Here is a 110257-nt window from a genome sequence, read left to right as displayed (position 1 = left end):
AGCTTCTATTCATTGATACAATATACTAAATTCAAATTAGGCAGATTATATGCCAAAGTAGCTAAAACTAGCAGATACATTCAGTAAACTATACATTTCCTATTGAATATGGAGACATTTGTGTATATTATATTCTAAATTGGTATTTAATCAGTGTTGTATAATGGTATACTGCTCAGTCAAGTACTACACCCGACTTCATTATGTTCAGTTTTGTTATATCGGTAAGCCCCGGTGTGTATGCTAAACCCCAGACTACGGTTTCCTGAGATCAGTGCGGCTGTAGATAAGTTTCATTTCATCAGGATCTATTTTTTTGTTTTTTTGCCAGTTTCTGTTTTCATCACCACAAGGTGGTCACCTGCGTTATCTCGCACCACTTCAGTTGCAACCATCCACTGACATAAAAGGGGTGCCAGTGATTGTGCCTGCTTTTAGTACATACAACAGTTTGATTTATGTAGAGTTTTATACCTTGTACATGTTAAATTCCGGTATACTAAAAGTAAAATGATAAAAACACGTTATGTAAACCAGCTGGGTACGTATTTCCTAAGAGGTTTGAGGAGGATTCGTCCTCTGCTCCGGTGGTTTCGTCCTTCCCCGGAAGAGAGTGTGTTGACAGCAGCTGCTCAGCACAAGCTCTAAACTAGCATCGTAGGCTTAGTAATTAGGCAACCAAGCTCGACTTTGTGTTTTTTAACAGTCTGATAATTCATAATAAAAATTGCGTGGCTATATTACTAGTGTGAAAGGATTAACACGATGGCTTGGAGGCGAAAAAGCTAGCGACGAGGCTAGCAAGGAGCTAACAGCAGACACAGCGTTTGGTCAGCAGAAGCAGGTAGGACTGGTCACGTGTTCATGTTTAACCACAGGACTAGCACAGGTTCATGTGTTCATGTTTAACCACAGGGACTAACTGGTTCATGTTTAACCACAGACTCTACACTGGTTCATGTGTAACCACAGACCCTGCACTGGTTCATGTGTGCATGTTTAACCACAGACCCTGCACTGGTTCATGTGTGCATGTTTAACCACAGACCCTGCACTGGTTCATGTGTTCATGTTGAACCACAGGGACTAACTGGTTCATGTGTTCATGTTTAACCACAGGGACTAACTGGTTTATGTGTTCATGTTGAACCACAGGGACTAACTGGTTCATGTGTTCATGTTTAACCACAGGGACTAACTGGTTTATGTGTTCATGTTGAACCACAGGGACTAACTGGTTCATGTGTTCATGTTGAACCACAGGGACTAACTGGTTCATGTGTTCATGTTGAACCACAGGGACTAACTGGTTCATGTATTCATGTTTAACCACAGGGACTACACTGGTTCATGTGTTCATGTTCAACCACAGACCGTACACTGGTTCATGTGTTCATGTTTAACCACAGACCCTGCACTGGTTCATGTGTTCATGTTTAACCACAGACCCTACACTGGTTCATGTATTCATGTTTAACCACAGACCCTACACTGGTTCATGTGCTCATTTTGAACTACAGGGACTAGCACTGGTTCATGTGTTCATGTTTAACCACAGACCATACACTGGTTCATGTGTTCATTTTGAACTACAGGGACTAGCACTGGTTCATGTGTTCATGTTGAACCACAGACCCTACACTGGTTCATGTGTTCATTTTGAACTACAGGGACTAGCACTGGTTCATGTGTTCATGTTTAACCACAGACCATACACTGGTTCATGTGTTCATTTTGAACTACAGGGACTAGCACTGGTTCATGTGTTCATGTTTAACCACAGACCATACACTGGTTCATGTGTTCATTTTGAACCACAGGGACTAACTGGTTCATGTGTTCATTTTGAACCACAGGGACTAACTGGTTCATGTGTTCATGTTGAACCACAGACCCTACACTGGTTCATGTGTTCATGTTGAACCACAGACCCTACACTGGTTCATGCATTCATGTTTAACCACAGTGACTACACTGGTTCATGTATTCATGTTTAACCGCAGACCCTACACTGGTTCATGTGTTCATGTTTAACCACAGACCCTACACTGGTTCATGCATTCATGTTTAACCACAGACCCTACAGTGGTTCATGTGTTCATGTTTAACCACAGATCCTACACTGGTTCTAACTGTAAGTTACTGTACTGTACTGTAACTGTAAGTAATAACTGTAAGACTGGCTGTATGGTTGGGAACAATCGAGTAAACTAGTGATGCACCGAGATGAAAATTTGTAACCGAAACAGAAAATAATAATAAACACTTGGCCAAATACCGAACAATAATTCTTCGCAGTTTTTCCATTTATTTTGCCAATTTTTTTCACCATTGCATATATCAAATAAATGTGCTTTAGGCATTGTGTCTTTTACAAAATTACAAGGTAGAAATATTTTTTGAACATGAACAACTGAACATTTTTTAATTTCCCAGCATTTTTTTTAAATATTCCAGCAGACATTATACCAACAAGGCACAATCACTTAAAATAAATAAATTAGCTAAATCATTTTGGCCATCTTTGAGCTTACATTAGGCCTATAACTGACTGCTGAAAAATTGTAACATAGGCCTTAAAACCAAAAAAAATGCATTAAAGTGCAGTGAAAAAGAAGTGGATAAAACAAAATAAAGAAAAGGAAAATCAATCCATTCCCCATACAAGTATTAATATGGGAAAGGGATTGGTTTTCTTTATTTTGTTTTATCCACTTCCTTTCCGTCATCTAAACACAGCGTTATTAATTGTTCGTTTTTTTCCGCACTTATTCCACCGAACACCGAAAGTGTTTTTTTTGCTACTTTCGGCCGAACAATTTCGGTTATCGAACATTCGATGGATCACTAGAGTCAACCATCTGATGTATGCAGATGTATTCAACTGTTTTGGAATATCTGGACTGAATATTGTATAGCGTTCGATGTTAAGTATAATGCTAAAAAGAGTGTTGTAATGACCTGCAGGGTGAGAGGGGATAAGGACCTTTCCTTTCCTTCCTTCTTCGTGTCAGGACAAGTGCTTTCAGTGGGTAGCAAAGTATCTTGGACATGTTATAACAGACCAAATGTTTGATGATAATGATTTGTATAGACAGCGTTGCATATTGTATGAGTCTCAAAACTCTATTATCAAACTGCTGGCTAACCCCTGCCTCAGTGCAACAAGATATTAGTCTTCGTTCTGGAGATACTGGTATGAGTGTCTCTTGTTGTAGCTGTTGTTTTTTTTATGTATTTATGTTCTCTTAGTGTTTTTATGTGTTTGTATGTTTTTTAATGGACCTTGAAGTCTGCACAAAGTTGATGATGATGATGGTGGTTCATGTGTCCGTGTCCTCTCATTCACCCCCCGGGTAGGGCAGAGACATGGGCTCGGAGAGCAGCACGGCTCGGGGCTGCTCCCTGCTGGGGGAGCCACTGCTCTCGCTGCCCTCCGGACTCACCATGTACTCGGCGCTACTGCACGGTGGGAAACCCGCCTCGGTGTTCGTCCACCAGAGGGGCAATGAGGACAAAGTCAACAAAGCTGCCAAGGTGTGTATGTTCAGGCCTCTTCCAGGTGCTTGTTTCAGTATAAGGTTAGGCGATGCAGAAAATATCTAACATCAGAATTGAGTAGTTAGTTAGTTAGTTAATATTTATTTTGGTCAATCACAAGCATAAAAATCAACAAGCAAGATAACAAACATCCATAGGTTTTTCCCTGGTCAACATTGTGATTATTTTGACCAAAAATGTCTGGGCTTGAAGCATAAAGCTTATCTTGCCCACCTTTTAACATAATAGAATATGCAAAAAGAACAAATTAAGTATCATGAGGTTACACAAAATAATAATAGTAATAATAATAATGATAAAAATAATAATAGCTGTAATAACTGTAATAATAATATAATAATATAAGTAATAACTGTAGCAGTGATGAACGGGCCCTGGCGCGTGCAATTTTCACCAATAAAGGTCAAGGGCTCAAAACTAAGTCCGATGACACCACTCACGAGTCTTTATGTAAAACCATTCAAGTTATGGCAGAAAATGGGGACTATCAAATATCGACAAATCAGAAGAAGGGGAGGGGCTAATTTGCACTTTTTTAAAGTTAAAATTATGTTAAAGGACTCAAAACCGAGTCATATTTCACCACCCACGAGTCTTTATGTCAAACCATTCAAAAGTTATGGCAGAAAGTAGGAACTATCAAATATGGACCAATCAGATGAAGGGGGGGTGCGCTTTTCGGTGTGTAGTGTCGCCACAGTAATGCTTTTGACTGAGGAATGAGGAGTAATGACCATCGTCGCAGGATGGAGATGCACATTTTGATGTATAACACACCTGGGTGCACGTTATGGTTCGGGCCGTATTAACGGCCGAAGGAATGGCATAAATTGCGCCAGAATTACACGATTAATTCAAAATGGCCGACTTCCTGTTCGGTTTCGGCCATGGCGCCAAGAGATTTTTCTTAAAGTTGCACCATGATACAGAGGTGTACCGATTTTCGTGCATGTACGTCAAACCGTATTGTGGGGCTTGAGGCACGAAGTTTTCTAGGGGGCGCTGTTGAGCCATTAAGCCACGCCCATTAATGTAAACCATTAAATATCAATTTTTTTGCCAGGCCTGGCTTGCGTGCAAAATTTTGTGACTTTTGGGGCACTTTTAGGGGGGCAAAGAGGCCCTCATTTCGTTGTAAGAAAAACAAGGATAAAAATAATGATAGCTCTGAAAACAGAAAGTGAAAAGATGCTAAACAAACCGACAAAACCAATTTAGGTTGTCATTTCATCTCATGCATGTGTATCGTGTCTATACATCAAATCCTACATACTATACATGCCTCTGTTCATACCGGTACATACCCACACACAGGCACACACACACCTACACGCATACATGTGTACATTCTTCTTTGTTTGCTAATTCTGCTTCTATACATGTGTCCATTACCTTTTGCTTTGAATAATATCTTGTATGCTTTCATTGAGTTTTCTAATTTAAGGTCGTACTAAACAATATTGTTCTCTCACAGCTTGACTAATGCCAAATAGTAAGGGCGAATGCTACTAAACAAATATTTAAATAAACTCCAGCTGGTTCAGAACAAGGTAGCACGCCTTGTTCTCCAGTGTCAATATAATAACAGTATCAACAGCAGGCACTTCTGTCTACATGGTTAAACGTTGAGGACAGAATGAATGCTGCACTTCTGTTTTCAATATGGAAGGTTTTACAATCCAAAACTCCATTATATCAGTACAATCAGTTAAGACATAATCTAGAGTCATATACTTACGCTTCTATACAGGCAACAAAGGGCCGGTTTTCACTTCCTAAGCCAAACACTAATTTTCTGAAGCATACAGTAGAATATAGATCAATGAAATCATAGAATTCTTTACCACTACCTATGACTAAATTAACACAGAAATCAATGTTCAAAAAGCAAATTAAGAAAAACCTTTGAACATCATATGTATTGGATACCATACACGCACACACTCTTATACAGATACATATACATACTGGACAGGGTAAGGTGTATTTTTGATCTGATTTTCATGACCTAGATGATGTTTTACTGTATATTGGAATGTTTCATGTACCGGTATGTTTTTTTTTTTTTTTTTTAAGATAATGATTTAAATGTACGGTAAAGTTTAATGTAGGTTTGTTGTGTTATTTAGTTTTCTTTCTTTATGTCTTGTTTTTAACTGTATGTTAATGCAGAGACGGTCTGTACTTTTTCTGAGAGTATATACACACTAAATGCTAAATATTTGATGAATTCTTATATTGCTGTTGCCAAGTATTGAAATAGAAAATATCGAGTAATTGATCTACCTCTAATATTATCACTGTACCTTTTAATAAAACGACTGAGAAAAAAATATGGTCATTTTAAACTTTAATGAAACCAAACCATTTGCACTCCCTACGGCTTTTGTGCTGTATGTGTTCCGTTGGCCAATTTGTTTTATATATTCACATTTCATAAACAAAAGCAGGGTAGATTCATATATGCTCCTTTAATTCACGTTTTATTTCTTGCAGCATCTGAAGACACTGAGGCACCCATGTCTGCTGCGCTTCCTGTCCTGTTCAGTGCAGGATGGTGGCATTCATCTGGTAACGGAACATGTTCAGCCCCTGGAGTCGTTGCTGGACAGGCTCTGCCCAGAGGAGACCTGTGCAGGCATCTATGACATCCTGCAGGCACTTATCTTTCTGCACGAGAGGGTGAGCAAGAAGAGGACCAGTGGGCTCCTGTTGTGAGCAGTTACTCCTGCCTGGATATCTTAATGCATATTATTAAAAGAACATGTATAAACTACGGTAAACTTGACAAAGATTGTGTAATAAGGATAAATGGCACCGCTGAGGTTTTGTTTTTAATGTTTTACATGTATTCGTCATTTGGTGTTCATCTGTGTTAAAAATGTATTTTTTTTCCCCAACAGGGTAAATCGAGCCACAACAATGTCTGTATTTCATCCCTGTTTGTCAGTGACGATGGTCATTGGATTTTGGGAGGAATGGACACCGTTTGCAAATTTTCTGAAGCAACTCCTGAGGTAAGATGTAGATGTTTAGCCAAGAAACAACATATCTACTGTTCTATCATTAAAAAAAAAAAACAATTAAAGGCAGCACACATTTGAGGGTTCACTTTCCAACACATCATTTTGATTTGTTTCAACCCCCCAGTTTCTCCAAAGCATTCACAATGCAAGAGAAGCCAAGTGTATTCCTCCAGAAGAGCAGGTGAGTTGATCAAACTATTATGAACTTCACATCTGATTTTGTTAATACAAGGTAATTAGACTTATTTTTTATAAGTTCTGAAGACATTTCACATCTCATCCAAAATGGTTCTTGAGTCCTGAGCCACTCCAAAACGTTCAGGTGGTTAACTGATTTACATTTAGGTTCAATGACTCAAGAATAAATGTTAGAGCAACAGATTATATATCTGAATCTTTCAGTCTGAACTAAAGAAAAAGCCTCTCAGATAAGGTGGAGCATCTTCAAGAACTGAGGATAGAAACACAGTTGCCTTCTACTAACAGCATTTATTTACTGTATGCATGGCCATCACCTGGATGAGAATCTACACCAATGTATTCTCACTTCGGTGACAAATTTTAAAGAAACGTGTCATTGACAGGTTGAGGACTTCAAGATACTTCCTGACAAACATGATCACGCTCGGGACTGTTACTCTTTTGGAATGCTGGTGGTGGCTCTTATCCCTTTCATGGATGGTTTTTGTGAGTAGAGATAACCTTTGTTGCATCTTGTCAAGTTTACTGTATGTTCTCGCCCATTTATCATGGTCTTTCCTCTGCTGCTTTTAGTGTCAGGACAGGCGTTTGACGGTCTGTCAAAAACCCTGCAGGCGGGCCTGCTGAACCCTGACCCTTTGGCTCGACCTCCACTCAGATCCTTACTCACTCATGACTTTTTCAGGTTTGTGTGGTTATTTGGCTTTTAATTTGATCTGTTTTTATTCATAATGATCATTCATTAAATTGCTATTTTATTGTCCAACACTGAATAGGAACGATTTTCTGGAAATGATGAATTTTTTGAACAGCCTCACCCTGAAGACAGAGGAGGAAAAGAATGAATTCTTTAAGTAAGACATTCTGTTTTGTTTTGTTTCCCCACCCACTCTTGTTTTCTATGTGCACCATTTGTTCAAAGAAGTCATACCTTACTTATTTCTCATAATTTGGGGTTTGTATAATTTTAGGTTCCTTCCAGACCGGATCCAGAACCTTCCTGAAGAGCTGATAGCTGCACGTCTTGTCCCCAAACTCCTAAACTCTCTCGTCTTTGCAGAACCTATGGCTGTCAAAAGCTTCCTGCCTCATCTTCTAAGGCCAAAGAGGGGTAACGGAGCGTTTCAAATTGTTGTTACTGTTAACTGAAGACAGATTCTTGAAGTAGTTGTTGCTTACAGTCCTCTTTATTCCACTTGTGTGGACAGATCCCAGTCCAGATGGTAGCAGTGAGGACTGCATTCTGTCTCTGTTCCTTTACCGTATACATGTGATTCCTCAGCTGCTCAAACTTTACAAAGTCAACGAGGAACATGTCCGAATTGTGCTGCTGGCTCACATCCACAACTACGCGGAGTTCTTCTCCCATGATGAGCTCAAAAACCAGATCTTACCTCAGGTGAAGTGTCGCTATTGAATCTGGGTCAGTATCATTTGTCATATCAATATCATCTGTTTCAGTTCCATAACTTGTTTTGTTTGTTGCTGCCTGCAGGTTTTGTTAGGAATGAGAGATACAAATGATTCTCTGGTTGCCATGACGCTGCAGAGCCTGGCAGTGTTGGTGCCCTTACTGGGGGCTCAAGTGGTTGTTGGTGGAGAGCGAACCAAGGTCTTTAAACGCACCACACCCAACTTTACCAAGTCTCCAGATGTTACCCCTGAAAGTAAGCAAGCCCCTACTGTTATTGGAGATCACAATATAACCAAAGACAATTACCGAAAGCACGCTGTGTGTAAATGCAGTATATCTCAAGAGGAGAATAATCTTTAAAGGAACATTCTGGCATTATTTACAACAATCAACGACAAAAAAACACAGGGAAAAATAGAGTTCAATTCAATTTTATTTACAGTTTATAGCATCTATTACAACAGAAGTTGTCTGTAGGCGCTTTTCCAGAGACCCAGAACATGAGTTCAAGGCCACTTGCTAATTTTTTCATGAATATGTTAATACTGATCGAGTTCTATAGCAGCACAGGACATTAGGTCTCATCCCTTTAAGCCACGTCATTTCAGTTCTTAATTAAAGTTACACTCCTTACCATCTAATAATGTATGTACTGTTGTAAACTGTTGTGATTGTCCAACTTGGGGCACCTGTTTCCCTTTTGCCTTGCACTGATAAATGTTTTTTTTCCACATGGCAGGAATTAGTGTTTTTATAAAATGCTAATGTTTCAGTAAATAAGAAGCCTACACATCACTTAAATATTGAAATGGGTACAATGATAGTCAACAGTACTGAATTCTATAAGAAATTACTCAGGAATCCAGAGAGTTGATTTTGAGGATTGAGTGGATGAGCCAGTCATAGGGTTACTAAAAACAAATGTGCGTAGTTGAGTACGAGTTTAAGCTTGTAACGTTGAATTCCTGCAAGAGTCGAACAATAAAATGAAAGCAAGCAAGCTTGTTAGGCTGTAGGAAGTAGAAGCAGTAGTTTTGATAATCTCCTATGATCTTTATCCCCTAGCTTCACCTGTCCACATACTTGGAGGTTGCCACACCCAGATGGCTCAGCCTTCCAAAACATTGAATTCTTTCCCAAAACCACCAGAAACTGAAAGATTCGTACTTGGTCGCATCGGGAACTTCTCAGATACTCGTGAGACAAGAGTTATTGCGCCAGCATCAAGTAAGAGCCTTTCATAACACTAATAATTTCAATTAAGATTCTGACTAGAACTCAGTTTATTCTGTCTTGTGTATTCCAGATATTAGCCAACAAATGTCTCTAGCCTTGAACGGCTTTCGTCGGGACAGTGAGATGGAGCCTTTGCCTTACAGCCCAGACCAGGCTGAAAGACGAGAGGAGGGTGTGGAAGACTGGCCCGACTGGAATGTGGAGAGTCAAGGTGAAGGTGGGCAGTCTGTGCAGATCCACATTCAATCCTCAGAGAGAGTTAATCCAATCAATACCAGACTCGCACATGAAACCACAGAGGAGGAACCGTGGGATGACTTTGAGGACACTGAACCTGTCTCAGATCTCTCCCCTACAGCTCCTTTTGCAGACTCAGTTATTCTTACAGCACCTAGAGGAAGTGCTTCTATTACAACCACAAAAGATGCTCCTGAAGCCTTGAGAAAGGATTCTTCTAAGCCCCTGAAACTGACCTCAACACCGCACCAACCATCACTGTGCAAGGGGAGTTCTTCATGGGACAGTGCCTGGGCCCAAGAGGAGACATTAAACCCAGAACCCAAACCTGCAGTGCAGCAAAATAATATTGGTACAGGAGGACTTGGGGAGGAGTTTACTATCAAGGTGAAGAAAAAGGAGCAGCTAGATCCAGAATTGGATTTGTTTGCAGACATGGTGCCAGACATCAAATTGTCATTGCCATCCCTGCTGCCACTAGAGAGAAACATGGGTGACCAAAGACTGTCTGCAGCCTTTTCAGAGAGCACCAAATCTCTGCCAGTGGACTCATCCATTGATACTTTAACTCTCAGTGCCAAGTTTGCAGCAGTCAGCGTTTCAGAGGTAAGTGTGTGGTCATACTGTACAATTTGTTCTTTTCTGAATATGCAGATATCCAGATTTGTGCATAGTTGTTACAAAACCTCCTGTGCAGTGATGGGTAATTTGATCTAGTTTACACAAAAATAATATATAATTAATTCCAGTTACATTTTCAGTATCATGTCATTTAGTTCATTCAACATACTCGAGCATAGCTTGTTTAACTTGCTGTCTTGAAATTTACATCCACAACATTATGACAACCCATCCAATATTGTGTAACTATGGTAGCATGAGATCCCATCTACCTAACATGTAGAACATTTGGATGCCAGATAAACACTTTAAACTCTTACTAAGTAGGACTCACTGCAGTCTCGTTATGGGAGCGCTGCGTCCAAGTAACATCTATGTAAATGTTAAGATACAGGTTTTTCCAGAACAGTGCATCATAAGATTAGCAGCGTTCTCACTTCTGCTGTGGGAATATTTAATGTTGTGGCTGATTGGCACATTTTTATGATTGCTCTGAGACTCGGGTGTGGATATTACCGCTGGAAGGGATGCCATTTAACCATTTAACTGCCTGTTTTGGACCACAATTAATGATCAGCATGACTTTTTGGCTGGACTGCAGCAAAATAATATTGGTACAGGAGGACTTGGGGAGGAGTTCACTATCAAGGTGAAGAAAAAGGAGCAGCTAGATCCAGAATTGGATTTGTTTGCAGACATGGTGCCAGACATCAAATTGTCATTGCCATCCCTGCTGCAGTCCTGTCAAAGATGAATAGTTGGAATTCCATCATATATACCGTTGAAGTACAGCTAGTCAGTGCTGCCAGAGGCCAAATGAACATCACTATTGACTGGTGCTGGGGCCATTAAATATTAGCTAGTAGAATTTCCATGTGACATGAGTAAATGTTGTACCCATTCACATCGTATACAGAAGTTACATTTTTTATTCTATGAGGTTACTTATTTGTTTGCATTCCCCTAGATAGCCATGCTTCAAAACTGGTTTTCCACAACCTTCATATACAGAATACTGCTAAACTGGTTAACTGATTACCTTTTTGTGTGTGTCTTTGTTATCCCATAAGACTGAAACGGACGGTTGGGGAGATGGAGATGACCTAAACTGGGACGATGAGAATGCCTGGTGATAACTTCAGATTTAAATTCCATCTGGGGAAACAAAAACAACCACTGGAAAACTTCTGGAACGCCACTTCCCCCCAGAGGAGCAAACTGGATTTAGCAAGATAGTTAAGACGGGGGGAGTGTGAATCTACTGTCATACTTATTCTGGCATTGATCTTTGATATGTTTATTAAGGAAATTTGATTTTGAAGGATTGGCAGCCTGTCAAATGGTGCTAGACATAGCCTAAAAAAAACATCAGTTTGCCAAGTCAAATGAACCATCTCAATAAGACTGAGGATCCTGACAGTGATGACTTTCATCCTGTCTTTTTTTCTTTTAGATGTGCCAACTCAGTTATTGGCATTAAGCTCAAGATAAAGGTTTTGCCGAAAATGTTTCCAGAACGATTCAGGTTATGTTTCCTGAAGGCTTGCACTTTGAATGTGAAAAGGTAATGGCATAATTTATTTGAGCTTTTTGGCTGGTGGTGAAATAAACATTTTATATACAAGAACATTTTAATTGTCCTGCTTTACAGAACACATTTTCTATTGAGTTAGTAAAGGCTAAAACTTCATGGTAAACAAAATTACGGTACAAAAGCCTGCTTTTAAAGTATTTATTAAACAGTAACACGGATAAAGACCAATTTTTGGCAGCAAAAAAGTTCTTAAAAGACTTAACAGATTTTTCAAATAACATCTATACACAGAAGGGGAGTCGGTGAGACAAGAAGACGAATTTGAACAGCTACGTTGTAGGTTTGGCTGAACTGATTTGGGTTATGAGGGTCTGCAGCTCCTGCAGTCTGGGTTCCAGCCACTGTGGAGGTGGCGCTGTAGTGTTGTCTTTACTCTCCATGACAGCCTGAAGGGCTCTCAAAGCACTCTCAGCTGTCTGGACGTAGCGGCTGCACTCGTCCTCCGTAGTGGTCTCCTGCCGAGCTTTCTTATGGCAAGGCTGGGAGGGAGGAAATTACAAAGTCTTGTTAAGACATTTTACCGTACAATCATTTCTGAATCATAAATAAGATTAAACGTTGCATCAATAACAAGGCATAACTTTGCCGGACGTGGAGGATAAAGATGGACTCTTGAACCCCGCATCTCGACGGGGGGGTGAACCCAGCACGCCGTTCATCGACGTTAGGATTTGGAGCGGTAGCTCGCTCCATACATGCACATACATGCATCTCTTTGACTGAGGGGTGACATTTCAGTCGGAAGTTGTAAATTTGGCTACAAAGTGGTGTGAAATTGAGTTGGAAAATGTAACTGGCTCGAGAAGAATTTATCAAAAAGTAATGTTCATTTATTTGGGCAGTTAAATGAACTATGTTTACCTTTTTATAGGTTGGAAAAAATAATGATTTAAAGAATTGAAAAGTTGGTGGGTGCCATGACCAAAATATGGGAAGCTTACAAAGGAAGACAAAAAGCAGAGCAAAATGGAAAAAGAACTAAATCAAGGATATACCAAGTCTGATGTTTATTGCGTGTGGTTATGAAATTAATAAGAAAAAAGTTTGAATACTATACCTCAGTATTTCAATATTAAAAACTAATGAAACATATAAAACCCAAGTCTTTCACAGAAATGCAAGTTTGATTGTAGGTGTGTTTTATAGCACACTTCTGCTGAAGAGGGAAAACAACTCTCCAGTTTTAGCAGCAACCGTTGACAGTTCAGGGGATGTATGGGAACAGGCTTACTTTTGGGAGAGTCTGAAGGAAGTTAAGAAAGGAACTTCCCAACATGATTAGGTTTTAAGTGTAAATCTGTCTTTTGGAACGAGAATTCTCTGGGAGTGAGCATTTTGGGATTAACCCAGTGCCAGAATGTCTGTTTAAAGCTTTTCTGAGGAGCTGCTGATTGATACCATCTTTTTATACAGATTATTCTTGCCGTTCAATGAAGGAAGTCAACATTCCACATAACTGTTGTAATAAAGCTGTCAGAACACTTTCCAGTGTTTACACTGAAATAAAGCCTTATTTTATTGTTCTGCAGACCTTTACTTTCTGCTCAGTGAATCACAACCAAGGAACACTAATAATGTAATGTAAAGAATACACTTGCATTTCAGAAGTTGTTAGGCGACACAACCCTAAGGCAATGGCCTATTAGGAAGCTACACATGATACCTGTGTTGAATGGTAATGTTTAGAACCCACTAAGCTCAGAAGCACTGCACTCCAGCTGTGTCATGTCAAACATTGTGAATCACACCCACTTCCATCAATGAGAGATGTCCCACCAGAGGTGCCGCAACACATTACAGAAGAACTGCAAAAGTAAGTCCGTGTTCTCCTAAAGATATTAGTTCAGTTGCAGTGGAGCCTCGTCAGGTGAACAGTCAGACAGGTTTTTGCGTTAGCATGAACCTTCAGAAAACAGAATACATTTCAAATTAACAATACTACTAACCTCAGAGTCTGTGATGACTTCAGTCTCAGCAGCACATTGGTTGGATTCAGTTTCTCTTCCCTCCAGTTTCTTGTTGTGTTGGTGGAGCACTTGTGTCTCCTGTTTGAGCCTCTGCAGCCGGGACTCCACGTCTTCCTGTGTGCTGACCGTCTACAGCAAGAGATGGAAGTCCCTTTGACTACCACCCATTTCATCAAACAGATCTTGATCTCATCATATGTTGCTGCTTACCTTGCTAAGATAATTAACAACTTTGTTCTTTGTTTCTTCCACACATAAACTCTGGGAAATTACCTCCTCGTGGTTTGTATTCTTAAATCACAAGAGGGACACATTGAGATTATTTAAAAAGTTTCAAAACTCTATAGCACTGCATTTGAATCATTTGCATCGACTGAAATCTTGCCATACTTCTGCAAAGTGAGAAAAGGCCTCTAGGGTGTGCTGATGTAGCAGCCAGGAGTTGTCAGCTAAAAGGACTCCAAACAGCTGACTCAACCTGGGAAGAATCTGGCTCTGTGAGGCCAAAAGAAAATATGAGCATTTCAGTTTAACATTCAACATTCAGTTTAACAAAAGCATGAATGAAGCATAACTATAGACCGAAATTTTAAGAACCTAATCCAGCAATCAAGCTTACTACTAATAAATATATTTGAATGTTGATTTCGTTTAACTTTTTTTAATTTTTTATTATTTATTTTTTATTTTTTTTCCAGAGTCTGACAGCGTCAGAGCTTTAAAAACAGCATTCAGTGGGAACTACAGCATAAAAATATATCTGAGTAACGAAGGATGATGGAATTTGAAGCATAAAAATCCTCATTTGCAATACTCCGGTTTCATTACCTGGCTGTCTGGAGGAACAAAAATCTTCCCCAAGGAGGAGAGGAACTCCAGAGCAGCTAGCAGCAGTTGATCTGCACACTTTTGAGAAACCACAGCATCCAGACACAACAGTGCCTAGAATAACAGCAACTCGTCAACAGACCAATCCACCATTCTTCAGCGGTTAAATGTGGACCGTTGGAAAGAAAGCTTACCTGACAAATGATGTGAGGCTCAATGTTTTTCACTAAAACGGCTGTTAATGACAAGAGCAGCTGCACAGTATACTGGAGCACAGGATGGGTCTGCAACTGGAGAATAATTGAATAACATTATCGTGTTGCATTCATGACTTAACTCAGTGTTGGTGTGCGTGTTTATACGATCTCCTCACTTGATCGGGACTCATTCGTGACCACATCTGTGTCACCATCCTCACTGCAGACAACAAACACCGCTCTTCTGGAGATGAATGTCCTCGAACCACCAGTAGGAGGGATAACAGCGCCATGTTCTGGTAACAGAAGGGACTTTATCAATGCAAAACCCCTGCATTTTTTAGTTTGATGACCACTGTGAAGGGCTCCAGCTCTCCACAAACCCTGACACGATTACAGTTACTGATAAGTCTGGTCATACTGGTGAGATGAAACCTTTAAAAAGATCCGTGCAACTTTTACAGCTTTGCACTGATCATCTGAGCAAGAAAACTCTACTCAAGAAGAGCATAGACTATATAAAAAAGAGGTCACTAAATATTAGATTGAGCATTTTTTTTCCCAAACCATAACTGACTTATGTCTCTTTTGACATCATCACCTATTGTGTCCACTTGTCTTTAGTGCACAAGGACGGTAAACTATGTTGCAGCCTTGCCCTTCATATCCGCGTATTCAGGAAGACAATCATTCAATTTTCCTTGGTACACAGAAGGTTATGACGAAGGCGAAACATTGAACTCATATGAACTCAGAGCATTTTTCTCTTTTATCATGTTGTCTTCACTTCTACACAAAGCAGACATGAACTCCTTATGAATCCATGCAAAGCAAAGAGCACTAATAAAAACAAAATCATCCAAGATCACTTAACCCCTCCTTGACTTCCCATATCTCACCACTTTGTCCACTTGTCCCAGTTTGTATCCTCCTTTCTGCCATTCAGTCACAACCTTTTGAGTGAGGTCAGTAATATTTGTCTCCACACGTTGACGAGCATCCTGCGAAAGAGCTTTCAGGAGGACGTGGTTCCACACTCCAAGGTTCTCAACCTCCGATGGAGGGAAATGTGCCACAAGGTCCATCTGGAAGGACAAGTACTTCAATTAAATTACTAAAAAAAAAAATGTAAATGATTTAAATGAAAATATTTAAATTAAGAAAAAAATTAATGCAACAAATTTCTTTTAATTTCAAACAAAATGTACTATAAAACGCATGATTTTCAGCTGATAAAATAAATTTCATGTTGGTGATTTTTTTCCCCTCTTTTGCACCCAGTAAATTGGGAATTGAACCCACGACCTTCTTGCTGTGAGACGGCTGCACTACCAGCTCTGCCACCGAGCCCCCATTTTTTTTTATATATATTCATAGAAAACAAAGAGACCTTTTTCTTTCCATGCAAGTACACTGGGTAATTTAGATTCATCAATCAGCTTGACATGCACATTTTTGGACTGTGGGAGAAAGCCAGAGAACCGGCAGAAACCCCACGCCAGCACAAGAACATGCAAACTCCACACAGAAAGACTCCTCCCAGGCCCGGGAGTCGAACCAGGAACCTTCTTGCTGTGCAACAACAATGCTAACCACTAAGCAACCATTTCCAACATTGTTCCTTTTCATTTCTTGCCTTCTTTCACTCATGATGAATTACAATTTTTAATTTGCTTGAGCCTGTGCAGCACTGTGGTCAAGTGAGGTTGCTTTAAATGTAGAAATAAACTTGACATTATCTGTGGACACGAGTCAAGACAAAAAACTGTTAAAAATTAGATGTGTATTAACACTTTAAATCATTTGTAAATACTTTTTTTTTTTTTACTGGTTTTCATAAACAAAACAAATTATGCAAACAAAAGTACAGGAAAATACAATGTAATTTTGTTATCATAAAAGTAGGCGGTTGTTTTTAAATAAACACAATATTAAATTAACTTTTTTTTGCAATTCCACTTGACCTTTCCGAAAATCTCCTATTTATGGTCCAAATGAACAAAAAGTATGTGGCATGCCAAAAAAATCTGTATTTTTAGACTGTTATTACGAAATCCTAAGTATTTGTATTTTATCCATCAGCCAGTCATCCTTTTGCTTCTTTTTACATCACTACTTCTCTGTGTGCTCATACTGTATTCTGATTAAAGTAAATTACTGAAACCGTTCCCATTTATGCAACAGGTTAAGTCAGCAAAGCCTCACATTTGTATATTTTTGTGATAAACTACATGATAGGGAAACATATCTCCACATGAAGCAACAATCACATATTTCACAAACAGAATCACCGTGAACGATGCCTGTTTCATTTAAGACATATTCATATAAAAAACAGAGACCTTGTAAAAGTTTATTCTGTTTTTTTTTTTCTGATCCCCTCTACCTTTGCAGCCCAACGGAATCTACTGATGCCTTTCAGCATGGACAGAGTTAAGTAAGTTCTCATAAAACACCTGGTCAAGCCAGGTATTTATGGACGAGGTTGCCAGTCCAACCCACAGGCTTGTACTACAGCATCTTAGATTTGACACAGTTTATTTCAAACTTCCAGATGAAGAGAACCTCATAATTATTTTACAAGTTCAAAGTGTTCGATTAAGACAGTTAAGGGGATATTCGCAGGCAACCAACTGAACAGATGAGCTCTTGAGTGATTCCTGACTCCATTTACATTTTCATATTAGATCTCTGGAAGTCTAACCTGGTGGTTTGGCGTCATTAGGAAAACCAGGCGTTTCAGCAGCAATCCCATGTGGAGCAACTGGTAACACTCACTGGTGCACACTTTTAACTGGAAAGGAAGGACAAGCAGAGAGGAGGTAAAGGACAGTGTACATGTGGAGGCGCAGAAATATTGAAGGCAGGACATAATAAAGGCAAACACTTGGATAAATTAGTAGGAGGCTGATGAATTATATGATGTGTGAAATTAATATCAGCCTTCACCTCTGGTGAGATGACGCTGAAATCAAGACTTATACTTAAAGTAAACCAGACTGTCCTCAAATCAAAAATACTGTTCTGTTTTATGCTATATTGTATATATTCCTATGATCTACCCACCAGGTTAGCAACGAGGAGGACATGATGAAGGCAGAGTTCTGCTGACCCATATCTGCAAGCATAGACATGAACCAGGAGCTGATTCAGTTTAGTGTATTAAGGAAAATGCAAAAAATGGAAAGGTGTTTCATAAGGTGAAAAGGTAGCTACAATACATCTGAACATACTTAAAATTGCACAATTCATTCAATAAAGGTAAGTTGTGCTGTCAAAGTATGTAAAGCACATCTCACAAGAGATTAGAAGAGTTCTGATACAATGTACTATTCACTGTACAGGAAAGGAATAAAAGCACAGCAAACAAACACCACAGCCTTATTCCAGAATGGCGGTGAAAGATTCATGATTTGGGGCTGTTTTGCTATTTCAGGGCCCAGATGTCTCACAATCACTTAAGGGATAATTATTTTCAAACTGCATGAAGAAATTTTGTAGGGGAATTTTAGGTCAACAGTTAAGGATCTGGAGCTCAAGATCTTAGATAATGCAAGCACATGATAAGCTAAAGTATATAAACAACGGAAAGAAGAAGAATGTATGCTTCACAGTGGACGATTCGAGCCCTGATCTTAAGCCCACTGGGATGCTGATCCTGATACAGATTATCAAAGTGTCCTCCTGTTTGTTATGGAAAGCATGATAGGGTTTACAGCAAATGCCTGATGGAAAGATTTGGCAGCAAAAGGAGGTTGTATTCATTATTAACCTTGAAACTGCTCAATGTCTTCCAGTGTGCACTGCAAGCGTTCACTCAAGGACAACATAAAAAGTTATGTCTTTTTTTTTTTTTGTATTCATTTTTCTGTGATTTAGATTAAGATAATATCTGTGCTTGGGTGTCAATCAATCAATCTAGAAATGTTGGTAACTGAACCTTAAGGTTTTTTTTAAATTGCATTTAAAAAAAGAAAAACCCATTCCCCATGAAAACATCCCCACTCCTTATTCTCACCGTGCTGTAAAGCACCAGACATCTATTCCAAGAAGAGCTGTTTGAGTATCCACCTCCATCACAGTATCAACCAAACATCGTTCCTGAATAAAGATGATAACAGAGAGAGGAAGTCAGACAGGATGAGAAAATGAAAGCAGAAAAGACAAAAAAAAGAAAGTAAGAAAAACATACAGACACAAAACACAAGTGAAAGAATAACTAGATTTGAATTACAGGAAATCATGCACCAGACCAGTAAACCACCAGAGTAATGGCTATAACAAATTACTTCTTTCGTTTCTTCTTCATTTTCTTCCTTCATCAGTATCTTTAAACATCAGGCGGATTAATTACTATTTACTCTGAATAAGTGTGAGATACTTTTAGTGTCCCACATTTTATAGTAGTGAAATGTGAATCATCCAGCGAAAGGCTTAGTCTGCCAAAACATCTGCAGTGATTTGTTCTTCTTCATTGATGTTTTAACATTTTCCATTTTTTTTCCAGCTGTGCCTCATACTGATTCGCTGAAGTTACTACTCCAGTCAAAACCACATAGATAACCACGCTCCTGCATTTCAAATGTGAGAATTTAAAATAAAAGGAGCTCTGACATGGAAGTGGGGTGGCAAAATAAAAGCTCCCTGAAATATGTAAATTTGGCATTACGAAATACAAGAAAAACAAAAACATTATGAAATAAAAGTGACATGAAATAAGTTGGCCATTAAAAAAACTAACATTTTATTCATGTATTTTGTATTTATTTAATTGACATATTCATTTATATTATGGAATTGGGAATTTCAGTAATTATTTATTTATTTATTTAACTGTGAATGAAATGGCCCTCCACAGGTGTATAGATCTAATTTTGACCACCTGTCACTCCTGTTTTGAATCCCTTGCTCACACGTGCGTTTGAAGCATCAACAGGCACATATTGCTCTCCGTTGACTCTGACTGGGGTGACATTATGTGTTCTCTACTTCCATAGAGTCGGATCAGTACTTATTGATCACAAAGCCGGAGGAGTTGTAAATGAAGAATGGTTCATGGCCTCAATTTCTATCTATTGACAGTAGTTTGCACAAGATTTAGTAGTTGACTTGTACAGACTTTAGTTGGAAGTGACGGAAGGAGAAATCTGTACAAACAGACCTTTTTATACACTTGCAAAGTTATGATTAAATTGGTGTCTTAGGCACACATCATTTAAGTGGAAGAAATTTTTTTTTTTATCTTGACAGATGCTCAGAACACAGTTTTGATGTAGGTAAACTGCTGTAAGTGTTGATATTAATTGACATTTTGCACAGCTAAGTGTATCATGTTGTGCTGAAGCAGGGTAGCATCTAAAACATGCAGGACAGGGGGCCCAAAGACTGAAACTGAGAAACACTGAAACACTACAAAACAATCATACATGCATATGTGTGTGAATGTGCGTGTGAAAGACTCTCACCAACATAGGAAAGTACTCAGAGGGAAGCACAGCCACACTGGCACAGAGCTGCACACAGACGTGGTGGTGCAGAGAGACATGGACCTGGGCCTGACCTTTCAACATCACCCCTGGCAACCGCACCGGTACTCTACGCTCAGTGTAGCACCGTCGGAAATGAATAAAAATGGCCTGGTAGAGGGGAAGCCTGGACAGAAAAAGCAAAGGAAAATTCTCAGAAAATATGCCAACGTCAACAAAAATTCACAGCAACTGACACAGATATGCTTGTTTTATGATTCATACTTGGCACATAGATCTTTGATATATTATCCACTATTCAACTTCTCTCCATGTGCAATATTACTCTGTGTGTGATTTAATCACGACAGTTACAAAAATAAAACTGGTCAAAAAGGACAACTTTACAGGGTTAAAAAAGAAAGAAAGAAAACAACTGTTACAGTAAAAATATTCCTTTGTTAAACATGTATATAATTATTTGAGGCATCAATGATGGGTCTAGGCCAGGCATGTTTTGGTCAGAATACCATATGGATATATTACAAAAACTCAATTTCAACTACACACTTACACCTCTTTTCACTGGTTTTAGACAGCTGAATATCTAGAATTTTCTTAATGCAGCAGGATGTAAAATGATGTGGAATTATTGATGTTTCTTAATGGTTTCTGATAGCAAATCTGAGTGGCTCACTCACCTAGGCTGCACCAAAGACCCCATTTAGACCTTGAATTAAAATGTAGACTCAGAAATCCAATCTCAAGTGGCCAACGCTAAAGCAAGGTCTGAACACGTCAATCCAGATATATTCACTCGGGATACATTTTAGGGGGTTTTGGCAGACCTGTGTCCACATTTTCTGTGTATTCTGAACATGAAAAAGTCCAGAGACTTTGATTTTGCATGCAAAGGACTGCAATAAGGCTCTTGTCATTCAATGTCTTTGTTTGTCATATGTGAACCAACCTTAATCACCATTTGTGATCAAATTTCTCAGGACGCATGTTGTTGGAAAGTCTGAACAGCGCCAGAGTGATCTGTTATGTCAGAGTTTGTTGTAGTCCCTTCAGACCATTCATGATTTACAAATATAGTATCAAAAAACTTAACAACTCGAAAAAAGGTTTCAATGATCAAAATACTGTAGATTACAGTAGTCAAGCCCTTCCTCACCTAGGTGTCTCCTCAGAGAACTGACAGCCAGAATGCCAAAGCTGCAGCACTTCCTCTGGTTGACGGGCCAGCTGTCCCAAGACGTTCACCAACAAGAGACACTGAGGAAGTTCATGATCAGGATCCAGTTCTGCAGGCAGTATGTTGCACATTTTAAAGAACCAGTACAAAGCATCAACTGGAATTATGACATCAACATTTGAATCATAGTTTCAACACTTTCTTAAATAGACTTCAATTTCCTAATTGTACAAATGATCAGGAGCTCAGTTTGGGTAGATTTGGAGGCAATCACCCTTGACAGGCACTCAAGCCATTAATGCACACAAGATGCATAAAACTACAGTAACAATGGTCTGATAAGATATGCTGGAATGCCATCAGCTCTATATGTTTCAATAGAATAGATTAGCAAAAGACTAGAAAAAAATGTTGTTTCATACACTGATTCTGATTAATACTTTAGTCTGCTAATGTAGAAGAATTTGAGGGAAGAAACAGTACATGACAAAGTGGGAAATAAAGTAAAGACTGGCTCTTTGCTACTGATGTAGTAAACTTTAAAGTGAAAGAAAAAAATAATTGTCCAAAACATCATTCCTCGGTTTTTTGTTGTTTTTTTTTTTTTTTAGCTGCCGGTAGCATCTAAAATAATATTTTAGAAAAACATAAAACGGCCACTTCAATGGTTTAAACAAGTTTTTTAACTCACGTAGGTCCGGCTGGAGCACAACTTCAGCAAAAGGCCTTAGAGGCATCAGCTGGAGCAGAAAAGCATCCATGGGAACCAGAGCTGCTGCATTCAGCTCCCCAGAAAGAGCCGCGGGCAGTTCTGGAGCGCACAAGCTAGGAGGGAACTTGCTGAAAGACATCAGGTCCATTCATTATAGTCACACGTACCTTATAAACATCAAGATGAAATGTGGTCTGAATATGACTTGTAAAACCACAGCCAAGCCGTATGTACCTGGTGATCTGAAGGTAGAGTTGGTGAAAGTTCCGACAAAACTTTGTCAAGAAAAATTTAAATTCCTTCGAAAAAGAAAAAAAGAATAAAGAAACATTTTAGGCTACTTTGTTTTACGTGGGATTTCAAGAGGTTTTTGAGCTCTGATACCTTTATGTAATGAACTAAAGTGTTTGCAAAAAATCTGCACATCTTTGCGGTTTTCTGGAACAGTTTGTATTCTGGGCTTTGTGTTGACTCCTGGAAAAAAGAGCAAAAGAGCATACACACAAAGGTTGAACCAGATAAGTTTACCTTTGACCTTACACTTTTTAACAAAATTCACACGCTTTTCAGGAAAAGGGGTTTACAATACAGGAGGTAATTTGTTTTCCATGCCATCATTTATGTAACCGTTAGGACAAAAGGTGACAAAAGAAACTGACAAACAAAATTATATTGGGCTACCGCAAAATGTCAACACAAGTATCTATTATTAAAGAACAGGTTTGCCAAAAACTTGTGAACTGAAGTTTTATATAATTCACAAATTCTTTACTGATCCAAAACAGAAATGATATTACTATGGTATAAATGTCTGAGGCAATGTCTGAAGGAAAATGAGAGATGGAAGTGTAGCAGGGACTTGCAACAACTGAGCTGATTAGGACACATGCAGAATACCCAGCAGCTACTCAATTTACTGTGAAAATACACAGCTAACAACAATCCAATGCCCAGCATGCAGAGAAATTAGTTTAAAAAGGTACAAAAGTGCAAGTGTGCAAAGTTCTTGTGGGCAAGATTGAGCATATAAGGGTTGCTCAGACAGAGGGAATAGGTGCACATGTGCATGCATGCACGTGTGGTTCACTGTGCCAGAGTCTGAGCATGATATTTCAAGCCAGGGTGAATGTTTTGAAAGCTGTTGACTCTTTAGTTCTCCAGTCGATGGTGTTTCAGCTCATGACAGAGTTTGTCCACTTCAACAAAGAGGGATTGTGGTGATGTGGGTCTTGGAGATGTGTTTCCTGCAGCAGTCAGGGTGCAGGGTGTCTAAGGACGGGAGCTGTGTGACTGTGACCCTTACTGCTGATTTAATAATCCTCTAGAGGGCTTTCTTCTCCTTAACTGTCATGCTTCCATACCACACAATAATGCCCCACGCGAAGGGGCCTGATGAAGTATTATAGTAAAGGTGTGTTTCTACTGGTGGGGGTTCCAGGTAGTCGTTCAGGGGCCAGATCATTGACTTGTGTCTCCATTACCCAAAACAGCCCTGCGAAAGAGACCTTCAGGAACCTTTGCAGGGTGAAAAACATTTTTGTAGGAGAGTTACTTGTGGCAGATCAGCCACAAGTAACTACTTGGGTGGGGGGTCACTACTAATTGGATATTCTACTAGCAGGAAATTATGTGCAGTCCTCTCACAAGAACATAAATCACGTAATCACAACTCATTTGGGCCATTTGGACCGGAAACATCTGCACCGAGTAAATTGGAAGAACAAGATTACAAAAAAAAACAAAAAAATAACAAGCCGTTTATTTTTATTTTGTTTCTAGTTGCAGACGTGGATGCTTTTTACAAAGTCTTTTGAAACGCCCTCCCCTGCAACCTCCAGCATTTTTCCTTTGTGTCTTCTTATATGGTGCTGGTGAACGCCAAAAAAAGGCACATTGCCACCATCATGTGATAAGCAGTGTTATTTATTGGGTCAGTGGCTCTTGTGTGACACTACAGTGTTATGGAGGCATGGTAAAACTCCATCCCATCCTGTTGCCTGCCCTATTTCCACATTCTCAACAAAACCTCTTTAAACCATTTGGATTTAGGGTCTTATTTTGGCCATTGTATGGCATTATAAAAATAGCTACTCCTACAATTCCTATAAAACATTTACATAAAAGAAAAAATACATTATGACCAGACATACTGAAACAAGCAACCATTAACATGGTGCCATTTTAAAACAATTCATCTTGACGGCAATCATATACTAAATTCAGATTATTTCACTACTGAACATAATACTTAACCTGCAAAGCTAATTTATATTTTGCACAAGTAAATCTGAATTATGTGACCCCCCCCTCCCCCTATAATCTATAAATTAGACAAGCTTTATTTCTTCCTTAAAAACGATCAATACAGTCCTCCTACCTGTAAACCATCACGCTTAATCTGTTCAGAAAGCTCCAAACAGCTGTGGAAAGAAGCCAGGAGGTTGTCACACAGACTGTTACTGATGTCACTGTGATGTAGATGCTCCTCCACCAATGACCTGTACTTCAGGCTCTGTCTAAACACGATCAATTGAAAAAAATTATAGTGAGAAAAATTGTAAGTAATTTATATTTAGTGACCCAGTCACAAGCATTAAAAATTCAACTCCTCTAATGTCAATACAAAATGAAACATACAGTCAAAGATTAACATAACAAATGACTTACTTGATGAGGAACTTCAATGTGTTTGCATGCAGTGCAATGTCCAGGTTGGAAATAACAGAGCAGATGTCCAGAAGACTATGAATCACTGTGAAAGGTGAATAAACTGCTCAGTCACTTGAAGACTGCATGAAAGATACACAAAATAAAAAGGAAGATATTTGCAATGAAAGGCAAAGGCCTGCATACATGCACAAAGAAACACACCTGTAACAATGTCAGAAACCTCCTCCTCTGAGGCATTGCCATCTAGAGAGATCCTATCCAGGACTTCCAGAAGACCCTTCTGCAGTGAATAGGCTTCCTTGAAGAGCCCTTGTAGCAGGTCCGCCACCAGGGACAGACGGCCACAGTAAACCTCTTCGCTATCCTGCAGGTAGCATGCAGAAGATCAAAAGGCTTATTTAAATCATTTGTACTATTCCTATTTAACATAAAATGAAGCAGATTGGTTTAAAGTTACATACAGCTAGTTCTATGTTTCTTTGCTTTAGCTAAATTGTTTCTGACAAAGAGGAACCCTATATCATCAATTACTGTACACAAAATTTGATTTTCACCCATTTTAATTTTGGTTTATATTAAAAAAAACTCCCCAATGTAAACAAGTCTTTTAAAGATGGCCAAACCTTTTCAACAGCAATTGCTCTGCAAAGTGGAAAATTGTACTTGCAAATTTTTTGCAAAGGAGTTTAATTGTTGTAAAAATATACATGATAGCAAAGAAAAACATCTATTTCAGCTGAATTTTGACCTTGAGACAACATGGCCAACAAACATCAGCTAATGACTCTTGTTTTGAACGGTACAGAGCCTGTCCAGCAACTGGAGTTTTTAATCACACTGAGATAAAGACTTTTGGAATCCAGTTCTGCTGACAAGACGGGCAGCAAAGAAGATGATTCACATCAAGAAAAACAGCCAGCACAGACATCAATTCTTATTGACACCAAAGATTAAAGATAGCAAAACAAAGTTACTTCTATAGTTCATTATCATATGATTAATAATAAGGATGAGTATCCGTGGCATGGACACTGTATCAGTCGTTTTCCCCCTGCCTTCTGAAAACTGCAAAATAATTACAAATAAAACAATAAATCAATCTGTCCATTGATATCTAAATATTAACAATGGAGCTATCAAATTCTGCAAAGCATAACTTTCAAATGCTTGAATCAAGGCAACTGGACTTCCTTTTCTTTTGTTTTTGAAGACGTTTCACCTTCCATCCAGAAAGCCTTGCCAACTGGAATGCTTTCTGGATGAACGTGACATCAACGGATGATGCTTTTCTGGGGTGAAGGTAAAACATCTTCAAGAACAAAAGCAAAGGAAGTCTATTTGCCTTGATTCAAGCCTTCAAGAGTTACCATGACCTGGATGACTTAGAATCTACATTAATGTACTGCACAGCACAATACAGATGAGAGCTGTTTTTTTTTTGTTTTTTTTTTACAAGAGTTATACATCATGTATTAAGTATGTACCTTATACTGAAACCCTAGGCTTTTGATACTAATGCTGGCTCTCTACATCCCAGCATTAGACTCCTTTAGACACTGTGCTTGAAAATAAAAAAAAAAAAAGGTACATGAATAACTATACCCCACAAAAAGATTTTTAATCTCTTCAAAGCATATCCCCTAATGACTAATTTAATATGCAATATATAAAATACCATGCAAAAACTCAAAAACTGCATCAAATGGGGCATTCATGCGACTATAGTCCTCCTAAAGTTTTTCTGATCTTTGACCTGCATAAATGCTGTCAAAAATCCAAGAAAACATAAAATCCCCTGAAATATGGCCATCATTAATCCTTGGTGATTCAGCAACATTTACAAGACCTCATTACTATTAAGGGTAAATCATGAGCTTCCAAAAATTTGAAAACATCGAATGTATTGATTTTTTCTTTTTTTTTTTTAATTTCTCAACATGACAATCTCTTTTTGAAACAACCACTAATAAACTGTAGAAACCAACCTTGCAATGTTGAAATGTTTCCAGCAGGATTTTCAGGATACAAATTGGTAGAGAGCGGATTATATGCACATCAGGGGCTTCTTCAAATGAACCAACATGACGCACACAAGCAGACAACGCATCAATTATCTGCATCATAGCCTGAAACAGACAACAAGTTTTTGTCAAAATATCAGCCGATAGAGGAAAAAATGTACAGTAGAGTATATATGGGATCGCAGTCCAAAATTTGTATCTGGGGCCAATACTGGCATCATTTACTGAATGGATATCACAATGATGACACCGATTAAAAAAAGGAAAAACATTCAATTCAAATTGAAACCTTTGACTTTTTATTGTTGCAATAACTATACTTGATCCTGTTCAGATTAAATGTTGTTTTTAATCTATTTGAAGAGTTGGATAATGTAGAGTTTCATTTTTTCTGCAGTTTTTGCACTACTTATTGACAGTGTTTATTGACATGAAAACAACAAAAAACCTCCTTTGATATCAAAATAAGTATCAGTTATCAGTATGTAAATATCAGAATTGGATTGGTACTAAAATAAAAAAAGATCATGCATCTGTAGTGTACTACAGAGGTTCATTGTGCTACCTTTAATAATAAAACATTACCTGCAGAATGTTCCTTAGCAAGGCACACGCTTCAGTATTTTGACTTGAAAGGCCGCCAACTTGATCCATGAGTTCTTTCATCATGCTGTTAAACATTGTCACTGCCTGCAAACATTTGTTTCACAAATAAAACTTACAAAAATATCAGTCTTAATCTTAAGTGATATGTTATACCTGAAACAACCATCTTCTATGAAGCAGTTGGTCGTGAAGGTACTAGTATAATGAAACCTAAAAACAATATACACTCAACAAGTTTACCTTTGGTAAAATCTTAGAGAAGCACTCATCTTCCAGCTCTAACAAACCAATGTGCGGCAGGAACATATCTGTAATTGTCTTCAATACACCTGTAAAAATATTACATATTACAAACACTCATGCTAATATCAACAATACTTGTCAATTACCACAGTAAGACGTTTTCCACTTAAAAAAACATTGGCAACACTTACGTATATGATCATCCCAACTGTCTGACTCATGATGCAGCGAGTGCAATCAGTCAAGGGGAAATCACAGTTTCCTGTAAGTTTATAATCACTGAACAAACTTACTCAATATATCCAGACTGCAACAACAATACAGAATGTAGGGCAAATAGATAGGAGCTAAATACACACTTTTACTTTTAAGATAGGTTAGATCCAATCAAAACCTTAAATTAATCCGCTATGAATATACACTCTATACAGTAATTAGCATGAAGCTAGTGAAAACGAAGCTGGCATGGGTACAAAGATAGTTTGAGAGGATATCACAAGCTTTGGCAGCACAGACTTGAGCTGCTGGCGGCAGGTTTCCTGGCTCCACTGCACCACCTCCTCCAGCAGAGACGAGTTGGTCTGGGACATGATGACAGCAGTCCACACATCCAGCCTGAGTCACTGAAAACCAGACAGCTCAGACAGCTCATACACCAGAAGAAAAGGCTCCTGTTTGGCGCGTTATATTTTTGTCTAAAAGGTGACAGCACAGTAGTAAAGCGTTGTTTTTAAAGCCTGAATTATGGTTCCGCGTTAAATCGACGGCGTAGGGTGCGCGTAGCCGAGGTACATTACGCCATAGGCTCTGCGTTGGTGTAACGCGGAACCACGAATCAGCTTTAATGTGTCGCTTATAACGACTCCTACCTCAAGTATAAAGACGCAGTCTTACGGCCGGCGTTTATAATCACCTTTAGATTCGTATGAATTAAGGATCCAAAACGCTACCGTTCGAATGTGTTCACTTCATAAATGTATTTAAAAGAAAAAGTGCAACCGAAAATACTAGATAGTCAACTTTGGATAAACAGACTGCGCGCCATTGTTTTAGTCGGATGTGACGTCATGGCTGGGACTCTTATGTCATGCTGTGATTGGCTGAAATCACCAGAACGTCATACCAAGAGAGGAAATTATTGATTATCGGGAACCAACAAATACATTATTTATTAATTTTTTTTTTTACAATAATTTTCACAATTCACAGTTTCACATTCACAATTTCTATTTTACCCACATTCCTACCCTCCCCATAATTGCCCAGGGGAAAAAAAAAAATCCTACAAAATTAAATAAATATAAAAAAAAATTAAGTTAAAAAATAGCAGCAACATCGATATCAAACTATATATATATATATATATATATATATATATATATATATATATATATATATATATATATATATATATATATATATATATATATATATATATATATATATATATATATATAATATCCTGCTTTTTTCCAGTCTAACTGAAGATCCAGTGTATCATTTAATAAATACAAATTGGAACTTAACTCAAAATTAATTTCTAAAACTGATTGTGTGAAGGAATGAATTGATTTAAAAAAACGTATTAAAAGATCACATTCCCAAAACATATGTACAAATGTTCCATTGGTTCTTTTACATCTTGGACAGATGCTCAAATTTAATGAACTTGTTGATTTCAAAATATCACAGTTGATGTACAAGGCTTATAATAATCTGTTACCACACTGTATCCAGAAGCTGTTTCAGCAAAGACAAAGTGTATGAACTGAGAGGAAGCTGTATGTTCACAAAAATAAAGAACAGAACGTATGTCAAACATAGATGTGTTTAAGTTTATGGGGTTAATCTGTGGAATGTTTTGGAAATGGAAATTAAAGAGTCCAGTACATACCAAATATTTAAAAAAAATATTGAAGAACAAGATGTTCATTAAGTATTATCATATTGTATGAGTGTTTATGTAAGTGTCTGAACTAAAATAGATAATAGGTCTATGCAGTATATTGAATGTTTTCAATATACAAAAAGTATATGAAATGTTTTTAATTGATTTACTGCTCTGCATCGGTATATGTAGGAGCTGACAGAAATTGATTATAAATGGGTAGGCGTAATAAGCTAAGCTTCAGTCTACACCTTTTCGGTCTTGTTTTGTATATATTTTGGTCTAATGCAATATCAGCATTAACTTCATGTTTATTTGTTGTTTTCTTTTCTTTCATTTCTTTTGTATTTGAATTCTTATTATGGAAATGACCGAAATAAATAAACAAATAAATAAATAGCAAAAAGACACTACAGACGTCAATATAAATTAATTCGATTTTTTTAGATTGATCAAATCTTCAAAAGGAATTACGTAATTACTTAAAGATGTATAAGTGTTTTTTTGTCTTTGTGAATTTACTTGTGAAATGATGCATTATTATTATTATTAATATTATTATTATTATTATTATTATTATTATTATTATTATTACTGTTGTTATTAGAACAATATATATGAAGAGAAATCAAATAATTTATGGCCAAGGTCCAAATATTTACAAGATGTAAACATTGTTACTTAATTTAAATTCAACAATACTTTATTAAACCGGAAGATAAATTATATGTTGTAGTAACTTCATGATCTAAGTTCATTCAAAGAGTCACTATAGATTGTTATGGATGTGGTGAGGAAGATGCTCCTGTGTGGCAGTGGATTTGAAGAAGCCTCTGATTGAACGCCCTCTGTTGTTGAATCACTGTGTTGGGAAAAGATGCTGTGTTGGGCAATCATTTTTCATTTTATGATGCATTTGTCCTTGCACAATCAGCTCAAGAGGCTCCAGAACAGTCCTCAGAACAGAGTCAGCCTATTTATTATTTTGTTTTCTTTTTTTAAAGTCACTGGCTTTGATCCTGCTCCCCCAACAGATGACTGCAGACGAGACTGCACTCTTCACTATAGGCTATAGAAGTCATGCAACATCTTGCTGTAAATAAGATGCTTCCTCCGTCTGCTCTGTCCCTTCTTGTAGATAGCATCAGAGTTGTGTCTCCAGTCTGGGTGAACACCGAGGAGTTTACTCCACTTCCACTTCTTCTCCCAAGATAATTAATTTCTAATAGTTTTGTTTTGAATTTCACTGAATTTGACTCATGATTTGACTTTTTGACATCTTGAAAACAAAATACATTTGTGTCAAATATCAAATAAATTTGAAACATGACAAGTAGGCAAAAAAACAACAAATGATTACAGATTATTTTTCTAGCTAGCAGGGCTTGTTTGTAAGATTTGTCAGTTTTATGGGTAATTTATCAGTTGTCGAATCACATTTAAGCAAATATTTTTGTTCCAGCTATTGAATAAAACAAACAGTTAGAAAATGTATTCCAAATATTATCAACCCCCTTTAACAGATTAGCTAACAACCATTCTGGTTAAAATAAATTTCAAGCACTTCTGTGAACAGACTTTTTCAAGACCAGGGAGTAAGACAGGATGTCTCTTATCAATGATTTCAGTCTGGCTGGGAAATACTTTCATAATGCTTTCCTTGAAATCATGAATAGATATGTGTCACTTCACAAATTTAGAGTAAAAGGTGGCGACAATTCCTGGTTTATTCCTCATCTGTCAAGTCAAAGAGAGAGATGCTACCTGGGTTAAGGCAGGGAGAACTAAATCTTAGATTGACTGGCTGATCTTCGGATAACTCCATAACAAATGTACCTCTCTCATTAAGAGGGCAAACTCTGAGATCTGTTTTCCCCCCAAAAAAGGATCATTTAAATATTGCTTTTAGTTTTAGGAAGTAATTAAATCTTAATATGGATCTCTCACGAGAAATGACGGGGCACTTGGCATAGATGACTCATCAACAATAACAGATAATCAGCCATTTTCAAATGACATAGTTAACATTTTTTTTAACAGTTATTGTGCTCAGACCCAAAACCGCCAAACAAGCAATCTGATCCGTCGCCACTGTCCCCTCCTAATCCTGTGGCCCAGCCATTTCCTTTTACCCCTACTGATGTAACACACATACAAAGAGCTCATCTTGGTCTAAACCGGTCCAATATTTAATTGACCCATATATTTTAAACCTTGTTGCTGATTTTACAACATATTTTTAAATCTATGGTTCTCAACTGGTCCGGCTTTGGGCCCAACATCACCCCTTAATGAAAAGCCACGACCCAAATCGTGAAATATGCAACAACTGAGAAAAAGTTCCAAAAAGATATCTTTACCTGAGATCTTAAGCTTTACCTGAGGCCAAAGACCGCAACCCACTGAAAACAGCTTGAGAACAACTGCTTTAAATTATATTTTTTACCTTACAATAATAACAAAATCCCTATTCAATTCAATCTTATTTATAATGTCTAATACAATACATGTTGTCTCTAGGCCCTTTCCTGAGACCCAGACTTAACCTCTGAGCAATTATTACATAAACGATTGCAGGTAAAAACTCCCCTAGTGGGAGAAAAACCTTTAGCCAAACAGTGGCAAGAAAAACTCCCCTTTAGGAGGGAAGAAACCTTGAGCAGGACCTGGATCATAAGGGGGAACCTCCTGCCGTAGGCCAGCTGGGCAGAGCAGGAATAGAGAAAACAGACAGAGAAAATAAAGACTGTCAAAGGTACAAAAGACAAGATATTTTATTATTAACTATCCGTGAGCAGGAGAACTAAGAGTTCTATGTACATGTGACTGATACATGCGTTGGTGTACTACAGGGACACTTTAAACAGATGTAGACAGAAGACACTGAGGTGGTCAGAGGGTGGGACTGCAGGTCAGGATGTCAGCAGGTATCCAATCCATGAAAATGTATTTTCATTGTTATGAATGACTATCTGATAGGTCTTTATTCACTGCTCAGAACAAAAGTCAATATATGTTTAGCATCAAAACTGAGGAAAGTTCGCCACTGGTTGTGCTGGCTCAAGAGACCACTTCTCTAATAATACATTAATGTATGGCTCGTACTTCTGTTTTAATACTGCAGCAGTCAGTCAAGGAACTGCATTTTTTTTTTATTCCATGTTGGCTTCGATCCCGAAGTTCTAATGTTGGTGCTTGGGTTGCACTATACTAAACTAAAACTAAGTTAGACATATGCTGCAAGTGTCACAGTAATATCATTATAATTATTATTGCACATGACATACAGTAGTTCCATTCCAGTCCAAGCAAGCCCCTCCAAGCCAGACGTATCATACTTGATAAATACATTTCTGAGACTTCTGCATGATAATTTTTTTTTTGATACAATAAAAGTCAATACATAAATAAGAATAAATTACCAGCATGTTCATAGTGATACAAAATATATTATTTAGAAACTGATAAAGACAAAATTGGGGGTGTTTTTCATTTCAGCAGTATGTACAGTAAACACATTATTTTATTATTTCATTTGCCAGGCATTAAATAATTTAAATATGGTATAATTATGACGTTTCAGAAACTTCTGATTTGTTTTTGCAAAGTTACGAGAAAGAGTTTTTCTTTGGGTGTCTGAAATTTAGATTTGGTGTGACTGACCTCTAAAGCGGCCTTTTAAACTATTGTTTTGCTGATAAAATCTCAAGTGTTGAAATAAACACACGCACTGCTGCTTGATGTGAGCTCATTTCCCTGCAGCCCAAGGTGTGAGCTGCCGTCGTTGCTGGATATGACTGACTTTATTCAGGAAATACTTCTTCTTCACACAATGAGCCTTCTTTCATCTGAAAAGGAAAATCGTTGTACCAGAGTTTGGAGGACAAATGCATGGAACAGAGGCTGTATGGCAATGTTTCTCACCATGGAAACAGGCTTATCTGCCGTTTCTACCTGATATGAGGGACAACATGACACTTATGGGTGCAGGTTTAGGAGTAGGTGCTCTGTGAGAAATATATGGTCATCCCTAGGACTAAAGGAACCTACTCCTCAGCTTTTAATTCCCTTTGTTTATCTGCCCCCCTTTGGAACAGGCTATCACATTGAATGTACAAAATGATATTTTCACTTGCCAAAACTTTTTACCTAACAAAAATAAAAGTTGGATCAAAATGTTGACAGATGTCAATACTTTTATGGCATGGAGCAAATAAACAAAGAAATACCCTAACTAATTTCAATTGTCAAATAAAACAAAAATACCAGTATCCATAAAATTCCTCTATAAATCACGAACTAGACTTTTCCAAGATAGTGGAAAGCGTTTAAGCTTTTTCCTTAAAATTATGCAAATAGATTAATTTTATGATGCAAGCAAATTATCCAGGCAAATTCTGTGTTGGGATCAATACAGAAATGTACTATGTGTGCATTCAGTTAAAGGAGTAAAACACACTTTGTTAGTTATGCAGCTTTGTCTGTATCCAAATCTGCAGATTCTTGAAGATTACCACCAACCTCATTTTCACCTGTCTCCTTTGTGATGGTATATTTATTTTCAATTCATCTAAGAGATCATTATGTGTACACTCAGTTCAGACCAGTGTTGTGTCTGTGCAGGTTGGGTTTAGCCGTTTTACACAGCTTCAAAGATGTTCTTTGGGGAACTGCATGTTATTTAGTCTAATGAGCACGGAGCTCTTTTTTTTTTGGTAAAACTGCTGTATTAGCGAGTCTCTGTCACCCCTGCATCGAAACTTGAGATGTATGATTTGACCCTTTTGCATACAAAAGATATTCAAAAAATTCCCCCAGCCGTATAAATCTTCATTTTAAGGTGTAATTATATTATTTCAGGCATAGTCAGATATTGCAGTCACCTAGTGATTAAAATATGTTTATACATAGTTGCATATGTAGGTCATAGATACCCTTTTCCACGACAACCTTTACAAACTATTACAGTTGATAGCTGGGATTAATAGATGTCCAGCTGCACACAGTTTGATTAGATTAGATTAGATCTTTATTTGTCATTGTTATATAACAACAAAATTAAAAGAACCATCATTCAGTGCTAAAAAATAAATAGGTAAATATTATAGTATATAAAACATTTACACACTACATAAAATAAAACAAATAACTGATTAAAACCAATAAATAATTAAAAAAATAGCCTAAACATGCACACAATCCCTCATATCAGATACAGTTTGTTTTTGAGTAGATTGAGTTTTGTTACAGTTGTAGGATAAAAACCGTCACTGAATCGGGTTGTTTTTATTGCTCTGTGCCGTCTACTTGAGGGCAACAGTGCAAACAGAGTTAGCGTCCTTTGTGATCTGTTTTTCCTTTTTAATGCAGTGGTCGTTGTGTAAGTCCTCCAGTGAGGGGGGAGGGCATGATTTTTTGGGCTGTATTCACAACGCTTTGTAGATCCTTCCTTTGAGCCACTGTGCTACCGGTATACCACACACAGATGCAGTCCATCAGTATGCTCTCTATGGAGCACTTGTAGAAAGACACCGGCAGTTTTCCTTGATATTGCACTTCCTGAGGACCCTCAGGAAGTACAGTCTTTGCTGGGCCTTTTATGTCAGCCCAAAGGTGTTAAGGTTCCACGTGAGGACCTGCTCAATATGGACCCCAAGGAAACGGAAATCAACTACCCTCTCCACATGGATGGTTAGTTGTGTAAGGTCCATTTTTTTCTTCCTGTAGTCTGTTATGAGCTCTTTTGTCTTTGAGGTGTTGAGGAACAGATTGTCCTCCCTGCACCACACTGACAGCCACTCCAACTCACCCCTGTAGGCGGACTCGTCGTCTCCTGAGATGAGCCCCACCACTGTGCGTAAATGTAGCTCAAACATTTGAAAACTCCTAAGATGATGGAAAAATTGGAGGTGTTGAAGACAGGAGGCACTGAAAAGAACAATGTTTGCTAAATGGAAGAAGATGAGGTAAAGCAAGCAAGATGAGCTGAAGACAAGAAGTTTACCTGAAAAGTAGAAGATCAGCTAAAAATGAAAATAAGAGCTGAAGTAGGGAAGATAAGCTGAAGAGAAGAATAACTTTAAGGCAAGAAGATTACTTGAAAAGAAGAAGATGAGCTGAAGAGAGGAAGATCGACTAAAGAAAAGAACTCTGTGTTAAAGAAGGGAGGACAATTTGAAAAATTGAGACAAAACTCTAGCAGAATGATCCCATTTAGCGGGTGGCTGAAAGTCATAAAAGGAAAGTATAGATAGCTGAAGTAGTCCTGACATTAAATAAAATTGTTGGACTGTATAAAGAAAGTGAAAACCCTTTTTTTTAATTGATAAAGAACTTAAAATTCATCCAAATAAGGATTAGGAGTAAGAAGAGTTGGAAGGAGAGGAAAGGAGGGAAGGAGAAGAGGAATTGTAATGGAACTAAAAGGAGTAAGGATGGTAGTTCTGTCTGAGGTGGTTCTGGTTGTGTTTGGTGTGGGTTTTGGTTTTCTTTGAGGTGGTTCTGTGTTAGAAGAAGTTGAAAAATCTTTTGCTAAAGAACTTTAAATTCATCTAAATAATTAATTGTGTTTCATTCTCTCCGTCTGTTCTCTCTTTTCCTGCTCTACCTGGCTGGCCTCCGGCAGGAGGTTCCCCCCTCATGATCCAGGTCCTGCTGAAGGTTTCTTCCTTCCTAAAGGGAAGTTTTTCTTGCCACTGTTTGGCTTAAGGTTTTTCTCCCACTAGGGGAGTTTTTACCTGCTATTTTTATGTATTAATTGCTCAGGGGTCATGTTCTGGGTCTCGCCCAAAGACAACGTCTGTTCGAATAGACGCTATATTAATAAATTGAATTGAAATTGAATTGAATTCATGGTAAATAAATAAATAAATGACTCAATCATAGAGGAGATGATGCTGTCTTTCTTTGCATTATGAAAGAGTCACGTCCTATTAACGAGGTGCGTGTGTGTAGGCGTGCATGCTCATGAGAGTCGCGTGGACGAGAGAGTTACGGTGTGTAGGTGTGACGCACTGGAAATTATCGACATGCATACAAAATTACCAAAAAGTTGTTAAATTCTCACACTTTAAAAAAAAATCAAGTTGTACGTGTGCCTATCAGAGGAGAGGAGCTGTGCTTAGCACCAGGGACGAGCAGCGATAGTTGAACCCCGCTCAAAAAACAACAGGCCATGACAATCTTATAAAAGGAAGATTTTCGTCATGTCCTCCGCTATGATATTGGTATTATTTATTCACCATGAATGTAATGAACGTGACACTCGTCATCTGATTAGCCTCCTGCCAGCGGAAGCTTGTGTCTGTGTCACTGCTGGAATGATTTGGCGATTTTGAGCTGTCAATCAAACGGTCACTGTACAGACACGGAAAGAGATATTAATACTATTCTCGTTGTTTTTTGTGGCTAATGTCTTTTCTGAACGCTATGATGTAATTTTTATGGTGACATTGGTTTTAATTCCGGAGTTACAATGAGTTACCAAACTTTATATTTACCGAAGATAGCATCTGTGTTCGGGTCGCCATTCTGGCATTTTTCCACTGATACCTGATTGGCTCACAAGTTTCTTTGGGGGAGATTACCACACCATGAAAATGTAAATTGCAAAATTTAACAGCATTATTAACTGAAATAAGGAAACAAAACATTTTATCTAGAGCCAGTGTTTGTGTTTTTACATTTAAGCGGCCCATTTTGGTCAAAGAAAATTCTGGGGTCTGAGATCTATCAATCAACATACTAACTGAATGCACCCCCAGCACCGTGAGCAGGGACCACTTCTCATTTTGAATTGGAAACCCAGTTGTTTGGATTTTTACTCTGTTCAGGAGGGATTTATAACATATTTCTATGATGTAACAAACTCAGAATACATAATTACTTCAACTCGGATTAGGCATCAGAATACTGTATATCTTATGATGAAGATATTTCCAGAAATTAAATAATGTGCTGTTTCAGAAAGATACAATATAGACGTTGACATGAGACAGCCTAATTGTGATTTGGCCGTGGACAAATGAGCTGTTGAGTGCCAACAAAAACATCTCCTAAAGCCTTGACTGTAAATTGCGTTTTTTCCGAGAAGCGGGTTGAGTCTTACATGCAGTCTATTTGCGGTGGAATTCAACCCCCCACTCTGAGCCTGCTGTTTGGAGATAATGGAAAAGTTATCATTTCACAGGAAATGGGGCCTGGTTAGGAATGGAAACTGGAAGGAAGATGCCTTTTGTTATTCCCTTTTTTAAAGGTCATGGGGTGGCTGGAAGAATTCAGCGTCGGTGTTTATGCTAAGTCTGTTGAAAAGAGTGAAGCCGAACCGAGCAAGTGTTGATGCCGATGCGTCATCAAAAGCTAATAGCCTACTATTCCAGGCCCTTTTCCTTTTTTTATAACTCAGTACCAGCAACAACAGACCAGAAGCCTTTAAGCCAGTTTTCTAATCGTTGTTTGAAGCTTTATTTTATTTTATCTTTTTTACATATACAGTGTATGAGGGGGATAGAGGTGTGTGTGTGTATATGGGGGTGGGGGGCGCAGACACACACAACGGAAACGGGAACAGACAGCAACCATTCCAGATCTCCAAATCTAAATCAGTATAGGCTACTACGATTATCTGTCCCCGGAATTGTGGGGTGAGCATGTAGGTGAGTGAGCAGGTGTGTATGTCCGTGTAATTGTGTGTGCAAAGTGAGAACAAGGCTTTACTTAAAGTGCACTAAAAGTGGAGGAGGGAGGGCACAACCACGCCACCCAAGAGACTGAACCCAGGCCCCCAGCAGCCCCATGGAGGACCAGCAGAGGGACAGGAGGAAACCCCCCACTTCCAGGCCCTTTTCCTTTAAAGTTTGCTCTTGATTTTTAGAGGAAGTATGAGTCACAGGGATGAAAAGAAAAGAAAGTGCTATGTGGATTGCTAAAACATAACACGTCAACTGTCAAAGTCATGTGGGAAAACCCTGAGGAAAAGGATGTGGACTGTTGTAAGGCGCCATTTACATCAGATGGATAATTGGTTTGTTGTATGGCTTTATTATTTATATATATATATATATATATATATATATATATATATATATATATATATATATATATATATATATATATATATATACATACATACTGTATATATATATATATATATATATATATATTGTATTGTATAATTTTTTTTCCGTTTCATGAGATTTTCATTTTACAGACAAGCTGATTCAGTCAACCACTTTTCTCCGGAGTGGAAACTGAATCATCTCAACGTCTTTGAGATGGATTGCTTTGAAACACTGCAGAATAAATGACTGCACTACAAAGGACTGAGACTTATTAATTACTGAGGGAAATGTTTACCTGGTACCAATTTTCCATCAGAAAGTTTCAAATATTGTAAACTCTTGAGAGCTCTAAAATTTGCCACGATGAGATTGGCATTTGGGGCTTGAACAAGTGTAACAGGTACAGCCCATTTAACAAGAATAGCCTTACATACAGTATCTCATGATTCATCTCATAACTTCTGTTAGCAGTCACATCATCAATAAACACCAGTGAGCCCATTGTTTATGCAGTTTTTCATGTCATAACACTGCCTCCATCATATTTGACACTTGATGTGATGTTTTGGACTATGAGCTGTTCATTTTATTCTCCATCATTTTATCTTCCCATCATTCTGCTGCTGTTTATCCTGGTTTCATCTGACCAAATAATCTAATTTCAAGAATGTCTTTTTTTACTGTTTTTTGATAAAGTTGAATCTATTTCTCCTTCTTGTGAATGTTACCGGTGGTTTAAACATTGTTTTGAAAGGCATTTCTTTAATGTAGATTGTGTCAATAATACCTCCTCCAGAGTATTCTTGACTGTGTTGATGTCTGTTGGGTTTTCCTTCACCAAGGAAAGGATTCATGTTCCAGGTCTTTCAATGTTGGTAAGCTCTCTAGTGCTTTCTTTCTTTTTAAGAATGTGTTGAAATGTTCATTTTGACCACACCTTAGCAATTTTTCCTCCTCCTTGTTTTTTTTCTTTTCTTTTTCAGTGTAATGATGGCTTCTTCCATGTGCAAAAAGATTTTATTGGACTTCCTAATGATTATTCCAGTCAAAAAACTGCCAACAGCTAATTTTGGAACTTTGGAATATTCTATAATCTTAAACTCATAGCAAGTACATTGATTGTGAGGTGTTTCATTATGCCACAAAAGCTTGAGATATACATTTGAAAAAGATACATGTTTTTAATGTATTTATGAAAGTGCAAATATAAAAAGATGAGAGCTTATAATGAATTTAACAGAGTTGAGTGTAATATGAAGAATTACGATGTGTTTTTTTCTTTACCTCACTTTCGTTTCTTCTTCTTTGTTACTTATTGTTGAACCACTAAATTTGGAGATACACGGATACTGTTTTCCGTTTAAACAAACTTTCCCTCAGTGCAACAGGATATGTATTCAAGCTTGCACACCCCTTCCTTTATGGACTTTACGCTTGGCAAGATGCTACACATTCAGGGAAAGCCTGGCCAAAATATTAGCTTTTTTTTAAACTCTTACCTGAGATAATGCCACAAGTTTCTTTTTCCATTTGAAAGTCGAAATCTGACCCTCAAAACCTGAATGGCCTTAAGCTTTATGCCATGTACTTATTATGGCCACATTAGAGAAATGAGTGAGAGTGAGAGTAGCCAAATAATTGCAGAGGTGTTTTATTTTAAACACAGAATAACACAGGGGGTTAAAGCATGGTTTGCTTTCAAGACTGGGTTGATGAATGAAAGTAAACTTGTGTAATGAGATGAAGGTTTCCAAACTTATTTTTTGTCATCAGACCAGGTGACTTCATAGTCAGTGAAAACAACCTTGAGCTTCTCTACAGACACAGAATGGTCTGCTTTGCCAAAGGCCTGGAAATGAGAAAGTGTTTACATCAGTGCATCAAATATCACAGACAAATCCACTTTTCAATGTTTGTCTGTTAAAAGGAACTTACAGTTGATTCTCCAAACACCCTAATTTTCTTCTCCTTGCTGTTGTGGTCTATCTTCCCTCCTCCAAGACATTTACTCTCCATCCCCAAGGCCTCCAGAGCTGGACTGACCTTCTCAAATATATGATCTGGAAATTATTGAGATCATGCAAACTGGTTTACTCGAGTCCACATAGCAACAGTATTAAGTAATTTAGAAAGAGCAAATCACGTTGGTTTAATATTTTGGTTGCTACATTTTTTTAAATCTCTGTATATGCAGAATTTGTGCATTAAAGCTACAACCAATCAGATGATCTGCATTTTATCTCGAGCTGAATTGACGCACTTGCTCCTCTTGTGTAGCTGTAGCTACGAACTTACTGTGGTATTCTGCACTTTTTGTCCCTCGCACTATGTCTTTTTGCATATCGCCGTCTTTTACTTTCACTCTGACCAGTATGTATTTAAAGGTTCCTTCGGGATCAATCTCCACGTTGGGGATTTTAGCCAGAGCGTCTGCCATTGCGGCTGCAGCTGTGCGGAAACTAACAGAGACTACCGGGGTGATTAGAGGTCTGCAGACGACTGAGAACATGATTCTGACTGCGATCTGGCTTTATTTGGACCACGACTTCTGCTTCCTGTCTTAAAGACACACAGCACCATGTGTCAGTTTATCATGTAATGTGACTGGCGTAATCCAATGCTGGTGACTCCTAGCGGCGGCAGGAGGGAAATATGTTTCAATTTTGGAGCCTTTGTACTTCTAGACATCTGCTATTTTACCTGTTTTTGGACTTTATTCTAGTAACATCAGTTAAACGGCTGCCAAATGCCAACTCAATACTTTATATCAACTTTACATTATTATTATTATTATTATTATTATTATTATTATTATTATTATTATTATTATTATTGAATGAATGGATACTTTATTACAGACTCAAAAGGTTCCATATAAGACACATAAAAAATACATAAAAATTACAGGTCACACATTAAAATAAATGCAAACATCTGTTCCAATGTTTCCATAGTCCAGATGTGTACCTTGTATCACTCCGTTTGATGTTAGTGAGTGCAGTTATTAGACAATTTTCTGAATCATGGAGTCGACACATACATTTAAACATAAAATTCCTCAGCAGAGCACGGAAGGTGGGGACATTACAATTAACAAATAAAGTGCTTGCACTTTATTTCTTGGAAGCTTAAGGAGGATCCTGAACGCATCATTATATGCTACCTGCAACTTCTTTAGCTTGGCGGTGGTATAATAAGAATTATTATTATTATTATTATTATTATTATTATTATTAACTGTTTCAAAGTAATAATAGCTCCTGGCCTATTCCTTCCCTTCCAACTTTTTTAGCTTAACATGGCTGTAATTCCTAAATGATAAATGTCATGTTTTTGTGAAAGCTCTCAAGTTAAACATGACAATCTACACTTTGATGGCCTCTTAGTTGTTTAATTTTGAATCCATAGCGGTAGTGTATGAAGGCAAAATAAAAAAATTTCTGTCGTTTTACAAATACTTATTTTATTTAGCATCAGTGCGTGACATCAGTCTTATTTTCCAGGTATTTTTATGACCACATTGGAAGATAATCCATACACCTATCTGCCAAGACATTTTTTTTCAAATTCAGAATTGTTTTTGGACTGTGTTTGTATTTGATTTTCATGTTCTGGAGTTGGTTATTTCTCATAGGGTGCATCACGGGGTAACAGCTCCAGACCGAAGTGTTCAGGGACAATGTTTCTGGTTCCATAACACTTCCAGGGTAGTTGTTTAAACATACTCACTTCTTAAAGTGTAATCCATCATGCACCCTCTGGATTTGAGCCAGAGGAAGTTAAGGTTTGTGAGACTCGGTCAAGAGGCAAAAAAAAGTCCAGCAACAATTAGGACGCCGGGTGAATTTTAAGGTAATTTCTCTGGTTTTAATTATCATAACCAAAAAAAACTCAATCAAAATTCTATATTCATTCAATTATTCCTACAAGTGACAATATTAATAATTTGGGAGTTACATAGACACTATCAGTTAAAAGTGATGATAGTTGTTTTCTCTGGCCCACAATTAAATGCTTGATCATTAGATTGTTCCATGTTTTTCCTATGAAAGCAAAAACGGAGATATCCCAAAGGGTTTGTCCTTTGCGAGTTAATCAGAGAGTTTATATTGTTTACCGGGGGGGAAGGTGTAGGTTATGAGGTGTCAAGGACCAGTTGCCGGTGCCAGCGCCTCTGGCCAGAGCGGAAGGATGTCTCAAAAAGCAGCCAGCAGGCGCCTTCATTACTGGACTACACAACAGCTTTCCTGTCCCCAGACACCTATTAAAACGTTTGCATTACATTTATTTTTATTTCCTGTCTGGATGACCAACTCCTCATATACAGTAGTATGCATCAGTTCATTATTTGAATTGTGAAAAGCCTGTTCTACTCTGCGCATTGTCTGTTGGCACACTTTGTACCTAAAAACAGTGGCTTTAATGAATCATCATACAGGGGCAGGAAGCATGGACTAAAGCTGGTGCAGGATGGTTAAAAAGAACTTAAAAAGGGGATTTATTTCCGTGCTGCCAAAGATATTATTTTGATTAGTTAAAAATAGTAATTTTGTGGGACTCTGACAGTCTGAAATATCTCTGAAACACGGTCTTATCAGCTCACAGAAGTTCAAAAGTTCCAAAATAATATCTTCTTTTTCTTTTGTGCTGCAATGGTGCCATTGTGACTTGTTAAGGAAAATATAAAGTTTGATATCAACACTGATTTCTCTTTGTAGTGCAGGTTGTATCAGTTCATTAACTTGTTTTAAGCCAATCAGGTCAATTAATGAAATAAAAACTTCAACGATGTGACAGATTTCAAATACCATTTATTTAAAAAGAAGTGAATTCTTATCATGTGATTGTAGAAAAAGATGTCTAGCAGGGATCGAATTATTGGTTTGAGACAAGACAATTAAGAGCGACACTGCAACACTTTATTAAAGTTAAAGTTATTAAGTAGTGAAAAAACATTTTCAAGAAGATATGATGATGAGACATCTCTGAAGCATTTAGTGAAATCTTTGAAAATCAACAAACTCTCAGCTTAATAGTGAAAGTAAGAGTCCACTCATACAGTACAAAATATAACTCACGATACAGGGACTAATGAAATATTATCAGACATTCCACATTTAAAAAAAGGAAGAATGAAAAAAAAGTGTGAAAAACGGTGAAAGCTTCCAAGGTCCTCGTTAGGAAGTGACAGAAGTGGGGAAAGTGTAGAGGTGGGGAATTCCACTGAAATACGGACAGTGAGAAACTTCCAGGAAACCAGAGGCAGGCCAGAGGAGTGTATAAAACCAGGCGACTCCGGGCAAGAAACTCATTCAATCCTGACAGACAACAGGTGCAGACATTAAACAATTCTTTTCAGCTCTTCACACATTCACTTAAAATGGTGAGTACGGAGATTTTAAATGCAACCTTGTTCCACTTTAGCTATGATTAGTGATGGATAGTGTGTGGCAATGAGTTGAATAATAATGCACCTTTTTGTATAATTTCTACAGGAGTTCAGCTTTGGATTCATTCAGACTAGTGGACATAAGTGCTCCGCGTCATGGATCCGTTTGCTCTTTTTTTGTTCAAGTATGTAAATCTAATGCAATGTCCACTTTGGCATGTTCCACATTCAGCCTTTAGAACTCAATATAATGTTTCAATGTATCTTCACCGACCCTCCGTCTAATTTCTGTCCTCCATCCTCAGTGCTGTCCACGTGGACCAGTGTACAGGGCTGGTCTTACTTCCACTCAAGCACATTTATGACCTGGGAAGAGGCTAGAACCTGGTGCAGGGACCACTATACAGACATGGTGGCAATCCAGAACCAGGAGGAGATTGAGCATCTGAAGAGCTGGCTGAACTTCACAACTGGCTACTACTGGATTGGGATCCGCAAGCTCAATGATACCTGGACCTGGGTTGGGACCAACAAAGCACTGACACCAGAGGCAACCAACTGGGCAAAGGGTGAGCCAAACAATGGCAAGGCTAGGGGAAGCAGTGGAAACTCTGAAGATTGTGTGGAGATGTACATCAAAAGAGACAAGGAGGAGGGAAAGTGGAATGATGAATCTTGCCTGAAAAAGAAGACTGCTCTCTGTTACTCAGGTAAGCACTTTTAGCTGTCTAAGTTTTGCTGTTCTTGTTCAAAACTCTTTTTAATAATGATTGCAAATAAGATGATTCGATTTCCTCAAAGTTTACAAATGCATTTCATCTTATTAAAGCTGCCTGCAAGAGTGATTCATGTCAGTATGGGGAGTGTGTTGAGACCATCAACAGCCACGAATGCGCTTGTAATCCAGGTTTTTATGGAGACAAGTGTGACCAAGGTAAGAAAACACTGTAATCTTCTCATGAGTTCATCATCTTTGACAATCAAAGAATTTGCAATCTAATTTTGCTTTGTCTTCTTTGAAGTTGTTACGTGTAACAAAGATGAGGTGAGAGCCCCAGATAACGGAAAAGTAACTTGCACCCACAAATACGGAGACTTTGCCTTCGACTCCTCGTGCCAGTATTCCTGCAAGGAAGGATTCCAGCTGAGTATGGCTGGACCTCAGCGGTGCACTGCTACGGGCTCTTGGTCAGAGCAGCCTCCTACATGTCAATGTACGTAGAAGTGTATTAGAAAGCTGGAATAACTTAGTAAATGATTAGATGTTATACTCATTAATGTTTAGTTCAGTTTTTTTCAATGGATCTGGCCTTATTTATGTTCTGTTCCCGTCATCTACAGTGGTTCAGTGTCCCACTCTGACTCGTCCGTCAAGAGGATCAATGAAATGCAACGATCCTCTGGGATCCTCCAGCTATAGATCCACCTGTGCCTTTGCCTGTAATGAAGGATACGTGCTGGACGGTTCCCCATCTAACACTCTGCAATGTGAATCCTCAGGAAGCTGGAATGCCTCACAGCCGTCTTGTGTTGGTATGAACACACAGTTTATAATTCAACATTGCAGGATTTTAAACTCTTAGTGAGTGTTTATGATAAATCACCTCTCTTATTTTTCACCCATTTTATAGCCGTCCAGTGCCCTGCTATCCAAGCTCTGGAGAATGGGATTGTCAGACGTGAAGCAGATGAGAGTTTCAGCTATGGAAAGACCTGCACCTTCAGCTGTGCCCCTGGTTACAAGCTGGTGGGACCGAACGGGGTCACATGCACCTCAACAGCCGAGTGGAGTGAGCAGATGCCTCACTGTGAGGGTAAGGGAGCACTTTAAGTATGATAACAGTCCATGGAATAAAGAAAATGCTTGCTTTGTGAGAAGTTCTCTAAATATAAATTTTTAAAATGCATATCCCTGTTACAGCCGTCACTTGCCAGATTCCAAAAGGAAAAGCTCATCTAACCCACCAGTGCAGCAATTCAGAACTGCGACCAAACTCCAGCTGCAGCTTTAGCTGCGACCACGGCTTTAAACTGCAGGGTGCGCACACCACGAGGTGTTCTGAGGATGGACAGTGGAGTGAAGACATACCTGCCTGCAAAGGTATGGAATCCAATTTATACATCATCCTAATACTGTAACAGGGGGGCTTGTGCACCTTTGTGCTCTGTCTTAATCACTTGTTTCTTTATCTCTTATATTAATAAATGGCATAGTTTCACAGCCTTCTAAAATACTGAAGTAATTTAGTATGTCTTATACAGAAAACATTTATATAAAAATCATTTGTCTCTGTTTTGCAGCCGTCCAGTGCCCTGCTATCCAAGATCTGGGGAATGGGATTGTCAGCTGTGAGGGTGATGCAGATGAGAGGTTCAGCTATGGAAAGACCTGCAGCTTCAGCTGTGCCCCTGGTTACAAGCTGGTGGGACCGAACAGGGTCTCATGCACCTCAGCAGCCGAGTGGAGCGAAAAGACTCCTCATTGTGAAGGTGAAGGAAGAAGTTGATTACAACCAAGCTCATTTCTATGCAGCAAAGAAAGCAGTTCACTTACTGTGTATTTGTTTTCCTGTACTAGCCATCACTTGCAAGACTCCAGAAGGAGGAGCTCATCTCTTCACTGACTGCAGCGAACCTTTGAGCAAACTGTTGATTAACTCCACCTGCAGTTTCACATGTGAGCCAGGCTTTGAACTCCAGGGAGTGCAAACCGTTAAGTGTTCAGACGACGGACGTTGGAGTGAAGACATACCTAGCTGCAAAGGCATGAAAAAAACATTTTTATTATAACTTTTCTGTTGCAGTGCTCTATTTTCATGCTAAAAAGCTATGATGCAGTGGTTTTATAAACACTCTAATCTGTGATGTGTCTCTCCATCCAACAGCTGTTAGATGTCTGGTGCTAGAGGATCCCGAAAGCGGTTCTGTCAACTGCTCAAACGCTGAGCCGCTCTTCAACACACAGTGCACGTTCACATGTGGTGAAGATTCCATATTAAAAGGAGACAAGATACGGACCTGTGATCATCATGGGAATTGGACTGGAGACCAACCCACCTGTGAAGGTGAGAACAATGAAATACAATCAATGTGATAAGACATGTTAAGAAAATAATCTGGTCTCTAAACCACAGCTTTAAGCCAAAAGTTTTAATTAGTCCCAACATGTTTTTTCCACAGCTGTTTCACCATCGGCTACAGTCGTTGCCAGCAGTGTGGCAGCAGGAGGCGCTGCTGTGACATCAGGTCTGGCTCTGGCTCTGTGGCTCCTGAAACGACTTAGGAAGAAAGCGTCCAAATTTGAGCTGGACAGGTGAGATAGGAATTCATTTCCTTTAAGTAAAATATTACACTTTTTCAAATATGGAGAACTGCAATGCTAATCTTGTTTGTTTTTTTCTGTTTGTTTGTTTACAGCAACTCTAACATAGACACACCTACTGCGGTCTACAAAAGCAGCATTGACAGCCTCATATAGACACACAATGGTATATGTACTGTATTACCTCCCAGTGGGAGTTTTCTCTTGGACATATTGCTCCATAACTTTTTCGAAATGCTGGAAATGGTTGTCTTCATGTTATTTTAATTATTACATAGTGTTATGGGTGGATATTTATGTACTATTTATTTTTTTAGAGTGCTTGTGATTTTTGTTTCACATAGAGACGTTTCTATGCATCTGTGCATGTTTTGACATGTTATATGCATAATACACAAATAAAAATGTTGAATAAAACTGCAAACTGTCATTTAATTATTGTTGGTGTTACAGTACAATAAAGAATGATACATGTCCTCACAAAGGATGATGAGGACTGCAGAGGTTATCTGTTTCAGAGATAATCACTATCATTAGTTTTAGTGAAGTCAGTGTCTCATAGGTGTGTTGCACCTCCTTGGGAAAAAATAGGACACCAGGTTAGAGATTACAGCAGGGCATTGTTTCTCTAACTGCTTAAAATGTGATGTCCACTGGGTTATAGCAGGAACCAGATATGCAGTGTCATAAAACAAAAATTAAGAGGAAAGGGAAATACACACACATGAAATACACAGTGGTGGACAGGTTGAAGAAAATTAATCAGTGTAACAGAAAATTGAAGAGAAAAAAAATCAAATATTATTATAAAGATTTGAAGCAAGATAGATAGATAGATAGATAGATAGATACTTTATTGATTCCATGGGAAATTCAAAGCATCCAGTAATAGTCACACATGACATTAGTTACAACATAAAGGTGCAAAAGTTAAATAAAACAAGGTGCAAAAAATAAGGTGATTTTCAGATAAAAGTGTCCAGACTAGCGGCTGACTCTTAGGACAGCAGTGCAGCGGCAGTGGGAAGCAAAGAAAAGTGAAAGATGAATCCAGGGGTCACTGTGTGTTTTTCCTCTGCCGTGAAAGTGAGATGTATGCAGAGAAAATAAGCGTGAGAAAATAAGAGTGTGATACAAAAACCATTTACCTCTCAAGTGTCATTTACAACATCTCAAACATTCATTTTTATTAAGGGGCACAATTAGCAGAACGCTTTACAATTTCAATTCCCCCAATTCTCAAGCATTTCCCTCAACAATGATAAGCTACATCATTTAAAAAATATTGAAATAACTGATCCCCAGCTTGTGATTTTTCTGGAAATCAGTAAATAAATTCAGCCCCCTAAGATGATGATCGAAGCCTTCATGGAATTATACTGCAATTATTGCATTATAATTCCTTGATTTCTATATTTATTTATCTGCCCCTAAATCCATCTTTATAAGAAACACATGTAATTTCCCAAAAATGATTTGTTCAAACAAACCAAGTCGTTAAATCCCTCGGCAAGCCATTCATCATTTTTATTTAGTCTGGATAAACATCCAGGTATTATGTCACAATGTTGGTTTAAACTGCCAAAGAGAAAGTATAAAACTCTGACACCAACATCTTGTTGCAGCAAACTAACATGCATTCATGTTGGACTGTTGTTGTATAACATTTTATGTTCTTAACATTATTTTTTTCTTTTTATTGAAAATAAACATTTTCAAGATCTCTTCTGGGTAAGTAAGAAAAAACATTAATTCATTCATGAAAATTGTATCCATAGATATGTACTTATCTTCTTACTTTTCATCAAAACAGACAACCAGTTGCCAACTGAAGATGAAGTGGACGGCAATATTTATCCTCAGTGGGTATTCACGCGATAGCAAAATGTGGATTTGCTGAGTAAACATTAATGTGGGTTTTACGTGAATTATCACATTGTCACATTATTATCGTTTTTTAGGCTGCTCCTTGGCTGAGACTACATTTGGCTTGACGTATCACTTCTCAAAGGTCCCAATGAACTGGACCGAGTCCAGAAAGTGGTGCCGGGACAACTTCACAGACCTGGTGGTGATCCAAAACCAGACAGAGAATGATTATTTGGTCTCCCTCCTACCAGACAGGAATACGAGCCCATATTACTGGATTGGAATCACCAAAAAGCGACTGAATGACACTTGGAAATGGATTGGGAATAACAGTACATGGATGGGTAAGCACTCATGGGCTGCAAATGAGCCCAACAACAACTACGAGAACGAGTTTTGTGTGGAGCTCTACGTCAACAATGGCCCCAACCGAGGGAAATGGAATGATGAGAAATGTGAACACAAAAAATATGCAGTCTGTTATGAAGGTATGTTAAGCCAATTATTTGTCTAAGATTAAAATACATATACATATATATATACAGTAGTCGCGTTATGCAGAATTTGAAAAATATCCATTCTTGTATAAGGACAACATTGATGAAATGTGTCAATCCACTTTAAATATTGACTACTGCATATAACTAAAAGTGTGATGGATTCATTTGTGATGGAGGACTTTTCTGTCTAAAAGCCCAATGTAATGGAAACTCATGTGAAAACGGAAAGTGCGTGGAGACCATTAACCATACAATCTGCAACTGTGATCCTGGCTTTCAGGGAGGCAGGTGTGAAACAGGTGAGGTGAAAATGTCAATTTATTATGTAGATGTTTATTTAAGAGTCAGGTTCTCCCTTTTTTGGTGCACATCTTAAAACTCACATCCTCAAGCTCTTTCTTCTAATACTTTTTTAACTTGTTTTTGGTCCAACAAGGCTCTTCACAGTGTCCTTGTCACTCCCAGATGTACACTTGTGCAGCTCTTCTTTTTCTTCTTCTTCTTCTTCTTCTTATTATTATTATTTACATATACACAAAGTATTAAGAAATCATATCAAGCGAAGGTGGAGTGAAGTGTCTTGCTCAAGGACACTGCAGTATGTGTCAAGGTTGGAGATTGAAACACTAACCTGAAGGTGCAAGATGAGCAGTATTTTCTACATTCTCCTCACAAATTCTATTTTAATTTTTGACATTTGTGATGTATTAGTAATGTGTGGCACAATAGGTGATATGCGGGCAACATGCTGAGCAAGGTCGTGTTCAATTTGTCAAAGCTGAGGAATGCCAAAAGCTTATCCTGCACTAGATCTCTTTCTAATTGACATCTGGCAAATTGTTATCGCTTTCCACACCGTACTGTATCCTCAACATGAACTACTCATACGGCTCTCACTCACAGCATTCAACGCTGCATCTGTTTCCTTTCATTTCCTCAAACCTGCCTGAGGATAAGGCTTTCTCAGAAAAGTACTATTCAAAACACAAGCATCAGCATTTATGTCATTTTAACTGTGTCATTTTACAAAAGAAAAAGCTGTTGTAGTATATAAGCTGTTACATAACTGGATATGTGTTTAACCTGTTTGTGCCCCCAGCTGTAAAATGCCCTCCTCTATCTCAACCTGATAATGGAAACTTTAGCTGCTCAGAAGGAAGTCTGAGATTCAACACAACCTGCCAGTTCAAATGCTCCCCTGGCTTCTTTGTGAATGGCTCATCAGATACGACCTGTAATGCTACTGGGTTCTGGAGTAGCCAAATATCTGTTTGTGTGCGTAAGTATGTGAAATTAAAGTTTAAAATTGGCTTAACGTGAGGAAATATATACCTCCAACTGAAGCAAGTCATGCAATGTGCTATTTTTGTTGCCTCTGCTATGAGGATTATCAACACAATGACTTCATATGCATTTATTTACATGTATGTGCTCTTAAACAAATCATATGTTTTCACATTAGAAACCTATAACACAATGGTATCTGGCTTATTTGTTAACCTGTGTGTGCCTCCAGCTCTGAAATGCCCCCCTCTCTCTCAGCCTGATTACGGACACCTTAACTGCTCAGAAGGAGGCCAGACTTTCAACACAACCTGCCAGTTCAAATGCCCCCTGGGCTTCTTCATGATTGGCTCGTCAGATGTGAGCTGCACGGCTGCAGGGCAGTGGAGTGGCCCGAGACCTGTTTGCTTGGGTGAGTCTGTGAGTTAGAAAAAATTATAAATAGCTGATAATAATTCAAACCATGGCCAACCATTAAATGCACTGCTTCTTTAATCTATCAGAACTGTTCTGCCAATAAATTACTTTAATCTACTATAACACCTTGAAAGACTGTATACTGTAACTGCAGCATAAAAAAGCACTTTTAAAAAAAAGAATTGATATTGTGATTATTTTCAACAGGCTATAAAAGGGCACTGATGGCTGTAGCTGGATGTGGAACCTTGTCTTCCTTCCTCTGCATCTGTTTCTGCTGGATGAAACGCAGAAAAAGTTAGTACTTCTGTACTATGTCTCACAGAAATAAGAGATGCAGGCTTCTGTTTGCAACACACCTAATCAGTTTGTCTTGTCATTTCTAACAGGAAAGAAAGTTGCCCAAGAAAGGTCAGTGTTGAAATAAGCTCCTTAGTCCAAAGCAGCTCCACCCTGCCTTCCTGAGCATTGTAACACAGTTCTGCGAATCTTCTTGTGTTTTATAGACAACCTGAAGATCCAGCAGCTCCACCCAGTGATCTAGATGGATAAGAGACGACTGGAACCCCACTTATGTCAAATAAAAAATATCTACAATAATATAAACTCTGCATATATTCAAACTTTTTTAAATGAATTAGCAAATCTAACCACAAACTGCGGTTTTATTGAACATCTATCATTAAGCTTAGTCTGATTTGCATCATGATAAAGGGTACAGTTGATATGATTCATGGACACACATCATCTGTGTGTGCATAATGTTTTTGTCATGAACGTGTGTATTTTACTCAACCACTGGTGTTCATGCAGAATCTTTTCAAAATAAATATGATTGAATTTGAATCATTTATTAACGTATTCATGAGGATGTGTGTGCGATTGCGTGTGTGTTCCCAGAATATCTTGCACTGTTGGGTGATACCCCTCCTAACAGGAAATTGTGGTAGATGTCTTATTTCAAAATTGAATATTGGCTCATTCCCCGAAGGAGAAACAATCTGATTTTGCTGTTGAGTCCCTGCAAAGACCAGAAGGTGCAAAGAGAAGAATGAGTGGCTGAAGACAGAAAAATGGTAAGACTGCAGTATCAGTGCAAAGGTTGTTCATTCAAATACATCTTCACAGTCTATATTGCGCGGTTACAGCTGTCATTGCTATTATTCCAGATGTCATTTGGAATCAGAGAACACTTGCTTTACTGGGTGCTGACGGGAGCATTGATTCTGTTCACCAGAGGTGAGTCTGGATCCTCCGGGAATCAAACTCTTTTGTTCACCTGTTCACTTTTGACTTACTACAGTGTATGTTCATGTTACATCTCAGACCTGAACCGTGGAGGAGGGGCACAGGCATGGAGCTACAACTATAGTCGTGGTCCGAACCAGGAATGGAAAGAGGCCCGCCAGTGGTGCCGGGATCACTTCATCGACATGGTGAACATCCGGAGCCAGGAGGAGGTCGAATTTCTCAACAATTTCCTGCCATTTAACTCCAAATATTACTGGATAGGGATTGAAAAAGTGGATGGAGAGTGGATCTGGTCAGGAAGCAATAAAAATGTGCCAGAGGAAAATCAAAATTGGGCTACAGGAGAGCCAGATGCCATACCTGGTCAGGACTGTGTGGAGATGTACATCAAGAGGGACAAAGACACAGCCAAGTGGAACAATGAGAATTGCCTTAAACAAAAGGGGATTGCCTGCTTCAGTGGTAACACTTTATTTTTGATTGATACTTAAACTAATCTGATTGTTGTAAATTCATCACAAAATCTAAGACCTCTTTCTATATTCCCACAGCTTCATGCACGCACATGTCCTGTAGCGCTCATGCAGACTGTGTGGAGACTGTGGGGGGTTACACCTGCAAGTGCCATCCTGGATTCTTGGGTCCACGCTGTACAGAGGGTGAGAGATGTTGTGTCTAACTTAGCAATGCAAAATAACGGGAGCCCTTTTCTTTATCATTCGTTGCGCAAAGTCTTTAATATAAGAGTTCATTCAAACTGAAGATGTCAAAGGTGTCACAAAGAAGTGTCCCAATGAAATGCCATGACATTTAATTAGATATAGTATAAAATTGAATTACTATTTAATTTTAATGTAATCTTGATTAATATCAAACATCTGCATTCAATAGTTTCCTCAAAAAGAATTAAACCTGAGTTCTGTTCTCAGGGAGTTCACTCTAAAAATCAACTTTTTCTTGAGTAAATTTAGTCTGAGCATTAAGCGGCTTTGAAATGTATATGGATTATCGTTATATTTTCTCTATCTATCTGATGCAATGTATGATTAATCAAAAAAGTCTTCCGTCTGTTCTGTGCTTATTTTATTTTAAGATGTTTCTCCACGTCCTCATGAATATTAAATCTACACAAGTTCTCAACATCTGGCAGAACAAAATGTTTTGACATAAATATTAAAACGTTCAATAAACCTGTGCATTTTCAGATTTTCCACATATTTTTATCACGCTTAGTTGTAAAATCCTTGATTTACTTGAGATCCGTTCACTGATAATTCCCTATCATGTTACCGTTGATTTGTTCCTCAGTACATTGTTAAAACATTTTTGTTTGACTTATAAAACACATTTAAAAAAGCCTCTGCCTCCCACAACTGAAACAACATGTTTTGTTTGTTCTCTCTTTAGCAATCACATGTAAACCCCTAGCAGATCCTCAACAAGGTTCCCACAAATGTTTCGACCCCTTTGGGTCCAACGGTTTCAACTCTTCCTGCAGTTTCCATTGTAAACTTGGCTTTCGGATGGTAGGTGAGCCCGAGCTGGTTTGCCAAGCCAGTGGACACTGGAGCCGCCCTGTTCCTATTTGTCAAGGTATAATCATAGCAGGACCAACAAGGCTGAAATAATTGTTATTTCCCGTATAAAAGCTGCAAGGGAAATATTTTTTTTACTGTCTATCGCAGCTGAGCAGTGTTCTGTTCTGAACCACACCGACCTCATCGGGGGCACGATGAACTGCAGCCACCCGATCAAACCGTACAGCTACAACTCCACCTGCGAGTTCCGATGTCAAGAAGGCTACGAGCTCATTGGACAGGACCACACACAGTGTGACCACAGTGGTCAGTGGACGGCTAGTATCCCAGCATGCACAGGTAAAGTAACTGCCATTGGATTCGAATGTAAATTTGACAGAACTGTGTTTAAACTTTCAATTAGTTTTACCGTAAAGCCCCGCTGCAACTGCCCACGCTGAACACTGTTGAAAGCTCGACTGTCACCTTTTACTTTATACATAACAGGAGTCAGAACAAGGTCACTTCCTGTCCAGACTGCACAGCAGATTAGTTTCATGTCACACCAGTCGCCACTTTACTTCACACTCATTTTTGTCTGCATTCATCATCAAACAGCATTGTGATCTCATGTGTGTAGGTACTTAGTGTTCCCCTTGGCTATGAATGGCTGTAGCACGATTATTCATACCTTTGCCAGGAATTCAGACAATGTTTGTTAAAGGTGGAGTTAAAACCTACGTACCGGTATAGATCTGAATTCTGTTGGCTTTACATAATATCTGTGTCCCACTCCAGTGAAAAAGTGCTCCCCAGTTGTCCCTCCACATGCTGGAAACATGACATGTGTAGACACCGTGGAGCCTTTCTCCTTTGGCTCGCAGTGTACCTTCAGCTGCCAGGAGGGCTACTACCTGACCGCTGATGACACACTCACCTGTCTGGCTTCGGGGCAGTGGAGCAAACTTGCACCCATGTGTGCAGGTGGGTCATTTGATTTCTAACGTCATCTTCAATGAAGTTAAAACAGAATCATAACGGTGTCTCTTCTATTTTAGTGATCCAGTGCCACAGTCTACGGGCTCCCCCCCATGCCTTTATTGAATGCCAGGACCCAATAAAACCATACAGCTATAAATCAACATGCACAGTGGAATGTAACGAAGGATTTTATCTGACTGGCACAAACATGACGGAATGCTCCCCACAGGGCAACTGGACTCACGCACTTCCTGTTTGCCTGGGTATGAACACATGTGAACACTAAGTACTGAAATTTTAATGTGTATAAATACTGCACAGCCTGTTTTGATTGCTCTTTCAGCTTCCGTTTAATTTTTTCTTTCTCATTTACAATGTTGTGTATTTAATGTGTGAGTAATTTGACTCTTATTTATCATCGTTTAAGCTAAGACATGTGAGTCACTCGCTTCTCCTCCCCATGGCTCCCTGTCATGTTCTGACCCCAACGGCCCCTTCAGTTTTGGTGCTCGATGCTCAACAAAATGTGATGTGGGATTTCTACTGAATGGGACAGCCAGTACTGAATGCACATCCCTGGGCATTTGGAGTGATGATATCCCACACTGCATGTGTAAGAATATGCAACATTTATGCATCCAAACCTGTATAATCTAATAATGTATAATTACTTGTATAACTATAGATTTGTTTGCTCCCGTGTCTGTTCCTCCCCAGCTCAGAGATGTCCAACTCTGAACCCTCCCCCTCATGGCTCCATGGTGTGCTCTAGGCCTCATGGAGAGTTCAGTTTTGGTTCTCGTTGTACGACCACCTGCCATAATGGTTTTCTTCTGAATGGAACAGCTGACACAGAGTGCACCTCTGCAGGTGCATGGAAAGTAAACGTTCCAGTTTGCTTGGGTAAATGAACCTTTAAATCCCCATATTTCTATTGCCGGACTGAAAACCCAAGCTTGAGAGTTAACTGTTCATCTGAGCTAGGCAGTCCCTCTCTTTTTGACTCCACCCCAGCTAAGCAATGCCCCACTCACTTCACGGTGCTTTAAACGGTTTTGACCCTCGTGGAAAGTTCAGTTTTGGTTCCTGTTGCACAACAACTTGTGAGGAGGGTTTTGTCCTGAGTGGGGTGGCTGAAATTCAGTGCACCTCTCAGAGCATGTGGAGCACAATCCTCCATGGTAACGAAAATGCTAAAAATCCACATTCAAATCAATAAATATATGCAGCATGTAATGTCAAGCTTTACACACTGTTCAAATGCTTGATTACACCTAATGACATTGTCTGCTATAAAAAGCTAAAATGTCCCACTCTGAACCCCTCACATGGTTCTTTAGTCTGCTCTGGTCCACATGGGAAGTTTAGTTTTGGTTTTCAGTGTACATCAACCTGTCAGAAGGGGTTTATTTTGAATGGGAAAGCAGAAACTGAGTGCACATCTCTGAGCAGTTGGAGCACCGACGTTCCTCAATGCCTTGGTAAGGGGAAACGAAACTGTAACTGTGTATGACACATGGAGAGTTCAGTTTTGATTGTCGGTGTTCCTCAAACTGTGAGGAGGGCTTGGTCCTGAACGGAACCGCGGGCACAGATTGCCCCTCTCTGGCAGGGGCGTCAATTGGGTATGGCAAGGTATGGCAGCCGCCACACCTTGGCTTCAAGGGAAAATGTAAATGTTTGTTTTTTTAATACATTTATGGAATTACTCTGTGTCTATTTGTATTGATTATTCTATTACTTAATACATATAGAATAACTACAAATGCAAATCAGAACAACATGACCAATTCCACTAGTTATTATACACTGCAAAAACTCAAAATCTTAACAAGAATATTTATCTTATTTCTAGTTAAAATGTCTAATTTTTAGTCAAAAAAAATCTCATTACATTTAAGACAAGACTCAAAAACAACCATTTTCACCTGTTTCAAGTAGATTTTCACTTGAAATAAGTACAAAAATCTGCCAGTGGAACAAGATTTTTTTGCTTGTAATGAGAAGATAAATCTTGTCCCACTGGCAGATTTTTCTACTTATTTCAAGTGAAAATGTACTTGAAACAGGTGAAAATGGTCAAATAACAAGTTATTTTTCTGGTGATTACTCTTGTTTTAAGTGTAATGAGATTTTTTGACAAAAAATTAGACATTTTAACTAGAAATAAGTTAAATTCAAAATAATTTTTGAGTTTTTGCAGTGAGCGAGACTGCATTTGAAAAAGTTCCAATTTTCTTGACCACACAGATAAGCTACATAGCAGACTTCTGTGATGAGTATTTGCTGGACGTGTTGATTGATACTCTAGTTAAGTTCTGTGACTCGTAACCTTGCCATACCTTTAGCTTCCACTGAATTGACGCCACTGCTCTCTGGTCATGTGGAGCAAAGATATCCCACATTGCACAGGAAGAAACAACCTCTCACAGCTGCACAGATGTTACAGTGTATCTGCATTTCTTTACCAAGACAGACTTCCAAATCTCTCTCTTCATCTCTATTTGTCCTTCAGCTCAAAGGTGTCCCACTCTAAGCTCTCCTGCTCATGGGTTATTAGTTTGCTCTGGTCCCCATGGAGAGTTGAGTTTTGGTGCTCGGTGCTCATCACGATGTGAGGAAGGCTTTTTCCTGACCGGTACACCTGTCACAGAGTGCACATCTGCAGGCACCTGGAGCAAAGACACAGCTCGTTGTCATGGTAATACATTCAAAAAAGAGTGTGGGTGTGGGATTAAATGTGTTCATAAATTAATCTATCGCTCATTAATACGTCACATGTTTGTGTCAATGAGAGTTCTCGTGAGAAATAACTCCTCCTCATTACAATATGGGTGCAGTGAAACCGTCTTAAATGTTACTTGCAGCCCGTTGGTGCCCTCTGCTGGACTCACCGCAGCACGGGAGGATGAACTGCAGCCATCTGAACTCTCCTTTCAGTTATGGATCACACTGTGACTTCCAGTGCAGTGAAGGCTTCTGGTTGAGAGGAACTTCAGCTCTGTCATGCAACACATCCGGCCACTGGAGTCAGGATCTACCCACCTGCCAGCGTGAGTGCCTTTTTTATCTTTACCTTGAAATCATGAATTTTGTCTCAGCATATGCGTAACTGAAAATCTGAGTTTGTGACATCATTTCATTTCCTGTTGTTGTCAGCGGTACAGTGTGAGGTCGTCCGCGCCTTGTCCATACCCCTGCGTATGAACTGCTCCCATCCACTGGCAAATTTCAGTTTTGGCTCTGAGTGTCTCTTTGCCTGCGAGGATGGATTCTCCCTGAATGGCTCAGCGGCACTTCTCTGCACCTCTGCTGGGGTTTGGGGAGGTCAAGTGCCCAGCTGCATAGGTAGACCAGCTGCCAGGGAGATACTAACCATTAACTATGTTACCACATGTTAAATGACTGTATTGTCTAGAAAAGAGGACAAAACAGTAAAGACTAATGTTGATTAATATCTTCATGTGTCTGGAAGGTATGTCACTCGGGTCGATGCTGCTGCTTTACGCTGGTTACGGGGCAAGCGCAGCTGTTTTATTACTTGCTCTGGCGGGACTGGCTTTATTGATCACTACGAGGCTTAAAAAAAGAGGTAAGAAAAAAAAGTGCAACATCTCTGGTCAACCTTTTTTTACTTACCGAAGTACTGGGAGTACATTTCTAATATTTTGAGCTTTGCAGGAAATATGTCCATCTCTGATGATGCAGCATGGGAAGAGAGAGAGAACCCAGCATTTGAATTTTAATTTTTTTTTGCTTCTTTTTTAAAATGTTTGCTTACCATTTGCTATGATTATTACTACAAGATGCTTGCATGTTATTAATAAAGCATTTCCAAATCTACGATTTAAATTTTCATTTGTTCTTATCATTACTGAATAAAAGTCTTACTTGATACACAATGTATTTGTGTCCAGCTTTTGTTTAGGAAACAACTTGTATTTTGGGTAACAGAAAAAAAAAATAGAGGACATCAATCTGCTATCGATTTTCGTTTTTGTCTTTTTTTTTCAGCATTGTCTAATCACATCTAGTACAATATACTTTTTTTTTTTTTATATTTTTTTTTTTAGAAAGGGGCTTGTTATATAAGGCTTTCTTCTTCTTGCCCCTTTTCGATCATGGAATGGAACATGTATGTGAACTACCATTTCCATGATACGGAATAAATAAAATTGAAATGAAATGAAATATGAGATGATCCTCTTTGGCAGGTGCTTATCCTCAGTGCACATTACAGTCGTCTGAAGAAAGGTTAAGACATGTCAGGTATCACAAAGGTGCCAAAAAGTGTCAGTTTAGCCAAGTTAGAGACAACAAAAGCTCATCCCATTGAGTGGATAGGAAGAGCTTGAAGTTTCACACTGGTCTCTCTGATCCCACAAACACATGGAAACTACACTGCTCTAAATATTAAAATGTGTTTTACATTGCCAGTGATAAAATCTTTCTTGTCTATGTGCATTATCAAGATACCCTCACGCCTTCAGGATGTGCTGCGAAAGGCTTTGGAGTGTCTTCAGCAAGACATGTGCATCTGTCTATGCACTGCAACAGCATGAAGCCAATTATAGCAGTTAAAAGACAGAGGGTTAGTGGCCTGTGGTTGGCATGAAGGCTGCAATAAATAGCTGACTGCTGACATGAAACTGTTTGGCTACCATCAGAATAATAATGAGGTTATTGCTGCCTGCTGTGACCGTATGATCACAGTTTGATTACTTTTCTCATACCACTTACTGATGATGGCAGCCATGCCAACTGCATCCACTCTCATGTGCCAGAGAAAATACCTCAAAGGTGACCACGTTGGCTTCCTTCCCTGATTATCAAGTCTGTGTTTTTCCTGTTTTCCTGAAAATATAAGGACTAAGATACCCTCGACCCTAAAACAAAGATCTTTCCACCATTTGAGCATCTGCACAGACACCTGCCAGCAGACACTGGATCAGATACACAAAGGTACTCACAGGGGCACACACTGAGGTATTCTCAGCTGCACATCTATTTAGTTCTGCTTGGCAGCAGCGCACTCCATTGACAGACAGTGAGATTGTTCCTAACCATGGACTTGCTGCTCGCTGCTCTTCAAGGTTTGATTTCATTGTAGGAAATATGAGATGGGCACAGGAAAGGGTTCATGGCTGGGGCAAGGAGTCACTTGATACAGTGGGTCTTCATATCTCTGTGTCATCCTGGGCATTCTCCCCTGACGCAGCTTTCAGCTCCTCCGTTGTCTGGAAACAACCTCCTCCCCCCAAAAAAAGAGTGGAACATTCCAGCTGGGCACGGTGCCTGGGTGGTCCCCCCCCGTTCTCCCCCTACTCTTCTTGGACTTGAGGAAGGAAAAGGCAGAAGTATGCGAGAAGCACAATGTGAGCGTTGATAAAGGCAGCATGGATGTGATGTTTACCTGCCACTGACCCACTCAGCTGTCACAGCCCAGCATTTTACCATCTCACCATCCACCCACAACCAGAGGAAGATGGCTCACTGACCTGTCACCCAGATGGGACCGATAAGTGCCGAGGATGGACTGACCTGCGTCCAACCCTCAGCATGAATACCCCATCTTCGTACTCACTTCACAGGCTCATATTTGACTTTTTTTTAATTATTATTATTGAGTCATTCAAAATGAACAGCATACACAAGCTGGGAGAATAAATACAAACACATACCCATACAGCTATTTACAGGTTTAGATGCACTTAGGCACTCATTATCTCAAGTTCAGTTGCAATAGAAAGAGGTCTGAGAGCATCAAGCATGCACGGTTTCCATATTTTCAAGAATTTGGAACTTCTTAAAGAGGTGAATATGGTATATTGCATGGCATCACAAGGTACCCTTGTCCCTTCTCTTATAGTTCCCAGTCCAATTACTCCGCTACCTAAGCATTCTGGAGATAAAAGATCTTCTCAGGATGTGAAGTATGAGTCCTGCATGGAGTACAGGCGGTCGATAGGGGTGAGTGGAGAGCAGTCAGCCAGAGAGAGGCAGTCACTGTCCGCCGTATGACACAAAGGGTCTCTGTCCATGTCCCCGTACAAACCCTTGAACCCTAAAAATAAATAAACAAATAAATAAATGAACATCATTCTGACGATGAGCATGTAACTCTGCATCCCGGCTTCATTGCTGTGAGCTCTTTTACCGTAAGGATGCATGTGATCACCAGGCATCTGAGGTGGGGTCAGGCCTTGTCTGAACGGGTCAATGTCCCAGTCCTGCTTGTTCATTGTGGAGAGTCCCATCTGATGCTGCTGCTGAGTGTGAGCATAAGGGAGGCCCTGATGCTTCAGCTCAGAGGTCAAACTGCCACAGGAGGGCGCTGTGAAGCACAAGACAGGCACTGCCACTCAAAGTGATAATCATTGTCTATGAACCTTTGTCCTCTAATCACTAATCACCAGAGGTGTCAGAAGTATTCACATTCATTACTCAGGTAGAAGTATAGATACTAGAGTTTAAAAATACTCCTGTAGAAGTTGAAGTATCAACTCAAGTTTTTTACTCGAGTAAAAGTATAAAAGTACTGGTTTCAAAACTACTTAAAGTATAAAAGTAAAAGTAATGTAAGGGGGAAAAAAGCTATTAAGGACAAAAGCCATTGAAAATGAATGCATCTTAGTATAATGGAAATATATTAAAGAACCATATATGTGTACTATTGAGCATTAACATGTGTTTCAGAGAGCAGAAGATATGATGACTAGTTGCCTATAAGTATTGTAATGGTGCAAAAAGTCAAACTTCAGAGGCATGTTATCATTTATCCTAATGTTTATTGGAATGTACATCCAAGTTTAGTTGCAGGAATCTGAGGGAATGGATGTAAGAACAAAACTGGACAAGAACATCTGAAACAACCACAACCAAATTCACTCTATCCGGATGGAGCAATTTAACTGGATAGTTTTTTTTTAAAGGCCGAAATGAAATAGAGTAACGAGGCTGTTTTAAAAATGTAAGGAGTAAAAAGTACAGATAATTGTGTGAAAATGTAAGGAGTAAAAGTAAAAAGTTGTCTGAAAAATAATTACTCCAGTGAAGTATAGATAACCAAAATTTCTACTTAAGTAACGTAACGAAGTATTTGTACTTCGTTACTTGACACCTCTGCTAATCACTTAGCCTCTTATAAGCTCTATAAACAGAGTTGTCTGGCATTCAGAACCTCACTCTGTAAAGAATCTTTGAAATCTTTAATATCATGCAAGCCTTTTTTTGCACCCTTCTCATTTTGTAGCTTTTCTCTTGAAACCTTTTTGAAGAAATATTGCACATTTGGACTTGAAATTAAACTTAACCATAATTATTGCATGATTTTTTTTAAATATGCTGCCTATGACAGCAAAGAAAGGGTGACATCAAACACAGACATCCTTATCAGAAGCTAAAACATGTTATGAATTTTTGCTGCTGCACATTTACTAAGAAAAAGTCATGAATGACAAGAGTGTTATACCTGTGTGATGTGGGGGGTGTTCACACTGCTCCTGAGTCTGCTGCTGCTCCTGCTGCTGCTGTCTTCTGGCCAGTTTCTTCATCTAAACAACATACGTGGCCCCACATTAAAAGGGTGTGCTTGTGTGCAGCCTACGGTTTACTGTAACCTTCCACCCCGGCATGCAAGTATGTTCACTCAGTTGCAAAGTATTAACAATGAGGAAAAGGACATCTGTCAGTGAGGGAGGGAAACCACACACGGGCCACACATGAGTGAGGAAATGTTGGGTTTAATCTACAATGATCTCTCTGTGAGATGTCATCAGATTCCTGTATGAAGAGATAACCGGGCTGATTTCCACCCTGGCTTACAAGCATGGTGCAGAAAGAGTACTTTTATTAGCTGCACATGTGATTTTGTGTGTGTGTGTGTGTGTGTGTGTGTGTGTGTGTGTGTGTGTGTGTGTGTGTGTGTGTGTTGTGTGTGTGTGTGTGTGTGTGTGTGTGTGTGTGTGTGTGTGTGTGTGTGTGTGTGTGTGTGTGTGTGTGTGTGTGTGTGTGTACTGTGCATTACTTTGGCTCTTTGGTTCTGGAACCAGACCTGCACGACCCGGACGCTCAGACCAGTCTCCGCTGCCAAGGTCTCTCTTACCTTGGATTAAGGTTTAGGAGGGAAAGCGAGCGGGAGAGAGGGAGGGTGGTTAAATGGAAAATTGAAAGAAGGATCGGTCATTTCAAGGTTATGAAATCTATGTCATCAAAACAAAGAGGAAAAAAAACACAGCTTTTGCCATGCATTTGGATTTTTGAAGTTTGGTCTCACACACCCACATCTGCAGTAATAACACAAGCTGTTCATGATAACATATTAGTTAATTTAGCTAACAGACAAAATAAAAAACTACCTTCCGACAGGGCTTGGATGACACCTCGAAGGATGCTTTGAAGGTCCGTCTTTGCTGAGTGTTCAGAATAGTGCGAGGCCTTTTGGGACGCTTGCTCTCCACATCATCTGCTTTACCTCGTCTGCCTGTAGCCCTCCCGGACTCTACCTCTTCTTCTTCATCGTCATCAGTTTTACCTGGAGCGTGGACAAGGTTGGAAAGATATTTATGTGACGAAATAGAAGGGAATGTGAATTCTTTTCATGAAGGGAAAAATTCATGGCGTTAACGTGAAATATTGAAGTAGTGGATGTAGTTGTGGATCAGCTGCTTTAAAAAAAAAAAAAATCATTGTTGTAATCCGCCAAAGCCTTTTTAGTAGCCTTAAAGTATAAAACCCCTACAAAAAAATATTTGAACTTCATTATTAGTTGATGGACTAATTCTGTTGAAGATGTAATCACACTGTCCATTTGCAGATATTGGGTGAAATTTTAATTTATTTCAGACCACCAACTGTGCTCTGACAGCCAACTATTAAATGGACATTATTGCTCTAAGGTGTTTGTTTTTTTTAAGGTAGTAAGCACGTGGTTCCTGGCTACCACAGCAGTGGATTGCTTCATATCACTCGCAGTAGAGCTGGTTGTTTTAAATGTCACATTAATCACATGTTTGAGGCTTTAACAACGCATGATTGGAGATGATTCAAAGGATGAATTTCTGCCGTATCATAAGTTCCTGGTCAGAAGGTCAGTATAGCTGTGATTCATAAGAGAATAGTTCAGAATCTAAAACTTAGAATCAACACATGCAAGTTTCCATAATACATAAACACAATTATGTAAATGTTATTGACATGCTGCTGATTGCACAGCAGTTCATAAATCATGTATGCTGTAATTATAGATGATTATTCCCAAATGGATCGGTCAAGAAGGATTTTATTCGTAATTTTATAATTCAGAACGAAACAAGCTTGATTTTAGTCTTATATGATGAGTATATGATTTTTAGCCTAATTATATTTGTTTCCCGGTTGTCTGCTTCTCTGAACCTATGCACATACCAGCCACTATCCACTACCCGCAGGAACTCAAGCAATGTGTCTTTTTCTCAATCAAAAAAGAGTGTTTTAATAATTAATAATCAGTGACAAATACTTAAATAAAAGTACACTCAGACTGCACCTGTGTCAGACGATGTGGGACTGGTCGGACACTGGTGAAAGTCCTCTGTAGCGCAGAGTAGCTGTCCCTCCCTGAGGACGCAGCTGTCTCCTGTCTGCAGGCGGCGGCAACATACGCTGCAGGTGAAGCAGCGCAGGTGGAACACAGCAGCCCCTGCGCGCATCACCATCTCTGCAGGGGAGATGGCGTCCCCACAGCCCCCACAATGCACTGCAAACAAACTGGAAAAGAAAGCAGGTACAAATACACAGATATTGTCAGACGTTTTTTTTTTTTTACATCAAGTAAAATGTTTGTATGGCTTCGACACTAAGAAAAGGAAAAAAGGAACTTCATAAGAAATATATATATATATACTGGATACTAGGGGAATGTTGCTGAGTTGAGCTGTCACTCAAAACAACTTCCAGTCTGACTTCTAGCCCTTTTCTGCTCTTCCTCCACCTCCTCCGCCAGTACCAACCACTCAGACACATACCCTTGGTGTGTTGAGTGTGTGTCTTAGCGCCTGGCAACCAGGACTGGTGGGCTCAGCCCCAGAGACTGTTGCTGTGGCTCCGACTGCCGTGTCCGAGGCCGTGCTCCTGGGGGTGCAGGAGAAAGGCTCTCGGCAGGCCATGGCTCCAGGCAAAACGGGAGAATCAGATCTCCCAGTGGGAGAGACTGAGCCACTGGTCCCAGGAATTATCCGTGGAATTATCCTAAAGTCTGCTTAACCAGAGTTGGACAAAGGCAGAGCCGGCCCCCAAGCAGCAGGACCATTGTGCACTGGCTGGCACCGCGGCATCTTGGGTCTGTCACGCAGGATGATGCGTCATCATTCTGGAGCTGCTGTTTGTCTCCAGACCGGACTGGGTCACCAGACCAGTCAGCACACGGGCATGAGAAAGTGACAGCTTTCCCCCTTTTTTGTTTTCACCTAAAAATAATAGTCGGTTAGCAGAGCCCATGTTTATCAATGATCTAGGATTCTTTTTTGTTTATTGGTTTGTTTGTTTGCTTCTTTTAAACTGTTACTAATAAAGCAGAGGAATTAGGAGCTGCAGTAAAAAAAAAAAAAAGTGAAATTTCCTGAAATACAAAGAAACACACTACGGATCAAAAATCCACCCATATTTATACCCCAGTCCCCTTCATAAGATACAAACAGTCCATTTAGTGTCGATTTTTGAGGTAGATGGTTTGATAAGTAATTGAAAGGCCAATTATTGCTCTTTTTTTAATTGTCAGCATCAGCCATAAAAAAACATTTCACTTGACGTCAAGATCTTATGTACAAGATACAAATACACAATGTTCATAAGAAACAACTTTAAAACATAAACTACCCTTATTAGATTTAAGTCTATTTAAGGAGACTTTCCCATTAAGATGTGTCCAATATTAGTTAGGATTCTATTTTATTTAGATTTAAGAGAGCCAAGCTTCTGTAGTTTCTGTTTGTATCTTGAAAAGACTGGAAATGATGTCCATATGTGATCAACAGTGAAAGAATATTTGTCACACCAAAAGTTTTTTTTACGTCCAAGAAAAAAGCCATATGGAGAGCAAGTCGATAAATTACATTCATCTGAAAATTTTGGATATTTCAATAACTCTAGTTAAATAAAGAAAGTTTAAACTAAGAAAAGCTTAATTTAGGTTATATTTCAAATAAAAGTTACCAGATTTGCAAACAAGCACTGGCTCAGACTAAACATAAAGCAAACACCCCTGCTGAGAGATCCCTGTCGAGAGGTGTCGAGCTGCAACATCCTAAAGCCAAACATTGCTGACATCTCTCGACTGTCGCTCTGAGGTCACTATGGTAACGGTAAAGCCCATTCCCAGAAGCTCAGAAGGGCCAGTCGGGCCACTTGACCCATCAGAGTTGTCTGCCCCGCAGCCTCGATGGTATGCGCTTTTAAATGGCCAACATGCCGTCCGTGGTACGCACATCCCTGTGGCAACACAAGATGCAGGGAGCAAATATTTCAAAGGAAGTGTGGCTGAGAAAACAACTTGAGTGTTTGTGGCTCTCTGTGATACATCAGAGCACTTGATTTGATGTCTCTATGTGATACTAATGCTACATGTCAGCGGAGAGCGAACTACGGGCAGTAATGTTTTTCAGATCATTCATGTTTCGAGAATTGCTGTTCCATTATACGCTTTGCCCTGTTTATCTTATTAGTCCCGGCTCTCTTAAGAGTCTTTAATGCAAAAGTAAGAGTACCTCCGATACTTATGGGGCAGCTCAAGGTGTTTAATATTTCAGAGTTTCCGCTAACATGATTGGCCCATCAGCAGCTCAGTAAGGAAAGCGGGAACACTCAGTCACGCTGGATTTAGGCAATTAGCGACAGAATCACTACAGAGAAATCAGTCAGCAAAATTTTGCAATCCTGCCCACCGACAGAAATGTACACACATGCAAGTGCACGGTTTCCTCAGAGCTCTACCGCTCATATTGTTCTTATTCTGACCTCAGAGCCGACCTTTGACAATCAGGCAGCCAGGCAAACCGGCCGCTGGTCTGGAGGACGGGCAGAGAGACAGATCCTGTTTCTGGATCAGGTTATCGTGGATGCATTGCTGAACACTCACACACCAACAGAAGCTGCATATCAGATACACATCTCCAGGTGAAGTGTGCTACTAGTCTTGCCGCTGATCTTACAACCAGTCTGCTGCCAAGCTCAGCTGCCCCTTGAACTCTTCGGCGAGCCTCAACCTACTGACGGTCCAGCTCACCTAAACATCACACGGTTCCAGAGGAATCTGCACACTGCTTTACTCACATTCTGTTATAGCCTAATGAGTGATTGATTAAAGTCATAAAAGTGGATACACAAGTTCAGTGGTTCTCCAACTTTTTCCTACATAAGAAACCAAAAAAAAAGATTACACACCCACGAAAACCCTGAAACCCGAAAACCATGACTCATATGCAAGTTAGTGAGTCTTATCCTGATTCTGATTGTAGTCATCGGGTGTTTACATGGATCCATAGGAAACTTTACTTTACTTTACTGTACTGTTGTGTAATAAGTCATTCAAGTATGCAGGTATTCATTCACATGTATGAAGTTGTGTAGAATTTGTCAACATTTCGGTCATTTTCACAGGCAGAAAAAGTGCAAACACTTGGATACGGCACTTACAGCCACAGTAGACTTATTTCCGTCTGCACGCTCCAGATATAGTAAAAAAGTATAGTAAAAAATTGGAAAGTAAATTAAGATACGTATATGTGCAACAGTAACAAGGATCCAAACTTCCACTGGATAATAATACCCATTTAAACTCAGCAAATGAATCAAGGAACAAGCATAACTTCTTTTTGAAGTCATCATCAGTTTGTTACTAAATCAAAAAAACTTTGATAGTCAAATAATGGAGTAATTTAATGTATAAAAATCAAAAAAAAAATTCTATTCATATTTTTTTTCTCCATTTTAATTCTTGTAAATAATTGAATTTGTTTAACCAAAACAGATAGAGGATAGTTTTAACTGGGATGTTTTAATCCCATTTAGGAATTAATAATATCATAATAAAGAAAAAAGACATTTGTCATAGACTACTGCAAATTGAAAAGCTCAGTTGTCAACCCTTTTAATCCTTTTTTAAAATACTGATGTGGACTGAATCAAAGAATGGTGATATATTAACAGTAAAACTAATTCACAAAATATGTCTCACTTCCACCGTTTTTACTTCTTTGGGGATATACACATGTAGATTACAAACAATGCTTCATTTTATCCTTCTTTCCTTCCATGTGCCTTTTTTTTACATGAACCACAAGTTCATTATTTGTTCACAGACGGTATGATGTAACTGGTAAACAAGTGCACATACAGCTTGTCGGGTTAGAGGCCAGCACTCAAGAACTTTGGATAATACTACCATTATTGTGGCGTAGCTTCAAGAAGAGGCCAAACTCAGTCGTCTGGGTGGCACTCGACCACATACGCCAAAAGGAAGAAAAAGAAACACAAGACCCAGACAGACGGTGCAGCATGTGGTAAAAGACAAATGTTGTCACCGTATGGAATAATCATACCGGTTCTGCATCAAAAAAGGCGGGATTGGGACATAGTTTGCTTGGTGAAAAAAAAAAACAAACTCTGGCACAGTTTTGAAAGCCTCATCATAGACAAGGTGATGCAAGTGTGCTATTGGGGGTGAAGCGGGATGGGGATGACTGGAGAGACCCGGAGGTGGAGCCTTGGCACTAGGCCTCCCACTAATTGGTCAGTTCAGATAACTTACGGTTGGCTGGGTGTTGTCCCTTTGCTGAACACAGGGGCTGCTGTGAAAAGAGCTTCCAGATGCCACCGCACATAACGCCAGGGCTCATGGAGTGCACTGTCCCCCAAAATAAAATCACACCATCCTCGCCACCTCTCTGGTATGGGATGCACCAGACCTTCTGACATATGGCTATACTCTCCTAATTACCTCTCAGTCCTGTTCTTTGTGCTGCGCTTCGGCCCAGCCAGTGCTGCTATCATGAGCAGAACGAGCACTTTGGTATTTTTACTAATTGACCCTGATTCCTATTTGTCTTTTGAAATCTGACAAACAATTCACATTGGTGCTCAAGCAGCGTAAAAGTTCATAATATCTGGGGTGCGTAGGACTCCAGTGTGATGGATTTAACTTGGGAAATCATTTTGGACCGTTCATGCTGCAAATAATCCTGCTCCCCTTCCCGCTTGGCAGGACAACCAACACTAAATTGTTCAGAAATAATGTGAGATGCTGCCTTTTAGGCTGTGTGTGTTTCATCTTGGCTCTTGTTTAGGTGAGAGCATTTTTGGAGGAAGAATGTGAGGATGATGAGGCAGTGGGCAAGTAAGGTGTTTTTTTTGTGTGTCTGTGTTTTGGGTTGGTGGGGAGTACCATATGTTGTCCCCAGCTTGCGGTTCCCACGCCAATAGACCTCAACGTTTTAACACATTTTGACAATGTGTCAGTTGAGCCCCACTCCTGGTCCTATGTGAAGGTGTGAATGTGTTAACGTGCATGTGTGTGTGGCGTGTGGAGGCAAGCTACGCAGCGGTTTCCTCATATTCCAGCTCCCTCTCCACCCCCTATCTCCTACAGTCACCTTGTTCTGTCAGCGCATCGTGCCAAGTTTCCTGGAAGTCACCGTATACAATAGTGACACGTGTGTAGGAGCATCCATCCAGGACATGTTCATAAAACGCACCCACAGTTATGTCCAGAGATATTTGGACAACAACTTTAAGCACGACCACAATGGATTTGAAATAAAACAAAGATGTGAAAGTGACCAAATTGTAGATATAACAATAATATCTAATACTTGCAAGACTTCCAGTCAATGGCAAACACATAACATCTGAAGCTCATGGGCACGACCATACTCTGCTTTCACGCTCAGATTCTTTGTCAGGCCTTCAAGACAGCCACCTTCAGTGGCTGTTTGTTTGTGGTCCTCTCTGGCTCCTGAAAAGTTACTCCACTGGGTCAAGATCAGACTGACTTGACCGTTGAAGAATATTCAAACTACTCTGTCACCAAAAGGTCTTGAGTTGCTTTCAGATACATTTTTAGGGTTATCCATCCATACAACTGCACCTGGCCAGTTCAATTCTTTTTCGGTAAGCTTTTTGAATACTTTTGAAACCCTGAAAGCGAAGGTACTACGACTGTAATTCAAAAAAATCTCTAATACCATGTTTTTGCGAAGCCTCCTAAATAAAATCAGAAAACTGACACTCTGTTTACAATTCTTTTTTTTTTCATTCCAAATTTATTGTGTTGGCTTATAAAGGTAAAATAATTATAAAAAAAAAATAAAAAAAACTTGTTCAACTACTTCTGGACCTAACTGTGGGTGCAGTACACTAAATGGTAAAGCAACCAGTACAATTCTCATTTCTTTTCTTTTTGTTGCTGTCTTTCACTCTCTTTCACACACACACACACACACACACACACACACACACACACACACACACACACACACACACACACACACACACACACACACACACACACACACACACACACACACACACACACACACACACACAACACACACACACACACACACACACACACACACACACACTCTTAGTCAAGGTCAGATATGAACAAGGGTTCTGTTGTGAAGATCGGATTAGTGAAAATCATTTTTGGTCATCAGGCCAAATTATCCAGAGAAAGTTAACAGTATGTAAATAATTAAGAAAAAAAAGACATTCAACCATTAGATGTTTTTCTTTCTTTTCCTGCTGTGTAAAAGTGTCAGACTGTTATTTTTAGAAATCCCTGATTACATCCACATATCATTTTTCACCCTCTTTAAGATACAAACAGAAAATACAAGGATTTTGGTCTCTTATGTCGGTAACTAGAATGTCATCTTAATAAACATATCAGTGCAAACATCTAACAACCCCTTTAAAAGAGTTCAATAAAACAATTCTGTCTTTTGCTCGTAGAGTCATTTTGTGCTGAACATGGTGTACTTAACTTTTTTTCGTATATATATTTTGAATTCAACCTCGAATAAATAAAATACACATTAGTTTCATATAGATGTTGTTTTGAAGAGCATGCACTTTAACTACTGCAATGTCTTTTGGCCACTTTAGCTCATGTTAAACCAAAATACATGCTTGATCAGTTAGTTCCTATGAAGCTCCCAGACCCCTGAGGTTCATCTGGATCTGGTTTGTTGTGGTTCCCAAGAACCAGAACCAAGCAAGGTGAGGCAGCGTTCAGTTATTCTGCTCCTCACCGGTGGAACAAACTTCCTGTAGACCTGAGGTCTGCTCCAACTGTAGATCCTTTAAATCAGGCCTAAAAACATTACTGTTTACTGAAGCGTACTCTTAAATTAAATAGCCTACTTACCTGCTGTACTCTACTGCCCTTATTTTTTAACAACTTGTGCTTTTTCTTATTTTACCTCTTTTCTTACCATTTATTTGTTATTCAAGCATACTCTTAAATTAAATACTGAAACCCGCGAATGAGACGTGTACCTCCGGTACTCTACTGCCCTTAGTTTTCAGCAACTTGTGCTTTTTATTATTTTACCTTCTTTTCTCCTAATTTTATTTCATTTTATTTGTTATTTACTGTCTAATTATGTCTTGCCGCTTTTAATGTTGATGTAAAGCACTTTGAATTACCTTGCTTTGAATTGTGCTTTATAAATAAACTTGCCTTGCCATATTTAAACTGGTTATATTTTTACATAAAGATGTAATTTTTTTTTTTTTTTGTTTAGTTTAATCGGACGCGTGCAGCCGACTCACCCATCATAGTCCCGCTTGCAGTAAAGTTTGCGGTCCCGCAGGAAGCAGGAGGTCCTGAGCGCGTCCCCGCACGCCGCGCAGCGCGCACACTGCTCGTGCCAGAGGCCGTCGGTGACTCTGAGCAGGAACCGGTCTCTGATGGGCCGCTGGCAGCCCACGCACACCGCCCTGCGACCCGCGTCTGCGGGAGCAAATCCTCCACTTAAAGCCCGAATTATGGTTCTGCGTTAAATCGACGCAGACCTTACACCGCCGTAGGCTCTGCGTTGGTGTAACGCGTGACCATAAATCAGCAAATACTGACTCATTTGACTGCAAAGTGTCTTTGAAATGTTTAATAAATAAGACAAAAAAAGTTTGGTATTTATAGCCTGACCCAATTTCTCCATTAAAATGTATCCTACAATATATTTAATCTTATATCATTACATGTTTTCACTCACCTAAGGATGTAGCCGGAATATCCATTGCAACTCTCAAGAAACAAGCTGCCGAATATATTTTGAGAAAAAGTCAATAAAAGACTCAAAAAGTTTAAGCGCAACATTTAAAATGGTGTATTTATGTTTAGAAAAACCCTTACCGATATAGAGCACGAGCTTCCTGACGAAAAGGTAATTATTTTTGGGGATTAAATTTCACTTCTTCTCCCAGCATCTCCAGCGCGAAGAGTCCTGCTGCAACTTGGACCTGGAGACGCACATCCGACCGAGGTCCGACCAACTCCGACCAACTCCGAGTCCACTTACTGACTACAGTCCTGTCAATGGTCCTACTGGGAGTGAAGGAAGGAGGGAAAGGAGCCGAGGAGACATCCTCCTCCACGTGCAGGTGCAGGTTACCTCTCCCTCAGTCTCCCCTCAGTCTCCCCTCCCTCCCGCTGCTCTCCCCCCTCCCTGGGTCTCCCTTTCTGTCTGTCTGTCTGTCTGCAGCCACAAAGACAGTCGGACTGGCATTTTTTACGTTGTCACGAGGTGAAACCAAGGTTAAGAGTTCACACTTTTAACACATAGATATAGATAGATAGATAGATAGATAGATAGATAGATAGATAGATAGATAGATAGATAGATAGATAGATAGATAGATAGATAGATAGATAGATAGATAGATAGATAGATAGATAGATAGATAGATAGATAGATAGATAGATAGATAGATAGATAGATAGATACCGGTAGATAGATAGATAGAATAATAAAACATATTTTATAATGTAAAAGAGATATGTTTCTAATACAGTTGTGTGATTGCAGTTGTTGCTGCTAAGGGTGGCCCAACCAGTTATTAGATCTAGGGGGCAATCACTTTTTCACACAGGGCCATGTAGGTTTGGAATTTTCTTTCCCCTTAATAATAAAAACCTTCATTTAAAAACTGAATTTTGTGTTTACTATCTTTGTCTAATATTTAAATTTGTTTGATGATCTGAAACATTTAAGTGTGACAAACATGCAAAAAAATAAGAAATCAGGAAGGGGGCAAACACTTATATATATATATATATCTGCTGGAGCCTATCCCAGCTCATCACAGGCGAGAGGCCGGGGTTCACCTGGACAGGTCGCCAGTCCATCGCAGGGCCACATATATAGACAGACAACCATGCACAGTCACACTCACACCTACAGGCAATTTATAATCATCAGTTAACCTACTACACATGTTTTTGGACTGTGGGAGGAAGCCGAAGTACCCTGAGAGAACCTACACAAGCACGGGGAGAACATGCAAACTCCATACAGAAAGACCCGCGCCGGGCCCGGGAGTCTAGGAACCTTCTATACGGTATATATATATATATATATATATATATATATATATATATATATATATATATATATATATATATATATATATATATATATATAATTCCATCTTTATGGGCAATAGTGTACACAGCTGGGTGTCATCTTTTTCAGTGTACAAAGATCCCAAGTACCAAGTAGCTGGAAGAGTGCACAGGAACATCTCTGCTGAATATGGGTTAGATAGAAGAGTGGTGGACAATTGAAGAGCAAAGATCCCGTGCCAGACTGAGATAAAGTGGTGATGGCTAACCAACTGGACACTGTGGTATACGTAGCAATCACACGTGGCAGCAACATCAAGAAGAAAGAACATTAGAAGCTGGAGAAATAGCCAGAGTTGAAGAAACAGATGGAAAAGAACTGGAAGGTGAAGTGGTAGTTGGGGGCACTCAGAGCTCCAAGCTGGGAGAGTGGCTCCAGCAAATATCAAGGACAACATCAGAGATCTCTGTTGAGAAGAGCACAGTCCTAGAAACATCATAAATACTACGAAGAACCCTTGATCTCCCAGGCCTCTGACAGAAGACCCAAGCTTCAGGACGGCAGCTGCTATGCAAAATATTAATATTAACACTTAGGACAATAATATAGGTCAAAATAAATGTCTGTTTTAAACCTCTGACAGGACTCAAACATGCCCTTCCAATTAAGTGACTGTGTGGATAGAGTCCCCACAGGCAAACCAAGGACAAATATACAAATACTACATAAAAAGAGTAGTTAAAATACAGACATCTCTGCCCAGATGCGACCAACTTTAAGTCTGTACAAGTCAACGACAGATGTTGTGCAAACTCCTGTCAGTAAGCTAAAAGAGGAAAGTCCAGCCTCTGCTTCCACAGATATAGATAAATACCTGCATATTTATGAAAAATATGCAAGTATTAAAAGCAAATGCCACAAATCCTTTTCCTTTTGTGACTATTGAGAGAACTGACATTTGGTAGCCAACTTTTACAGACGTATAACAAAGTGGCTGGGACCAGATGTAGATGCCTGTAGAAACAGTTCTTTTTTTCTTTTTTTTTTACTTTCTGTACACTTACAAAGTTAAAATTACCTTTTTTTAGTCTTGTCTCAAGATGACAAGACATCTGCAATTCATATTGCAGATGTAGAGCAACACCTCAATGTACTAACATCTATTGCAATTTTACTGCAAACATATTCCGTTCGCATTCAAAACAGTTTCTATTCATGTAAAAGTAAAGGTTATAAAAGTAAAAGTTAATAGTCTTTTACAAACTGGTGGATAAAAACTGAGGAAACATCAATTTCTTTTTACAACACTGCAGGCATCCAACATGTTGAAAACATGGGTTGTGGCATTGCTGGCTTTGTAAGAGTAATTCAATTTGGCCTCTTGAAAATGCTGTTTAAAATCTGCTGGAAAGGGTTTCAGGTGTTTGAAGAGATAAATGAGTATCTGTTATCAAGCCAACATTTAAATATAAGGTGCAGTAATTATGAATGTGTTTAGATTTGTGGGGATACATTTGTTACAGGGATTTACGGTGGCTTGATGGTTGGCTTGTGTTTAATGAGAATGAAAATGCCACAAATCATGTCAGGGCCTTACAGTTCCCATGCTCCCTTATATTGTCTTGCCTTGTATGCTTTGTTCACCATGTATACCACAGTATTCACCAAACTGTGGTGAGGTATAAGGTATCCTCCGACAGATTGAAACCATGAGGGGGATACAGGAAACTGCAAACAGATGTCAAGAATGCTGTGAAAGAACCTCTGCAATCCAATTATGCTCCACTGACGCCATCTGGTGGACAAGAGATGAAAATGCAAGGAGACAACAGTCGCTATTTTTGGTCCATCATTTAGTGTAAAGGCGTCAGGTGTCAGTCACATGACAAAACCACAACACATTTCACTTACATTTTAAATAGCTTTATTCTGTAAGAACTCTTAATGTGTGTTTTTTTTATGAAATGCAGGGATGGTTTCTGCTTTTATACAACTCCTTTGAACAAAATATGATTCCTTTTGAAAATTGCATTGACTTGCTTTTAAAATGAACAGTTGAAATTTATTGAAATCTATTTACAAAATCTGTTAAGAACTCTGTTAGAATTTGTTTTGACTGTGTACTCTCCCCACAACCACAAAATATTTTTTTTCCATTTTAATTATATATTTTTTTTGCCTGGTACAAAATAAGTTGTTGTACAATTTCAATCAAGTCTATTTATTTCATCTTCATATCGCTCACAATGTGGGAGTATATACAGGAGGGAGGGGAGGACTGGTGTCATGTGATCTGATGGGGAGCCTCCAGCATCTCCATCAGGAAGGTGTCGATGGGCGTGTCCCCAATTAACTTGAAGAAGAACAGGTGCTCCAGGCACTTGAGGCCGATGGAGCGCAGGGCCGGCAGGCGGAGCAGCAGTTTGGCAAATCTGTAAATAATGACAGAATTTCCAAATATTTTAATCTTCATTACTGCAAGCTGCACTTTAAACTTCACTGCAACCCAAACTCCAAATAAACAGTGGTGTTTAAAAATGATCAGTGCTGTAATATAAAGCATTTCCCACCTGCCAGGCTGGTCTGGGTACTTCTGTTTTGTATACGCTTCCAATGAGGCGTAAACTTTTTCTCTAAGCCCCTCCACCTCTGATGGGTTTGACAAACCTTTTGCATCTGAAACAAATACAAAGTCAAACTTAAGCACATAAAATGCCAGTGTTTGATTGTATTAATATATAAAAACGAGTCCAATCACAGCCGCAGAGCAATGATCAAATTTTTTTTTTTCCCAATTGTAGGGTAGGCTAACCTGGGTTGAAGAGGACGATAGCTCGCAGGCAGCCGAGTTCTGTCTTATCCATCTGCATGTCTTTCATTTTAGAAACCAACTCTGTCAGAACTCTGCAGGAAATCAAGATCAATATCACGTAAGCAGGAAGACAACCTGTTAGTTTCTTGTTAAAAGATTGTAGTTATTATTTCCTTTTTTCTGCTCTCATAGCTTTTTGCTTTATTTGCTTGGGGCATTATAATTGTTTAATGCGTGCCTTGTTGTACGTTTTCCATTCCTCAGTATAACTCTGTGTTATTGCTGTGTACATGACAATAAACCCCTTGAACCTTGACTGTTAACATGGTGGAATTTCAATGACAGACTTGGAGTACTAAAGACAAAGCTATCAGCTATAATAAAATGTTATTTTGCAACATGACTGCTGACAGCATCACACAACTGTTTGCCTTTTTGTTATTTTTCATGTTTTATTTGCTTATCAAATGTAAACAGCAGCAACAAACACAAAAGTAAATCAGGCAAAACATGGTTGACAAAAAAAAAATGCTTTTACACAGTTTTGGGAAAAATGAAGTTGCCACTAGCAATTCTAAAGTTTCACTCATCTGTTCCTTCCAAGGTCTAAAACCTTTTTAAATACAACACCACGCGAGAGACATCACAGGCTCACTCTTTATTAAATAAAACTTGGATAGAGAAAAAGATAAATTAGAAATGCAGGAACAGCATGTAAAAAGCTAAGTAAACCCTATGTACTTGGTCTTTGGATGAATAAAGTAATAATCTCCTGTTGTGGAGGAATTTTGTGGCTTCAGTTCATTGAAAGTTTGGTTATGCTAGAAGTTCTTAAACTTGCTTGCCACAGGATTTCAGTATGACTGAGGTCTGGACTCCAACACTTCATTTAATATCTTTTTCACCCACTCTGTTGTGCCATTGTATCATTCTGTCGTGCAACCACTATGATTTGCTGCTGTGATTGCGATTATTGCTGTGTTGCAAATGTTTCCTGCCAGTCTGATTTCCTCACATTTGTCTCTATAATCCTCTAATATTTAGAAGATTTCATGTTCAATTCAGTGACTGGAACATTCCCAGCTTCTCCAAATCATTACCCCCCCAGTTTTGGGATTCTTGTCCCATGTCTGAGCGTTTTCTAACCTGTCAAAGATGGACCCCACTCCGGCACTGTGGGCGCTGCTTCTGTGAACGTGAAGCCCTGTTGCCAGAAGAATGCCGTCCTTAACCGTGACTGAGCGATGTGAGAAAGAAGCGATGAGCAGCTCGTTCCAGCCTGGTCCATGAACAGAAATATGCAAAAATTAAGTGCTCAAAATTACTCGATTACATATGCAAAAGTGTCTCATTAGGCCTGCTATGCAACTTCCTCATTCAGGTATTTGTGTGAAATGACCCACTAGCAGAGGTCATTGCTGGTGTGACTGCAAAGGTACTGCTGGGATTCGGCAAATAAACCAATTATGTTTGCGTTTCAGTGCTCCTTCGAACTACATGGAAAAATGTGTTGGGTGAACGTAAAAGACTTAAATAGATGGCCTGACTTGAACTAAACGCTCGCTCAAAAGAAACACTACATGAACACAAGGACACAAGGTGTACAGATGCACCTTCAGCCCTTGGAGGATAATATTCTGTGTGTCAGAGGTGTCAAGTAACAAAGTACAAATACTTTGTTACCTTACCTAAGTAGAAATTTTGGTTATCTATACTTCACTGGAGTAATTATTTTTCAGACGACTTTTTACTTTTACTCCTTACATTTTCACGCAATTATCTGTACTTTTTACTCCTTACATTTTAAAAACAGCCTCGTTACTCTATTTCATTTCGGCCTTTAAAAAAAAACTATCCAGTTAAATTGCTCCGTCCGGATAGAGTGAATTTGGTTGTGGTTGTTTCAGATGTTCTTGTCCAGTTTTGTTCTTACATCCGTTCCCTCAGATTCCTGCAACTAAACTTGGATGTACATTCCAATAAAGGTTAGGATAAATGATAACATGCCTCTGAAGTTTGACTTTTTGCACCATTACAATACTTATAGGCAACTAGTCATCATATTTCCTGCTCTCTGAAACACATGTTAATGCTCAATAGTACACATATATGGTTCTTTATTATATTTGCATTATACTAAGATGCATTCATTTTCAATGGCTTTTGTCCTTAATGGCTTTTTTCCCCCTTACATTACTTTTACTTTTATACTTTAAGTAGTTTTGAAACCAGTACTTTTATACTTTTACTTGAATAAAAAACTTGAGTTGATACTTCAACTTCTTCAGGAGTATTTTTAAATTCTAGTATCTATATTTCTACCTGAGTAATGAATGTGAATACTTTTGACACCTCTGCTGTGTGTGCCCGTGTCTGTTATTTATGAATTTGCCGTGCGCCTTTGTTTGTGTACCTACCTGCCCGTAGTAGGATGACCTGGTCATCGAGGGGGAGTTCGGAGAAGTGCGGGATCCTTTTGGCCCACTCCACCAAGGTGAAGAGCTGCTTGTCTGCTGCTTGGCAGATATTGGTGACGGGGTCGTTGGTCTGGAGAGGAACAAGGAGGGAAAATGCCAGAGCAATAGAGTCTATAAATGTGCTGGCGACTTCCCTCCGTGACATATAAAGTGGTTCTAACAGGATCTAGCGAGCAGATGCGGGCTATTTTGGATTTGTGAAAATTAAATCACTCTTTTATTTTTTTTAAACATTCACAGACAGAAATATCCTACAGGAAAATGCAAACTCATGCAGCTTTTACATAACTCAGACTTAAGTGTTGGATCTTCAAAGACTTTGAATGATTCTCATGACTTTTTTCTGAATCACAAACAACAATATCAGACTTTAGATCAGATTACGATGTATCTGAGGCCCCGTTTACACGTAGCCGGGTATTTACAAAAACGGAGGCGTTTTCATGCGTTTTGGCCGTTCGTTTACACGGAAACGGAGGTCAAAGTCACCAAAAACGATCATTTCTGAAAACTCCGGCCAAAGTGGAGATTTTCAAAAACTCCGTTTTCCCGTTTGCGTCTAAACGGAGGAAAACGGAGGAAAACGGAGATTTAAGCTTCAGAACGTCACATTATGCACCAGAAACTCACCAGCGTCATGTGTGCGACCTGTGTTTACAATTAGTTTGGCCACCGTCAATATTTTCTTGTATTTTACCTGTTTAATATTCTAAAGTCACACTTAAAAGTAACTCCCCCCCCCGTCCAGCCTCCTGCTCATTCAAGCCTGTGAGCGCGTCAGCCAGCAGAATGAAGCCTGAATTATGGTTCCGCGTTAAATCGAAGGCGTAAGGTACGCGGCGACGCGCAAGGTACGTGCGCGTCGCCGCGTACCCTACGCCGTAGGCTCTGCGTTAATGTAACGCGGAACCATAAATCAGCCTTAACTGGAAGTTACACACGTGTCATTTGTTGATGTTTTTCCAGGATTCTGATTGGCTTGCATGACGTTAAGAGCGTTTTCATGCGGGTCCGTGTAAACGAGGATTTTTTTGAAAACGTAGAGGGGAAAATATCCGTTTTGTAAATACCCGGCTACGTGTAAACGTGAAATGGATAGTTTCAAACGCCTTTCAGCTTGTGCCATTTATATTTGATAAGCTCCTTAATTAAACCCATAACAGTGTTTGGAGATCCTTCTCTGAACTTCACATTCAGCTTCACACTCTGTTTTTAGTAAGGTTATCAGGTGACAACACATCTTTAGCACTCAGTTGAAGAGTATCTGTTGGGTAGTTTTGGCCAGAGCATGCTCAGAGACTGAGGGCCTTACAGAGTTCCCAGGACTGCCGTCGCTGTACGTCTCTGTTTTGGGCTCGACGGCCAACTCAGCATCCAGGATCTTCTCCACGGGCATTTCATCATTGAAACTGCTGGTTGACTCGACTTCATTCTCCCCACGCTCCTTACCTCGCTGCCTCTCTTCCTGCACAGCTACACACAAACACATTTATGGTCAAACAACATATGTTTACCCGCTTATAACAGGTAACAGCATATTACTCAGTTCTAGCTTATGATTGCAGCAGACTCTCAGCCTTACAGTTGAAGCGACTACAGAAACACTCAACAGTGACATCTGTGGACATGAGGCAAGGCAGTTTATTTGTATGGTAAATTTCAGCAACAAGGCAATCCGAGGTGTTTTACATAATGAAAACATGAAAAATTAAGAGAAAAAAAGAGAGGAAAAAAGCTAGAGTTAGACTCAAGCTAGAGTTACTGAAATGTAGTACTGAAATTAACATAATTTAAATTTTAATTCAGAATGGTTTAAATAATTCAGTCAAAGGCAGCTGTAAACAGATGAGTTTTTAACCTTGATTTAAAGGAACTGAGGGTTTCAGCGTTCCTGCAGTTTTCTGGAAGTTTGTTCCAGATCTGTGAAGCATAAAAGCTGAATGCTGCTTCTCCATGTTTCGTTCTGATTCTGGGGACACAGAGCAGACCTTTACCAGAAGACCTGAGAGTTCTGGATGGTTGATATGGCAACAACAACTCTCTAAAGTATTTTGGTCTTAAACTAATACATTTATAATATATTTATATATATAATATATATTTATAAAATATATTTGTAAATTAACAGACGTAATTTAAAGTCTATTCTCTGACATACAGGGAACGAGTATTAGGACCTCAGAAATGGAGTGATGTTGTCCACTTTCTTAGTTCTACTGAGATATTGAGCAGCAGCATTCTGGATTAGCTGTAGGTGTCTGATTGAATTTTTAGGCAGACCTATGAAAACACTGTTGCAGTTATCAATTCGACTGAAGATAAACGCATGGATGAGTTTTTCAAGATCTGATGAGAGATTAGTCCTTTGATCCTGGAGATGTTCTTCAGGTGATATAAGGCCGACTTTGTAATTGTTTTAATGTGTCTCTGAAGGTTCAGGTCTGAGTCCACGACTACACACAGACTTCTGGCCTCGTCAGTGGTTTGTAGCTGTTGTAGCTGAAGCTGTGTGCTCACTCTTAAAGGGGACCTATTGTGGAAAACACGTTTTCTTTTGCTTTAACATATATAAAGTGGTCTCCCCTCAGCCTGCCAACTCAGAGAAGGAGGAAAGCAACCAAATTCTGCAGTGTCTGTACAGCCGCCCGGATGAGCTTTCCAGTGTGATGTGGCTTCTACGAGCCGTTCAGATTCTGCTCCCTTTCGTTACGTAACGAAAACGCGATTTACATAGGTTGGCCTCCGATACGTGAAACCACGGCCAGAACTAACTCCGCCGGAGCTTCCGCCATTTTTTCGTAGCGGTGTATCGCGTCATTCAGGCAGCCAATCAGCACAGAGCTACATTATCATAGCCCCGCCCACTCAGAATCCTGCATAGATAATGAGGTTAGAGACTGGGAAGATAAAAACATGGCTCAGAGGCTGAATTTCTCATTTATTTAGCGAAAACAATCAAAAGCTTTTAAGAAATTAAAGGCCTGTTTAAAATAGGTATTAGATGCCATAATAGGTCCCCTTTAAACGCTTTTCTTTTGGTCCAAGAACAACTACTTCAGTTTTGTCTGTGTTCCACTGAGGAGAACGATGCGGTATCCACTCACTGATTTGTTCCATGCATCTACTCAATGCTTGTATGGACTCATTGTCACCCGGTGACATTTTAATGTAAAGTTGTCTCTTATCTGGGTAGTTATGGTAACTTATTTTGTTGTTTATTATTATATGAGCTAGATGATGCATATACATGTTAAACAGGAGGGGTCCTAGGATAGAACCTTGGGGAACCCCACATGTAACATTTGTTGATTCTGATCTAAAGTTACCTACTGACACAAAGTAGTCCATGTCCTTTAAGTAAGACACAGACAAGTCAAGTGCTGTGCCAGAAAGTTTGACCCAATTCTCCAGTCTCTTTAGTAATATGCCATGGTCACTGGTCTCAAGTGCCACTGATTTAAGACTACAACTTTTCTGTACATTTTAGCTGAGAAGTAAGAAGGTATGAGAAACAGAAGCAAAGCAAGCAGACAGGAAGCAGAGGAAGCATCCACACTGTAAGGAAGAAGGAAGTTTATGTTTACTTGAATGATTGCAGTTTTTTTTATAAAATATTTACATTAAACTTCCACTGAAGAAGTGAATATTGTATTCACTAGATTTATCAAACAGTTGGCTACTTTACATGACTTTAGAGATTTTTACATACAAAATGTATGATGAGGTAATAAAATATTCATCCATGCTTTGTTGTTTTTTCAACAAAAAACTGTTTCAGCTGTATATAAAAATACAACAAAACATAGGTTAAACTAAACTGATAATGATTTGCTCGTAACCAACATTCATGTAAAAACACCACTAATACACAATTCCATTATTTTGTTCACTTAGATTTTTAGAAAAAACTAAGAAAAAATAATTATATAGTATTGTATTAATATCCCAATTATGAGCTGCAAGTTGATTTGCACTAATATACAGTACTTGGCTCCATCTCCACCAGGTGTAACAGTTAATTTCATGCATATTAAAGTCTCTTGTATGTAAAAACCAGATTACACCAGGGAAGCCACGAAGCTCAGTCTTTATCATCTTGAAGTTGTCCTAATTTCTGACTATCGTTTGTATAGAAAATGGTCCTTTTTTCCTGCAGCAAAAAAAGGCATTTGACAAAAATTTAAATCTAGCAAAAGCATATAATCTGACTGAATCTATGTTTTTTTTGTCATTTTTTGAAGGCAATGTGAGCGCCCTTAGTAATTAATTGATCCATATATCCATAAATTGTTAGAATTCCCCATCATTTACTTTTTCTGCGGTAACAACCCAAAAACTTTAAGTATTCCATTAACCATTGGTAAGAATTACACTCGCTTGAATGATATTCTCACAGACACACACACACACACACCTTCTCTCTTCATGCCCATGGCCAGGCACTTCTGGTAGCGACAGTACTGGCAGCGGTTTCGCTGACGCTTGTCAATCAGGCACTCCTTGTTGTCTCGACATGTGTAGGTGAGATCTTTGCGAACAGTCCTCTTGAAGAAGCCTTTGCAACCTTCGCAGCTGTACACACCATAGTGTTTTCCTGTCAAACATAAACACATCACGCTGGTTCAGCTTTGAATCACCAACACAATAAGGGTCACAATGTGACCTTGAAAAAGACTTGGATACATCTTTGGATTGATGAAAAAACATTGCCCTTCCAAGTATACTGACAACAGAAAAATTGAGTGCCTTGCAACAGGAAAAGAACAGTTTTGTTGATACAGTACTTCTATGATCTATGGAGTTAAGATTTATATTATGCACTGGCCGTCCTTCTCCTTGCCCCCACCCCAGAAAGAGAAATTAAAAATAACAACAACATTACCTGAGGAGCGATCCCCACAAATTGCGCAGATGTGTTTTGACATCCCCCCGGGGCTCGTACATTGGTAGTTGATGTTTCCTAGATTCTGTAGGCCCGGCGGAGGCTTGATGTCCTCGGAGCTGCTTACGCTGTTCATAGAGTTCATCTGGGGATGACGGCAGGACAAAGTGGAGAACAAAGAGTTGAAGCTGAGGTAGCAGAGGAGGAAGTTCAGAGGAAGTGAAAAGTGTTCAGCAGTCTCATGACACTCTCCCTTCCCCTAGTTTCTCGGATTGTCTTCCGCTATGTCACACTGTTTTTTTTTTTTCTTGTACACCCACACATTTGTTGTGAAAGTGTCTTAGTGTACGATCACATGCTCAGTCAGTGGGAGGGGTTCAGGTTTGTAATGCAGTTTTTTTGTTTTTTTAAATATTTGTTGACCAAAGATGAAACCTGTGCAGCTGTTCAAGCCAACAGCAGAGGGCACTCATGTAGAATCTAACAGGGGAAATTTAGATTTACAAGCCATACTGGCAGTTTTACATAATATAAAGTTTGTTTTATTGCCGATGAAACAAGTTTTAGTGGATTTCAGAAAGATAAACACTTTACTGATGTGAGTGAGGACTAATTCGGCAATGACTCAATGAGACATGAATCCTTCTTCCCAGTGTAGTGAACTGAGGCGCTGACTCACGTAGGAATGAAGCTACTAACAGGAGGACTGACTTGTGCTCAAGACTAAGCGAAAAGTCAAATTTCCTTTGGCCTCTGCATATTTTCTGCCTCTTATCATCATCCTGCCCTCTGACCTTCTCTTGCTGAAGAAAACCCAGCAGACTGCAGTGTGTGCTGCGTGTTTATGTCAGCTTTTGTGCAAACATCTGCATAACAACTTGCATCACCATCACGCCCTATATATCTGAGGAAGCCTGGCATATAGGACGTTACCCCAGGCTTTTCTTATCACTTATTTTCAATAAGCGCTCTGAATATTTTCTTACAGCAGATTAAACTCAGATGATGCAGCTGAGGAGAGGATGCAAAACATGTTCCCCCTTTTTCTTCGAATTCTCTCAGTTTTCTCAGCAATTGCGCCATTTTTCCTCACTGCTGCCACCCTCCCCCTCAGAGAATGCCTACAAGATAGTCACATTTAATTGACACATCAGCTCCTGCATGCTCACTCATCAGTGAGTCAGTGGTTAGCAGTAATTTCTCTTTAGTGTCCAGTACTGTTGTCATAAATGGTTATATTCACATGGGGACTTAAAAAGCAAGTCTTTGCAAACTCGCGGCTCAGACAGGATGCTGTTTCTGTCTGTCAGCAAACTGCAGAGGACAGGACTACAAGCATTACGTATGGATTATTGATGCATCATACATTCTTTATTCAACACATGGTATGAGGAGCACGCTGCTTCACAGACGTAAGGTTCACTTGGGTCTGTCCTGGGCCAGACTGCACTTAGTGCAAATCTTTTATCTGTACGCTAAACTTTTGAAAAGTGTAAAAATGTGTAATTAATATCACATGGCAGATATTTACTTTCGCGTAGAGTACTGTTTAATGTGTAGCTTTAAAGACACCTGGGCTGAAAGAATGGAATCATTTAATGGCATTAATGGCTCTGAGGAAACTATAATAATGATTAATTACTTAATTTAGAAGATAATTGACTCATTAAAGGTAATAGAACTTAACTATTAGTTGCAGCCATGAATACAAACAAACACGAGGTGAAGCCAGTGACAAGTTTAAAGAGATCTTCACCGGATTTATGTTGTTAATGACCAAAATGATTTAAAAAACATTTACATTTGAATCTTTTTTAACCTTTGCAAGTGTTTATTTAATATTGGAATTCATCAGTAATTATATAGTTCTTAATATTGTATTAAAAAATACACATAAACAGACAAGCCTCTGCTACAAGCCAGTCTTCATCTATGCAAACAATAATACTGTACCGCACACGTTTGGGCAGGTATCATACATGTGATGAACAAAATGTGATCAGCAAATAGTAATGATGCTGTCTCCATATCTCCTATTAGTCTTGGGTGGAGCGTGTGGTTTTATCTGCAGTTACTGGGTCTGTTGAACAGCAGCATCAGCGCCACCGACTCAAAGACACCAAACAAACAGTTTCTGTCATGAGGACGGCTCTGAACCTCCTGATCAAGGAAAGATTGCTGTGCAAGGTGCAGGACAACACTGCACACTCTCAACACAACATACTGATGTTTTTAGGGTGAAATGCATGATCCACATGCTTCTTAAGTCTCTCATTTATTATTTAGTCGGCAACAATTCAGTTTGCTTTTGGGATTCATAAAGTACATTGCCCTCAAACTAAGCAAATACTGTAAAATCGGACAAAAGACTTCAATCATCAATCTGTCAAAGCTAAGCAATTTTGTTAAATAGTAACTGATGCAGAGACCAGCTTCTCATTCCCTAAACAATAGTGTCAAAAGACACATCCTGAGGTCGTGGGAAAGATGTTGGTCCGTTTCAGAAGGGGTCCAGTTATTGGCCTAAATGAAGCAAACAAAGGAACTATGGAGGTTCTTGAAACTACCAAAACAGAAATAAGAGTGAAGAAGTGTCTTAAGAAGAGCAGTGGTGCATCATCATCAACCTTTAGGAAGAAATGTGATCAGGAAAGTCTTGAGTAATCAAAATCAAAGTTCATATAAAAGTTCTTCTAACTGAAGAAAACAAGAACTCTGTGATGTTTAATAATGCAAGCAAGAGCTTTTCCCCATGCCCAATGAAGAGATGTAATGGTATTAAGATTAAACAGCCATATAGCACTTTTCAATGAGACAGATTGAAAATATGAGGCTTCAATTTGCTAGCGAGAATTAAAAAAAAATGGACTAAAGCCATGAAAATAGGTCATGCCATCTGATGAGTCCCGTTTTGTGTTGCTCCAAAGTGATGGATGTGTCAGAGCAAGAAGAAACGAGCTGAAAGTGACAAACCCGTTATGTCTAGTGTCTGCCATGCAAATCTGAGGGAGACGTATTATGATATGGGGCTGCTCCAGTTGATTGGGTCTTGGTTCAGCAACATGTGCCCTAAGAATGGAGTCAGATGACTGACTATAGGATTTTCCAACATGAGATTTTTTATTTTTGTTGCACAGGAATATTTCAAAATGACAATGCTAGGACTCAAGTAGGCTCAAGCTGTGAAAGAGGGGTTTAGGGCGCTTGAGACATCAATTTTACACAATGATCGTTCATCAAATAGCCCTTGACGGATTTGATGAAGTCAAATGACTTTATCACTGTTATCCAGATGTACTGTGGTTGGTACTTCAAACAAGGTGGAGGTGGGGTAAACTTGTAGCCAACAGCTTGTAGAGCCAATGGATTTACAGAGGTTTAAATTGTAAATTGTGAAAAAAGGCTAAAAATAGAGATATAAGACTTCCTTTCCATAGCAGTGTTTTGGCTTCAGCCCAATTGTTCTCAATTTGATCCATTAAAAGCATAAGATGTTACATACATAGAACAATGACATGGTCAGGATCTTGCTTTGCTTTTGGCCATCAGTGTGAAGACCGTTATGGCACCCAATCGTATCAACCCAGACTGTCCTTATAAGCCTACATCCATGCCATGATTGAAGCACCGTCTATCATTGACAGCTGGTCCCTGCAGCACTGGCCTCATTTCAGCCACTGAAACACCATATGCATGTGAGCCGTGTGTGTGTGTGTGTGTGTGTGTGTGTGTTTGTGTGTATGTGCGCGCGCATGAGTGTGAGCGTGCGTGCGTGTGTGTGTGTGCGTGCATGCGCGTGTGTGCGAGCATGTGAGCGTGTGTGTGTGGGGCTTGTGAAGCTTGTAGTTCATGTAATGGACTACTTAAAGAAGGCCTCTCCATTAGCTGTCTCTTAATAGGGGGCTATTGTGGCTCACGGATAACTGTGCAGTTTTGTAGGAGTAGCTGTTTCTGAACCTGAAAAGATGAAACCTCACAAAGAAAGGAGATGCCTTAGGATCACACACAGCCCTGCTTCCCGGCTATAACAGCCATCAAATAAGCAGAATCGGATGAGCAAAAAGAAAGAAATAAGCCACCAAGAAAAATGTGATAGTTCCCTGTCTGTCTAGTTATCCATTAAAGGGCTGATAGTGGGGCTGGATCACATGTCTCCTGGCAATACAGTAGTAATTCACAACTCAGAGATGACCTTTAGGGTGAGAAGTTTAGAGGTCGGTAGAGGGGTGGGGGGTGGGGGGTGAGGAGTGAGGTATGCCAGCCAATTATACCTCATTGGATAAGCCTAATCTTCAACTTCTTATATGCTCCATGAGATTGCAAGAATGAGAAGCATAGTATCAAACAAGGAACATTGCCAAAAGTAGCAGTTGTATGTAGTTGCGAGAAGGTAAATACATCATTTTTTGATCCCAAAAATAACATTAAGTTTAAACTTAAACCACTGAGGGGACTTTTTTTTTTTCCGATAGTCTGTTGTTATCCCATGACCCTCAGACACTGGAATAGGCTCTCACCTGTGGACTACTGAGCGGTCCAAAGTTCATGTTGGGCGTAGACTGCAGAGATACTGAAGGCGACCCGAGAGATGACGTGATGACTGGATAGGGCGATGCCAGGCCATTCATCGGCGAGCCCAAGGCGGACATGGGGGACGGTAATGGCCTGGAGGTGCTGATGACGGACGGGTGGCCCACCATGCCCATAGGAGGATGGCTGTGGGCTGCATTCATTGGCCCCGTAGAATCTGGAGGAGAAAGAGGGGTGTGTTGTAAGAAAATTCAGGTGATTTCAAATGAGAAATGTGTTTTCTACAGATACATTGGGAAATAATCCCTTTCCATAAATCATTTTGGTTTAAAGCTGGAAAATCAGATTTTCATGGCACCTGGTGGCAGTGCTCTGACCTTTAAAACAGCAGTGATGCATTAGCTACTTCCATGAGTTAAACACACTATCTTATTTGTTTCTACAATTGTATCATAACTGTTAGAACAACAGACATTTATGGCTGGATGATTAATCAAAGTAAAATATTTACACTCATTTATCTCTGTTCTCAGTGCAGAGATTGCACTCTCAGCAACCCTTGCTTTTGAAATGATCAGCATTATTGTCTGTATTTTGACCATTCTCATTATTTTTCATGGGTGTGTAAACATTAATAGATATGAAGCGGTAACCAATTTTTTACATTAAAGATGTAATAACATCAGTATAAAGATGGAGAGATTAAAAGAATATGTATCAGACACTTGTTTATGGCCTGTTTTTAGATTAAATGTGTAGAATAAAAGCTGTTAACTTAGGATAGGGCCAGGGAGTCCATGGTGAGACCCAGATCAGGATTTGGGTGTTCAAACTAACGACAACCCAAAAAGTCTAAAACAGTGACTTTGTATGTGTAACATACTGTTTTGGTGCACATGGAATACCACAATACAATAAAAAAGAATGTAATATGTGGGATGAATGAATGAATAACTCATCATTAATTGCCACTTTTATTTGCTCATTTATTTATGCCTGTACGTATAATAAAGTACATTTTTCTTGACATTATTTGAAAGCGCCTTTCTTTGTCTTTTCTATGTTTTATTTGCAGTCTAATTGTTTTTATTTGTATATTCTTCTTTCTTCAGTTCATTTTCTCATCCATTTTCTTTTCTCTTGTTCAGTCTTTACATCTGTTTCCATCCAACTTCAAATCTGAGTCATCTGGATTTGAGCCACGTTTGGTTTCCCCCCCGAAGTTCTCTGAGCCAATCAGACTTAAGCATGAACTGATTACTTCCTCTCTATGAAGGCTGTATGAGATTATTTAAAGTATCCACAATCTGTTTCTGAAAACATCAAAGGAAATAAAGAAGCTCTGTGACCGTAGACTCGTGAAAATCCCATCTTTAAGGTTGATATTAAAAGTGTGCTCCTACATTTGGAAGATGGGTTATTCTACACGTCTGGCATGGAGGAAAACTCTTGTGATCCATCAGATTCCTGAGACCCAAACAGGAAGGTAAGTTGTTTCTTACACAAGTAGGAATACACTTTTAACCCGACCCATGTTGATGGCCACAGTTCACTCAGCAGCTCCAGGGGGCATTGCTAACGGGAGCTTCCTGAAACTCATACTTAGAACCTTTAAAGAGTAACATAGATGAATATATCACGTGATCATGGTGGTTCAGGAGTTCAGCGAGTGCCAACATCAAATTTCTGTTATCTTATTAACTACAGTTGAAATTGAATAAAAGCTGGACATACAGCACCTGACAATACTGCTGACGAGTAATACAAGTGCTTTAATGCTGGCTTACAACAACAGCAACATACTGTGAAACCCATCTGATTTTGGTCACCGGGGCGGCGCAGGGGGCTGATATCCTTTGCATCTTTGATGTAATCTGACAGGCTGGCATTTACACAGATGACCTACTTAGAAAAGCCGTCAGTCAGCTGCGTAACAGTGCATGGTGTGTAATTTCATGCATGTGTTGCAACTGTGAGCAACACAAATTTGATCAAATCCCATCATGTACATACATGTGCATGTGCAAGCTACAACGAAACTGTGGACTGCAAACATATTTAACACAAACACAACTGGTGATCACCATGCAGCATTTTCTCTCCGGGCTGATGTAGTTGACCCAAGGAAATGAATAAAACCGTGTCCTTTTGAGCAAAAATATTACTGATGAACATTGACATACCGCTGTAAGCATGTAAACATTTGGATCAGCCCACAGAAGCCTCTGCTTGTGTCACTGCACCCACCCCTCCCCGAGCAGCATCTCACACACACACACACACACACACACACACACACACACACACACACACACACACACACACACACACACACACACACACACACACACACACACAGGCAGTGTGAATCTGGGCAGGATGCCACTGGTCTTAGTTAAATGTCACTTTCACACACATGTGCCACGTGTTCTGTGTGTGTGTGTGTGTGTGTGTGTGTGTGTGTGTGTGTGTGTGTGTGTGTGTGTGTGTGTGTGTGTGTGTGTGTGTGCATGCATAGTTGCAGAGTAGCATGATGAAAACACACATTGAGCAACATTTGTGTTTTTATTCCCTAAAATCTGCAAAAAAGATTCTTTATTTTACATGATTTTTATCAATTTATTTTGTGACTTGATGTGGCCAGTAAGCCATATCACGGGTTATAAAAGACTTTTCCAAGAGTGAATAATGAAATCCTTTGTCGCTTGATTATACATTTAAAAAAGATTAACTGGAACCAACGAGTATGAAAACTCACTGATGACGAACATGTAAATGGCACAAAGATTTCATTGACCTCCCAGGTTTCATTGCAGCATGACTTTATAGCGCTGCTGCTGCTGCTCCAGAGACGACATGTGAATGAGAAATGCTGCATCTTTGCATGGGAACAAGATCAACTGAGGACCCTCGTACAGCTGGAGGAATCAAATAATTAAACTGAAAAAAGTTTCACGTCTCTTCTCTTTAATTTAATTTAATTTAATTTCCAAAATAATCCAATATTTAACTCGATCCAGTTTTTCATCTATGTGAATATGCTGCAGTATTTTTTATTTTGGGAGGAAATAGACCGAATAAATTCTCATATAAAAAAATGGGGTGATGGGCTCTTTCTTGATATTTTAAAATATCTTGTAGACACCCCCCCCCCCCCCCCCCCCCCCCCAAAAAAAAAAAACCATACATGAATAAAAAATAACTTTTAAATGAAACAAATGAAAAGTTAAACAATGAAAAAAAAATTCTATTTACAAACCCTAGTCTGAACATGAAGTATAAGAGGCTTAAAGATTTGTGGCACATTTCAGGACAATCGGGGAACAATTGTGTGAATAAGGCATTGTTGCCAGAACAGCTTCAGTTCGCTGGTACTGATTCTACCTGTATCTGGAACCTCCTGGGGGAGGACACTGGTGGTGATGGTGCTGTCTCCTCCTACAGAGTTTAACAGGACTGAGAGACCCTAGATCCCTTCACTGTGGGGGTCTAGGATGATTCAGGTTTTTTGCAACAGACTCCATCCATCCATTTTCTATACCCGCTTTATCCTTTGCAGGGTCACGGGGGTCTGCTGGAGTCTATCCCAGCTCATTTCAGGTGAGAGGCAGGGGTTACACCCTGGACAGGTCACCCGTCCATCGCAGGGCAACAGACTCTTTTCATATATATTATATACATACATAAATATATTAAAATTAGATTATGTTTTGCATTATTATGTTTTGCCTCAGCAAAACCTACTGCTGACCTTTCACACCTTTCCAGCTGCTTGGCCAATGCTTATTTCATAAGAAACTTGAAACAGAGCATTCCTTAAAATCAGAGTGTGCTGTTGTGTAATTGTGACTGAATGGTTTGATCCAGCTGCTTTCACACTACAGGATCTTAAGCACAATTTTATAGTCGCCAGGCTCACAGACCGGTTGGAGGCAAATCAGTGAGCACTTGGCAGTCACCGGTCGGCACTCAATCGACCGGCCTGAATGACTTAGGGACGCATCACCGAGCCATTGCTGCTGGCCGACAGATATTTAGCGTGCCAGATATCTGGAGCCATTGGAGGGTTCCCTCTTTAAGCTACAGCTAGTGAGAGAGAGCAAGGCATGGGGTGAGGTCACCTTGAGGAAGAGAAACCTAGAATTTTAACCTAGAATTAAAAAAAAAACCCACAAAGCAAGGGGAAGACGCGGTAAATATTCAACAAGACCTCACCCCAAACTTGTCCCACAGACTATCAATAATGCTAATCCAGTCTCTTACCCATATGGTCATTTTATGAACGAATCATCACATAAAGATATTCTTCCTTCCGATACTTTTTAAAGCTTTACAGTGCCAGTTGCTGTACCCCCATCGTTCATCATTCATGTATGACCAGCAAAAGACTTCAAGACTCCTGATTACAAGACAGTAAGTCCAAGCAGCACAGCAATCTGTCGCCTCTGAAAGTGGTGTAGTGTGAAAGAGGTCCAATTGAGCTGTCTCATAGTTGTTTCCAAACTCTGCTACCGTCACAGACAGCAACTTGTGTGTCTGAATTTAACATTGCAGCCTGCCATCATTGGTTCTCTCATGTCTGCCTTCTGTCTTTTTGGCCATTATGACTTGAAATGACCAGTAATTTTTGTTTCATCTGAGAAAAAAAGACTATGAACCCAAGCAGAAAAAGACGTCTTTCTTGCCCGGAGGCAGCAGTTGTTCCAGAGACAACTTACAAAGATGCGTTTGTCTTCTGAATGTGAGCGATAATTACTTGTTCCCAAATAGTGCTTGGACTGTATTGCGTGCCACGTCTGTAAAAGTGACTCCACTTTTAGGGCCTTATTTTAAAAAAAAAATGCTACTTTTCAAATGTTGTTTTGATATTTAACCTTTTGCCACAATCAACCCGCTTTAGTGTGTGTGTGTGTGTGTTCGTGTGTGTTTGTGAGTGTGTGTGTCCCTCCGCCACTGGATAAATCAGGCATTAACTGTTTTAAAGGAAATTGAAAGTCTCTTGGAATTCATGTTGCCTTTGGTTTTCAGGAAATAGGCAAACAGTGATGAATCTCATGTTGTCTGCCTGGCTGGATATAGGACTTTTTTCATATGACACTCAAAAACACAGCTGGCCATTCAATCTCTCTCTGTATGCCAGGGAACAGATGTTGTGCAACTTCCTGTTTAGTACTGAGTCTAAAACCTCCAACCTCTTTTTTATACACACTCTCTCTCTCTCTCGGCCTCCACAAGAGATGCCTTTAAATACAGTTTAAAATTCATCAAAACTTCAAACCGAATGCCTCACAGTGCCACCACGATTTAAATTTAGCATTTGTGGGACTGTCCCCAACGTTTTTGGAGTGCATGTTCATCCATTGAACAAGCTTATGTAATGCATGACCATGGTACAGCATGTACTGACTGTGCACTGACCCCTTTATTTTTATGTGTGTTGCAAATTTCCTTTGGGGTAGAGATCTATTTTAGTGTTGATCAGAAATATAGTGGTGGGACTATCACCACACCGACACGGTGGGCACATGCTTTGTAGGCATCAAGTGGAACAAAGTGATGAACTGAGGATATTTATCTAGAAACACCACGTTGCTGAGGCCACGAGGACAATTGGAAGAGTCCATACAGACTTTCTAAGATCATAAATACGGGGCAGAAAGGTTCTTGGACCTCAAACCATGTATGTGTATTTTCCATTGAAACGGGCATTACTGGCTTTTATTGTCATGGTACATAGGTCAACTATTAATTGCCACAGAAATAAATAATAAAAATAATAAAAAAAGGGATTCTGTTTCTAAAAACTGCACGTGATGGTGCATATAAGAGTAAATACTCACTGTCGCTATCGCTGAGTATTTCCTTCTGTGCATCATCTGCTACCATTCAGTTTTTTTGAAGTGACTCCTGATGATTCATTGTTGCTCAGTCGGCAACAGAAACATCAGCATTATGTCAGAAGTGTGGTTTTATTTTTGGATGGAAAATCCAACCAGGAAAACCGTGAGTTGTAGTTTCCGGAGATGGCACAAATGGTGCTAAAATTAACAAAAGCAAACCTTATTAAGCATATAAGGAGGCATTTAATGAAAAAGCACGAGTTTATCAAGTCAAAAAGAAAGAAAAACTCTGGTATTTTCTTTCAGAAAAGAGGGAAATTCCACAAATGAAGGCAGAAACCCAGAGCAATGATGTACAGAAGAGTTCATTGTCTGTTATCAGTAGTTATAAAAGGAAGAATTTATATTGATGAACATTTGGAGCCACAGTTCTGTTTCACAGGTCAGAAAAAAAACACTGTTCTGTCCAGCGAGTCTGAGACTGGCTGATCGTGTTTCATGTCAGCTAAAAGGAGTGCAGACAGTCAGCTTTACAATTGACATTTAGACCCCCGACGTGTTCAAATGTCAAAGTATAAATGCCTTTTTATCTCACATTTTTGTGGATGCGCTTTAAGCTTAATATCTGTTTTTGTTTAATTAATACATATTCTTTATCTAATGTTAATTTAGCAAAACATTTTTAATTTTTCAATTTAAAAGGAAAAAAACTCTAGCATAAGATCTGTTCTCAGTATCAGCCAATACCCAAAACATAGGAAACAGTAACTGAAAGAGGGAAAAAAAAGGTCTTGGAACATCTCTAATTTCAACTCATTGATAAAAACTGCATTTATGTTGGAGTTCAAACAAATTGTTTGTTTTTAGGATAGTAGTAACTACCCTTCATCTCACATTTGGACTCCTGCAAGTTATTGGCCTAGCCACCTTTCCCATTTGAGTCAAACATGACTGGACATTTCAGACAGTGATATTAGCAAAGTCTCTCTCTTGTAGAGTGTTTAAAGTGCTTGAAATGAAAGTATAGGAACTGTGGAAAGAAACGTCCCTCCTGTCAAATATCTCTGTTAAAAAAGTTAAAAACAAAGTTGCCCTTTGCTGCCTGAAACCACTGCAGATAGACGGTCGTAAAGGGCTACATGGAAATGCCAACAAATATCAACAAATACATTTTTTTCAAAGTGAGTACTGCAAATAAAACTGACCATATTTAACTAAAAACTCTCTCACCTCACTCTTCAAGCGGATGCTCCACACCTGAACGTATGTATTAATCTTCAGAGGGAACCTGCTAAGATTTAACACTTCACTTAACTTTAAAAACTCCTCTAGGGTTGCAGCGCTATGACTACTGACTCCTCAAGATAATGACTGCATATGCTGTAATGTTCCTTATATGCAGCTATTCGGCATCACACTCACAATCGTGACGCTTGTCAACCGTCAGCAGTACACAGTACACAGGCATCCTCTGTCTTCCCAGACTTTTCATAAACTTTGCAAAAGTATTGCAGATACAATAATTCACTTATTCATAATCTTGTTTTTGTTCTCTTTTTTGTTGCTTTTTATGCAATATTTAATGAAGTTAGCTAACAATTAACCAAAGCAACGATGACCATAACAGTCACAGCTCACAGTCCTCTTTGAAACATGAAGGCTTCATTTTCTTGTCTTGGTAGGAGATAAGAACTAAGACATAACCTGCATGTTTGACGCAGCATCAAAGATGCATGCTGAGAGGCTGCAAGACACAGGGGGGAACTGAAAAGCACGTGGATGGTCAGCTGGTGGGACGCCTCACAGGGAATGCCTTGTCAAGGGAGTGTGCATTCACGTGCAGAAAGGACATCAAGTCCCACCAAGGAGGTATATAACTGCCCCAGAGCAACTCAAACGGGAATATCTTTCAATAGTCAACTTTAACTGGTTGTTTCACCCCCATTCTATGTAAATCACCTCCATGCAAAGAAGACGCTTGAATGCATGTTTGTTTTGGGGGGTTGGGGGGGGGGGGGGACTGCTTTGTGAAACAATCATCCAGCATCAGCTATTAAAAAAAACTAAATGTCAAAAGCTAACAAGCACTAGAAAATCCTCCTTCAATCAACTAAAAAAACATTATCATGAGGACAAACACAAGTCACATTGTTTCCTGTCTGTCTTTGTGTAAACCTATGAACTACTTCAGCAACTTAAGCATCTATCTGACAGCAAACAAACAGAGCGAGCAGTGAAGGGCACCTTTGACCGCTGGCGTCGCCAATCAAAGGTCACTTGTTGCCAAACTCCTGAACCAAGTTCAAAAGAGTTTCCTACCTGCAGCGGCCGAGCTACACTGATCATTCCCAGAAATCACTGCATCAGAGGATATTTCTTTTGCACATGCACAGGTGTAAGTATAGGACATACAAAGATCAGAATTAGAATCCTTATTAATTACCATATTCGCAGAATCACATCACATACTGTACAACTTACAGGCATTACCCTTACAGGCACTTATAGCCCCCCTCGGAATAAGCCTAATGTAAGAAAAAATTACTTAACTACAGTTCTTTAACTAGCATAGCATCGATCTGATATAGCCTTCTAATTTTCTTCGAACAAGGCTTTTTTATTCTCTTGGAAATGAGTTTTGGCAGTGTAGTTTTGCTATCTTTATGGGTCTCTATTCATATGCTTACAGCCTATCTTATTGAAAATAATTGCCAGCTGCAGTCATGCTATGACCGCCAGCGAGCTACAGTGGAAACAATATCAGATTATCTTATTCCTTGTGGGAAAATGACTAGAAATGTTGATCAGTCATCACTAGGACACTAATCGCTCTCAAAAGGCAGGGGGAAGCCACAAATGTATTACACTGCTGGGTTGATCAACAGGTTAAAATAAACATCACAGACCACAAACCCTCTAAATCCCTTACTCTTAATTACTAGACCGTAACTACATGTAGTGATCCACTGTGTGGTAATTCAATAATACCATGGCCCCTTGGCTAATAATAGCCTATGTCTGGAAAGGAGACCGGCAGTGGAAGCGTGTAGTCGGAGCAGCAAGTATTGGTGGAAGAGCAACAGGGTCAGGGAGCAGCAGGTCTACTCCTCAACAGCAAAGCAAGCATCGCTGTCTGAGAAATTAGCCTCTAGCAAGGCGTATAATCCTCAGCGTGTGCATCAGTTTGTCTAGTACCTGCCGTGCAGGTATCTGCACTTAACTTCTATGTGTGCCTTTGCAAACCAGGTGCTTGGTCTGACGTGTGTCTCTGCAGCTCACAGTGTCATAACCTAATAGCAGATAACCAAGTGTTTTCCTAAATTAACGAGACAGACAGCCTGCGGAGATCAGTGGATGCAGCGGACATGTAATTAAGACATCGCCTTACTGACACTCCAGATCCACAGTGGTGGATGTGAACCCTCACGAAACACGCCCTGCACGCGCGCCAAGTCACTCACATGACGGGAGAAAAAGCATCCAAACATGCCAGGACAACATTGTTGCTCTTTGTATATTATCATTTTTATTATCATTATTATTATTTTAAGCAAATGAGGTTGATGTTTGATCAATTGTGCCACTAAATCCTCTTATCTGCAGATAAGTACTACAGCTCAGCAGGCCAGCTGTCAAGAAGGTGGGAGGCCAGGGAGGAGGGGACAGGCAGTGGAACAGAGCCAGAGAGGAAGGTAGGGATCAGCAGACGGCTGGATGGACAGATGAAGGGTTGGATGGAAGGATGGAGGAGGGCACTCCCACCTGATTTCCCCCTTGCTCACATTATTCCCACCGCCAAACACTCATAATCTCTTTGCCTGGTTGACAACATCAGATCGTCAATCATTAAGAGCTCCTGTTTATTCTCTGTGCGGCTGTGATGTTGGAACCAGAAATGATTATTGTAAGGGAAAATGAGGATTTGCTCCACAAGTTGGGATGGCAAAACTGTCCAAACTTGCCTCAAGGACACCTGTCTTGTTGACAGTTTTGTTTGAATATATTTACCATTCTTGTTGATGGCAGTAAAACAATGTGGGAAAAAAAAATATTTTACTGAAGGCATACAAGGAGTAGAGCTGGGGAACTTCCTTGAATCTAAAAAAAAAAAGCCCTCTGGTAAACTTTCATGCACATCCCGTGAAAAAAAGACAAGCGAACTCTGAACCTTCACCTCGTCCGAGCTTTCCTGCTGAAAAAAAAAGTTTGATCTGTTCATATAAAGCACATATCAGGCTGATTTACCCACATGTAGGTCACCACTCTTGATTCATTATATCTACTGTTTGTTTTTTTGTTTGTTTTGTTTTTTTTCCCAGAATTAGAGAGGATCGATAGGGGGGCCAGGGCTGAGACAGGGACAAGATAAAGATTGTTTTCCAAGTGATAAAAATGTTTGGAGCTTAAACAACAAGAGCCAATGCAGAACAGGCTGACGAAGCAGTCCTGGAAAGCAAACACACAACTGGACAGAAAAAAGGCCCAATGCAAACCAAAGCATCCACCCTTCTGTCTCTGCCTGATGAGTCAACTCAAATTAGTTCCTGGAAATAGCCTTTTCCCATGAAGGGGGGAGCATGAAGAGATAGCTACATGGTATCAATGAACACACACACACACGCAAGAAACACTCTCATGACACTGAGTATGATCAGGGCAACCTGACTGCCGGAGTCTGGAATAATGATCAAGGCAAGGCAAGTTTATTTCTATAGCACAATTCAGCAACAGGGTGATTCACTGTGCGTTATAAAGACATTAAAACATATATAAAAAGCACCATCAATAGAATTAACCTGTGTATAGACCTGGGCGACTGAAAAAGGATTAGTTATAAATGAAATGACCATGTTTAAAGTAGTAACCACAATACAGCCGTTATTTAACATATGCTACGGCTCAAATGGACACTAACTCACTTTTGAGATTAGATCATTGTGTTTATTTCATACTTTCAACTGCAATGGTGAGGATAATCCTGGTCGTCATACTGCAAAAACAAAATACCATGAGAAAAGGAGAACACAAAAGTTCTGTGTGCGTGTAAAGCAGTTATTGTTTTTCTGTTTCAACAGAGTTCTTATGTAGGGTAAAAAAAAAATAAAAAAGGAAAAAAAGCCATGCGCAAATCTTCACTCTTGGCATATAAATCAGGGTTCTGCGAAATGCAAATCTGAGCAAATCCACGTGCACTGATTCAATAGCAGAAGCAAGAACAAGAGATGGCAGCAGTGTGGGGAAAAGTGTGGACACTCCCTGACCAGTCAGCGCTCCGTTGTGTTTTTCAAGTGATCCTTTAGTATTTGGTCATTTTGGACTGTTGACCAAAAAAGAATAAAAACAAGAACATTACATAATGGAAAGCCCCCCGATCCAAAACAATAAGCTAGTAGACTCGAACTGAGTCAGGCTTTTACTACATGTCGAAAATTACAGATCTGCTCTGCGAGGCTGCTGAACCACAACTCTGCTTAAAGACAAATACGAAGATCAGAAAGCCCCTGTTGTCAGTAGATAATAAGCACTACGTCCACCAACTTAGACAAATGATGTACATACGTAAAGACAATAAGATTCATATCTAGATACATTTCATTTGGGCTTATGAGTTTACATAAGTCAAAATAAATACAGTAAAAGAACAACATGTAAAAGTTCTAAATTATACATAGCTATTTGCTTCGAAATTTAACTTTCAGCAAGAAAAATGTTTTTGTCTGATTTGGTTTTAGTCTGGCTTTCTCCCTCACTCCTCATCCCCCCAGAGACCACCGCCCTGACATGAGGTTCAAAGACAAACACTGGAGAGCCAGTTCTCTGAATCCATAAGAAAACGCATAAATCTGAACATAAAGTTTCTCAACACAGCATGAAAAGTTGAAACATTACTAGTCATAACAGATGTCTTGCTTTTGTCCATCTAGGGTGCCTGAGCAAGCTCCTGAGAGCATAATTAAAAACCATAAGCCACAAAAAGTGGAGTAGCAGATGCTGCAGAAAGGTCTCTAAAAATCATCTTTGCACGTATAAAATTTGCATGCCTTAACGTACGATTTGCAGCCCTGACCTTGCCCTTCGTCATCAATGCATAAATTATTCCTGATGTGGCCCATGTATCTTCTGTTTGCCTCGTTTAGCTGTCTTTCTGCAGTGTTTAACGCCTGCTGACAGTTTCTGCTTTAATGATTGAGATATGCTGGAAAATTGGGAGTTTTAGAGGTATTATAAAAGCAAAAAAAGATGGACAGACTAAGGTTTGAAGGTGAATTTGAGTATTTTAGGGATTTATCTAGGAGTTTTAATCTATTTTATATACCTCCTGCAACCACAAACTTAAAATCAACCGTGAAACATAAAATTACATGTTATATTATATATAGGATGCACAGCCTTTGTCCTTTTTAACATGCATGCTACCTTTATCAAAGTTTCTATAACATGTGCTGCATTTATGTTGTAAATTAATTAAAAAAAACATCTTTGCTTTTAAAAAAGAAATTGTCAAGTAGTAAAGATTTGCTCAGTCGCTTGAGGCCTTTAAATCAAATGAAATGTCGTCAAGTGTTTAGGCTTTCAGCTGGTTTATGGGTATTCAAAATGGCATTTTAGGTTTTACCGTTTTCTGGAAACCTACTGAAACATCTAGATGGATCTCAAATGACTGAAAACACTTACAAAGACTGCATGATCCTGCAGCATCTGTCAAACCTCATTAAGCCATAAACTCATTTGCCGAACAATCTCTTGTAGGCTTCAAAGGTATGAAAACTGCTAAATCACTTTAATTTAAATTATTCAAGTAAAACAAGCATGTAACCTAACAGTGAAACATGGTTCAAGGCATAGAGGCGACATTAGTCCGGCTTTATATTCCTATTATACTTTATATTCCATTAGTGACCACTAACTGATTACGTTAGAGTATGATTTTTTTTCTTATTGAATAAACCTATTCCAGCTAATATATAATAAAGACTGCAGGAAGCAGCTTAATTTTTGCTTCATCATCTCTGTGTTTTTTTTGGTTCACGAGGCTTGTGCTTTGCTTATACTTACTTCTACTTAAAATGGTGCCATAAATTTGTTGCAGGATTTTCATTTTCTTCCACATCTGCTTTGAATGAGCCTGTGAGAGACTCAGGGGACTCATGTGTATGTTGATACAACTGACTTTTCCAGAACCCTCTCCTCTGCCTTATCAAAATCTTTATTGCTTCATGACAACTATTTAAACTGTAATGAGGGTTTAAAATTTAAAAAAATTAAGAAATAGAAAAAAAAACCTAAACTAATTGAAAATGTGAAAAATACAGTTTCAAAAGTTCAATACTGACTGACAATTACAGTTTGAATTTCATCCAAGCTGCTGAAGCTCAGAATGCTATAAAATTGATCACAGCTGTATCAAATGTCCTGCTGTGCTCTTAGAGGAAAGAACAGAACAAGCTGCACTCCCGTCATCAACACACAGCACGTGTATTACAATGAAAGGGACTTTTTGAGTCTGCATCAGAGCTTCTCCCAGTGATCTAAATCCGTACTCCAACCCCACCGAGTCCAGGGAACATCCTTGTGATTTTCACTGAGGACAACAGCGCTTGTAAACAAGACCGCTGCACATGCATCTCTCGACAACACTACAAAAACAGTGCTTGGCTGTTTACGCGGTACGCAGATACAATCACCCATATTTTCAGGCGGAGAGGCCACTTCATGGGCTGACTGCAGAGTGTGCTCAAGTGAGCTCACATCCACACTTCCCACTCCTCCTCGGGAAGGAGGAAAAGGAAAAAAAAACTAAAAAAACTCATCAGCGCTTGATGGAAGGATACAGGGTGACAGACAGCAGAGGCAAACAGAGAGGGAAAGCAGGATGGAGAGGGCTAATAGGAAGAGACAAGTGTTCTGAGTTAAACAGATAGAGAAGGACAAGGCAAAGAGAGCTGGAAGTGTCCTTTTAGGTTGAGTGGCATCCCTGTTGAACACATCTGAGACTTCAAGTGAGTCACAAGCTCTCAATTCAAAGGCGAAATAGCAAAGCCTTGTACCTGTCACATCCGGTTAAAATGATCCAAAGATTTTAAAAGCAGGGCCTGAGCTGGTAAATGTTGACGTAATGAATGAACATCTGGACTTGGAGGTGAAATCCCATACAAAATAAGATATGAGCATTAATAAAATGCATCACAGTGAAGCTTCTGCATAATCCTTATTATGTGATGCTGATTCCATGAATCTGCACGGATACATTTGCTGAATGTTAATACAATGCACAGGAAGAAGCGGCATTGCAGCAATGCATCTGTGCAGCATAGAAATGTCATTGTAGAGCTTCACTTCTGTGGAAGAATCGCAGAACAACAGTGTCGCACTAAGTCTAATTCAATTTTCAACAAGAGGATCACACACACAAGCAAGACAAAAACCCAGCTACTCACAGTGACCATAGCCAGTGTCCCTCCCAGGGCTGCCTCCAGTTGTAGGTGATGTCACGGGGTGCCACATGCCTTCGGTTTCAAGTTTGGCACTGGCAGAACGCCAGTCGCTCGGGCCTAGAAGTCAGCCTCGAGTGTGGATTCAGTGGACACTCGATCAACCACTTTTCAGGAGAGGACAGCCAGGAACGGAAGGGCCGGCGTGGAGAATGGGATGGTGAGGAGGGGGCATCACTGAAGAACAAAAGAGGAGGAGTCTACAGGCGCTGGTTATAGGATTACCCAGATTATCCTTCCCCCGGAGATCAATCCCAAAGGAACAGTTTGCTGCCCGACTGCTGCACAAATCAGCTCTTCCACCGCCCACTCAACTCATGTCTATCCCTCTTCCTCTCTGTGTCTGCACAGAGACACCTGTTGTAGTGGCAAGGCCAAGGCGTCGGGCAAGGGGAGTGGGTGGCTCGCGGTGGGGGTCACCCTTACAAGAGCACAGAACTTCCAGAAGCTTCGGATTACACCCTCATAAAAAGAAATGAGGCACTGATGCAGTCCACTGAGGTTTTCATAAGTCAGTGGCACGTCCCACTCCTTTTCTACGTCGCAGATATGTAGATAATGTATGCATAATATACACAAATAAGAGTTGAGAAAGTCGGTGAAAAGATGAAGGCAGAGGATAAAGAATTCTCCCTTTTATCTTCCTCCAAGCATCTGTAATCCCCCTTCATGCAGAGAAACAAACGCAACAGCATGCGTGCTGAAGAGTATCGCTGGTGGCATGTTGAACCGCTTGTGTGCTGTATAAAAATGTTTGTGTGTTTAACAAGTATTCATTGCAGGATGTCAGGAATTGTCTTTTTGTCAGTGCTGTAGGATGGCCAAGAAAACACACGGTAAAGTGAAAAGCCAGATGCAAACACAGGCCAAAAATATACCTTAAAGGCAATGGGGAACAATACCTGACAAATCCTGAGGGAACATAAATAGACTTCAAAAACAGTAGTATGCAGTAGGATCCGTGTTAAAGGACTACATCTATTAGAACAGCGAAACGGGGATCGACTATTTTTTCGACGATAAGAAAAGGAGCCTGAATCATTTTCCAGGGAAACATGTGGTGTTATTATCACAACAACATGAGCCAATCCCAAACATGCATTTGAGCCTGCGCCTGCTTCTTTTAATTTACCCCACCGTCCCATCAGATGTTCACCCTTTGAATGGCAACGCAACACTAAAAACTTGAGACGCCTTCTTCCCTGACATGTTTGAATCTATTTTACCTCTAGAGTTTTTCTTGTGCATAACCTCTGCATGATACGCAATCAACTGTCCGCACTGCTGGAAGAAAAGCCACCAGTAACCGTATACCCTCAGTGACAGTAGTTTGGCAGGAGACTCAGCAGCCCGATACATGAACGGGGGAGAACGGCGAGGGAGAGAAATAACTGTCTTTCTTTAGAGATTTTTTTTTTAAACTCCAGAGGGAGAAATTGAAATTATGCAGTTCTTCATAAAAGCATGCTGTGTTATGATAGTATGTCATGGCCCACATAATACACATCAAATTAACCCCGAGAGCCCTGAATAGCTATCATAGATCTATCATGAAGAGTGAAGACATGGGAGAAAGATAATTGGCAGCCCTAAATTTAGGGTGCAAACTGAAATGTTTCATCTGATTTTGTAATAATCTAATCAGCATAAAGTCTTCCCAGGAGAAAGGTGTCTCCTTATGCCCTTCTCTCTATGCCAACAGTCCATCCTGACAGCATGAAAGATGTTACCAAAGATGTTACCACATTTAGCTTACGGTATGGCTGTTTAAGAAAAATAAAGTTGAAAGTGTTTATTTTGTTCTTATTTCCAGTCATTTTATTTTAATCTCTGGTACCTCTGTGCACCCGCAATGGCTCCAGAAGTCCATCTTTATTTCAGCTTGATTAAAACTGACAATTACAGAGAGCAGAGAAACCTGGAGAAGAAAACGAGACGATTCTGCCCCAGACAGGGCTCAGTTAGCATTATCTAAATGAAATGTCTGCAAGTGTCTTCTGGCTGGTTGAATTCCCGTACGAACGGGAACTGCCTGGAAATCATGACCTCGTAAGAAAATTAAGCTCCGTCTTACAGAGTCAGTGATCTTGCAAAGTTTTACGTTTTATTTTCACTCAGTCTTCGGTTAGGTTTAGCCACCAACTCAAATTGGTGAGGATTAGAAAAATAAAACTGAAACTGTTGCACAAACCCGTTCATACTGTCAGCAAAACATAAACCCAAGCTTAAGCTCGACTGAATAAATTGGACTTAACAAGACAATGGACACAATATGATGTAAGTCGTTCCTGCAGAAGCCTGTCCAGTAACTCGGTGGCAAGCATGAGAAAGGCTGACTGACAGAAGTGAAAAGCAACTGTGATGTTTCTTTCCCGACAACTTGAGAACAAAACATTACCACTCTGTAAACATGCCAACAGCCTGTGAGCAAGCATGTGTCCAGGGGAGTATTTTTGTCACACAACTTGTAAAGTGAGCTTAGACGCCTGAGTCTGAACGCACGTACTTGCGAAACCGAGTTTGCAGGTAGAAGGCAAGACTAAGAGGTTTCCTGAAGAGCATTTAATACGTATCCAAATACACGGGGACGTAGATAAACAGAATGGCTTAGTTCAGTTAATTTTATATATTTTATACATACGTTAATTAGAACTGAACATTTGCTAATTAGATTCTTTCTTATTCTTCTTCTACTTCTTCTTATTCTTCTTCAGCGTTCTTTATATTACAACATATATATAAGTCAAACTAAACAATCTGGAACAGCAATTTCATTTTTTTTTCTTTTTTCCTGTATGTTACTTCACTTTTTCCAGCGACTTCTTGATATAATCAGACGCTGTAAATTCCATACTGATGTATTTACTTTGTAACCGATACTGTTGCCTCTAGCAGTGCCTTTGCAGACAGCTGTATCCCTGTGTGTGCAGCTGTAACTATTATTCAACATTTCACGTAAAATGGAGCCATTACTTGAGCTGTTATGAAAGTGGTCAGTGACATAAAAAGTCCAAACAGACGAAGTCATGCGGGATAAGTAATAGTTACCGTATGCACATGTTCAGTGCGGGGAAAATACATCCATCCAAGCAGGGACATGTTTGTTGTTATTGCATAATTGGGAAAGAAATAGCATATTATGATCAGATCATGATCAAATCCTGATTGCGGGCCTTGCAGTCCTTTCAAGGTTCTCTGCTTGATTAAAGCTGGAATTAAATCAAGGCTTTGACCTTCTTTACTAATGACTAATTACTAGCAATTAGCCCAGAGAATGGCCTCCTTCCACCCCTTCTCTTCCCTCATCTTTTTCTCACAATAAGCACCTACTCACACACAAATAAGACTCATACGCTCGTGCACAAATACAAACACACACCCTATCTAGTGCTACAAAACAGATCTATTGTATATACTGCGTGCTAATGCGTATGTTTACACGGGTAGGTTGCAGGTCTCAAGCTTTCGTGTCTTTCAGCAAATACCTGCACAGTCACACCCTCAATACCTGTGCGGTTTATTCAATTCTGCGGGTGCAGGCTGAGAAATGATCCATGCAAGGGATCTGCATTAGGAAGCAGCTTTGAATGCTGCTGGGACATCACACTCAAATAGTACAACCCACATTCTTTAAGTCACATGATGCTATCATGGTTGTACAGGGAAAAATGCGTATGGAAGAACTGCATACTTGTAGCTGCTAAGAATATGAATGGATGTGTGTGTCTCTCATTGCCTTTGTTTGTACATGTGTGTGTGTGTGAGTGTGTATGTGTCACTTGAGGTGAATCACTGACCCCGAGCAAGTGATGAGAGTTCAGATCAACAAGAGTGACTTCTTTCTCCACCCCCCTAATCCCCCTCAACCTTCATTTCCCCTTTCTTTGACTCCCTTCCTTCTTCAATAGCATTTTTCTTTCACGGCTTCCCTGTTAAAGAAGTTCACGCTGTCAAAAATTGCAAGTGGGTGCTCGTCAGCTTGTCTAGAATCACTTCCACTGACAGAAATATATATATATATTTTTTTTTTCAAAAAGACACAAAAATGCTGAAGTGAAGAGAGAAGAAAATGCTGATTCTACACCTAAGCCCCGGGCAGGCCTGCATGAAACCTGCTGAAACATAACATGTCTGGGAAAAGCTGAGGAGGAGGATCACGAAACAATCCCCGCATAATCACCAGATTGTTTCTTGACTCCACACGCCTTGGCTTCACGCTTACAACAGATTACAAAGGCTGACCATTCCAGAGTTGAGACAGGAGTACAATTTATGGTGTGTGGGATGTTGATGTTAAAATGCACCACAAATCATACTAGTGAGTCAACGCACAGCCTTGGAATGATTTTAATTAGATGTGGCTCTCACTTAACTCAGTGAAAGAAAATAAATGCACCATTAGTAACGGATTCAGCTGCTGGTAGTGTGCAACCGCCTCTTTTGAAACTATAAAAATGTGTTCATACTTGGAATTTTAAGGACTGCTTTCACACAAAATGTGCACAGATATCCCAGGGAGTAAGCATTTTATGGTAGTGGTTGGAAAGCTGCTGAATTACTTTGGGGGCCATTTCGCCGTGGTGAAATACTCCACTGATCAAATTCTTTCGAAAGACTCAAGATCTTTTTACATAGGAAAACATCCCCCTAGGCGAAAATTAAAAACTCCATGACAATAATTTATTCCGCAAGAACTTTCGTAACAAAGAACAATGAGAAATTACACCAATAGCTGACACTTATAGATCAGCTGAAATCTTGCAATGCCACTTCAGCCCGATCAGAGATAGATTAGAAAGACTACACAGAAGTGGAGGGGGGCGCTTTGTCCTGCAGGCTGTGGGCTTCCCTCTGCATGCTCTCCTCAACCAGATGCCTCTGTCATTCCCAAAGGGACTGCATTAATGATGAAAACTATTTTCAGCCTCTCAAAATGGTTCATACTGTAGTCATCTCTGATAAAGCAAGAAGACTGACTGAACACATTTGTTTTTCGAAGATTCTGTTGCTGTTGTTTTTTTTTTTTTAGGGGGGGGGGCGTCCTTTTAATACTCTGTTGTCTCATATTTCTCCTACAATGGACTACTTTTGGGGCTCATGCATGTTTTATATCGGCCGTACAACAATCAGTGTGTCATTTAGGGAGGGAAAGAAACATCACATGATAGGGGGATACATGCATAGTGTGACTAAGTGAGCCTAAAAAAGCCCAAGACTGTCACTTTATGTGTTGTTTTAATTTCAGAATTTAGTTTACAGGAACACAGCCAAGTATTACTAAACAAAGGTAGCTGTGTACTCCACATGTTGCAGACTCTGAGTCCTGCTTGCTGTGATTATGTCTATAAAAGAACACAGTTAAAAAACAAAAAAAACAAAAGAGAAAAAAAAAACAAAGAAAACCTTCAAGTGGTTCAAGGGCAAAGTCACCAAGTGTGTGTTTGAGAGCTGGTTTTTAGTGCCCAGAATCCCATCATCCTGCTGTTCTCCAGGGTGCAGCCGCAGCGCTGACCAGGGCGCGTCTATAACACACTCCTCTCCACCTCAAAGGGACTAGAAGTTTGTTTATCAGCGGTGGGCTGATCCGCCATTTCTCGGCGCTGTTACACGCAGTTCTCCTCGGATCTAACCACCATCCCCAGACCAATAAATTGTGTTTCTGTCTCAAACAGTTAAGCAAGAGACGCGCGACGTGCGCCATAAATTACATAAGCGCAATTAAAGTGCCAACCTCTGACCTTGCCAGACCGGCATAACCGCGATCACCTGACTGGTGTAAATGACCACTGCTTTCCTTTTCAGTTCCGACACTTGCAAAAGGGAAAGAAAAAAAAAGAAATCATTATTTCTCCGGATTAACGCAGCAAGGCGTATTCACAGACGGGAGCCGGTGGGTAAAGTCTGCGAACACTTTTTTTTTTTTTCGCTCAGAGAGAAGAGAGAAGACGCCATGAAACAAAGTCACAACAAAAACGCAGCGGATCGGGGAGAAACGCAACGGGGCTTGCAGATGCAATGGTGAAAGCGTACTCACTGAGGTGTAAATATGGATCATTACTGTCCATAGCGTGCGAGTTTTCCCGTGGATTTCCTACAGTGGCTGCTGCTCCGCATCCCAGCGCATTCCTCTCTCAGCCCGACTGAACTGTGCGCGGCTGAGCGCGGGGGCCCAGCGAGGGGGGGGCGGGGGGCGGCGGACAGGGCTTCTCCCAATGACAACACTGGTCCGTATCAAGATCCAGCACGATCATGGCGAAACATCTTTCCTGTGGCCACACTGTGTTGCAATATTTTCGCAGTAAAATGTTACATTCAACAGTCCGGGGAGGGTGGGGGGGGTGGGGGGGATGGCTGCAGTGGCGCCACCAGGGGGTGGCCAGGGGTGGCCACGGCCCCCCCTACAAATTTGCTGGCCACCCCACTGGCTAACCCACTGGCTAGGGGTGGGCAAAAATATTGATACGGCAATATATCGCGATACATAGTCTCCCGATACGATATCGATATTCAATGTATGTATCGCGATATATTGCCGTATCAATATTTTTGCCCACCACTAGTTGCACTTTATTTTGTGATTTCAGTGTGGGTGAGACACTGCATTTTATTTTTGTCATTTTAAGTCAGGGGCAAGTAGCTGCACTTTATTTTGTGATTTCAGTGTGGGTGAGACACTGCATTTTATTTTTGTCATTTTAAGTCAGGGGCAAGTAGCTGTACTGTATTTTTGTGATTTCAATTTCAGTGTGGGTGAGACACTGCATTTTATTTTGAGTATTTTGTATCTAAGAATAATGCACACACTGCACTTTTCATTGTGTTTCAGTGTGTTTTTTCATGCAAATATGTTGCATAATTAAAATGGAAAGTTTGAATTGCATTGTTTTGACTCAGTCTGTCCAATGCATTATCACTATCATCTGATGTACATATATACAACTTGGATTTTAAGATGTGTAATGCATTTTTAAATTTTTCGGTGAACTATGTAGAATATCGCGATATATTGGGATATATCGCATAATCGGGATATCGCAATTTGTATCGTATCGCGGCTCAAGTATCGTGATGCGTATCGTATCGTGAGGTCCTTCCCAATACCCATCCCTACCACTGGCCTCAATAAAAAAAAAAAAAAAAACACTTGCCAGTCACATAGATTCTATCGTCAGTTATGCGTTTCATCCCAAATCATTTGGGCCAAATGCATATCAGTAGGCATTTCTTTAATTATTTCGGAGCCTGTATACTACAACAGTATAATAAAATCCTGCAATGACGGCTTTTAGTTTTGGTGTCCTCCCCAAGAATTTAAGTGGCCCCATCTGGCCCCCCCTATTAAACATTG

At 39.6% G+C, this 110257-nt stretch overlaps 8 protein-coding genes across 13 annotated transcripts; 4 read left to right on the top strand and 4 right to left on the bottom strand.

Moving 5' to 3' along the window:
* The first annotated feature begins 609 nt into the window (after nt 1-609).
* scyl3 (SCY1-like, kinase-like 3) lies at nt 610-11923 on the top strand. The gene is made up of 14 exons (XM_061738152.1): nt 610-844; nt 3361-3537; nt 6058-6243; nt 6465-6578; nt 6712-6768; nt 7172-7274; nt 7362-7473; nt 7565-7642; nt 7760-7899; nt 7997-8187; nt 8284-8455; nt 9268-9429; nt 9509-10281; nt 11367-11923. Exons 2-14 carry the CDS (start codon nt 3370-3372, stop codon nt 11427-11429), a joined length of 2319 nt encoding a protein of 772 aa, XP_061594136.1. The 5' UTR covers nt 610-844; nt 3361-3369; the 3' UTR covers nt 11430-11923.
* Nucleotides 11924-12019: 96 nt separating this feature from the next.
* firrm (fignl1 interacting regulator of recombination and mitosis) lies at nt 12020-28843 on the bottom strand. 2 transcript variants are annotated; one of them, XM_061738150.1, is made up of 25 exons: nt 28667-28843; nt 28292-28420; nt 27989-28028; nt 27795-27883; nt 27534-27638; nt 26913-27053; nt 25129-25291; nt 24925-25009; nt 24635-24773; nt 22642-22731; nt 22492-22556; nt 22237-22385; nt 21525-21654; nt 20348-20534; nt 18901-18983; nt 17949-18000; nt 17587-17676; nt 15782-15967; nt 15059-15178; nt 14880-14975; nt 14686-14799; nt 14248-14352; nt 14068-14148; nt 13837-13986; nt 12020-12369 (listed from the first exon to the last, which is right to left on the bottom strand). In XM_061738150.1, the coding sequence occupies exons 2-25, from the start codon at nt 28385-28387 to the stop codon at nt 12160-12162; spliced, it is 2766 nt and encodes a 921-aa protein (XP_061594134.1). In that variant the 5' UTR covers nt 28388-28420; nt 28667-28843; the 3' UTR covers nt 12020-12159. The 2 variants fall into 2 exon arrangements, with proteins under 2 accessions (XP_061594134.1, XP_061594135.1); XM_061738151.1 differs by having other exon boundaries at nt 28711-28843.
* An 11536-nt stretch (nt 28844-40379) lies between these two features.
* si:dkey-51e6.1 lies at nt 40380-41272 on the bottom strand. Its single transcript, XM_061737121.1, has 3 exons — nt 41040-41272; nt 40680-40804; nt 40380-40593 (listed from the first exon to the last, which is right to left on the bottom strand). The coding sequence occupies exons 1-3, from the start codon at nt 41251-41253 to the stop codon at nt 40501-40503; spliced, it is 432 nt and encodes a 143-aa protein (XP_061593105.1). The 5' UTR covers nt 41254-41272; the 3' UTR covers nt 40380-40500.
* A 2800-nt stretch (nt 41273-44072) lies between these two features.
* LOC133457784 (E-selectin-like) lies at nt 44073-47798 on the top strand. Of its 2 annotated transcripts, XM_061737117.1 has the most exons (13): nt 44073-44127; nt 44240-44318; nt 44439-44843; nt 44963-45067; nt 45156-45347; nt 45475-45666; nt 45765-45947; nt 46055-46234; nt 46435-46623; nt 46712-46897; nt 47019-47198; nt 47314-47446; nt 47551-47798. In XM_061737117.1, exons 1-13 carry the CDS (start codon nt 44125-44127, stop codon nt 47609-47611), a joined length of 2088 nt encoding a protein of 695 aa, XP_061593101.1. In that variant the 5' UTR covers nt 44073-44124; the 3' UTR covers nt 47612-47798. The 2 variants fall into 2 exon arrangements, with proteins under 2 accessions (XP_061593101.1, XP_061593102.1); XM_061737118.1 differs by lacking the exons at nt 45765-45947; nt 46055-46234.
* Nucleotides 47799-49273: 1475 nt separating this feature from the next.
* Nucleotides 49274-52414, top strand: LOC133457785 (L-selectin-like). Of its 2 annotated transcripts, none has more exons than XM_061737120.1 (8): nt 49274-49317; nt 49417-49812; nt 50019-50123; nt 50924-51099; nt 51367-51520; nt 51733-51822; nt 51915-51936; nt 52032-52414. In XM_061737120.1, the coding sequence occupies exons 1-8, from the start codon at nt 49290-49292 to the stop codon at nt 52075-52077; spliced, it is 1017 nt and encodes a 338-aa protein (XP_061593104.1). In that variant the 5' UTR covers nt 49274-49289; the 3' UTR covers nt 52078-52414. The 2 variants fall into 2 exon arrangements, with proteins under 2 accessions (XP_061593104.1, XP_061593103.1); XM_061737119.1 differs by having other exon boundaries at nt 50924-51103; nt 51341-51520.
* Nucleotides 52415-52536: 122 nt separating this feature from the next.
* selp (selectin P) lies at nt 52537-59114 on the top strand. Its single transcript, XM_061737116.1, has 15 exons — nt 52537-52601; nt 52695-52764; nt 52852-53238; nt 53328-53435; nt 54184-54369; nt 54462-54653; nt 55092-55277; nt 55352-55537; nt 55702-55887; nt 55992-56181; nt 56577-56755; nt 58142-58327; nt 58434-58622; nt 58744-58866; nt 58956-59114. The coding sequence occupies exons 1-15, from the start codon at nt 52599-52601 to the stop codon at nt 59018-59020; spliced, it is 2436 nt and encodes an 811-aa protein (XP_061593100.1). The 5' UTR covers nt 52537-52598; the 3' UTR covers nt 59021-59114.
* Nucleotides 59115-60929: 1815 nt separating this feature from the next.
* On the bottom strand, nt 60930-72551 carry lmx1a (LIM homeobox transcription factor 1, alpha). Its single transcript, XM_061738972.1, has 8 exons — nt 72527-72551; nt 72084-72264; nt 64801-65021; nt 63632-63807; nt 63301-63378; nt 62746-62827; nt 61432-61608; nt 60930-61338 (listed from the first exon to the last, which is right to left on the bottom strand). The coding sequence occupies exons 1-8, from the start codon at nt 72549-72551 to the stop codon at nt 61196-61198; spliced, it is 1083 nt and encodes a 360-aa protein (XP_061594956.1). The 3' UTR covers nt 60930-61195.
* Nucleotides 72552-75783: 3232 nt separating this feature from the next.
* On the bottom strand, nt 75784-109143 carry rxrgb (retinoid X receptor, gamma b). 3 transcript variants are annotated; one of them, XM_061738147.1, is made up of 12 exons: nt 108944-109143; nt 102856-103086; nt 88565-88794; nt 84048-84192; nt 83580-83759; nt 81024-81134; nt 80478-80638; nt 79106-79235; nt 77835-77967; nt 76689-76780; nt 76447-76552; nt 75784-76308 (listed from the first exon to the last, which is right to left on the bottom strand). In XM_061738147.1, the coding sequence occupies exons 2-12, from the start codon at nt 102920-102922 to the stop codon at nt 76161-76163; spliced, it is 1503 nt and encodes a 500-aa protein (XP_061594131.1). In that variant the 5' UTR covers nt 102923-103086; nt 108944-109143; the 3' UTR covers nt 75784-76160. The 3 variants fall into 3 exon arrangements, with proteins under 3 accessions (XP_061594131.1, XP_061594132.1, XP_061594133.1); XM_061738148.1 differs by lacking the exon at nt 102856-103086; XM_061738149.1 differs by lacking the exon at nt 81024-81134 and having other exon boundaries at nt 108944-109134.
* Between the last annotated feature and the right edge of the window lie 1114 nt (nt 109144-110257).

The sequence above is a fragment of the Cololabis saira genome, chromosome 13 (genome assembly GCF_033807715.1).
Source record: "Cololabis saira isolate AMF1-May2022 chromosome 13, fColSai1.1, whole genome shotgun sequence".
In the NCBI taxonomy this organism is placed as follows: Eukaryota; Metazoa; Chordata; class Actinopteri; order Beloniformes; family Belonidae; genus Cololabis; species Cololabis saira.
This window is presented reverse-complemented; position numbering and strand designations above follow the sequence as displayed.

Excerpts from the sequence above, each read along its gene's own strand:
- si:dkey-51e6.1 (XM_061737121.1), bottom strand. The coding sequence starts at position 41,253 with ATGTTCTCAGTCGTCTGCAGACCTCTAATCACCCCGGTAGTCTCTGTT. Across the intron at positions 40,805-41,039 it reads AAAAAGTGCAGAATACCACA|ATCATATATTTGAGAAGGTC; the intron begins GTAAGTTCGTAG and ends AATAATTTCCAG. Across the intron at positions 40,594-40,679 it reads GGGTGTTTGGAGAATCAACT|GCCTTTGGCAAAGCAGACCA; the intron begins GTAAGTTCCTTT and ends TCTCATTTCCAG.
- firrm (XM_061738150.1), bottom strand. The coding sequence starts at position 28,387 with ATGTCCCAGACCAACTCGTCTCTGCTGGAGGAGGTGGTGCAGTGGAGC. Across the intron at positions 24,774-24,924 it reads ACATTGAAGTTCCTCATCAA|ACAGAGCCTGAAGTACAGGT; the intron begins GTAAGTCATTTG and ends GATCGTGTTTAG. Across the intron at positions 15,968-17,586 it reads TAATGACGCCAAACCACCAG|ATGGACCTTGTGGCACATTT; the intron begins GTTAGACTTCCA and ends TTGTCCTTCCAG.
- scyl3 (XM_061738152.1), top strand. The coding sequence starts at position 3,370 with ATGGGCTCGGAGAGCAGCACGGCTCGGGGCTGCTCCCTGCTGGGGGAG. Across the intron at positions 6,579-6,711 it reads TTTCTGAAGCAACTCCTGAG|TTTCTCCAAAGCATTCACAA; the intron begins GTAAGATGTAGA and ends TCAACCCCCCAG. Across the intron at positions 6,769-7,171 it reads GTATTCCTCCAGAAGAGCAG|GTTGAGGACTTCAAGATACT; the intron begins GTGAGTTGATCA and ends TGTCATTGACAG.
- rxrgb (XM_061738147.1), bottom strand. The coding sequence starts at position 102,922 with ATGTGGCACCCCGTGACATCACCTACAACTGGAGGCAGCCCTGGGAGG. Across the intron at positions 88,795-102,855 it reads GGACACTGGCTATGGTCACT|ATTCTACGGGGCCAATGAAT; the intron begins GTGAGTAGCTGG and ends TTTCTCCTCCAG. Across the intron at positions 84,193-88,564 it reads GACCGCTCAGTAGTCCACAG|ATGAACTCTATGAACAGCGT; the intron begins GTGAGAGCCTAT and ends CGTCATCCCCAG.
- LOC133457784 (XM_061737117.1), top strand. Across the intron at positions 44,844-44,962 it reads GACTGCTCTCTGTTACTCAG|CTGCCTGCAAGAGTGATTCA; the intron begins GTAAGCACTTTT and ends ATCTTATTAAAG. Across the intron at positions 47,447-47,550 it reads TCCAAATTTGAGCTGGACAG|CAACTCTAACATAGACACAC; the intron begins GTGAGATAGGAA and ends GTTTGTTTACAG.
- lmx1a (XM_061738972.1), bottom strand. The coding sequence starts at position 72,551 with ATGGATATTCCGGCTACATCCTTAG. Across the intron at positions 63,808-64,800 it reads TCCCACATCGTCTGACACAG|GTAAAACTGATGACGATGAA; the intron begins GTGCAGTCTGAG and ends TCCACGCTCCAG. Across the intron at positions 63,379-63,631 it reads CATCCAAGCCCTGTCGGAAG|GTAAGAGAGACCTTGGCAGC; the intron begins GTAGTTTTTTAT and ends CCTTAATCCAAG.
- selp (XM_061737116.1), top strand. Across the intron at positions 54,654-55,091 it reads TAGTATCCCAGCATGCACAG|TGAAAAAGTGCTCCCCAGTT; the intron begins GTAAAGTAACTG and ends GTCCCACTCCAG. Across the intron at positions 55,278-55,351 it reads ACTTGCACCCATGTGTGCAG|TGATCCAGTGCCACAGTCTA; the intron begins GTGGGTCATTTG and ends CTTCTATTTTAG.
- LOC133457785 (XM_061737119.1), top strand. The coding sequence starts at position 49,290 with ATGAAGTGGACGGCAATATTTATCCTCA. Across the intron at positions 51,823-51,914 it reads CTGGATGAAACGCAGAAAAA|GAAAGAAAGTTGCCCAAGAA; the intron begins GTTAGTACTTCT and ends CATTTCTAACAG. Across the intron at positions 51,937-52,031 it reads AAGAAAGTTGCCCAAGAAAG|ACAACCTGAAGATCCAGCAG; the intron begins GTCAGTGTTGAA and ends TGTGTTTTATAG.